This window comes from Kogia breviceps, chromosome X (genome assembly GCF_026419965.1).
Source record: "Kogia breviceps isolate mKogBre1 chromosome X, mKogBre1 haplotype 1, whole genome shotgun sequence".
NCBI classification, from domain to species: Eukaryota; Metazoa; Chordata; class Mammalia; order Artiodactyla; family Physeteridae; genus Kogia; species Kogia breviceps.
The window spans coordinates 27,963,960-28,088,537 of NC_081330.1; the positions used below are offsets into that span (position 1 = coordinate 27,963,960).

Here is a 124,578-nt window from a genome sequence, read left to right on the forward strand (position 1 = left end):
TATTTTGGAATGGCACTGATGGAAAACTTATACTAGGAATGGGAGATGAATCAGTTCTGCCATTTTCCTGTTGCCTACTTGTACTTGTATTTTTCATAGTATCTTCATTCAGGCTGTGGTTTATTTGTCGGAATCTTTTCAAGCCACTTTTCCATTTGGGGAGGACTTGGTTTAGTTAAAACCAGATGATACAATCTGCAAATTCACAACCCAACACAGACATTGCAGAACTTTGCAATAGGCTAAAAATGAAACGAAAGAGGGTGCCCGCCACCATCAAACCCTTCTGTGTTGTGAAATTCCCAGTCCTCTTTCAGGATTACCCATCAGCAACCATGTTACAAATAGACCAAATGAGGGTGCCAGTATCACCACATGTCCTGGGTACATGACAGTTTAATTTCTTCTATCCTTTTGTTACAAAATAACTTTAAATAAAAGTTGTTGGGTTTCCCTGGTGGTGCAGGGGTTAAGAATCCGCCTGCCAATGCAGGGGACACGGGTTCGAGCCCTGGTCCGGGAAGATCTCACATGCCGTGGAGAACAAAGCCCGTGTGCCACAACGACTGAGCTCCTGTGCCACAACGACTGAAGCCCGCACGCCTAGAGCCCGTGCTCTGCAACAGAAGCCACCGCATTGAGAAGCCCGCATACCACAAGGAAGAGTAGCCCCTGCTCGCAGCAATTAGAGAAAGCCCACGTGCAGCGACGAAGACCCAACACAGCCAAATATAAATAAATAAAATAAATTTATTTTAAAAAAGAAGTTGTAATATTTTCTTCCCACACCTCAGTGAATCGTCTTGTCCTCCTCACTTCGGAGACAACTGGTTTATTGCATGTGTTCCATTTTACAAATGAGACAACCGAGGTCCCAACAGGTGAAGAAAGTAATTCAAGGATACACAGCTAGTACGTGATGGAGCCAGTATTCAAACAGGTCTGTTTGGCTCCAGTGCCCACGCTCCCTCTATTACAACCAAAAGATTCTGGCTGGTTCAGTGACACGTCGTTTCTGGTTTCAGACACCAGAAGGAGGGAAGACTGCTGATCTTATTCTCCCAGCTAGGGGCACGTTTCCCTCTGCGTGGTCTATGGTAGAGTAGGGGTCAGGCTTAGAAGGAGGATACTGGCAAAACTGGGATCTAACCACCAGTCATCGGGCACTTACTATGTGCAAGACCCAGAGCCGAGCACTGAATCCTCCTCACGGCCCTGTGAGGGAGCTCCAAGTGGTATGTCCATTTTTCAGATGACAAAATGGAGTTGGTGGCCGTGCTGGCACTCCAAGCCAAAAATGGAATGACTTCTAAACCTGGGCTCTTAACCAATACACAGTGTAGCCTCTAGTAGGCTACAGCCTCATGAGAAAGGTACTGTTCGACATTATCTTCATTTTACAGATGCAGAAACTGAGGCTCAGAGAGGTTAGGTAACTTGTCCAAGGTCACCGGGGGCTGCTAGCAAGTGGCAGATCTTCTAGCAGTCTGGCCACCCTTCCGTCATTGCTTTGGTCAGGGAATGGGCAGAATCTCCATCTGCCAGCATCTCCTCATCGATCAGATGGAGTCCAGAGAGGCCGAGAATGGTGTGGTCTGTGGACAGATGCCAGTCCAACACAATAAGAAAGGACGCTGAGAGCTTGGAAACGTTTACGCAACTTTGATACTGCTGCAGCATCCAAGTGCATGATTCATTTTTTTCAAAACTTTTACAATAGTATCTGTGCATGACACATTGGAAATTGAAAAACCAATTAACCTATCTTTCGCCACAGATAGTTTGAGAAGCACTGGTATAGACAAATCCTGTCCACTATCCATGCCCATGATCTGTCCCTGTGAGAGCAAGAGTGGTCAGTTCCGAGCCAGAGGAGCGCGTGAGTTGCCTGCAAATGGTTCCCAAAGGATTGTGGGAAAGACTTGGTTCACCCCAAGTTGAACCTGAGGCTGAGGGTTTGTGAAAGACAGTAAAGGCCTGATCTTGTTCCTTTTGGGAAACCTCCAAAAAGAATGAGGCTGTCGGCTTTAAATGATAATGATGCTGGCTTGGAAGATCCGGACTCATTTTTATTTCAAGGGATCCCTCAGTAGTGCTCCAATGACTATCCATCAACAAAGGGCATCAGGGGCTTCCCCGGTGGCGCAGTGGTTAAGAACCCGCCTGCCGATGCAGGGGACACGGGTTCGTGCCCCGGTCTGGGAAGATCCCACATGCCGCAGGGCAACTAAGCCCGTGCGCCACAACGACTGAGCCTGCGCTCTAGAGCCCGCGAGCCACAACTACTGAGCCCACGTGCCACAACTATTGAAGCCCGCATGCCCTAGAGCCCGTGCTCCGCAACGAAGAGTAGCCCCCGCTCGCCACAACTAGAGAAAGCCCGCGCGCAGCAGCGAAGACCCAACACAGCCAAAAATAAATAATTACATTTAAAAAATAATAATACCAAAAAATAAATACGAATTTTAAACAAAACAAAACAAAGGGCATCACTGTGACATCCTCCGATCCGGAGATGCCACCGCTGTCCTCAATTTCGGTAGGCACTGCCATCTCTCCAGATATAGGACATGACCCAGTTAACTGGATCGGAGGATGTCACAGGCACCGGGAACCAGGACAAGATTGTAAAGTGAGCTTTAGGGGCCTAAGCTAAAGGTCTAGGCGGGTGACCAGACTCGTTTTTCCCTTCCACCTTCTGCCAGCACAGATGCTACCTATCATGGCTCTGCTTCCTCCAGGCAGCTCCAATCCTGATCACTTCCCTCTTCACAGCATCTCTGTTGCCTGTCACACCCAACATTTCATCATATAGTATCCTGAGTGGTTCTCATATGACTTACATCTCAATTTCTCATCTAGGTTAAAGGTCCCCAAAGCAATCACAGGGGAAAAAGCAAGGATTTAGCAACCAGAACTGAGGCATGATGGGATGTGGGGCTGGGCCTCAGGAGTAAGGGGGGCTGCCCAGTTGTCAGAACTGAGGTCTGAAGTCAGGGCTGGTCCAGTCGTAAGGATGACCCCAGGCAGAACCCCGGAATGCTGGCCTGGAACTGCTGACATCCTTCTGAGCTAGAGCCTGGGGCTGGGCTGAGTCTGTAACTAGAGGGTTGGTTGATCCTCAGAAAGTGGCTCCAGTCATGGAGCGGGAGGAGGAGAGTCTGGGAACCAGGCAGGACCTGAGCCTGCATTGTTCCTTGGCCTCCCATTCAAAGCCCTTTACAATGTGACCCCATCATAATGATAACGGTTAACATCTGCTGAGCACTTCCTATGTGCTAGCCACTGCTCCAAGTTTACATGTATTAGCTCGTTGAATCCTCAAACTAACCCTGTGAGCAGGTTCCATTATTACCCCCATTTTACAGATGAGGAAACTAAGGCACAGAGAAGTTAAGAGGTTAAGTGACTTGCCCAAGTTTGCACAGCTAGTGTGTGGTGGAGCTGGGATTCAAACCCAGGCAGTCTGGCTCAAGGAGCAGATGTTCAGCCAAAAGCCTATGCTCTGAAATATTTGCCTCGTGATAGGGGGCTTCAATGCCTTAACCTGAAGGATTGGCTCTAATGGTGGAGATCTCAGACATGCAGGAGCCTGATAGGGGAGAAAACTCTGATCTTGGAGACTTTATTTATTTTTTTTATTTTTTTGTGATATGCGGGCCTCTCACTGTTGTGGCCTCTCCCGTTGCGGAGCACAGGCTCCGGACGCGCAGGCTCAGCAGCCATGGTTCACGGGCCTAGCCTCTCCGCGGCATGTGGGATCCTCCCAGACCGGGGCACGAACCCGCGTCCCCTGCATCGGCAGGCGGACTCTCAACCACTGCGCCACCAGGGAAGCCCTGATCTTGGAGACTTTAAATTAGAGGCACACTCAACTCTGCCATCTGAACCCTAAGTTTCATGGCGGCTCCTTTGTGAGACCATATCTGTCTCTTACATGAGATAAATGAGGGAAGAGAATCCCCCTGCTTGGGTTTATGGTATCTTTCTTTCTTTTCTTTTTTTTTTTTTTTTTTTTTTTTTTTTTTTTTTGGCCACACCACGCTGCGTGCAGGATCGTAGTTCCCCAACCAGGGATCAAACCCGTGCCCCCTGCAGTGGAAACACGGAGTCCTAACCACTGGACTGTCAGGGAAGTCCCTGTGGCATCTTTCTAAATGACCCAAGGCCTCCAAGCCATGGCCTTAATGTTTCAGTGGCCCTTGTATGGCCTGAGGCTGAGTTCACCTGAACATTGTTTCCACTCAGATGAGCAGAGTCCGGTGAGATCTCAACTTGAAGCATTTTTGGTAGTATTTTGTATCGCGCCTCTCTGTCATTCATTCTGTTTCTGGAGATCAAGAAATAGGGCCTGTGCCTTTACTGGCACTGAGTCTGTCATCATCTGTGTATTCTGTGGCTTTGGAGAAACCATACTCTGTTTTCTTTCTTTCTTTTTTTTTTAAATTGAGGTATAGTTGATGTATACTATTATATAAGTTTCAGGTTTACAACCTAGTGATTCACAGTTTTTAAAGGCTGTACTCCAAAGATAGTTACTATAAAAGATATTGGCTATAGTCCCCGTGCTGTACAATATATCCTTGTAGCTTATTTATTTTATACATAGTAGTTTGTACCTATTAATCCACTGCCCCTATCTTGTCCTTCTCCCCTCTCCCTCCCCACTGGTAACCACTAGTTTGTTCTCTATATCTGTGAGTCTGTTTCTTTTTGTTATATTCACTAGTCTGTTGTATTTTTTTGATTCCACATAGAAGTGAGATCATACAGTATCTATCTTTCTCTGTCTGACTTCTTTCACTAAGCATGATACCCTCTCTGTCGACTTTCACCTATTGTTAGGGCAGGTGTGGGCAGTCCCTCACGACTGGTCTGCTAAGAGCATGATCCCTTTGTTCGATGTGCTGGGGGTTTGGTCCAGGTTGGTAGAGGGGCAAGGAGGACCTCAAGCTGGCCACGGGCTTTCAGGAGAAGACAAAATCGCGGCTGGTCGCAGGGCCATTGCTAATGGATTTGCGTGCCATCTTTGGCACGCATGCCACAGATTGCCAATCCCTGGAAGAAAAGCAACCCTGCCTGGCCCTGCCAGGACAGTTGAGGGATCAAGGTCAACTGCCTGCTGGGTGCAGTAAGACCCTGGAGCCGCCGGTTCAGTAATACCTATCCCGGCGTGGTTGCCGTTCTTTTGGAAGTTTAGCTGCTCCCTGAAGGAAGAACCCGCCCCAGTTTGGCCACCCTTTCCGGTTGGCCAGCTGGCATCATCAGGAGTTCTGTTCCTAGGGTCCCCTGGCAGCCAGTTTGGCAAGAGCAGGCTGGGAAGAATAGTCAGTTGATTTGTTTCCTGTCTGCCAGACGCTCAGAGCTGCTGGAAATCCAGGCGGATGCAATAACCCGACATGGTTTCATTCATCAAGATCCAGAGGGAGGACACCCTCCTTCCGAAGACAGATAGGGGGCTTCCCTGGTGGCGCAGTGGTTGAGAGTCCGCCTGCCGATGCAGGGGACGCAGGTTCGTGCCCCGGTCCGGGAGGATCCCACGTGCCGCGGAGCGGCTGGGCCCGTGAGCCATGGCCGCTGAGCCTGCGCGTCCGGAGCCTGTGCTCCGCAACGGGAGGGGCCACAATGGTGAGAGGCCCACGTACTGCAACAAAACAAAACAAACAAAATATATATATATATACGAAGACAGATAGGGCTCACGTGCCTAATCTAGCAAGTCGGGTAGGGTTCACATTTCTCCACACATTTCAAATTATAATTAAATGTCAGGGCTGTCTCATGCGCCTCCCTCTGTGCTCAGAGAACACGTGTTTCCTCAGGGCTCCCGGGGACAGAAGATTTTGTAAAGGAACAAAAGAGACCAAAAACACATATACAAGTTATTCATATTTATGAGTGAAAAACGAGTAAGACAACAGATTGATGAGGCTTCTTTTCCAAGGCAGGAGTTGGATTCCAGGCTCAAGGAATGGCAGGACAGCGCCCAGAGTAAAGCAGGTGGGGACACAGGAAGAGTTTTTGGAACCCCTCTACAGGAGTGACCAGGAGTGAAGGGACTCCGGGTGAGAAGTGATTGAAAGTTGGGAATGTTTAGCTGGAGGAGGAGGAGGTTCACAGGGAACATGACAGCTGCCTTTAAAAAACCAGAGGGCTGGCCTGTGGGAGAGAGGGAGGGGACTTAAGGCAGAGTGGAGGAGTGCGAAGTGTGGGCTATGGATTCAGGAACCCTCAGCTGAATTCATTGCTCTGCAATTTACTAGGCCTGCTCTCTTTGGTCACTTAATCTCCTTGAGCCTCGGTTTTTTTCATCCGTTCAGTGGCTTGGAAGATAACACCTTCCTCCCTGTGCTGTAAGGATCCAGTGAGAGGGGGGTCTATAAAAGAGTGCTTGAAATATGCAAAATGCTTAGCAATTGATGTTACTATCAGTCTCTGTTGTCCTGGAGCACAGAGCCTGGTCCAGTGGGTGAAACTGACAGAGAGGCGTACTGTGGTGCAGTACAGTTATGAACTGCTTGGGGTAGGAGTCAGTTCATCATCACTGGAGATGTTCAAACAAAGGCTGGACCAGCATTTTCTGGGAGGCTGTATGGGGGAATTACTGCATATGGAAGAAAGTTGCAGTAATCACCTCTAAGGCCTTTTCCAACCCTTAGGGTTGAAGATTCTATACTGAGTTTCTGCCAAGACCTGTTGGCACTCGACGCCATTCCCTCTCACTTACGTCAGAAGACTGCTCCAGCAGTTGCCCTCTCTCTCCTGTGTCAGTTTTTTCCCTCTCTACTGGATCTTTTCTATCACCACACAAATATGCTGTTTAAGCTCCAATCGAAGAAGAAGAAAAATGGTTTCCTCTAGCTATTGCCCCATTTCTCTCCTTCCCCTTTTCTAACGCTTTCAAGATCATGATCTGCATTTGCTTCCCCCCACCCAGTCTTTGTCTTCCAACTCTGTCTTTTACATACTCTCTAAACTGGCTTTGGTCCCCTCCACTCCACCAAAGTTGTTCTTGTTAAGATCACTGTGAGATAATAGAGAATATATATATTGCTCTCTGTCCTGGTTCCTGGCACAGAGCTCCTAAAACCCTCACAATTTCCCAAGTGATAAGAATACTAGGAGCATCTCTTGTTCTAACATCTGCCTTTGACCCCATCCCTGACACAGGGCTCTTAAAACCGTTATAAATTCTTAAGTGATAAGAGCCATGAGGAACGTCTTTTGTTCTACTGAGGTGACTCTGGGTGGGCTCTTGGATGGCTCCTGGATGGGGGCTGGTCACCAGAAAGACCAAGCCATGATTAAAATCTTGGGATTTTCACCTCCCCCCACATTCTCCAGAGAGGGGAGAGGACCTGGAAATGGAGTTAATCATGGATCATGCCCATAAAATTTATGAAAGCCTCCATAAAATCCCAGTAGTAGGGGGTTCGGGGAGCTTCCAGGCTGGTGAACACGTCCATACCGGGAGGATGACACGTCCCAACTCCACAGGGACAGAAGCTCCTGCACTTGGGACCCTCCCAGACCTCAGCCTATGTATCTCTTCATCTGGCTGTTCTGTAGCCTTTATCATATCCTTTGATAAACTGGTAAATGTGTTTCCCTGAGTTCTTTGAGCTGCTCTAGAAAACTTATCAGACCAAAGGAGGGGGTCATTGGAACCTCTGATCTATAGCTGGTTGGTCAGAAGCACAGCTCTATCTGCAACGGGTATCCAGAACCCAGCCACTTCTCACTTCTCGGTAAAACATAAATCAGATCACATAACTTCTCTGCTCAGAACTGCCCAATGGCTACATCTTACTCCAAAGCCAAAGCCAAAGTCGTCATCTCCAGCTATTCTCCCCATCACTCACCCTGCTCTGGGAATCAGTTGACCTTTTTGTTATTAATTTAACATGCCAGCCAAGCTCCTGGCCTGGAATGTTCTTTCCCCAGATGTCTGGTTGGCCTGCTCACTCACCTCCTGCAGATCTTCTTGGTGAGCCCTGCCCTGACCATTCTATTTAAAATTGCAACCCCTCCTGCCATTCCCTCTCTTTTACTTTCCCTTCTCTGCTTCCCTGCTTTACTTTTCTCCTTAGGACTCATCACCTAGCGTACTATATGTTTTACTCACTTATTTTATTCCCCCCCTTAGAATGTAAGCTCCATGAGGGCAGGGATTTTTGTGTTGTACACTGAAGTCTCTCCAGCTCTTAGAACAGTGCCTGGCACAGGGTAAGTGCTCAATAGATGTTTGTAAATCTCCCAGACGGACTGGTAAGTGGCAAACGCAAGTTGCAGAACAACAAGAATCAGTGTGATCTGATTTATGTAAAACAATACCCACAAAGCACCACTCTGTACCTATATATATTCATGCATATGGATGTCAATGCATGGAATAGGCTCTGGAAGGATCACACCAAAGCACTAACAGTGGTTATAACTAGGGCTCTTCTCAATGGGCCCGGGAATGTGAGAGGGGTGTCCAAGGAGATTTTAGTCATATCTGTAATGTTTTCTCTTTTTTTCCAAGGAAAATGTATTCCTGTATTACCTTTGTGGGATTCAAAAGAAATAAAAATGAGTCAATTAAAAGTTATGTTTTGGGCTTCCCTGGTGGCGCAGTGGTTGAGAGTCCGCCTGCCGATGCAGGGGATACGGGTTCGTGCCCCGGTCCGGGAGGATCCCACATGCCATGGAGCGGCTGGGCCGTGAGCCATGGCCGCTGAGCCTGTGCGTCCGGAGCCTGCGCTCCGCAACGGGAGAGGCCACAGCAGTGAGAAGCCCGCGTACCACAAAAAAAAAAAAAAAAAGTTATGTTTTGCAATAGTTTCTGGAAAGTGAACAGAAGAGTTTAAAGGACTCAGTAGTGCTAAAAGCCATTCTCAGGGCTGGAGCATTTAGGAGGCACCCCTCCTCCACTCTCTTCCTACCCCGCCACCTCATAAGACATGATTTTTGTTTGTTTGTTTGTTTGTTTTGGCCACACCATGCAGCTTGTGGGATCTTAGTTCCCCTACCAGGGATTGAACCCGGGCCTTCACAGAGCCCTAACCACTGGACCGCCAGGGAATTCCTTTTTTAAAAAAAATTATTTATATTTTAGTTATTTTATTTTGGCTGCGTTGGGTCTTCTTTGCTGCGCGCGGGCTTTCTCTGGTTGCTGTGAGTGGGGGCTACTCTTCGTTGCGGTGTGCGGGCTTCTCACTGCGGTGGCTTCTCTTGTTGCAGAGCACAGGCTCTAGGCACGCTGGCTTCAGTAGTTGTGGCACGTGGGCTTCAGTAGTTGTGGCTCGCGGGTTGTAGAGCACAGGCTCAGTAGTTGTGGCGCACGGGCTTAGTTGCTCCATGGCATGTGGGATCTTCCCGAACCTGCCAATGCAGGGGACACAGGTTCGATCCCTGGTCCGGGAAGATCCCACATGCCGCGGAGCAACTAAGCCCGTGTGCCACAACTACTAAGCCCTCTTGCTGCAACTACTGAAGCCCACGCGCCTAGAGCCCGTGCTCCACAGCAAGAGAAGCCACCACAGTGAGAAGCCTGTGCACCTCAAAGAAGAGTAGCCCCCGCTCACCACAACTAAAGAAACCCTGCACACAGCAACAAAGACCCAACACAGCCAAAAATAAATAAATAAAATAAATAAATTTATATTTAAAAATATATATATATACCACCCCAGAATGCACCTCTTTGGCATATTGATTATCTTGACCTGGTTATTTTTAAGAAACAGCAGACACAGGTGAAGCTCTGAAAACTGAGTGGAAGTTACCCTTTTGTAAGAGATTTTTAGATTTGTAGGGGACATCTCCACATGTAAGGGTGTCTCCCCCTCTGTACACGCTTCTCTAAGTGTGACTCTAAATCTCTAGAAACTCTTATCAATGCAGAAGGCAATGACTTGAATCTGCATAGCACCCTTAATCTGGTTTACTGTTTACTGTGCTTTTCCTGGTAACCTCCCCAAACTGCTTCGCACACCCCCATCCCCCCAATATATTTTGTCTTTAGCTGGAGACGGTATTTAAGATGGCAGCTTGGGCCATTTCAGGGAGTTACTCAGTTTTCCTGGTTATCTGTCACATGTACAGGAGGCATACATATTATTAAACTTCTGTTTGTTTTCTCCTGATAATCTGTCTTTTATTACAGGGTGTCTCAGCCAAGAACTTAGAAGGGTAAAGGGAAAATAAGTTTTCCTCCCCTACAGTCTGTAGGGAAAAACCCAGTTCTTCTCCACCGTATGTTTCTTCCCTGTGAGTCTCCTTTACTACTCACGACAAACACTTCACTTCCAGTCACAAAATGTGTGGATTTTTTTTTCCTTTTTTATAAATTTATTTATTTATAGTAGTGGCACATGGGCTTAGTTGCTCCGCAGCACGTGGGATCTTCCCGGACCAGGGCTCGAACCCGTGTCCCCTGCATTGGCAGGCAGATTCTTAACCACTGCGCCACCAGGGGAGTCCCAAATGTGTGGTTTTTTTCCCCACATCAAACAATTCTCTGTGACACCAGCTAGGTGTGCTACAATTTAATTCAGTTCTGATATTGTGTACCAGTGATAGCCTCAGACCCCACAGGTTAAGGGCTCAGTCTCAAAAGACTGCCCCCCACCACTTCAGCTGACAGTGACGAGCCCAGGGTATCACTTCTGCTGCTAGCCAACAGGCAAAAGGGCTATAGGTCTGGGAGGTTCCAGTGACCCCCACTTTTGGTTCGATTAATTTGCCAGAGTGGCTCACAGAACTCAGGGAAACACTTACCTACGTTTACCCGTTTATCAAAGGATACGATAAAGGATACAGATGAACAGCCAGATGAATAGATACAGAGAGCAAGGTCTGGAAGGGTCCTGAGCACATGAGCTTCTGTCCCCGTGGAGGTGGGATGTATCACCCTCCCAACTGCATGTGTTCACCAACCTGGAAGTTCTCAGAGCTCCCTACTGTTGGGATTTTATGGAGGCCTCCTCACGTGGGCATGATCCATGATTAACTCCATTTCCAGCCTCTCTCCACTCTCTGGAGGATGGGGGGGGGGTGAGGTTAAAAATGCCAAGCATCTCATCATGACTTGGTCTTTCTGGTGACCGGGCCCCCACCCAGGAGCCCGTGGGCAATTTGCAAAAACTGGGCCCTCTGCCTCACTCTACCCAAAAGAGTTTCCGGTTTGTAGAAGGAAGGTGGTAACAATGCCAATACCTACCTCTGAGGTTGTGGTGGCGATTAAATGAGTTTTCTACTGCGTGTAAAAGCTCTTAGAACAACGTCTGGCATATAGCAGGTGCTCAGTACAAGGAGGCAGTTATTTTTACTTTTACTGAAATCACCTTTTATTTAATTTACTGGTTATAGGGATTTCCCTGGCGGTCCAGTGGTTAGGGCTCCACACTTCCACTGCAGGGGGCATGTGTTCGATCCCTGGTCGGGGAACTAAGATCCTGCAAACGCCCCCACCCCCAGCAAAAAATGACTGGTTATACAACCCTGCAGGAAAGAATGAACAGAGTGGGCTTTGAAGTCAGACAGACCTGGTTTGAATCCCAGCTTGGGGACTTAACTAGGTGACCTTTGTAAGGCACTGCACGGTTCTGTGTCTCAGCCTCCTCTGCTAGATAGGTCATAATAATTACGTCTGCCTTCTAGCAGTGTCCTAAAAATTGAAGTTGCTCCTGCAAAGACAGCCATTGATGCTGGCATGTGGCAACCCTTAGTTAATGGGCGTGGGGTTTGGTGTTTGGTTACGATCTTGATTTGGCTGTGAGCTTCCTGTCTGGCCTTGGGCTCCGCCGTCCTCTCCCCGGAGCTTGTCTGCTTCAGCTGTCATTCAGAGAGTAGTGTCCGGCCCTCCCAGCCTCGGCATGCCCCTCGGCTCCTGCCTGATGGGCCCTGCAGGAGAGTTGCTGGCCCTGCCCAACCTCTGGTCCCCTTTCCAGCATCTGGGCCACTCAGCTCCTCTGGGGAGGGGACTTCAGCGTTCCTGGTCTTGACTTTGGTGACTAGACATTGAGTGCTAAGTCCATTTGTCACCAAGATGTCGAGATGGCACAAGTGCCGCCATCTTGCCCTGCAGCCCCAGCTCCTAGCTGAGGAGGAGGCTGCAGCAGGAACCAGTGTTGCGCCCCCTGCCATTCCCAGGCCTGCAAGTGACATTTCTCTGCTCAGTTCACTGTCACACAGGAGGGTTCGTGTGCGGTTTTCTCCAGAGCCTAGACTGCCCTCCCACCCACTCCCGCCGCTCAGCTCAGCTTGTCACCTCCATCCCTCAAGCAACGCCTCACACTGCTATCCCGACACAGCCTCAAGGCGACAGCCACTGCCCCGGGCTCGTTTCATGTGCCCCTTTGCCCGCCCCTGCTCGGCGGCCGCATAGAGGAGTCTGCAGTGTCCTTCACAGAGCTCTCGGCTCCAAGTGGGTCCTCTTCATGACCCTCGCTGGCTGCCAACTGGCCCACTCTGAAGCCCACTCCAGGGAGGGAGTCCTGCCAAGGGCTGCCCCGATTGCTGTTGTCAGAGAAGCAGCTTGTCCGCCATAGACACATTGGCTTCCATACTCACGGAAGTGGATATGCCTCAGGAATTTGCTTCCTCCACTCCTCGAGTTTTTTTTTTTTTTTTTTTTGGTATGAGGGGCTCTCACTGTTGTGGCCTCTCCTGTTGCGGAGCACAGGCTCCAGACGCGCAGGCCCAGCGGCCATGGCTCACGGGCCCAGCCGCTCCGCGGCACGTGGGATCCTCCCGGACCGGGGCACGAACCCGTGTCTCCTGCATCGGCAGGCGGACTCTCAACCACTGCGCCACCAGGGAAGCCCCCTCCTCGAGTTTTGAAAACTGGCTGAAATGGGTACCCAAGGAGAGAGGGAAAGACCTTTCTGTGATTGGAGCCCTAGGTCGGCCGGTGACCGGCTGTGTGATCTCGGGCCATCACTTATCCTCTCCGAGCCTCTATTTTTCTATCTGAAAAATGGACATGAAAGGAATGACTTTATTACCTCCCCGGCCTTTTGTGAGAATCGAACGAGATCATGGATGTGAATGCTCTTGGCCAGCTTACAGGTGATGAGGGCTGCTGCTGTGTGGGGGGTGGGTGCAGCATTTCCACTACGATGCAAAATGCTGATTTTGTGTGTGCATGTGTGTGTATATGTGTATGTGAGAACAAGTAAAATTTGCCATTGATTCTCCTCTGAAGTACTCAAAGACTTTGCTCAAGCAAGTGTCCCCTCCTGTTCTTGCATCATTAACTCCCCCCAATGGAGCATTGCCACCCATATTCAAGCATACTGTGCTGTTCCCTCTCTTTAAGAAAACCACAGCCGGGCTTCCCTGGTGGCGCAGTGGTTGAGAATCCGCCTGCTGATGCAGGGGACACGGGTTCGTGCCCCGGTCCGGGAGGATCCCACGTGCCACGGAGCGGCTGGGCCCGTGAGCCGTGGCCTCTGGGCCTGCGCGTCCGGAGCCTGTGCTCCGCAACGGAAGAGGCCACGACAGTGAGAGGCCCGCGTACCACAAAAAAAAAAAAAAAAAAAAAAAAAAAAGAAAACCACAGCCATCTTGATCCAATATCCCCGTCTACCCACCACTCCATTTCTTTTTTTAAAATTGAAGTACAGTTGATTTACAATGTAGTGTTAGTTTCTGCTGTACAGCAAAGTGATTCAGTTTATATATATACTTTCCCGTATTCTCTTCCATTATGGTTTATCACAGGATATTGAATATAGTTTCCTGTGCTCTACAGTAGGACCTCGTTGTTTATCCATTCTTTATATAATAGTTTGCATCTGCTCACCCCAAACTCCCACTCCATCCCTCCCCACCCCCCTCCCCCCTGGCAACCACAAATCTGTTCTCTATGTCTGTGAGTCTCTTTCTGTTTGATAGATATGTTCATTTGTATCATATTTTAGTTTTAGGGTTTGTTTGTTTGTTTGCTTGTTTGTTTGTTTTGGCCGAGCCTCGAGGCTTGTGGGATCCCATTTCCCTGGCCAGGGATTGAACCCGGGCCCCGGCAGTGAGAGCGCCAAGTCCTAACCACTGCACCGCCAGGGACTTCCTATTTGTGTCATATTTTAGATTCGACATATAAGTGATATCATATGATATTTATCTTTCTCTGTCCGACTTACTTCACTTCGTATGATCATCTCTAGGTCCATCCATGTTGCTGCAAATGACACTATTTCATTCTTTTTTATGGCTAACATTCCATTGTGTGTGTGTATATATATGTTTCCATGTCTTGGCTATTGTAAATAGTGCTGTTATGAACATAGGGGTGCATGTATCTTTTCGAATTAGAGTTTTGTCTGGATATATGTCCATGAGCCCTCCACTCCACTTCTGTGCCCTCTTTTGCAGCAGGACTGCCTGGAATTCAAATTGTCTTCTCTGGCAGTCTCTACTTCTTCACCTCCCATTGTCTCTTGAACACATTCCAATAACATTCATAACCCACCAAGCCTCAGAATCCACACTTGCTGAGGCAGGACCGGCTACATCATTTGCAGGGCCCAAGGCAAAGTGAATACGTGAGGCTCTCTGTTCAAAAGCGTATTTTTTTTCCCTACAGTTATCGTAACAAATTACTGCACACCAGGTGGCTTAAAAGAACAGAAATTGATTCTCTCACAGTTCTGCAAGCCGGGAGTCCAAAATCAAGGTGTCAACAGAGTAGGTTCCTTCTGGAGGTTCTGAAAGAGAATCCATTCCTTGTGTCTCTTCTAGCTCCCAATGGCCACAGACAGTGCTTGGAGTTCCTTGACTTATAGATGCATCACTCCAATCTCTGCCTCTATCTTCACCTTCTCTGTGTGTCTTTCCCCGCTCTTCTTCCATTAGGACATGTGTTGCTAGGTTTAGGGCCCACCCTAATGCAATCTGATCTCACCTCAAGATCTTTACCTTAAGTACATCTGCAAAAAACGCTTTCTCCTAATAAGGTCATATTCGGGTGGACATATCTTTTGGGAGAGGGGTCATCATCCAACCCACTGGAAAAAGTTGCTTAAGAATTTCCAGATGGCGACAGAAGAGCATTAGACCAGCGCAAGACCCTGCTGAGAGCGGACTGTCCAACTGCACAGGTTGCGTGCCCGTGAGGCGGGAGCGTGCCAAGGTCATCCGTGGCCTCCCTCCCTGCTGTCAAGTCCAATGGTGAGTTCTGAGTCCTCATCTTACTGGAGCTCTCAGGGCATTTGATGCAGTCCATCATTCTGTCCTCCCTTCGACCCTTGCTTCCCTTGGCTCCTGGGACAGCAAGCTCTTCTGCTTTTCCTTTGATCTCACTAGCCAGTCAGTCAATCCTCAATGCCTTCTGCTGGCTCCTTCTCCCACTATCCTCTACCGTCTGGAGATTAGAGAGCCACAGGGCTCTGGCTTTGGACTGCCTCTCTCTGTGCATTCCCTCCTTTGAGGGTCTCATCTGGTGTCAGGTTTTTAAATGTCCCCCCTGCTGCTCTGAACCCTCCTCTGAGTGCTAGACAGACAGATCCCGTTGCCTGCTTGACAGCTCCCCTTCAAGGTCTAATAGGCCTCTCAAACTCAGCACGTCTAAACTGGACTCCTCCCCAGCTTCCCCCGAGTCTCCTCTACGTCACTTAACGGCATCTCCAGCCTTCGAGTTGCTTGGGTGAAGACGTTCGCATCATTGTAATGCCGCACTTTCCTCTGATAACCCAACAAGTAGTCTCAACAGAAGCTCCCCATCCCACTCAGAGGGGGGCCTCCACTTCTTGCTGTGCGTGGCTCACAAGGCCCTCTGTGATCCGGTCCTGCTGACTTCACCCCGACCTTCACTCACTCATGCTGTTCTAGTCTTCCCCCACCCCACCTGCTTGTTCCTTGATTATGCCAAGCACACTCCCAACTCCCACCTCAGGGCCTTTGCACCTGCAGTTCCCTCTGCCTGGCGTGATCTTTCTCCATTCATTCAGGATCCTTTTGCTCCCTCACTTCATCCAGTCCTGTTCAAATGTCCCTTGGTGAGGGAAGGCCTCCCTGACCACCCTGTCTAAAATGGCACCCTCTGGTCTCTCTTTTGTCCCATCCCCTGCTTTATTTTTATCCCTTTTGCTCTGTGTCAATCTTTCCAACTAGAATGTGAGCTCCATAGGTTTAGGGACTTGGTTTTTTCACTGCCATCACCCCCACTACTAGCGCAGTGTGTGACATACACACACACACACACACACACACACACACACACACACACACACACACACATATATTTGGCTGCACTGCACGGATCTCAGTTTCCCAACCAGGGATCGAACCAGTGTCCCCTGCAGTGGAAGCGCAGAGTCCTAACCACTGGACCGCCAGAGTTATTCCCGTGGCACACATGTACTGAGTCAGAGAGTGACTCAATGTGACCATGTAACCCTCTCAGCTTGAAATCCGACCATGCTCCCTCACACCTAGGCGCCATTGCGCACGTCGCCCGCTCTACCCGGAAGGTGCTTCGTGCTCCTAGTCTGCCGGGAAAACTCTTATTCATCCCTTAAGACCCAACCCAGCTGTCACCAGCTTTGTGAAGCTCCTATGACTCCAGGCAGTTAGCCAGTCGTTCCTCGGTGACCCCGCAGCATCCTGTACAGGCCTCAGTTAATGTCGGAGTCTCATGTGATTGGTCTGTCTGTCTTCTCCAGTAAGCGGTGAGCTTCCTGAGGGCAGGCACTGGGTCTTCTCATCCCTGTATCCCAGAGTCTAGTCCGGTGCCTGCACAGCTATGGATAAGTGTTTGGTAAAGGTTTGCTGTCTGAATGAATAAATGAACCAACAGATGAGGGAAAAAGGGAGTAGAAAGGAGGAAAAGAGGGAACTATCTCTTTCTCAGTAGGTGCCCTCAGGGTGCCTGGGAGCCCTGTTCTCCACACTAATCCTGACACCCTGCCCCTCATCCAAACTTTCTAGAAACAGGCGCTAACCTCTCTGCCACAGTGACTTAGTTCCCCCCCCCCAAATTAGGACCCACAATCTGACAAGCTTAAGCATGGGTTTTAGAGACTGCAAGACTGAATTCTTGAAATCTGTCACATGCAGGACCTATGGCTATTCAGGTTTATTTTCTGGTGAATGTGACCGAGAATCAGGGCTTGTGGATCTAATATATATTTGCTAGAGATTATTTGAAAATACAAAAAAAAAAAAAAAGAAAATACAGGTAAGTGCAGAGAAAACCCATCCACAATCCTACATCCTAGATGCTAAACATTGTTACTATTTTGACATAACTTCCTCTGGTATGTATGTAGGCATCAGCATATGTGCATGTCTGTATATGAAACATAATATATACCTGTAAGTGCATATGTAAAATACGTGAATGGAATCTCCCTGCACCTTCCATTTCATACCCGTGGATCATATGGTAGCAGATGCCTGCCTACTGTCTTCATTCCATGAGTAGCTGACAGTTGGGTGTCCACACCAGACACCCCAGGAGTCCTGGCTCTGCCTAGACTGCCCATGCTGCCCCCACCTACAAGCAGGACCTCTAGATGTGCCAATGTGCCCGGAGGGCCAGGGCCAGCTGTGGGTAAATAGAGCAATGGGGGGGCAGAATCAGGAGCTGGGGTGACCCTCCCACCTATTCCCCAGATCTTTCCTGTGAGGTCCAGGAGCAGATGGAGGACCCGCACCAGCTCTCCCGGGAGCTGAGGCCGGGGATGGAGGGAGAAGACATTTCCACAGAGATGGACCTGGGACCCTGCTTGGAGAAATCCAGCAGTGGGGGCTCTGCAGCCTGAACTGTCAGAATGCTGTGTTGCTGTGCTGCTTTTTTCCAGACATTTCTGGCACATCATGCTGGATGGTGTAAGAGACACTCAGATTTTCTCCTCTATATTAAAAGAAAACAGGCAAAACCCCAGTAACAACAGTCTCCCTCAATCACTTTTCTTCCTCGCCTCTCCCAAGGTAACACCTTTCCTAGAGGGAAATTATGGGAATAAAAAAGATGGTTAAAGGAGATGTGATACAGGGACTTCCCTGGTGGTGCAGTGGTTGAGAGTCCGCCTGCCAATGCAGGGGACGCGGGTTTGATCCCTGGTCTGGGAAGATCCCACGTGCCGCGGAGCAACTAAGCCTGTGAAACCACCGCAATGAGAAGCCTGGCACCGCAACAAAGGGTAGCCCCCGCTCTCCGCAGCTAGAGAAAGCCTGCACATAGCAATGAAGACTCAAAGCAGCCAAAAATAAACAAACAAACAAATAAATAAAAATATGTGGTACATATAGACAATTGAATATTACTCAGCCATGAAAAGGAACGAAATTGGGTCATTTGTAGAGGCGTGGATGGACCTAGAGACTGTCATACACAGTGAAGTAAGTCAGAAAGAGAAAAACAAATATCATATATTAATGCATGTATGTGGAACCCAGAAGAATGGTACAGATGATCTTATTTGCAAAGCAGAAATAGAGACACAGACGTAGAGAACAAATGTATGGATACCAAGGGGGGAAGGGGCTATAGGAGGAATAGGGAGATTGGGATTGACACGTATACACTATTGATAACTATGCATAAAATAGACAACTAATAAGAACATACTGTATAGCACAGGGAACTCTACTCAAGACGCTGTGGTGACCTAAATGGGAAGGAAATCCAAAAGAAGAGGGGATATATGTATATGTATAGCTGATTTATTTTGCTGTACAGTAGAAACTAACACAACATTGTTAAGCAACTATACTCCAATAAAAATTAATAATAAGAAGAAAAGATGGTTAGTTGTTTTTTTAGTGAAACCTGGGTGTAAGAGCTTGGCTGGCCACTAGGGGGCAGCAAAGTGCTCTTATTCTTAGAGGAAGACAAGAAAGCCTGTCACATCCAGCCAGTAAGGGGAATCAATCTTTAGCCATATAGCAATAAAGGCTCAGGCACTGAATTTACAAATGACTGGCCATCACCCACTCCAGCGTCAATATTTGGAAAAGAAATCGGAGTTTAAATCTCAGCTGAGCCACTTAGAATATGCCCTTGGTCCAGTCGCAATCTATTTCAAGTTACTCATTCTTTTATTTATTTATTTATTTTTGGCTGCGTTGGGTCTTCGTTGCTGCGCGCAGGCTTTTCTCTAGTTGCGGTGAGCAGGGGCTACTACTCTTCGTTGTGGTGCACGGGCTTCTCATCGCGGCGCCACCAGGGAAGTCCCAAGTTACTCATTCTTAAACTAGGGATACCTGCTTCCCAATATCACATCTTCTTCATATAGTTTTCTTGATAATTCAGTGGATTAACTAAGGTAATAGGTAAAATGCTTGGCATAAAGCAAGTGTTCATATGTTAAATATTATTATTACCATATAAAGAACCAAGGGAATAGTTATTTGAATACCTATTATGTGTTAAGCACTTTGAATCCTTAGAGCAATCAAGTGAGGAATGATAACACATTAAATGAGAGGTTGAATGACAGATTAGAGGTTAAAGAACCTGGCCAAGACCAAGTAGCTAACAACAGTAAGAGCAGCTAATGCGAAGCGGGCACTAATTATGCACCAGGCACTCACCGTTCTAAGTTGCATGAATTATCTCACTTCTTACAGAAGTCCTCTGGAGTGGGTACTATGATTGTGCCCGTTTGTCAGAAAGGGAAACTGAGGCACAACAAGTAACTGACCCAAAGTCACTGCTTTTCCCTAAGGTTGGCTCTGTCTTCTTGATCTCCACTTCCCAAGTAAACCCTTATCAAATAATCATCAACGGATATTTATTGTATGCCAACTATTTACAAGACATCGTGTTGAGCACAGTGAAGACTAGCACTGTTACTGAGGGACATAAAGGAAGACCTGAATGTTTGGAGGGATGCACCATGTTCAGGAATGGAAAGTTCTGGCATACAGAATTCATAGTTGTGAGATAATAAAAAATATAAGTATTGGGCTCTGGCCCGGTTGGTAGCACAGAGCTTCTGAAACCCTGTAATTTCCTAAGTGATGAGAACCCTAAGAGCATCTTTGTTCCAATATTTGGTTTTTAACCCTGGTTTCTGACACAGGGCTCCTGAAACCCTTGTAATTACCTGGGTGGTAGGAGTGTCTTTTGTTTTCATGAGGCGACTCTGGGTGGGCTCCTGGATGGCTCCTAGATGGGGGCTGGTCACCAGAAAGACCAAGCCATGATTAGAAGCTTGGGATTTTCAGCCCTTGTCCCCCATTCTCTTGAAGAGGGAGAAAGACTGAAAATGGAATTAATGTTCAGTCATGACTATGGGATGGAACCTCCACGAAATCCCAATACAATGGGCTTCGGAGAGCATCCACATTGGTGAAGAGTTGGAGATGCCGGGAGAGTAGTGCACCTGAAGAGGGCATGGAAGCTCCACCCCCCCTTCCCACATAACTCGCCCTGTGCATCTGGATGTTCATCCGTATCCTTATCATATCCTTTAATAAAACTGGCAAATGTAAGGAAGCGTTTCTCTGAGTCGTATGATGAGCTGTTCTAGCAGATTAATTGAACCTGAGGAGGGGGTCATGGGAACCTCTGATTTATAGCCGATTGGTCAGAAGCATAGGTAACCTGAACTTGCAATTAGCATCTGAAGTCGGGGTGGGGGGCATCTTGTGATACTGAACCCTTAACCTGTGGGATCTGACACGATCAAATTGTATCAGAACTGATGTGAGGGAGTTCCCTGGTGGCCTAGTGGTTAGAATTCTCTGGGCTTTCACTGCCATGGCCTGGTCTGGGAACTGAGATGCCACAAGCCACCTGGCATGGCCAAAAAAAAAAAAGAATTGATTTGAACTCTCAGTCACCCTGCTGGTGTTTAAGAACTGCTTGTTGGTGTGGGGAAACACCACCTCCCTCACACGCTGGATTTGTGTCCAGAACTGAAATAATAGCTAATGAGGGTTTTTTAAAATGTTGTGCCAGACTGTAAATACTGTTTTGCAATATTTTTTCGTTTAACATTGTATCTCTGAGTTCACTCCCTTTCAGCGCACATATAGATACACATACAGAGTCAGTGCTTTAGAAGGATGTATGTCAAACACTGGTTACCTCTAGGGGTGAGATTAGGTTTGGAGATGACTGATGAAAGGGAACTTTTACTGTATTCTTTTGTTTTTGTTTTCTTTTTAAAATAAGAATGGATTCATGGGGGGACTTCCCTGGTGGCGCAGTGGTTAAGAATCCACCTGCCGATGCAGGGGACACGGGTTCGCGCCCCGGTCCGGGAAGATCCCACGTGCCGCGGAGAGGCTGGGCCCGTGAGCCATGGCCGCTGAGCCTGCATGTCCGGAGCCTGTGCTCCGCAACGGGAGAGGCCACAACGGTGAGAGGCCCGCGTACCACAAAACAAACAAGCAAACAAACAAAAAGACTGATTTCTTCAATGTTTCCACTCTGTTGTCCATGTATCTTTTGCATCTGCTTTCATTCAGTTCATTCTTTCACTCAGTTATCATTGAGCAACTACTGCATGCATGGCAGTGTGTTAGACACTGAGAGTATATGAGAAATTTAAAATATGATTTGGTTTCTCTAGATTAGCAGCTTTAAATCTGTGTAGGAGAATTGCAAGGCAATCCTTCCCTCAAAGAAATAAAACCAGCATCTGATGGATAAGATCAGACGTTAAAAAAATAATTTAGGGGGCTTCCCTGGTGGCGTAGTGGTGGAGAGTCCGCCTGCCGATGCAGGGGACGCTGGTTCGTGCCCCGGTCCGGGAGGATCCCACGTGCCGCGGAGCGGCTGGGCCCATGAGCCGTGGCCGCTGAGCCTGCGCGTCCGGAGCCTGTGCTCCGCAACGGGAGAGGCCACAACAGTGAGAGGCCCGCGTACCGCAAAAAAAAAAAAAAAAAAAAAAAAAAAAAATTTAGGGGCAAAATATTTCCCAGGCCCAAAGCAGGAAGAGTAAGAAATTGATTATAACTTAACAGAGAGTTATAAGTTAAAGACAGGCTGTGTCCACCGGAAGGAGAGCAGTCAACATTAGACACAGAGAAACAGGAATTGGAGAGAAAAACATTTGGCAGGGCCCACCCCGTGCTATCAAGTCTGAGGTCCCCACTCAGCTTCTTGAAATGTCTGGGCCCCTTGTCAGGTGTAGGTCAATCCCCACGCGCTGCCCGCAGCCCCGGAGTGGGACAGGGAGAGGCAGGGCCCCGACTGGGGTTCTGCAGCTAGAGAAGCTTAGCAGGAAGAGTCAAGGAGCAAGTCCAAACTGAAATCCATGAGAAAGGGGCTGTAGACTAAGCCTACATGAGCAAATGCTGAAACAGAGGATCAGGCACCAGACTTCGGATGGATGTAAAGCTGGGGCATGGAGCTGAGAGTTTACTGTCAGCCGGGGTCACGGTCAGGTGAGGCTAAGTCGTACACAAGCAGGGAAGGTCCAGTGCAATGGGATCAACCGTCTTGGGGTGGATTCTTGGGGCACTAGGTGAGTCAGGCCATTTTAAGGCAGTGTATTCTGGGCAGGCAGTATATCACTGCAGTGGAGATGAAAGCGTCGGTAATTGCTGTCTTTGGACATTAAAGTCATCCAGCTAAGTCCTTTGCTCTGGCTCTATGGTCACTAAGCAACCTTCTGATTAAAATGTGAGCCCTCGCGTAGATCTGCCTCCCAGGAGGTAATGGGCTGGCTAGCCAGCATGATTGGGCCTTCTCTCTTGGTCTCTATTTCTCATTGTAATGTTTTTTTCTAACTAAAATATATTTTATGATGTTCTCTTATTACAAAAGTAATAGATACTAACTGCAGAAGATATAGACAAGCAAAAAGAGAGCATAAAGGTCACCCATAGTCCCACAATCTGGAACAACTATGGTTAATACTTTTGTGATTATTAGTTCAGAGCGTCTTTATTATGTATATTTATCTACAGTACATATGCATATGGTCATATATGCATATTTACCTTTGGTATTCTATCTTTAGTTTTCTTTTTTTGGTTTGAAATTTCTTCGATTATGCAAGTGATAACATGAGTACATTTTTATAAAAGATTTTAACACAATATAGAACTACATAGGGTAAGATGGGAAAGACCCCAGAAAGCAACTCAGAATAAATAGCTTCATATTTATCATTGCAGTTCTTTGTCTATGAATTTAGATATCTATCTATATTCCATACTATTAAAATAAAAAACTCAGGATCCTTCCATCACGCTTTTTTTAAATTATATTTTTTTAAAGATTTTTTTTTGAGGTGGACCATTTTTAAAGTCTTTATTGAATTTGTTACAATATTGCTTCTGTTCTAGGTTTTGGCTTTTTGGCTGCGAGGCATGTGGGATCTTACCTCCCCAACCAGGGATCGAATCTGCACCCCTTGCATTGGAAGGTGAAGTCTTAACCACTGGACCACCAGGGAAGTCCCCATGATGCTTTTTAGTAACTGCTTTTTTTTTTTTTTTTTTTTTTTTTTTTTTTTTTTTTTTTTTTTTTTTTTTTTTTGCGGTACGCGGGCCTCTCACTGTTGTGGCCTCTCCCGTTGCGGAGCACAGGTTCCGGACGCGCAGGCTCAGCGGCCACGGCTCACGGGCCCAGCCGCTCCGCGGCATGTGGGATCTTCCCGGACCGGGGCACGAACCCGCGTCCCCTGCATCGGCAGGCGGACTCTCAACCACTGCGCCACCAGGGAAGCCCCTGCTTATTTTTACTAAAGAGTCTACTATGATTTTCTCATCATGTTGATAAACACAATTTACATGATCTTTTTTTTTTTTTTTTTGCCACGCCACTTGGCTTGTGGGATACTAGCTCCCTGACCAGGGATCGAACCGGGTCCCACAGCAGTGAAAGCACTGAGTCTTAACCACTGGACTACTAGGGAATTCCCAATTTACATGATCATTTTTAATCACCACACAGTATTCCATGGTATGAATGCACCATGATTTATTGAGCTAATATTCTGTGTTTGAACATTTCAGTTGTTCTTCATCCTTCTCCAGTTATAAACAGTGTTTCAATAGCTATCCTCCTGTGTACACCATTATGCACACGAGTGATCATTTTCTTGGAATAAATTTTCATGAACAGAATTGTGGAGTCCAACAGTGTAAACATTTGAAGCTCCAATTGCCATCCACAAAGGACACAGCAATCTACACCAGCACCAGGATATGAGAGTGCTGATTTTCCTCAACCCTTGCCCACACTGGGTATTTTAACTTTGCCAATCTATGAACACAGTAGGGTAGGTCATTGTTGCTTTAATTAGCCTTTAAAATTGCCCCTGAGGTTTATTCATTTATTTAACAAATATAATTCAGGACCTACTATGTGCCCAACACTGTATTTGGCACCAGATACAATGGTTAACAAAAATAGTCACAGATGTTGATCTTATGGAGCTTACAAGCTAATGAAAGAGACAGACATTAATCAAACGATTCCATAAATAGAAAAGAACTGCAACTGTGATAAGGGTCATGGAAAAGTACAAAGAGTTCTAAGAGCATAAAATAGGGCACTCGGGCCATCGGGGAAGGCTTCCCTGAGGAAATGATGATAAAGTTGGTAACTGAAGGGAGAGTTGGGGTCACCAGGTGAAGCAGGAAAGGAAGCATCCATAGAGGAAACAGCACGTGCAAAGATCCTGTGGTAGGAGGGAGCATGGTGAGGCACTTGAAAGCAGTCCAGTGGACTTGGAGCACAAAAGGAGAGGTCAGAGAGATAGGCAGAGGCTAGGATATTTGGGCTGGTCAAGTGGGCTAAGGATTTTGGTCTTTATGCTAAGTGCAGAGGGAACTCATTGAAGGGTTTAAAGCAGGAGGATGACATGATAGATTTGCAGTATGAAAAGATCACTGCGGCTCCAGTGTAGGGAATAGACTGGCAGGGAACCTGAGTGGATACAGATAGACCATCCAAGAGGGCAGTAGTTGAGATGAGTGCTGATGAGAGTGGCGTGGAACAGCAGGTTTTGTAGATGCAGAGCAATTCACGGATACAAACTGGTAGTATCAGGACATATACTATGTAGGGAGCTAAGAACCAAGCCGAAAACGAATCGTCACCAAGTCCTGGCCTATCTCTACCTGGAATCTCTCTTACTTCTATTCCATAAACTCTGTTCCAGTTCAGGCCCATTTCTCTCCTGCCTAGATCATGCACCAGTCCTTCCGTGGCCTCAGTCTCACCTCCAGTTTCTTTTCTGCACCTGTCATCACAGAGATTTTTCTTGATAACAGCTTTACTGAGATATAATTCACATACCATACAATTCACTTTTTTAAAAGGTACAGTTCAATGGCTTTTAGTATTTCACAGATATGTGCAACCATCATCACCTATCTAATTTTAGAACATTTTCACCACCTCAAAAAGAAACCCCAATAACCATTAGCAGTCACTCCCCATTCCCTTCCAACCTTCCCAGCTCTTGGCAAATACTAATATACTCTCTGTCTCTGTAGATTTCCCTATTCTTGACACCATAACATTAGAATCATACAATACATGATCTTTGGTGACTGGCTTCTCTCACTTAGCATCATGTTTTCAAAGTTAATTCATGTTGTAGCATGTATCAGTACTTTATTCCATGTCTGTTTTGTTTTGTTTTGTTTTGTTTTTTGCACGGCACGCGGGATCTTCTTTCCCTGACCAGGGATCGAACCCGTGCCCCCTGCAGTGGAAGCACAGAGTCTTAACTACTGGACTGCCAGGGAAGTCCCAGTAATTTATTCCTTTTTATTGTGGAATAATATTCCATTGTCTAGATATACCACATTTTAGTTATCTACTCATCAATTGATGGACATTTGGGTTGTTCGAACTTTTTGGCTATTATGATGCATGCTGCCATGAACATTCATGTACTAGTTTTTGAGTGGACATATGTTTTCATTTGTCTTGAGTTTATATCTAGGAATGGAATTGCTGGGTCATATGGTAACTCTGTGCTTAACATTTGGGCAACTGCCAGACTGCTTTCCAAAGCGGCTGCACCCTTATACATCACCGCTGTGAATAAGGGTTTCAGTTTCTGCACTTTCTTGCCAACACTTGCTATTATATGTCTTTTTGATTGTAGCCATCCGAGCAGGTGTGAAGTAGGTGTGTCTTGGGCTTTGAAGTGCATTTCACTGAAGGCTAATGATGTTGAGCATCTTTTCATAAAATTATTGGCCACCTGTCTATCTTCTTTGGAGAAATGTCTATTCAGATCCTTTGCCTATTTTTTTACCTTTTTTTGAGGTATAATTTTTATTGAGGTATAAGTGACATATAACATTATATTAGTTTAGGTATACAACATAATGATTTGATGTTTGTATGTACTGTGAAATGATCACCATTATAAGTCCATCACCACACATAGTTACAAATTCTTTGCCCATTTTTAAACTGAGTTATTTTTCTTTTTATTTTTGAGTTGTAAGAGTTCTTTACATATTTTAGTTTTGTCTCTTATTGGATACATGATTTGCAAATATTTTCTCCCATTCTGTGGGATGTCTTTTCCCTTTCTTGTTGGTGTCCTTTAAGGCACAAAAGTTTTTAATTTTGATGAAGTCCAATTTATCTGTTTTTTCTTTTCTTGCCTGTAGTTTTGATGTCATACCAAAAGAATCCATTACCTCATACATGGTCACAAAGATTTACTCTTATGTTTTCTTCTAAGACTTTTATAGTTTTAGCTCTTACATTTAGGTCTTTGATTCATTTTCAGTTGACTTTTATATATGGTATGTGGTAGGGGTCCAACTTCATTCTTTTGCATGTGATATCCTGTTGTCCCAGCATCATTTGTTTATTTATTTATTTTCCCAGTTTTATTGAGATATAATTGACATACATCACTGTGTGAGTTTAAAGTGTACAGCATAATGGTTTCACTAATATATATTGTGAAATGGAATTGTTTTCTTAATTTCATTTTTGAATGTTCACTTCAAGTAGATAGAAACACAACTGATTCTTGTGTGTTCATCTTGTATTCTGCAACTTTGCGTAAGTCATTTATTAGTTCTAATAGTTTACAGTGGATTCCTTAGGGTTTTCTGTATATAAGATCATGTCATCTGCAAATAGAGACAGTTTTACTTTTTCCTTTCTAATCTGTGCATCTTTTATTTTATTTTCTTGCTTAATTGCCCTGGCTAGAACTTCCAGTACAATGTTGAATAGAAGTGGTGAGAGTAGACAGTTTTGTCTTGTTCTTGATCTTGTGGGGAAAGCATGCATTCTTTCACCATTAACCATGATGTTAGCTGTGCATTTTTCATAGATGCCCTTTATCAGAATGAGGAAGTTCCCTTCTATTTCTAGTTTACTTTATCATAAAGGAGTATTGAATTTTTCAAATGCTTTTCCTGCATCTATTGAAGTGATCTTTTTTGTTTTTTATTCTATTGATATGGTGTATTACATTATTAATTTTCAGATGTTAAACCAACCTTGCATCCCTGGGATAAATTCCACTTTGTCATGGAGTATAATCTTTCTTAAATGTCAATGCATTTGGCTCGCTAGTGTTTTGTTGATGATTTTTACATCTATATTCATAAGAGATATTGGGTTTTTTTTTGTTGTGATATCTTTGTCTGGCTTTGGTATCGAATACCACTTTATTCATGTTTCCCTCTAAGCACTGCTTTAACTTCATCCCACAGATTTTGGTATATTGTGCCATCATTTTTATTCATCACAAAGCATTGTCTAATTTCCCTTGTTATTTCTTCTTTGACCCATGGTTATATATGAGTGTCTGGTTCAATTTCTACATATTTGTGAATTTCCCTAATTTTTTTCTGTTATTTATTTCTAATGTTACTCTACTGTGGTCAGAGAACATACTTTGTAAGATTTCAATCCTTTAAAATTTACTGAGGCTTGTTTTATGGCTTAGTATATGGCCTTATCTTGTAAAATGTTCCATGGTCACTTGAGAAGAAGGTGCATTCTGCTATTGTTGCGTGGAGTGTTCTATAGATATCTGTTAGGTCTAGTTAGTTTACAATGTTGTTCAAGCCTTACATTTCCTTTGAAAAATCTTTTCCCCATTTCTTTCTTTTTTTTTTTTTTTTTGTGGTACGCGGGCCTCTCACTGTTGTGGCCTCTCCCATTGTGGAGCGCAGGCTCCAGACGTGCAGGCTCAGCGGCCATGGCTCATGGGCCCAGCCGCTCTGCGGCATGTGGGATCTTCCCGGACTGGGGCACGAACCCGTGTCCCCTGCATCGGCAGGCGGATTCTCAACCACTGCGCCACCAGGGAAGCCCTCCCCATTTCTTTTATCTATTTGGGGGGTTTGCTATTAGATATACACAGAGATCTTTTTAATATCCAGATCTGATTTTGTCCCTCCTCTGTTTGGATACTTTGGCTTCTCAGCTACTACAGGATAGAGAAAACTCCTCAACAGGGCACTCAAAGCAATGATCTGGCTACTGGTAATTCCCAGTCCTCTCAAATTCTGACTTCCAGACACAATGAATACCTTAAAGTTCCTTGAACCCACAGTGATATTTCTTCTTTCTGTTCTTTGCATGCACTATTATTTTTGCCTAGACTATCTCAAATCTCAACTGTCCCTTTCCCAGCTAACTATTACCCATGGTTCAAGGCCTAGGAAATCTTTCCAAACCCCCCATCTGATTAACTTGTTGCTCTTCTGTGGTCTCTCAGTACCCTGTGTTTACTGACCTCTGCTTACTGCACAGCACATCTCTTCTAAAAAACAATTGAAATTTGTCTGTCTCCCTCATCAGACTGGGAGCTCCCTGAGGGCAGGAAGCTTCAGGGAGCTTCCAGTCTGGTAGGTCATCTCTATTTCTCCAGCACCCATCAAAGATTGGGCTGAGCAAAGAGGGGAGTGTCAAGTTTTATTGAATAAACAAAAAAGTGTCCAGTCTGCACTCTTGCACAAGCCAGTGGGTCTATGACACTATTAAATGAAGAAGTAAGAGAAGAGTTTGTATATACTAGTCATAGCTCTATAAAAACAGATGTGGGATTTGAACATTTAAGAGATATTTAGGAGATGAAAGAGATTGGTTTTGGTAACAGATTGATATGGAGGTTGAGGAACAAGGACACATCAAGGATGTCTCCTGAGCTGCAGCGCAAGGCTACTGAGGCCATTTTTCAGCCTACCATGCTTGCACTCAATAAAGCAGTCTTCCACTCAAGTCCTGAGCTACCGCCTCACTTCAAAAAGGCATTGGTGGATGTATGTTGTCCTTTTTGTTATCACAAGCCATGTGGCTGACAGGGTCTTGGTGTTCTGGTCTGGTGTCAGGCCTGAGTCTCTGAGGTAGGAGAGCTGATTCCAGGACATTGGACCACCAGAGACCTCCCAGCCCCATGTAATATCAATTGGCGAGAGCTTTTCCGTAGATCTCCGTCTCAATGCTAAGACCCAGCTCCACCCAATGGCCAGCAAGCTTCAGTGCTGGACACCCCATGCCAAACAACTAGCAAGACAGGAACACAACCCCACCCATTAGCAGAGAGGCTGCCTAAAATCATAATAAGTTCACAGACACCCCAAAACACACCACCAGATGCAGCCCTGCCCACCAGAAAGACAAGATCCAGCCCCACCCACCAGAACACAGGCACCAGTCCCCTTCACCAGGAAACCTACACAAGCCACTGAACCAACTTCACCCACTGGGGACAGACACCAAAAACAATGGGAACTATGAACCTGAAGCCTGTGAAAAGGAGACCCGAAACACAGTAAGTTAAGCAAAATGAGAAGACAGAGAAACACACAGCAGATGAAGGAGCAAGGTAAAAACCCACCAGACCTAACAAATGAAGAGGAAACAGGCAGTCTACCTGAAAAAGAATTCAGAGTAATGATAGTAAAGATGATCCAAAATCTTGGAAATAGAATGGAGAAAATACAAGAAACATTTAACAATGACCTAGAAGAACTAAAGAGGAAACAAACAATGATGAACAACACAATAAATGAAATTAAAAATTCTCTAGAAGGAATCAATCAATAGCAAATAACTGAGGCAGAAGAACACATAAGTGACCTGGAAGATAAAATAGTGGAAATAACTACCACAGAGCAGAATAAAGAAAAAAGAATGAAAAGAATTGAGGGGGCTTCCCTGGTGGCGCAGTGGTTGAGAGTCCACCTGCCGATGCAGGGGACGTGGGTTTGTGCCCTGGTCTGGGGAGATTGCATGTGCCGCCGAGCGGCTGGGCCCGTGAGCCATGGCTGCTGAGCCTGCGCATCCGGAGCCTGTGCTCCGCAATGGGAGAGGCTACAACAGTGAGAGGCCCGCGTACCGCAAAAAAAAAAAAAAAAAAGAAAAAGAAAAGAAAAGAACTGAGGACAGTCTCAGAGACCTCTGGGACAACATTAAATGCACCCACATTCGAATTATAGGGGTCCCAGAAGAAGAGAAAAAGAAAGGATCTGAGTATTTGAAGAGATTATAGTTGAAAATTTCCCTAACATGGGAAAGAAAATACTACCCAGTCCAGGAAGCACAGAGAGTCTCATACAGGATAAATCCAAGGAGAAATACTCCAAGGCACATATTAATCAAACTATCAAAAATTAAATACAAAGAAAAAATATTAAAAGCAGCAAGGGAAAAGCAACAAATAACACACAAGGGAATCCCCATAAGGTTAACAGCTGATCTTTCAGCAGAAACTCTGCAAGCCAGAAGGGAGTGGCAGGACATATTTAAAGTGATGAAAGGGAAAAACCTACAACCAAGATTACTCTACCCAGCAAGGATCTCATTCAGATTTGACAGAGAAATTAAAACCTTTACAGACAAGCAAAAGTTAAGAGAAGTGTAGGGAATATAACAAAAGTGCTATGACTAGCCAATGTGAATTTTCACCAAATACTAGAACATACCACTTGAAACCAGAAAGAAATAACTGAAGAACAAGTGAAAGACAGTACTACGCGAAGATGCAGTTTTTCTAACCCGAAGCAGTAAGAGGTGGTAGAAAGTGGGGACAGGTCTAAGGAAGGTTTGGGCAGTGAAGACTCAGTCCAGAGCTGCCGTTGAGGTGGAGTGCCACCCACCTTCTGCAGATGCTGTCATAGAGGCCAGCCGTCTCCGCAGAGTGGCCCCAGGAGCAGCCTGAGCCCACCCAGAAGTGTGTGTCTCCTGTGGGGAAGAAAGCTGTCTTTCATGGAATGACCCAAATCAGCATGTCTTACTCTGGGCATTTTCACTCTTCGAGGTATGTGCGTTAAAATTGACCAGCCGTGAGTATGGGAAGATGTTGGTGTATCTGTTTACATCCACAGTTCTCTGACACATGGCCCTGCCCTCCCCCTCTCCCAGACTGTGGCAGAGGAATTGATTGTACTTGATTAAGCTTTTCTCTATGGATGAAAGAACACATTGAGGTTGGGGCCTGGCCCCTGGGCTGCTGCTGTGACCCTTGTCCCCACGTGGCTCATTTCCCTGTCCATGACTCTGATGTGTCCGGGGGAGCGGTGTTTCCATCTTCTCCACACTGTCCTGCAGTCTGTATGGGCCGACCTGAGAGAAGAGTGGCTGTAACTACAGGTGGAACCTGCCTGATAGTCAGATAGTCAGCACCTGTGCCCACGATGGCTTCTGGCCTTGAAACGAGTTAACAAAGGCAGAGGAGCTTTCTCTCCCACTTCCTGTCCCAGTGCCACAGAATTGTCCATCCTTGGGGATAAGTAGACTAGTTGAACCACTGGAGTAGATCTTTTAGAGGAGACCCCCTCTCCCACAGACCAACCCCTCCTCCTTTTCCCCACCTCCATACAGTGTTTGGACAGGAGGGTACCGCGCTGCTCTCGGCAGATACTTCGGCTTATTGAAGAGGCAGCCAGGCATGTTGCACTAGGAAGAATCAGTGATCACTTTTCAGAAGACTTCTGTGGACCATAATTATATTACAGAGGAACAGATTTTGCTAAGATGTAATCTAGTTTTGTAACTCAATCATGGATCAACCACATGTGGCTAACTTGCAGTTTAAAACGGGGTCCCATCAGCGAGAAACAGATTTTTTCGGCTGACTGCTTTTAGCTAAATTTAAGAAAGTCATATCTTGTCAAAATGTTTACACCTTCCCGTCTTGATCTTAAAAGCACGTCAAACAATCCACATCAAATGCCATAAGCGTGAACTGCAAGGGGAAATGGTACAATCTTAGTGAATGGGAATTGCAATCAAAAGGGTTTGCTGTCCTTCTTAGAATGTTCTAAAATGTCAAGGCAGTTGCTTGTGTTTAACTGTGAACAAATAAAAATTTATGGTTTTCTACTAAAAAAAAAAAAGGATGACTCCTATGATTCTGATCTGTGTGACAGGCTAAATGGTGGTGCCATTCTCTGAGAGGTGGAACACTGATGAAAATCAGGTTGAGGGTCAAGAGCAGGGAGGAGATGATGTATTTGTTCTTGAATTTGTTGAGTCTGTTTCTTTTGAAATATCTAAGTGGCAATGCCAGACGGGCAGCTGCATACATGAGGCTGGTGCTGCATAGTTTGGGCTGGAGGTGCAAATATGTACTATATTGGATATTGTCCTCAACGATATTTTTAATAGTCAGCAGAAAATCATTTTACATGACTCTTTATTGTAATGATCAAAAGTGGAAAGTATAGCATGAGAATTAAAACTCAGGGAAGGTGATCCTGCAAAGGTGACCAAATACATAGGTTTCAAGTGCTCTAATTTGACTGAAGAAGAGAACTTAGAGTACCCAGGAGAGTGAATGGACATCCAAGGTGTCTGACATGAAGCTTGCAGACCCAAACATGGCCTGGGAAAGGGGGAGTTGTTGTTTGTGCCTGCCTGATATTTTTAGCTAAATTAACTAATCTAATTTACTTAATAACGAATACTTACGGCTTTTATTATATGTCAGTACTGTTCTAAGCATTTTACAAATTTTAACATATTTCATCCTCATAATAACCCCCTAACATAGGTAATCTTATTATCATTACCTGAATTTTACAGGGAAAGAAGAAATTGGGGCACAAAGAGGTTAAGCATTTTGCCTAAGACATATAGCTAGTAAGAGACATACTGAGATTTAAACCTAAAGGGTCTGGCCCCAAGGTCCATGCTTTTTTTTTTTTTTTTTTTAAATTTATTTTGGCTGCGTCGGGACTTCGTTGCAGCATGCAGACTTCTTAGTTGCGGCATGTGGTATCTAATTCCCCGACCAGGAGGCAAACCCACGCTCCCTGCATTGGAAGCGTGGCATCTTAACCACTGGACTGCCAGGGAAGTCCCCATGCTTTTTTTTTAAGGCCAACGCACATGAATTAGGAGGTCCCAACCAGCTTTTTTAAAGGACTTTAAAAAGTTCTAAACATGGAAAAGTTCACTTGTTATACATGGAGCAGCTGCTTTGAAAGGCAAATAAGATTTAAACAATGTATTCAAGCCAAGAGAAATTTGGTGGACCCAGCTGTCATTGCCTCATACCTCATGCCATGAATTTTGCAAGTCCAGTTTACCACATGATGGGATGGAGAAAGCAATGAAGATTATGAATTTCCTCTGTGCTCACGCCTTTAATCATGAGCAGGTTATGAGCTATTTAGAAGAGATTGATCCCAAGTATGGAGATTTACTGAGCTGCCATCTCCAATCAAGGACTTTTTGGAATAAGAGTCCCCAAATCCAATTTGTTAGACCTCCAGTGATTCACAAGATTACATTTTCTTATGGATGTGACAAGACATCTGAGCTCATTGAACTTGAAACTGCAGGGGACAAACAAAAGCTCTGTTGATTTGTTCAAGGAAATGCAGACTCCAGCTGGACATGTGGATTGGGCAGATGGTGACTGGAAACCCCTCATTTTCCATTGCTGAGCCGTCTTGAGTTCAAGGCATTCATAGATTTTGAAGAGTTCTGCACTATATTGGTGGAAAATAAGTCACAATTGTGCAAAGATCCCTTCCCTGGGTGCAAGGGGAGGGGTGCAGAGGAGAGTTTAGACCACAGGATCCTGAGAGCCCAGGACTGCAGGATGGAGTCTTTTACCTTAGACCAGATACGCAGAGTCAGGAGTCTTTAAGCAAAGACAACCAGAGCAATAACAGCAGGGTCAGAGCCAGCTTCTGGGCCTGGGCCATGCTTGGCCAGTGCCAGGAACTGTTGATTGTCCTGTATTTCATGTAGCCCAGTTTTATTTTTCTCTAGTATAATAGGTTTTTTTCCTGGCCACACCACGCAGCATGAGGGATCTTAGTTCCCTGATCAGGGATCAAACCCGCGCCCTCTACAGTGGAAGCACCGAGTCTTAACCACTGGACCGCCAGGGAAGTCCCTCTAGCAGAATAGTTTTAATGAGATATAATTCACACACCACACAATCCATCAGGTTCATAGGTTTTGGTGAGCACACACGGTCCTTTATTTTCATAAACAAACAAAATATATTTTATTTTTTAAAAATAAATTTATTTATTGATTTATGGCTGCATTGGGTCTTCGGTGCTGCACGTGGGCTTTCACTAGCTGCAGCAAGCGGGGGCTACTCTTTGTTGCGGTGCGCGGGCTTCTCATTGCAGTGGCTTCTCTTGTTGCGGAGCACGGGGTCGAGGTGCACGAGCTTCAGTAGTTGTGGCGCACGGGCTCTAGAGTGCAGGCTCAGTAGTTGTGGCGCACGGGCTTAGTTGCTCTGCAGCATGTGGGATCTTCCCCGACCAGGGATCGAACCCGTGTCCCTTGCATTGACAGGTGGATTCATAACCACTGCGCCACCCTGGAAGCCCCAAAATATAGTTTATTTTTTTATTTTTATTTTTTTTTTTGGCGGTACGCGGGCCTCTCACTGCTGTGGTCTCTCCCGTTGCAGAGCACAGGCTCCGGACGCGCAGGCTCAGCGGCCACGGCTCACGGGCCCAGCCGCTCCGCGGCATGTGGGATCTTCCCGGACCGGGGCACGAACCCGTGTCCCCTGCATCGGCAGGCGGACTCTCAACCACTGCGCCGCCAGGGAAGCCCAGTTTTCTTACTTTAAAAAGTACTTGCTGGGACTTCCCTGGTGGCACAGTGGTTAAGATTCCAAGCTCCCAATGCAGGGGGCCTGGGTTTGATCCCTGATCAGGGAACTAGATCCCAGATGCATGCCGCAGCTAAAGAGCCCGTGTGCCGCAACTAAGACCCAGGGCAACCAAATAAATAACTAAATATTTTTTAAAAAGTACTTGCTCTTCAAAGTCCCCATGCCCCATGTCTCTGCAGGAGAATGAAAGGTTCTTAATTCTGGAACCTACTTCCCCACCTGCAATATATACATCCATGCTCACGCTTTTTTTTTTTTTTTTTTCATTTACTTATTTTTGGCTGCATTGGGTCTTTGTTGCTGTGCATGGGCTTTCTCTACTTGTGGTGAGCGGGGACTACTCTTCGTTGTGGTGTGCGGGCTTCTCATTACAGTGGCTTGCCTTGTTGCAGAGCATGGGCTCTAGGCACGTGGGCTTCAGTAGTTGTGGCTCGTGGGCTCAGTAGTTGCGGCTCATGGGCTCTAGAGCACAGGCTCCGTAGTTGTGGCACACGGGTTAGTTGCTCCATGGCGTGTGGGATCTTCCTGGACCAGGGCTCGAACCCGTGTCCCCTGCGTTGACAGGCGGATTCTTAACCACTGCGCCACCAGGGAAGCCCCACCCTTGGTTTTTGACTCTAGCTCAAGATAACGGACTCACATCACTGGAACCCACCTCTGAACCTTTGTTGACCATCTGGCATTTCTCCACCCATCTCTGGTTACCAGTGTTTTCTCCTTAGACCTCAGCCTGATGAGATGGTCGTTGCCTTTGTCTTGTTTGCCCAACTCCTACTGCCATTCAGGCCTCAACTCAGTTATCACGACCTCTGGAAAGCCTTACTTAATTACCAGAATTAGGTACCCATCCCCCGAGGGCCCCAGAGCAGCCAGTGGTTCTCTTTATCACGTTGTATTATAATAGCCTGTAGGTCTTTCCCTCCACGCCCACCTAGACTGTAAGTTCCATAGTAGCACTTGTTCACTGCTGTATCCCCAGCATTATGTATAGTGCTCAGCAGTGCTCTGTAAACCTTTATTGAATAAACGAATAAGTGGATTCATTCCACTGGCTTACCCACCCCTGGAAACCCTGGCCGTATCCTTGACTTGATCCTGCAGCTGGCGATTGACACTCTGGGATGTCTGATTTTAAGTAACATGAATTACCCATGAGCAGGCTTGGTTGAATTAGCTGCAAGTCAATATGGCCTGAGGTGAATGAATCTACTTTATAAAGTTATTTAATATTCACCAGTTGAGTATGAAAAATGTGTGCTAAAGTCAATGGTTACAATTTTACTTTACTTACTTCTATTAGGAGCAAAATACTAGGTCTGATGATCTTTTGAGGTCCTTCTCGGCAGGTGATTGATAGAATCATGTCACTAGCTTACTAAAAGTCCCTGAATGTCTTATTTGCCGTGGTAGGGAGAATATCTGTACAGGTGATTGAAACGCAGATTCAAATTACTGGAGTGGAAATTTTAAAAGAGAGGGCAGGCTCTTGGCAAATGCCTTCTGTCTTAGTATGATATCTGAATAATTAATTGAAAAGATGAGGTTAGAGGTGTTACCTGGCCACCAGGAGAGCTCACAAGATGGTTAGTACCTTGGTGAATTCACTAAGAGGCACAGTCTGTTCATCACCTTTGAGATTTAAGACACCTCAGCCTCAAGAAAGCTAATTCATGATAGCCAATTTCACATAAATCAAAGCAGAGGGCCAATTTACTAATTCACAAAGAAATGCAGAACACCAAGGGAAAAATCATAAAGGGAAATATTGATAGATTTTGACTGTACAAATATTTTAAACTTCTTTACACAAAAGTCCGCTATAAATAAACTCAATGACAAAGTGTTAATATCCATATATATAAAGAGCTCATATGAATTAACAAGGAAAAAAGTGTTTCAGTATAAAAGCAGGCAAAGGACATGTACGAGAAATTCACAAAGGAAAAAGGTAACTGATAAACATTTCAATCCTTTCTGCCATGGGTGGTGTGCTGGAGCCTACTTGCAGGGCTTGAGAACTCACTCACATTGAGAGCTTGAAATCAGTTGTGGTGAGAAATAAGCAAATGCTACATATCAGGGTTGCTTTTTTTTTTTTTCTCAGAGAACCAGCTGTTAAACATTTAGCAGCACATTACTGCGCATCTTCTATCACTCTCTCTCACCTGGATCCTTTCCAACAACATTCAAACCTTCGCAGGTATTTTCTGCCATCTTTAAAGAAACCCCAACCCCCCACATCCTTCTCCAGCTACCATCTCTGTTTTCCTTCACAGCCAAACTTCCCCAAATAACTGACTATATTTCCTGAATCCATTTAGTCATTTCCCAGTCATTCTTCCACATGCTCAAGCCATTTTTTGCCACCATGTCTCCCCTGAAACAGCTCTTGTTGAGCTCCATGACCTCCATGGACCCTAAAGTCTATGTACAGTTTTCCCTTACTTCCTTTGACCTCTTGGCAGTATTCAATTCTGTTGACCTTTACCCTCTTGAAATCCTCTTGTCCTTGGACTTCGGCAGCCCATGATCCTGGTTTTCCTCCAACCTCTCTAGCTTCTCCTTTGCAGTTCCCTTCTCAGGTTCTTCTCGAAATGCTGGTGTTTTTCAGGGATCAGTCTTGGGTCCTCTTCTTTACTTTGTCCCTAGGTCATTTCATTTATTCCCATGGCTTTACACACTACCTGTACACCAATGACTTCTAGATTTATAGCTCTGGTCCTGGCCTCTCCTGGGAGCACCAGTTGCCTACTTGACATCTTCCCCCTTCAATGTCTCCAAAGCATCTCAAACTCAAGCTAATCCCAAACTGGAGCCAAAGACTTTCTCTCTCTTCCTCAAACCTGAGGTTCTCCAGTGTTCCCCATTTCAATGAATTGCAGGACCGTATAAGCCGGAAGCTTAAGAGTCAACTTTGGCATCCTTGTCTTCCTCATCTCCCACATCACCAAGCCTGGGTTGTCTTTAGCTTCTAAACAGCTCCCCAATAAGTTCTCTTCTCTCCATCTCTATTTCTACTGCCCTAGTACAAGCCTCCATGATCTTTCAGCTGGAAGACTAAAAGAGCCTCCTAACGGTTTCTTGTTTTTTTTTTCTTTCCTTTTTTGGCCGTGCCGTGCAGCATGCAGGATCTTAATTCCCCGACCAGGGATCGAACCTGTGCCCCTGCAGTGGAAGCTCCGAGTCCTAACCAGGACCGCCAGGGAATTCCCCTAACTGGTTTTCTGCCTCCATTTTCTTCTCTTCAATATGCTCTCCACAGTGAAGCCAAGGAACTTTTCAAAACACGAGTCTGATCATACCACACTCCTGTCTCAAACTCCTCAGTGGCTCCCCATTGCTTAGGGTAAAAAAGTCCAAACAGCTCTGTACAATGGCCGAGGGCCCTGAATTACCTGGCTCTGTGCCTATGTCTGCAGCCTCATTTCATTCCCCTCCAGTCCGTCTGTACTCCAGGAACACCAGCTTCCTTTCTGCTTCATGAACAGAGCCTTCGAACATGCTCTTTCCTTTGCCTGGAATGCTCTTCACACTCCCGTCCTCCCTTCACCTAGCTCTTATTTAATCTGCAGATCTCGATTTAAACATCACTTCCTCCACAAAGCCTCCTACACTGACAGGCTAGACTAAGTCAAATCTGCACACCACCCCCTCCGCCCGCCAATAAGTATCTCCTTAATTGCTCTTATTGCAGTGTTCTTTCTTCATTTTATGTGTGTGATTATTTGATTATTGTCTGTCCTCTCTACTAGACCATAAGCTCCATGAAGGCCAGGACCAAATTTGTTTTTACTCACCAATGATCTCCAGCACCTAGTCTAAGACTTGGCACACAGTAGGTTATCTATTAATATTTGTGAGATGAATGAATCAGTGATCCCTGTGTACAGAAAATACATAAAACTAAGCCAGCTAGTATTTCTCCTTTTGTTATATCTTCCAAGAAGCTAAGAATCCTATTTAAAGCTTAATCATGGCAATTATATCAACCCACTAGATTCAGCATATCTGAATTCTCCTTTTTGATACTGATGTTCTATTCCCAGTTTATTGATCCATAAAATCTGTTTTGGAATAAGACGCTGTGTGTGTGTGTGTGTGCACATGTACGCGAGCACACGCCTACACGTGCACATGTGTATGAATGCAAAGCTAAATCAGTACCTAAACGCAAAGCATTGACAGATTGATAAAAAAAAGACTTTACCTTGGGCTTCCCTGGTGGCGCAGTGGTTGAGAGTCCGCGTGCCGAGGCAGGGGACATGGGTTCGTGCCCCGGTCCGGGAGGATCCCACATGCCGCGGAGCGGCTGGGCCCGTGAGCCATGGCCGCTGGGCCTGCGCATCCGGAGCCTGTGCTCTGCAACGGGAGAGGCCACAACACTGAGAGACCCATGTACCGCAAAAAAAAAAAAAAAAAAAAAAAGACTTCACCTTAACCGATGACTAATGGTGGTGATGGTGAAGCCAGTATCTCACTGAGGTATCGTTACCATCTTGATTCCATCTATGTGGCTTCTTTCAATCCTTTCACAGTGCTGGTGGCTCATCTGTTGAAGACTGCAAGGTCACTGGGTAGAGACCTTCTTTCTCTAGATTCTGTACCATGTCTAGGGGCTGTGGGTGAATGTCATTCAACTCACAGAACTTATTGTCTTTTTTTTTTTTTTTTTTTTTTTTTTTTTTTTTTTTTTTTTTTGGTGATACGCGGGCCTCTCACTGTCGTGGCCCCTCCCGCTGAGGAGCACAGGCTCCGGACGCGCAGGCCCAGCGGCCATGGCTCACGGGCCCAGCCGCTCCGCGGCATGTGGGATCCTCCCGGACCGGGGCACGAACCCGTGACCCCTGCATCGGCAGGCGGACTCTCAACCACTGCGCCACCAGGGAAGCCCCTTATTGTCTTTTTAAACCTTTTATCTTGTGAAATATAACACATATCCCAAAGAGTTCCTAAAGCAGAAAGATAAAGCAAAAATCAATAGTTATAAAACGAACACCCATGTGATCACCACTAGGTTAAGAGATAGAGCATTGGGGGAATTCCCTGGCAGTCCAATGGTTAGGACTCGGCGCTTTCACTGTCGTGACCCAGGTTCGACCCCTAGTCGGGGAACTGAGATCCTGCAAGCCGCACGGTGCAACCAAAAAAAAAAAAAAAAAAGAAAAGAAAACAGAAATAGAGCATTGGTATTTATTGTCTATGCTTCATATTGGATACTGCCTTATGACACATTTGTTATTTACTATTTGACTTTTAGTGCATATATACCTCATCTCCCCAGTTAGACAGGAACTTCCTTCAGAACAGAAGCCATACCTCATATTTGTACCTCTCCCAGTGCCTAGTGCAGTGCCCTGGTAGGTACACAATACATTTGACATGATTACACATCTTAGACTAACTCTGTGATTCTGGGAAGACCACTGAAGACTAATTGTGGCAAACAAGAATTGTTTGAGGGGGACTTCCCTGGTGGTCCAGTGGCTAAGACCTAGCATAGCCAAAAAGACAAAAAAAAAGAATTGTTTGAGGAAACACAAGATTGGATCATTTGTCTAAGTCTATGTGTACAGATCAGGGTCTAAGGACAATTAGTATCCCTGATATGGGCAGTGTGCCCAGCCTTCTCTTGAGTTCTGGCTCTTGCCCAATGCAGAAAGCCAGCCTAGGACTATGGCCTAACTGGTCTCCCTGTCTCTGGTCTTGCCCTCATTCAATGAGTTCTTCTTGTGGTGACTCAAGTGTGCTGTGTGAACATAGATCTCACTGCCATGTCACTGCTCAATAACCTTCACATGGCGGTTCTCCAGCTGCACTATGCCTCACAACCACCTGGAAATCTTCTTACACACCCATACTTCTACCAGACAAAGAATCTGTCTCGGCAGGTCTGTGGTGGGGTCTAGGCCTCTGCCTCTATAAGAAGCAGGCTCAGGTACCGTCCACCAAGAAACACTGCTTCAAAGGCTCTTTATTCCCTACAGGGTGAAACCTCAGCATCCTTAGCAGGGCACACAAGGCCCTTAATGGGTGGCCCCTTTTAAAGCGGACTCTGTTCCTTCCATGCCACTCCAGTCCCATGTCACTGTCACCATCATTTCTTGCCTGAACTGCTACAACAGTGTTCTGGTTCCTGAGTTCTAACTGCTTCCATCGCTCTCTGCTCTAATCTTCTCCCCAACCTGGAGCCAGAGTGACCTTTCAAAATTGCAAATGTATTCATATCGCCCCCCTGCTCAAAACCCTTCGGTGGCTTCTCACCATCTAATGGACAGTTTCTCCAACTGGTTCAGCTGGAAGTCATGATGGTCTTTCTAGAATGCCAGGAAATAATTGATATAGGATATCGCGTCATAGGAAATAAAATACTTTTCAAAAGAACACCTCTGCTAGCAGAAAATACATCTACATTATGTGTGTGCAATACAAAAATCATAGCCACAAGCACAGATGTCCATGAAAAAAAATAAACTGTTGAATTAAGCATAATCAGTCCTGGGATAGTCTTTAATATTCTTTTGCTACATGTTCATTCATTTTGTTGCTTGCTAGCAGATAAGAAGGAGCATCTGTCAAAGATTGAACAAAACTTTATGGTCAAAAAAAATTAATAGAGAAGTTTCTACCCATTAACTGATTTGTTTTTCACTGTGAGCATCCATCTCATTTGCACCGGGCATGGTTCCAGAATGAGCAGGCGTTGTCCCTGGAGAGCATAGCTCGAGAATCCCTACTCTTGAGCATAAAGGCTAAGCTCTTTGGCATGACCAATGTGCCCCTTCCAGCTCTGACCCCAGCTTCTCTTCCAGCCGCATTTACAATCACTCTCCTCTCCTCCACCATTCCCTCTGGCCAAGAGTTGGAATTCCCTAAATGTTCTGTCCTTTTCTTCTGTGATTTTACATATAGTGTTCTTCTACTGTTCCCCCCACCCATTGATGGCCAGATAAGCTACTACTCTTTCTTCAAGATTCAATCCAAATGGGTCTCTTTTTTTTTTGTCCATACCACACGACATGTGGGCGCTTAGTTCCCCAACCAGGGATTGAACCCATGGCCCCTGCAGTGGAAGCGTGGAGCCCTAACCACTGGACCACCTGGGAAGTCCCCCAATGGGTCTTGAGGTGCCTTCCCTCACCTCTCTGGGTCTCTACCTCCCCAAGGTCTTGCTCCTGACTGATTATATCACTTATCACGTTACTGGTTGTTTGTGGAACTATCTGGCACCTGGCCTGGGCACTCCCTCAGGTCATGGCAAAGGTTCTTGTCACCCATTTTTCTTGAGTCCTCTGGCACTGAGCACAGTGGCTGATATGCAGTTCATATTTGTGGAATGAAGAGTAAAATTTCAAAGGAAGCAAAGTTTATCTTTAGAAACTTCCAGCTCCCTACAGGGGTCCCCTCTCCATCTTTTTTGGCACCTCTTCTCCAACCCTAGGTACTCTGTACTCTCATGCTGCCCACTGGTAGAAATCCACTAGGATCTGCCATTATTGCTACAGCCCAGGCTTCAGAATTTTCCCTCAATATCCTGCCAAACTTTACCCAGTCCTGTGTCCCATCCCTCCACGGCTAGATTTCAGATAAACCAGTGGTTCTCAAACCTTAGCATAAATCAGAATCCCCTGGAGGACTTATTCAAAGGTTGCTGGGTCCCAGTCCTCAAGATTCTGATTCAGTAGGTCTGCCCGGCCTGGGGCCTGAGGATTTGCATTTCTAACTTCCCAGGTGATGCTGAGACTGCTAGACAAAGACCATATATATATATTTTTTGTGGTATGCGGGCCTCTCACTGTTGTGGCCTCTCCCGTTGACGCACAGGCTCAGCGGTCATGGCTCACGGGCTCAGCCGCTCCGCGGCACGTGGGATCTTCCCGGACCCAGGCACGAACCCGTGTCCCCTGCATCGGCAGGCGGATTCTCAACCACTGCGCCACCAGGGAAGCCCCAAAGACCATATTTTGAGAACCAATGGAATAAAATAATGTAAAGCCAGGGGCAACAGGTAATAATGCACAAAGGAATCCTTACTTCATCTTGACTCAGCCCCTTCAGAGTTTCTGGTTCTATCAGCACTGTCCTCTGGATTTGGTTAATTTCAGATCATTTTCCCTCTGCTTCACCTTGTCCTCTTCCTCCAGCTTTCTGATCTTACTTTTCAGATGGTTCTCAGAGCGTCTCCACTTTAGACCAACTCTAGTATCCTCTTTCTCCTTTCATAAAGCCACAGTTTCAGGACAAAGCCCTTTGCTGAGCTCTTAGCTCCACTTCACTGCCCTCCTCCCCTTCCCTATCCCATTCCCCCATCCAGTCTGAACACCCCCTGCCCCAGCCATCAGAGTGACTTTTCTAAAGCTCAACTATAATTAGGGCCCCCTCCTATCTAGCAGGGAGGGCCATTTCCCCTCCCCGGGGAGTCGGGTTCCACAAACAACATTAGCAAATTAATGACAGTCACCTGCTGGCCTGGGGAAGTCGCTGCTTGCTCCAGCTTCCTTAAGGACAGTGGAAACACTGAAAACACCACATTTACAAGCTTCCATTTATTCATTCACTCAACAAACATTGAGCACCTGCCAAATAACTGTTCTGGGCCCAAGGGACCCCACCAGGACATATCGAACATGAAGACATGTTCATGGCAAGGCCTGAGGGTCCATAATGCCTCTTCAAGAAGGGGATCTTTTGGTCCCACTCATCAAGGGGGACAGGCATTCAAGGCAGCAAATGACCGCTGTCAGTTGGTCGGAGCAACTGACTCTTGCCTCGGCCCTCCCGTGTCTGCCCCGTGCCTGGGCAAGTGACCCAGCACCAAAGACAAACCCAGTGAATTTCCAAATTTTGTTGTTATCATTTTATTTTTCCCCCTCCCTCCCTCCAAGCTTCTTTGTTGAAGTAAGTATTATAATCCACAGCATTCAGTTACTGGCCCCCTGCATTGAGTCAGGTAAGGTATGTAAAGCCCAGAACATAGTGAGCTAAAACCTCTCTACACGTACGCACACAGCCACTGACACACACATTGACATGTACATACTGACACACACATAATACCAGCATGCACACCTTTTCATACATACCAACACACACCAAAAATGCACACTGACACACACACATCGACACACATTCACTGAAACACACACGCTGGCAGGTACACAAGAACAAATCCAAACACAGGAGTAAGCACATGCCAGTACACATACACATTGACACGCACTGAAACACACAGACACAGCTGACACACACTGACACAGACAAATGCACACCTATTCACACATCAACAGCAAGCCGCAGCCCACGGAAACCGGGAAGCCCAAGCCCCAGGAGGCACTTGCAGACGCAGGTGACAGGTCTTGGAGGGACCAAGGGGTTGAGGGAGACTTGAGTTACACACTTGGTTCCAGCCTGCGAGGTCCAGCGTTTTGGAGGCAGAGGCCTCTGCGAGGTTCTGAGGGTCCCTAGGGACAGGCGGGCAGAGGGGGGCACACTGGTGGGGCACCAAGGGTTCCCCGCTAAGGTACCCCCAGTGCTGGGCCGAAATGCACGGAGCTTTGGGGAGCGCGAAGCGCTAAGGCGGGAGGGCGGTGCTGCTGGGAGCCCCGCAGTCAGCCAGCCCAGCTCCTCTGGGCCCTGCGCCGGCTCGCCGAGGCTCCAGGTATCAGCTCTCAGCTCTGCTTTCCAAATGTGCGCCTCTCGTCCCGCCATCACCCAGATCCCACGTCCGGGTCAGAGCTAATGACCTCCAGCCCCTCCCCGTCCTCCACGCCCCAGTCTTTGCAGGGAAGACCTGTCTCCCTGCCAGACACCCAGTCTGGAAGCGGCCAGTCCCCTCTGACTCCCCGCCCCCATCCGGTCCCGGCCCAGCTTTACGGCGGTTCCTCATATACAGCCCTGCCCCCGCACGTGGCTGCCACCCCAATCCAGGGCCTGGCGCCTCGCCCGGGCCCTGCCCCAGCGCCCTGGCGGGCCTCCGAGACAACAGCCGCCCCTCTTCTCTGCCACCACCATCTGCCCTGCGGGCCTGCGCTGTCTGTCTACAGAACTCCCCTGTACTGTCCCAGATTGTGCCAGGCTCTTCTCTTTCGGCCCCTCTTAGGTCTCCAGCACAGTTGGCACCTCCAATACTTGGCTCTTCTGTCCCTACAGTCACCTCTTGATTGTGTCTCTTCTTTCTTCTGTACCCCTCCCCCCAATCCAAATCCTCTGCCCGCTTGTTCAGGAAATGCTTAATTGGGCGCTTGGTGGATGCCAGGCCCCGAACTAGGCACTGGGGGACGCATTTTGCGGAGCCCTTGTTCTCAAGGTTCACACGCCACGTAAAGAGCTCCTTGAGACAGTGTGAGAAGCACTGTCCCGGCAGGTGAAGTCAACTGCTAGGGGAGGGCTTCATATGGCCACCCCAATTCCTCTGCCTTCCCTCCTCCCCGTGAGCACGGGCCTCTGGGTTGGGTCCCTTCTCCTTCTCTCTCGTTGGTTCCCGTTTTTCTTCTTTCCTCCCTCCTGCCTCCCCCTCAGCCGCTCCCGCCTTGGGCCGTTTCCCACGCTGCATCCCGGCCCCCTCGCGGGGGGGGGCATGGATCTGTCTTCCCCCGAGGTCCCGGGTTCCACTCGAGGGTCTGAGTCCCTCTCTGAGACCAGGGCACCTGCCCTTTTAAGGAGTGGATTGTCCCGCCCGCTCGGGCCTCAGGCACGCCAAACCTGCCAGGGTTCGCCAGTCACTAGAAGCTAACAAGGGGCCACTCCCGGGAGAGGGGGTGCGGGGCGACAGGCCGGAGAGGGGGAGAGGTACCGAGGGCAAGGGAGGGGACCCGCGGTGGCGGTGGGCCGGGAGGAAAAGGAAAGCAGGCGGGCAGAGCCTCTGACTTCCGAGGGTCTCCTGCGCGCCGCGGCCGCCTAGTCTCGGGCTGACCCAAGGTTAAGGGGAAATCAGGGGGCGGGACAGAGCCACCGGAGGCAGCTCCGCGCCCCTCCCCCATATCCCCTTCAGTTGATCTGGGAGCCTTCAGGCCCCAAGCCCCTCCTCTGAGACTCCCCGGCAGTTCAGGCACTACGAGGGAGTGAGTCGTCTGAGCCTCCGTTCACACGGTGAGCGTCTAGGGCTCGGTGGGGAGAGGAGGCGTTGGGTCCGTTTGTATTAAGTACCCAACGGTGGTGAGCTCGGAAATGACAGCCCACAGCACCCGCCGCGTGTAAACCCCAGGGCAGAAGGGGCGTATCGTCTCAGGACCGCTGGCCTCGGACTCCGCAGGTCACAGCTCAGCTGCTGGGCCCACAGTGCCCCTCCCCCCAACAGCCTCCTTTCTAAGCTCCACCTTGGGGCGGCAGGTGCGGCAACTCGCCGCCACCCCGCCCCCTACCCGCCCCAAAGGCACTCTGGGGCCGGGATGGGGGAGGTGGGGGGAGGTGTGGTGGAACTGCGAGACTCCAGCGGCGGGCGCTCCCCTCCAAGCACCCAGGGATCTCGGTGAGGAGGAAGAGGAGGTACAGGGGGCGGGGAGGAGGGAGAGGAGGACCACAGGGCTCAGCCGCTGAGTTGTGCGCGGCGGGGGGAAGGGCGGGGGCTCCCTTCCAGCCTCCTGGGTCTGGGGACTCAGGGATGTGAGGCGAGAGACAATTCGGCAGAGGTCGGGACGTACCATGGAGCCCAGTGGCGAGGGGGGGGGCAGAGGACGTGGTCACCGAGGGGAGCCCCCGCCCCCCTTCGCAAAGGCCTACAACTGAGGTTGCAGGGAGAGCCGGAACTAGGCTCGCGGGAGAGGGAAGCGGCGCGTTAAATCCGCCCCCTCCCCGCATCCCACTTCCGAGGGGGTGGGCGATAGAGGAGAGGTTGGAGCCGCGGCGAGGGGGCCCCTCCCTTGCACCTCCCCCCACCGGACTTGGTCGCGCCCTTAGTGTAACACTTTCTCTTTGTCGGAGGAGCTCCGCTGTTTCCTGTGCTGTAGCTCCCGTTTCGGCGGCGCCGGTGGCAGCCCTGGCGGAGGCAGGAGCGATGGCAGCGACCGATATAGCTCGCCAGGTGGTGAGTGCGGGGTTTGGGTGCCAGCGCCGGGGCCGGAGACCTCGGAAGGGCCGAGGGGACCTGGTCGCCGCCACCTCCACCGCGGGGAGGGCAGTGGGCAGCATCCAGGAGCCAAGGTGCGGCGGGACTTCTGCGCCCGGGGTCAGCGACTCAGTCCCCTAGCCTCCCGTCCCCGAGAACCGTGGTGGCGTGCGGGTGGGGGGCCTGGTCCGGGTTGCGGGCCGGCGACTGAACTTGCATTGCCCAAGAGCTGCAGTCGGCGCCGCCGCCTCCCTCGCTGCAGCTGCGGCCCCGCCGCTGGGGCGTTGCCGAATGAATGGCCGCACTGGCCGCCAAGCCCTCCGGGTCCCCGGCACCCTGGCCTCGCTCCCTCCGGCTGCCGGGCCGCGCCCCTGCGACCCGCAGCCCGCCGGGACCCGGGCCTCCTCAGCCAGAGGGGCTCGGGGCTGCGGTGAGCCTGGGGCAGGAGGCGGCGAGTGGTGAGGGGGGCGGGGAGGTGACTGGCTGGGGTAGGGTTTCTCCATATGCATTACATATGTGACTGCGTCTGTGTGTGTATCACTGTGTGCGTATGAGTGCACGCGCGCGCGCTCCTGCTTCCCCGGGCGGGCGGCGGTGCCCGGCTTGTCTGTGACCCTAGATGAGTCCGCCAGTTTCTTGGAGTGTGCTCGCCTCTCTGGTGCTTTTCCCTGTGTCCGGACGCTTCTCTCGCAGTCTGCTTGTGCTGTGTGCCTCTGGGTCCCATTTGTGCGTTTGTGTGGGGTGCAGTCCCCTGGCCTGTAGGTGCCTGGCTGCGCACTTTGGCGTGTTTCTGAGTACCTGACCAGGGTTTTGCGGGTCTCTGGGCGGGGCGATCTGTCTCCGGTGCGTGTTCAGTGTAACTGGGCTTGTGTGCCAAAACCTGTGGAGCTGGCTTCTTGTTATGGGGACTAAGGAAAATCAGTGCGATGCTTGCAAAAGCAGTGCCGTGTCTCTCTTTTTGTTGGCAGCCGACTCTGGAAAAAAAAAATCTTCATTTAACGAACTGAAGTTTTCCAGCCTGGGATGTGCAGGGAAATTATACTGAAGTGACCCGAGGCTCCATGTTTGTTTTTTTAGACCAGAAGTTTCGTTGCCAAGGGAGGGGATGATTCCATTTGAGGGAACAACTTAGCCTTTCTATTCATCCATGGGTAGCTGGGATTTTAAGAAGGCCACAATTACCAGCACCCTGAGGTGAGGAAGGAGAGTGAAGTAGAGGTAGGTCAGATCCCATGACACTAAATACTACTTGATGCAAATCTCTGAAACACACACACACAAACACAAACACACACACACACACACACACACACGGTTTTTAAACCTTGTGGCTTACTTATTTAAGGAAATACTCCATGCAATGCAATTTCAGTGCAAAAAATATACATAGCCTTTAGGTATTTGGTGTAATTGAAACTGATTTGTTTTCAAAATCTGAATCCAGAGTCTGATAGCATTTCCTCTACAGGAAATGGATACATTTATTCCATCCTCTTGTTCTTGTTTGGAAGGGCAAGGTGATTTCTTTGGAACCTCCCCCACCCCCCTGAGACCCCAGCATGGAGCTCCTTATGCAGTCATGATGTGGAAGGACCAGCAGAAGATGGGAGACAGTGCTCTGTGATAATGGAATTTGAGAGAATTCTCTTCTCCCCAAGATTGGCACTGTAATATGTATTGCTTTAGTGTTTTGAGGGTTCCCAGAGTGCCTTTCTGCTCCTCCATTACCTGCATTTTAGAGATGGCATGCCTTAAGTAGAGGAATTGGTCTCCTGGATTACACTTGCTCCATCCTTAGTGACCAAGAAGGATACTAGTGATTTTTCTTGTCAGCTAGTTAATTTGCATCGACCTGCCCATACCCTCACCAGTTCCCCTAACCTGAATTAAGATTGCAGGGCCGATGTAGCAAAGGGGAACATTCCAGAAGGTTGTGTTTCACCTCCGGCAACTCAGAGATCCCCTTTGTTCCACAAATGGAGGTGGGGGTGATTTAGGGCCACTTGATTTGCTTTGCTTGTTTCCAGTTTGCTCTGGCTGGCCTTTCCCTACTGTATGATGAAGAACATAATTGTATGCCTGATTCTGAAGCTGGAAGAGCAGCCCGAGCACTTGAGACCTTGTTATCGTGATAAATGGGTTTCTGGGAAAACTGACGTCACTCTCCGTGCCCCCCTCCCCCAGCCAGTGAAGCTCTTGTTTATGTGTCATTTGTCTCTCTGCCTGCCTTTGTGTCTGGAAGAAGTTGTAATTCACCAGGGGAAGATGGAATTAACTCAGGAGGCCTTTGGACGTCTGGCTGCTGATTGTTTCTTCCTGGGAACGAGTATCCAGGATTTGGGAAAAGAAGACTGGAGACTAAACCTAAGTGTGCCTGGCTTAAGAGTTCTTTTTAATGAGCACTGAGACATGGTGCCCTGCAAGTAGTGCTCTGGTGTGTGTGTGAGGGATGGGCTGTCCTTTCCAGAGTCAGTTGAGGGTCACTCTGGCTTGTAAGGTAACATCATTAGTGACAAAAACAGACCTTAGAGTTGCTGGATAGGATCCTTATTTGGGCATGCATGCAACTTGGAAGTTCAGCTTTTGTGTACATAATACAATCCCATCCCATCTGAATGAACACCACAAAGAGGCTGTAGGACAAAACTGTTTCTTCATCATGTCCACAAGTGTTTGTTTATTTGATTGACTGACTGTTAAGCGTCCAGCACTATGGCTAGCTCTGGTCAACTATACCAGAAAAAAGTAGTAGACATAGTTCCTGGCTTTTACGCTTATTGCAGTCTAGTTGGAGAGACAAATTGTGGACACGGTGAAATAATTAGAGAACTATAGAAGATTCTTGGGATGTTTGCATCCCCAACCCCTGCCTGTGAGGTGGCTTGGGCTGCTGTTAATATATACTCTGAGAGGTTCCATGACTTGTCCAAGGTAACCTGGCAAGGCATGGTGCAGCCAGGTAATAATGGTCTTTCTCCCTAAAGAGTGAGCTTGCAGGGCCTAACGCTGCCCTAGCTGTGCTGGGCCTGGGGCAACTGTCCCAGGGCAACCGCCTACAGGTGGCTGCACTCTGGTCTTGCTATTAAATGACACTTAACCTTGATTCCCATTGAAGTGTCCTACCTCAGCCATCTCTACCACCTCGCACTATAAAACTCATATGATGCCCCAAGCAGGGAGAGGAAAACCCCAATATCCACCCATACCTCTACTGCGAATACAGCACTGAAGAAAATTTGCATGGCCCCAAATATTAAAAATTCTTGAATCTAGGTCGAAGGTATATGAATGATCATTGTACTATTTTACAACTTTTCTGTGTGTTTGAGACTTTTCAAAATTAAAAGTTGGAGGGAAATTACAATGTCCACCCTCCTCCCCACAAATGCACATGGCCCCTGCCCTCAGGGAGTTTACCGTCTAGTAGTGGAGGCAGACACAAATAACTGTAATTATCTTTGTGATGTGCTGCAGAGGAGAGCTACTGCCCACTAGGATAATTCATTACAAGGGGACCTGATCCAGCAGTGGACGGGGGTGGGGGCGGTGGGTGCTGAGGGCTTTAACTAGGAAAAGGTTAGGTGTGAAGATGGGTGAGATCTCACTTCTGCTCCCAGGCTGGGAACATTTCATTTGTTAATTCACGCACTTTAATTTTCATTCATTCCTTCAACATGTGTTTATTGGGCACCGACTCTGCCAGGCCCTGTGCCAGGTGCTGGGGATATAGTGGTGGCCACAGCACACACGACAGCGCTCTCAGAGCTTCCACATGAGAGGCTGGTATAAGCCCCATTTCCTCTTCATATCCTAAAACCTGGAAATGTGAGTGTTCACGGCATTCTTATTACAAAACTGCATTACAGCCGAGCGATTTGTCTGTATAGTATAATGAGATTTTGATCTGCAGTCATGTGCACAGCATTTACTTTGTAGAGTCTCTGCTGTAAATTTTCTATTAATTGCTGGCTTTGTTACCCAGTAGGACCCTCCCTTTTTGTGCTGTAAGGGAGCGAACCCGTTGCATTAGCCTGAGCAAAACTAATTAGAAAGATAAGTCCCCTGGATAAAGGTATTCCAGAACTAAATAGGACTGATTTCTGGACTTACCTGGGTTTCTGGATTATCGGAGCCTTGGTTTCATATTAGCATGAACAATTAAGGAGCGCTTTCAGTTGCATTTAGGTTAAAACCACATTCCAGAAAGAAAGAGACAGAGAAAAGAAAAGAAAATACCGTAGATAAGTGTAACATGTCTCTTTCAACGATCTCAAAACGCTTCCATATGTGTGATTTCATTTTCCCCAGGAGCTTCCTGGATGAGTATTACTGTTCTTTTCATTTTATGGGTTCAGGGAGACCAAATGACTTAGTCCGAAGTGTTATTGCTGGTCAGTGGATGAAGCAATGAAACACCTTCCAGATGACACAGATTCGTTTTTTTTTTTTTTTTGCGGTACGCGGGCCTCTCCCGTTGGGGACCACAGGCTCCGGATGCACAGGCTCAGCGGCCATGGCTCACGGGCCCAGCCGCTCTGCGGCATGTGGGATCCTCCCAGACCGGGGCACGAACCCGCGTCCCCTGCATCGGCAGGCGGACTCTCAACCGCTGCGCCACCAGGGAAGCCCAGATTCGTTTTTATAAAAAAGAACTCTGGCCTTTTCATCATGTTTCCAAGGAATAAAAATCCTGCCGGGCTTCCCTGGTGGCGCAGTGGTTGAGAGTCCGCCTGCCGATGCAGGGGACGCGGGTTCGTGCCCCGGTCTGGGAGGATCCCACATGCCGCAGAGCGGCTGGGCCCGTGAGCCATGGCCGCTGAGCCTGTGCATCCGGAGCCTGTGGTCCCCAACGGGAGAGGCCACAGCAGTGAGAGGCCCGCTTACCCCCCACCAAAATAAAATCCTGCCATGTCCCCTCTTCCCCCTCTTTTCACTGCGACCCCCCCACCCCCACCTCAGTATACTCATGGAGGTCGAGAAGAGCATACTTGGGTGCTTTGAAGACTCTGATGTTAAAAAAGATAATCAGCTTAAACCCCAGATAGCACAGTCATGGCTATGTGGGCTTCCTTCCTTCCTTCCTTCCTTCCCTCCCTCCCTCCCTCCCTCCCATCCTTCCCTCCCTCCCTCCCTTCCTTCCTTCCCCTCCCTCCCTCCTTTCCTTCCTTCCTTCCTTCCTTCCTTCCTTCCTTCCTTCCTTCCTTCCTTCCTTCCTTCCTTCCTTCCCTCCTTCCCTCCCCTCCCTCCCTTCCTTCCTCCCTCCCTCCCTCCCTCCCTCCCTTCCTTCCTTCCTTCCTTCCTTTCTTTTCCATACTTTAAATAAAAATCTTGGCGCCACCAGCCTCGTAATGATGGATTATTTTAAGTAACAACTGGAGGAGGCGCGCAGAATAAATTTGAAACACAGACCCTTCCTCCTCGGTTTGGCAGGAGGAGGCTTCTGCTGCCTGCACAGAGGAAGGACCACATGCTCGGGAGGGGGAGATAACGTTCTGCCGTGTCTTCTCATTAGAGGCAGCCATCTGCTGAATTATGCAGCAGCTCTCCGCTGGCCCTGCAGTGGGGTCATCCCTTCCACTCACTTAAAGGTGACTGGGCACAAGATTCGCGGGCCTTCTTGGGGACAGGACCCCAGGGCTCACGTTTCTCCTGCCAGGGCCCTGACGAGGTGTGAGGTCATGTTCAGTTTCCTTTCGCAGCAGAGGCCCCCAGTTCTGAGCACTGGCGCTGAGGCAGGAACTGGGTTTTTTCAGATCCCCTTTAAATGAGACCAGATGGAGGCAGAGGCAAATTCAGGCTCCCCAGAGGACAGCTGGGCATTCATCCAGAGGCCTGTGAGTAAACCTTTTTTTTTTTCTCTTTTTAACAGATTGGAGATAACAATGTCCAGAACACCTAGGAAACTCTAAATGGCCCGATTTGAAGGGACTCTGTCAGGCTTTTGTGGGAAAGTTGACCCATCCTGGGCAAGGGTCACCCCTGGCTGAGGTGGAGATATTTTACCTAGAATCTGGCTGGTTGAGTTGGGTAGCCCTGGGGCTCTTGAGCAGAGGCAAGGCTGAGGCTCAGGCTTGAGTCAGCAGTGAGGGAAATGGGAGCTAGAGGTGGGAGAGAAGATGCAGAAGAGAGGCACCAGCGTCTCCTGGCCTCCACCGCCTCAGCTGCCTTCTCTGGGCCAGAGGCGCCTTGGTGAGCCCACGGGCTTCTGGGTCATTTTCCGTGACCCTTCTCCTCCCGACCGGCATCAGCTGCAAGCCCAATGTCCCAGAATTCTAGCAGCAGAAAGAAATCTATGTGCCACTTGAGTCAGCTTTTCCATTTGAGAGCGGCGGTCTGCTTGACAGGGCCCTGGGTCCCAGCAGCACACTCTGCCACTAAATCACTCTGTGACTCCGGACAAGTCACTTCCTGCCTCTGAGGCTCTGTTTCCCTTTTTGTCAAATGCATGGCTTGGATTAGGTGATCTTCAAGGGTGTTTGCAGCTCTGACATTGTACGCTTCTTGTGTTAACTCCAGCTTAATTTGTAGGTCCTTGCCTGCTTCTGCTTCCCAATGAGGTGGTAGAATTTAACTCCACCCCTTCCCTGCTTTGACTCCTTGAACTGGGTGGGGAGACAGCTGTAGAGAAAGCAAGTCTGTGCTTTTAGCTCAGCAGGGTCTCTGGAACTGGAATAGAAGCAAACAACCCTTCACATATTGTCTGTCCGTCCATGTAGGTGTATATAGCTATTGACTTCCTATAAAGGTACATGACAGCTGAATTTTTGTCTGTTGAATCTCCTTTTACATGCACTAGGGGAGCTGGTTATTTAATAGAATCCTGCTGTGAATTTTTTTTTTCTTTCTTTTTTTTTTTTTTTTTTTTTTTTTTGGCGGTATGAGGGCCTCTCACTGCTGTGGCCTCTCGCACAGGCTCCGGACACACACACAGGCTCAGCGGCCATGGCTCACGGGCCCAGCCGCTCCGCGGCACGTGGGATCTTCCCGGACCGGGGCACGAACCCGTGTCCCCTGCATCGGCAGGCGGACTCTCAACCACTGCGCCACCAGGGAAGCCCTGTGAATTCTTTTATAGAATGAAAAGCCACTCGAATTGGTCTGGTGCATTAAAATCCAGAGTTCCATCTATTGGACTTGCCAAAACTGGGCCTTCTCCCTGTATGGTGAGGATGGTTTCCTTTGTGCTTTGTCAGGATCCCCTAAGCTGCTCCCCCACTGAAAGGCACTGGGGCCCCTAAGGGGTGCTGCTAGCTTTGGCAGGTTTTATTTCTCCTCGGAAAGGCCCCCAGACTTCTCTTGCCCAGTTCAGGGCATCGCTACTACTGTCAGTTTCCTCTCAGCTCACCTTAATCAGAGCCAGGGAGATACTGACGTTTGATGTGTTAGGCGTATTGGAGTTGTTGTTTTGACCTCTGGGAACTTAGCAGTGCTCTTGTGGTTCTTATGGCTGATAATATGGGATAACAAGTGGCATTCACTCCCTTGGTAACACTGCAGGTAGCCGATAGGGCTATCATCCACCTGATTGTTTCAGCAAGACTTTGTGCTACATGTTTCAGGGTATGTGATTTGCCTTTGACTCCTGCTTCACATGAATTTTTATAAGGCATACTGTATAATAATGTTATATTGCATATAAATATGTTATAATAAGAAGAAGAATAAGGTTTTATTGTATTATTGGGAAAATAAATGTTTTATATACAATAAAACTGCCAGAAAGCTGAATACTTCACCAGATTTTCTGGTTATCTGTACATAAGGCAACTTTTTGGCTGTAACTAAAGATATTGCCAAAATATCTGAGGCCACTTTCCTGCCTAGGAAAGTATCATCACAGAATCTTAAAAAAATAATATTTTACTTCTGATTATAAAAGTAAAATGTGCCTACTGTAGAAAATTTGGAAAACAGCAAAGCAGCAGCTGCTACAGCCCCTCCAAGCCAAAAGCAACCATTCCCACCATTTTGGTATATATTCTTCCGAGCTTTTAAAAATGCATACATACTTTTTCTCCTCACGATTGGGATGATCTTGTATACACAGGGTATTGTTTTTTTTTTTTTTTTTTTTTTTTTTTTTTTTTTTTTCCCCCGATACGCGGGCCTCTCACTGTTGTGGCCTCTCCCATTGCGGAGCACAGGCTCCGGACGCGCAGGCTCAGCGGCCATGGCTCACTGGCCTAGCTGCTCCGCTGCACGTGGGATCCTCCCGTACCGGGGCACAAACCCGCGTCCCCTGCATCGGCAGGCGGATTCTCAACCACTGCGCCACCAGGGAAGCCCTGTTTTTGTTTTTTATCTAACAGTATTTGGTGATCATTTTCCTATGCCATTAAATATTCTTAGAATATATTTTTATCAGCCGTTTAATATTCCACCATGCATCATTGAACTATTCATTGAGTTTGAGCGTCCTGAAGATTTGCAGGGTCTCTCAGAGATTGATATTCAGAGCTGGGGAGGGAGATAGAGGAAGGGAAGGTGTTAGAGAGCAGGGCCACCAGTAAGTGACACATGGGGGGGCTGCCAGAGAGAATCCTATTTCAGTGTTTCTGGCCTTTCCTAGCATCTTTGTGCCAAGGCCAGAGGAGGAAGTTGGGGACAAGCCCGGTCTTTGGCCATGAGTTCCAAACTTTTTGTTTTGGTCTTGTCCTTCAGAATGACAGCTACTAACTTGGCCACCCCAGTTTTAAACGGAGGCTAGAAATTCTCCATCGACACAGATGCGCCCTCAGTTTCTGGAGGCTTCCTACATGGCTTGCGTGCGTCCTATGCCACAAAGGTTGGAAGCGGGGGAAGGGAGGAGGGGTTGCCCACTTGGGTGCTTATGGGACCCCTTAGTTTCGGAATCACAGCAAGGGGAGAACGATACACAGCTGGAACTGCCCTCACTCGTTCTTCGTAACACGAACCTCCGACTATTCAATTAAAATGCGCAATCGGTGTGTCCTCGGGGGAGGAGGCGGAAGAGAAAGAGAGCGTTGTTTCTGCCTGTGATATGAAATGTGGTATAACGTATTTCAAGACCGCAGGTGACTGCAGATGAGGAGAAAACAGGAAATGTAATTGAGGAGGGGAGCAGGACCGCTCCCAGTTCTCAGGAGCACGCTTTCATTTTTGCCTTCCTTTTAGCTCCTCTCAGACTCTGCAGCCTGATCACCCCTGCTGCAAAGCTGAGCCGGAACTCGCTTTTCGTGTATTACAAATGTTTTTTAAATTACACAGGTAATGTGTGAATACATTCATGCTGTAAAAGAATCAAGCAATGCAGAAGCACACTGACCACCCCCCTGAGTAAGCCCCTAGTTCCAGTCCTCTCCCCTGAGGTGCCCTGAGTTCTAGGTGTGGTGGCTGTCTTTTTAGTCCCCTCTCTCTCACACACATTTAAGTGCAAATACACATGGAGGGTTATTTTGCATATATGGCCTCACACTGCTTATTGTTCTACAGCTTCTTTTTTCTATATTATAATATGTCTTGGAGATATTCCGATCAATACCTATAGACCTACTGCATTCTTTTTTTTTTCTATTATTGGAGTATAGTTGATTTACAATGTGGCGTTAGTTTCAGGTGTAAGCAAAAGAATCAGTTATACATACACATATATCCACTCTCTTTTAGATTCTTTTCCTATATAGGCCATTATAGAGTATTGAGTAGAGTTCCCTGTGCTATACAGTAGGGTCTTATTAGTTAACTGTTTTATATATAGTAGTGTGTATATGGCAATCCCAGTCTCCCAGTATATCCCTCCCCACCCTTACCCCCTGGTAACCATAAGTTTGTTTTCTGCATCTGTGACTCTGTTTCTAGACCTACTGCATTCTTCTTAATGGCTGTGGAATATTCCAGAGTATGCACGTACCATAATTTAGTTAACTGTTCGGTTTTTCTGTCACAACCTGTGAAACACCCGAACGAACTTTTTGGCCAGCCCAATATTTTTCCCATTGTTGGACATTTCATTTTTTTTTTCTAGGTTTTCAGTATTATAAATAATTCTGTAATGAGTTTCCTTGTACTGTGCATGGACCTTTGTACAGGCATGTGAGTCTCTGTAGAGTAGATCCCGAGGGGAGCTTGCAGGTCACGGGAGATGGGCCATTTAACATTTTGGTGGCTGTGGCCTTTCTAGCCTCTCAGTTCAAAGCGTCAAACGTGGCACCACCTGCTACTCAAAATGATAACTCAAGGTTTTAGTGTCAGACGTCCTGGGCCAAGTTGCCAGTGCCATCTCCTTTTGTGCACTTTGTAATCCAGGGAACATTCTATTGACTGCAATCAAAGCAGTCAGGACCTCAGTTAATCAGGCCACGTTAAGGAGAAAGAGGAAAGAGATAAGCTATCGGAGGTTTCGAGAGGGAAGAGGGGCTGTCCCGGGGTCAGTGTCCATTCAGCCCAGCGTCCTGTCCTTTTCACTGTTACGTATTTACCTGTGAACAATGAGGACTGATGTTCATAACGCTTGACATCTTCTAAGATTTCATCAAAGCAGGAGTGAATGGTGCTTGCTAAGCAGGATTTCCTAAAGCAGGAACTGCATATACGAATTCATTTTCGAAGCTTTCTCAACTACAAGGATTGAGACACACAGTTTGCTGCTTAAATCTTTATTAGCAAGAAAGACACATTACCCAGATTCTATGTTCTCTAGTCCCCAAACCTTCCAGCTAACTTAGGTGTATTGGACACCGGGTGAAAAGATACAGAAGAAAAAAGGATTCTAAAAGCTACCAGGGGACTTTACCAAATCCAGACCAACGGTCATTTCTCTGTAATTCTTCCTGACTTCAATCTTGGCCTCTGGTGATAGAAAACTATTGGCTCATCTCTTCCTTTTATGATCATTCCCCCACCCCTGGGAAGAATTCTCTTCATCTTCCCATTCCTTACTTGTGGGCATTGCTTATATTCAGTCCTTAGTTCTTTTCTCCCTGTACTGTCTCTTGAAGAACACATCCAGTTTCATACCTCTCACTGCCACATTTATTTCTCAGTCCTGAATTCTCCCTGAGCCTACAATCCCATATTGCTAAATACTTAGTGGGTAGTTGTGTCACCATAAAATCAAAACTATCTTGTTTTCTTTAGTATAAAAAATGCTTTTACAAATCTAGAAGAGAAAGACAAGCACCCATTTTAAGAAAATGGACAATGGGCTTCCCTGGTGGCGCAGCGGTTGAGAATCCGCCTGCCGATGCAGGAGACACGGGTTCGTGCCCTGGTCCGGGAAGATCCCACGTGCCGCGGAGCAACTAAGCCCGTGAGCCATGGCCGCTAGGCCTGCGCGTCCGGAGCCTGTGCTCCGCAATGGGAGAGGCCACAACAGTGAGAGGCCCGCATACCGCAAAAAAAAAAAAAAAAAAAAAAAAAAGAAAATGGACAATGACGTGAATAGGCAACTCGCCTATACATAGACACAATACACATATATAGTTGAACAATAAAAAAAGTTCACTCTCACTAATAAAATGCAAATGAAGTTACATGATGCCATTTTGCAATGATTCAATTCACAATGGTTAAAAAGCCTCAAACTCAGTGCTGGTCCAAGTATGTGTAAACAGACACTCTCGCATACTGGCGTTAGAAATAGATATTTGTAATATTCTCTGCTGAATGATTTCTCAGTGTGTACCAAAGTCTTTCCAATGTGTGTGGCCTTGGACCCAGCAGACTTTAATTGTAGGAATTTAGCTTAAGGAAATAATCAGAGACTATGCAAACCTGTAAGAACAAGAATTATTACTTAAAATGTTGAAAACTTGGAAACACGCTAAATGTCTAGTAGTGGAAGACATTTCACTGGTTGAGAAAATGTGGTAAATTCCTACGATGGAATGCTATGTGGCCAAAAAAGTAATGTTTTAGACGTATACTTAATTACTCAAGAGAACATCCATACTATATTAAGTATCAGGTTATTAAGCCAGGTGATGAAAAGGAATATACAGGATTATCCCTATTTTGTAAAAAAAAAAAAAAAGAAAAAAAAGAAAAGAAAAGAAAAGAAAAAAGTATTATATATAGATTGTAGGGAAATACATGTAAATACTAATAGTGATTATCTCTGGAGAATGATATTACGGGTGATTTTTATTTTCTTCTTTATAATTTTCCACATGTGTTAAAATTTCTACAGCGAACATGGATTACTCTTATAAAAAACCTGATAAATGTAATTTTAAAAGAATGGCTATTTAAAACTAGAATCTTCGACTTTTCCACTAAAGCACCCTTTCCTGGCTTCCCTCTTTCTGCCCTTGGTGCCATCAATCCAATCTCCCAGGCGTAGGACCTTGCAGCCTTAGAGCTTTGATTGCTCCTGCACTCTCTGCCCAGTCGTTCACCGAGTCTCATCCTTTCTTTAGGACGGCTCTCAAATTTGTTCCTCCCTCCGGAGTCCCAAGTCAGATCGGTTCACGTCAAGCAGCATTTACTGTCACAGTGCCTGGCTGTCAGTCTGCCAGTTCAGCGTTATTGGAGTCCTCCCCTAATATGTCTCCCTGCTCCCTCTCTTCTCCCATCGATCAAGCGCCCTGCAGCTCTGCAGCTGGAATGATATTTTGAAAAGACTACTTGTGTCATGGCCCTCCCTGCTCAAAACACTCAAAATGCCCCTTTCAAACCCCATTGCCTAGGGAATAAAGGCCATATACTCTTTCTTCTGCTATTTAGGGCTCTCACAGCGCTTGGCTAGGTGGGAGGTACCTGTGGGCACGTGGGAGGTGCTTGGGTGAGGCTTGACAATGAAATAAATCTTTTTTTTTTTTTTTTTTTTTTTTTTTTGTGGTATGCGGGCCTCTCACTGCTGTGGCCTCTCCCGTTGCGGAGCACAGGCTCCGGACGCGCAGGCTCAGCGGCCACGGCTCACGGGCCCAGCCGCTCCGCGGCACGTGGGATCTTCCCGGACCGGGGCACGAACCCGCGTCCCCTGCATTGGCAGGCGGACTCTCAACCACTGCGCCACCAGGGAAGCCCTGAAATAAATCTTTAAGAATAAGATGTGGAGTTCACCCCACTGTCCTTCACTGTCTTCAGTTTGAAAATTCCCTTTCCTCATCTTTTGGCACTTGGACCACACGCCCTGGAGCACTTGAAGTTTCATGGTGCTGAATTTGGACACAGGAAGAGGCAGCCGGGAGTGATGATATATGGCTCAGGAAACCTCAACTCTGAGTCCCTCCCAATTGCCGATGCCTGCTATGTAGGAGGCTCCATCGAGAAAGCATACTGGCTCTTAGGTTTCTCTCTCCCCTGCAGCCTTGAGGACCAAGAATGAACAGTGGGAATCGTACATCTTTTTAAAAAAATAATTAATTAATTTTTGGCTGTGTTGGGTCTTTGTTGCTGCGCGCGGGCTTTCTCTGGTTGCGGTGAGCGGGGGCTACTCTTCGTTGTGGTGCGCGGGCTTCTCATCGCGGTGGCTTCTCCTGTTGTGGAGCGAGGGCTCTAGGCGCACGGGCTTCAGTAGTTGTGGCACGTGGGCTCTGTAGTTGTGGCTCGCGGGCTCTAGAGCTTAGGGTCAGTAGTTGTGGCGCATGGGCTTAGTTGCTCCGCGGCATGTGGGATCTTCCCGGACCAGGGATCGAGCCCATGTCCCCTGCATTGGCAGGTGGATTTTTTTTTTTTTTTTTAATGTGCGGTACGCGGGCCTCTCACTGTTGTGGCCTCTCCCGTTGCGGAGCACAGGCTCCGGACGCACAGACCCAGCGGCCATGGCTCACGGGCCCAGCCACTCCGTGGAATGTGGGATCTTCCCAGACCAGTGCACGAACCCGTGTCCCCTGCATTGGCAGGCGGACTCCCAACCACTGCACCACCAGGGAAGCCCTAGCAGGTGGATTCTTAACCACTGCACCCCCAGGGAAGCCCCTTACATCTTTTTTCGATTGCTTTGATAAAAAGACTTAGAAAAGGGTGAGGGAAAGCAAAAGGGGGTGAATGTAGCCCTGAGTGATGCAGGCCACTCATGAAACCCAACTGTCTTCAGGTACCCTTCTGGGGACCAGAATATACCAACCAGGACTGAATGAATGGCATATGGTTGTCTGTTGAGAATACTCCACTGGAGGGTGTGGGGTGAGATGTGTGAGAGTAACAATCTTGCCAGATGGCAGTCACGGGCATGAGGTATCTTTAGTTGCAGCATGCGTGCGGGATCTAGTTCCCTGACCAGGAATTGAACCTGGGCCCCCTGCGTTGGGAGCACGGAGTCTTACCCACTGGACCACCAGGGAGGTCCCGAGAAGAGAAATTGCTTTTTGAAGTTCCTTTGTCATATTTACTGAACACTTATATGTATCCCAGGCATTGTACTAAGCTCGTTACAAACATATTTGAGTCTCCCAATCGTCTGTAAGGTGATATTATCTCATTTGACAGACGTGAAAGGAAACTGAGTCTCTGTGAGCAGAATTAACCCGACTGGGAACCTTCTCATCCCCTGACCCCCCGCCCTCCCACCCCTTAGAAGCCCCCTCTGTAGTTTGCTGTGTCTGGAACTATGTGACGTTCATTATGGAGCCTCAAGGATGACTGTACCCAAGAATCCATGATTTCTAAGCGAATGGGTCATTTTGCTTTGGATCAGGGACTAGCTAAGGGGAGATGGGCCCCAGTGGGTGTTAATTCCTAGCACAGAGAGCATTTGGATGGGGAAGTGAGACCCAGGTTGCTTTTAAGCACATTTTCATTTTCTCCCCTCCCTCCCCTTCCAAATTAGGGTGAAGGTTGCCGAACTGTCCCCCTGGCTGGACATGTGGGGTTTGACAGCTTGCCGGACCAGCTGGTGAATCAGTCAATCAGCCAGGGCTTCTGCTTTAACATCCTGTGTGTGGGTGAGTATTTCCATAGCAGGAAATTCTGTTACAGAATATGGATCCTTAATGGCTGGGTGTGGCTCTGCAGGTCATTCGGTTCAATAGTGTATCATTCTGATCTATTTGCAGGAGTGTTTCTGCCCCTTTTCTTTTTTTTTATCCCTCTGCTTGTTTTGGTGAGCAGCTAGCTGTAGTTACATTTTTCCCTGTCCAGACCAGAATGCGGGGCCATACCTTGGGGGGAGCTGAGCTGTGTGACACCCAGTGGAAATTCTGTAAGGGAGCCAGCTACTCTTACCAGGTTTGTTCTGACTGCAGAAAATAGGAGCCAGGGCCGAATTGGGAGGGAGGTAATGGCTGTGGAAAGATGCCTGCTTACCAGCTGTGGGCAGTGGGTTGGGTCTGTCTGTTTCCTCTGTAGCCCTGCTGTGCTTGGTACAGTTTGAGCTCTGTGCAGGGACCACACAGCTGTGTACCAAGTTCTTTTTTTTTTTTTTTTTTGAGGTACTTGGGCCTCTCACTGTTGTGGCCTCTCCCGTTGTGGAGCACAGGCTCCGGACGCGCAGGCCCAGCGGCCATGGCTCACGGGCCCAGCCGCTCTGCGGCATGTGGGATCTTCCCGGACCGGGGCACGAACCTGTGTCCCCTGCATCGGCAGGTGGACTCTCAACCACTGTGCCACCAGGGAAGCCCTCAAGTTCCTTTTATTCCCTTTAAGTGTATCTGTGCCTGGACCTTTAGTCTCAAGTGTGGGAACCATGTCTTAGTCACCTCTACTGTGCTAATTACAGCACAAAGAGAGTTCAATAATGTATGTGAAATGAATGCATGAATTATCCCCGCAGGAACCACTCACTACATTTCTCAAACACTTTCCCATGTTAACAGTTTGGGTCCTTACTAGGACTCTGGGAAGTGAACAGACCAAGTGACATTTATATCCTCATGGAACAGACGGAGACCAAGAAACTCGGGGGGATAAGGGACTTAGCTGAGGCAACACAGAATAAGTGGCAGAGCCATGACAAGGACCCAGGTCTGCCTGACCCTTTGTCCCTCCCACTGCTTCGGTAACCACTGCCAGAGACATCTCTTTTTTTTTTTTTTTTTTTTTTTTGTGGTACGCGGGCCTCTCACTGTTGTGGCCTCTCCCGTTGCGGAGCACAGGCTCCGGATGCGCAGGCTCAACGGCCGTGGCTCACGGGCCCAGCCGCTCCGCAGCATGTGGGATCTTCCCAGACTGGGGCACGAACCGGTGTCCCCTGCATCGGCAGGCGGACTCTCAACCACTGCGCCACCAGGGAAGCCCCCAGAGACATCTCTTGAGAATGCAAAAGCACTTTGGAAACTGTCAAGCACCAAGCAAACAAATCTCAGGAACAGCAGTTCCTTGACATTCTTTGAGAATCTCTCCTTAGACCTTAAATAATCCTAAATTTGCAAACACGATCACAGTGTATAATTTTCACTATACAGTGCAGTAAGGCATACCTGCATATTTTTAGTGACATACCTCCAAACCTTAATGATTCTATAAAAACCATAATAATGGCAGTTTTCATGCCGGTGGGAACACTCAAAACACTTTTGCTAATTGCCTTTTCCTGTTTTTGTACAGAGCATACGGGGAATTCATTCATACTGAGGGTGTGAACCACTACTGAATTGGATATTCTACTCTCTAATGTAGTCTAAAGTTCTGTTTTGTAACTAAGGTCATTCATTTTCTTGGACTCTGTTTTTTCTTCTCCCTCCCTGGCACTCCTCAGATCATTTTCTGTCGGAGAATTAGCTGCACGCTCAAGGACAAGTAGAGAAAATAAAGCCACTTCTAACTATGGTTGACAGGCAGTCAGCTTGGCTCACTCACTAGTGAAATGACTCAGTCTTACGCACCACCTTTGGAACCTATGAGATGAAAATATGTGCTTCACAGATTTACATATCATGGTCCTGAGAGTCCAGATTTTGGCTGTTAATTCTTCAAATGCCAAAAGTCTACCCATGGTTACGATGAGGTGCTATTAGGAGAGGGGTACAAAATAAACAGCAGTCATGGTGATCGACATCAAGATCAAATGCCATCACATCCAATATTAGCACTGCCAGATCTCTCCCATCTTTGGCTGATGGCCAACTCATTTCACATAACATTTGATTACTGAAAAACTTCCACACAAACATATTAGAGTCCCTTGGCATTCCTCCCAGAGCTCCGGGTGACCTGCACTGAAGTTGAGGGGATGAGAAGTGAAGTGACAGGCCCACCCGCATCAGCCTCTCAAACCAGTGCAATTGGGTGGGCTAGTAAAGCTTTAGGAGGGAGGCTGCATAGGTCAGGGTGGCTCCCTGAGGGCGGCAGCGTAGGGTAATTGGACATGTGGACCACAGGCTCCCCTAGGGCCCGGAGGAAGAGGCAGCCAAGCTCAAGGCAAAGTGAGCGGGAGAAATATTTATTTATTTATTTATTTATTATTTTTATTTTTGGCTGCATTGGGTCTTCATTGCTGCGCGCGGGCTTTCTCTAGTTGCAGTGAGCGGGGGCTACTCTTCATCACGGTGCACAGGCTTCTCATTGTGGTGGCTTTTCTTGTTGTGTGAAGCACAGGCTCTAGGCGTGCGGGCTTCAGTAGTCACGGCTCGCAGGCTCAGTAGCTGTGGCTCGCGGGCTTCAGTAGTTGTGGCGCACGGGCTTAGTTGCTCCGTGGCATGTGGGATCTTTCCGGACCAGGGGTGGAACCTGTGTCCCCTGCATTGGCAGGCGGATTCTTAACCACTGCGCCACCAGGGAAGTCCCAAGTGGGAGAAATAGTAAACCCCTACCCACCCAGGCATCGTACATATGCAGCTGCTTCACCGTGCACCTGCGGGCATGGAATCGCTCAACTGCCCAGGACAGACCCTCCAAGAGGGGAAGGGTAGAAAGGAGACCCTCACACCCAAGGAGTCACCACCTCTCTTTCTCTCTCTACTTATGAAGTTTCAGGAAACGGCTGCCCTAATAGCTCCCCTCTTAGCCGTGCAGGTGCACCCCTTGGATGCACCCGCCCAGACTGGGTTAACTGCATTCCCCATCCCTGACCCAAAAAAGCCTGCAACTCATGCATCCCCCTCTCTGGCTGGGCTCAGAAGCCTGTCATTGCTCTGAGAACCCACAATTTGGGCCAAAGTCACAGGCGGCTTACGGTGGCTCTAAGGCTGCAATCTCAGCCCAGCCGTGGGGCTGGGTAGCGTCACCAACGTGGCGAAGGATCCATAGCTTGGCTGCTGAAGGTGATCGTTTCTCTTGCAGAACCTTCAGTGACCATACTTTTATGACTCCTGCCTGTGCATAATGGTCAGCTTTATTCCCTTAATGACGATTATAAAACGGTTCTGTTTGGGCATAGAATATGTTTCCCCAAAGGATTTTCTTTTCTTTTCTTCTTTTTTTTTTTTTTTTTTTGCGGTACGCGGGCCTCTCACTGCTGTGGCCTCTCCCGTTGCGGAGCACAGGCTCCGGACGCGCAGGCTCAGCGGCCATGGCTCACGGGCCCAGCCGCTCCGCGGCACGTGGGATCCTCCCAGACCGGGGCACGAACCCGTGTCCCCTACATCGGCAGGCGGACTCCCAACCACTGCGCCACCAGGGAAGCCCTTCTTTTCTTTTCTGATAGGGCATTTTAAGTGTAAAATTATGGCAACATTGGCTTTGGTTATTAGCAGAGATCTAGAGTATTTTTATCATAGTATTGTTTACTGTGGTGCTGGGCTGCTGATCAGAGGCCCCAGCCTAGTGGAGTGAGTACCCTCCGTGCATAAGTGCGCATGTGCGTGCTGGGATTGAGAGGGAGAATTTTTTATGAATCAAGAGCGTAATTTATACATAAGGGCACTGATGATGACACCTACGATCATTATTTTTAGAGGGCCAGACACATGGGTGTGAGCATATTATGGCTCCCCTCCAACAGACGCTATGGTTGACAGTAATTACCGAGTGGGCTGAGGTCCCCCTCCTGTTCTAAAAAATCTACTAGCCCACTCCCAGTCTACTAGCTTAGCTTTGGAAATCACTAGGATCCCAGGATTCTAGATATAGTACAGGAGGCGTTGGAGGAACCACTAGAGTCAGCAGTGCAAACGTTCTGCTGGGAAAGAGCCCCAAAGAGACTCAGCCCTCTGAATGTGCCAGCAACCGGGAATGCCTGTGAGGAGCACAAAAGGGTCATAATGCTAATATTTACTTTGAAACTGCTCGGGATTCCAGGCGCAACTGGGCTCTGTTGAACTTGGGAAAAAAAACATACAAGAGAAGCAGGATTGAGGCTCCGTGCAGGAGGAGGGGAAGGGCAGCTAGCATTCTCTCAGGGTCAGGGAGCGATGGTTTCATCTCTCCATCTCTGGGAGAGGCAGCCGTCCACCTGTCGTAAGACAGGCTGCCAGCGGTGGTGTGCTGGTCAGCGTCAAACAACCCACTCTCAGGAGAAAAGTTGCCGTGGTTTATAGCATTTGCCAATTTTTGTGCTGTCATTATTCCCACCATAGCTGGTTTTAAGCTGCCAACATGACATCGCTGCACGTGGGCTTGGGAAGAGCTGCAGGAAGCCGGGCGAGCCGGCTCCAACACACCACTGATTTGCTAGGTCTCTGCAAGATCAGGAAGAAGTAGAGGGCAAGGTCACAGAGCCAGGCAGGGCCTCGTCCCCATCCATAGGCTCCCTTGGCCAACAGGAGTTCCTGGAGAGTTCCCTTTTGGACACCTTCCGGTTGAACTCAAAGACGTTTCTCTTGGTTTATTCCAACATTCGGAGCCAGAAGAGACTAGCTCCTGATCGTTGCTGTATCCCCAGCTCTTAAACCTGTGCCTGGCTCCTATTAAAGGTTCTAAATGTTTGTTGAATGACTGAATGAAACAACATATCACACCCATGGGACGCACTGGAACATGCATGGGCTCCAGTGTCAGACTGCCTGCAGTCAAATGCTGGCATTGCCACATACTACTTTTGTGACCCTGGGCCAGTTTCTTCCTCCACATTTTTTTTTGTGTGTGTGTGTGTGTTACGCGGTCCTCTCACTGTCGTGGCCTGTCCCGTTGCAGAGCACAGGCTCTGGACGCGCAGGCTCAGCGGCCATGGCTCACGGGCCCAGCCGCTCCGCGGCATGTGGGATCCTCCCGGACCGGGGCACGAACCCGCATCCCCTGCATCGGCAGGCGGACTCTCAACCACTGTGCCACCAGAGAAGCCCGTCCTCCACATTTTATAGATGAGGAACGTGACGTGCAGAGAGACTGAAGAGCAGGGGCACATTCACATAGCTCGGAAGTGGCTTGGTTAATGCATCTGTAAATTAAGGACAAACCGTAGTATTATCTAATACACAGCCTTATTTTAGGGAATAAATAAGGAAATATATGTAAGGTATTTACAGTGGTGCCCACATAGTAAGTGCTCCAGAAGCAATAGCTGTTATTATTACTACTCAGACCTGCTCATTTTATGGAAAAAGAGACTGGAGTCCAGAGAAGGGGAAGAGCTAGGCTTAGGTCACAGTCATTTCGTGATCACCTGCCTGGGACTCTGCATTTCATCACTTGCAAGGACTTAATTGCACAAGGTACCAGAGGATGCAAATGTTAACAGCAGATGAGGAAAAGGGCTAAGCTTTTCTTTGTCACAGTGGTTTTGAACTCACGGTAGAGAGGTCAACATCAGACTAGCCCAGCAAGTATAGTTTGAAAAAGCAGACTTCATATTCCATGTTTTAAATGGAATTCTTTTTTAAAAACCTAGTGTTTCCAGGATCCTATCTACATTAAGTCAAGTGAGAGGAAATCCTCTGGGCTGGTGAAGATGACTTAAAAAGGGTTAGGAAACCCCGCTGTACACTCTGAGGAGGGAGGAGGAGAGAGAAATTGACCCCTCGGGACTCCTCAGCTTTCCTGCTGGAATCTAATTGCCAAGTCCCTACCTTCCTGCAGGGGTGTGGAGTCTGCTGACCTGATCTGAGTTGAGCCGAGAGTGGCTCCCCTCCCCCCCTCAGTACTGGGCCCAGGACAACATCCCAGGCTCAGGCTGGGTCTGTGCCAGCCATGGAGAGAGAGCTCCCACCCCTCCCCTCCCCCAGGCTCCACATTGATGAAAAACTGGAACGGGAGCAGTCGATAGCAATGAGACAAGCACACTTGATTTTCTGCCCTCTTCTCATGTTGCATTTATCACAGTTCCCTAGATACCCGCCGGGTCTTTTCTTCCAGACACTCATCATTGAGCATCTGATTTCCACAGCCCTTTTGCACCGGCAGGCATCCGGGCGGTCATTTTCCCCGTTGCCCTGCCCTGCCCGGCCCACCCGGCCTGCCTTTCTACAGCTGCGCAGACAGGGCGAGCACTTCCTTTTGTGGTACTGCTCCTGAGGCCTCTGTGTGAGCCTCTTGCTAGGTGCTCCAGGGAGTACCAGAAGTTGCCCACCCCCTGCTCTCTGAGAAGTCTTAGGGTCAGGGAGTCAGGGAGCCAGCCAGCTCTGCGTGCTGGGGAGTCAGGGCCCGCCACGATCTAGGAGCTGCGGGGCGTTCAGCAAAGAGCTCACAGAGCAGGAGAGAGGGTCTGCAAGTGGGGATGTACGCGGACAATGTATTAGGCACATACAAAGACCGGCGAAAATGTAGCTTAAGCTTCAACGCCCAGAGGGAAGGTGAGTTAGGGAGAGGGAGCCCACCCTGTGTTCCCGGCTCAGGGGTGCCGGCGCCTTTGCAGTGGAGCGGCACCCGCACCTTGGGCGGGGAGGGGGGTGATTTGTTCCGTCGCTTAGCCAAGTCTGCCACTTCCCACCTCACCAAGTTGTTCTGGGGAACCAAATACTTGCTGTTCCTTTAGGGAGAGTCTTTGCCGCTAGTAGGTACAGCAGACCCTGGTTGGAAGCACGATCTGTGTAAGGAACCATTTCCCTGCACCCTGGCAATCAACCACATTAGTCAGACCTGGCTATGAAATTGGGCTGGGGGGCCAGGTAGCCAGGCTGAGTTGAATGTTCTCCTTGTTTTCTCTCTCTCTCACTGATCTCTCCACATACAGAAAGCTCTCAGCATAGGCAGCTATTTTTAAAAGCACCTCCTGCATTTCATAGCTCATTATTCGGGATAAAAGAGGTTTGCAAGATGCAAAGCTAGACACACCCAGAGGTGGGAGGGGAGATGGACCATTTACGGTTATGGGGTGTGCAGCTCGAACCCTAGCCCTGGACTGCCCTGCAGATATATGCTGTCGGTCACAAGAGGGGATCTGCCAGGCCAGGATTTGCCCAGGGCAAACCCACTCCCCCCATTCTCAGCTGGGAAGATGTGTCAATTCCCACATCTCAAGGGTTGGGAGCAGGGAAAGGGAGAAGAGGGGTGATGATAGCGGAACAGCACGGTAGCCCGGGTCTTCAAAGCGCAGTCCTTGGTTCCTGGCAGTGACTTGACATCCTTTGCGTCTCTCAGGAATAACCTCCACAAACCTTCACCAGTCCCTGCAGCCCTTCCCCCACTCGTCGTCGCCCTGGTGCGAAGTTCCAGGGATTTAATTTATTAGTATCCCGCAGCCTGTTTGTTAGTTAAGCAAACAATTGACTGGCTTGTTTGAAATTTAAAGGGAAGAATAATTTGTGGCCTGCTAAATTCCCTCTCCATTAGTTAAAAATGGTCTCCCCACTGGGATGCATATCCGGGTGCTGTCTGGGCCTGGCAGGGAGAGGTGGGGACCGAGAGGAGAGGATACTTATTTGATGAGGGACTGCTGCCCCTTTCTTTTAAACTTGAAAATAGCCCTGAAATTTTTATTATGAAAGCTATACACGTTCCTTGTAGAAAACGTGGAAAATAGAGAAAAGCATAAAGAAAGGAGTGAAAAGCACACATAACCCCACCACCCAGACATGACCGTTGATAAGAGCACATTGTATGCCCTTCCGGTCTTTTTCTAGGCATAACTCTACCTCGCCATCACTGCCTTTAACACGGTTTCTTTTTCTGACTATAAAAACAATGCATACTCAATTTTCAAATAACACAAAAATATGAAGACTAAAAGAAACATTACCCCACTTCCACTATGCTGAGATGACTACTGCTAATATGTTAGTGCAGTTCCTTATACTCTTTTTCACTTAACTGAGATCAAATAGTCCATGTAGTTCTATGTGCTCTTCACTTAGTGTCTTACCGTGTACATTTCCCCATGTCAGTGAATATGCATCCGAAACATGATGGGTAATGGCTGCGTGGTCATTGTGGGAATGCATCATAATTCATTCTTTTGCTTTTCAGGAGAGACAGGTTTGGGCAAGTCCACCCTCATGGACACCCTGTTCAACACCAAGTTCGAGGGGGAGCCAGCCACCCACACACAGCCGGGTGTCCAGCTCCGGTCCAATACATATGACCTTCAAGAAAGCAACGTGGGGCTAAAGCTCACAATTGTTAGCACAGTGGGCTTCGGGGACCAGATCAACAAGGAGGACAGGTAAGGGAGGCGGTGGGGTGGGGAGGCTAATGGGAGGCCACGGGGAGGAGCTCACCACTGGGGTCCCGCTGGACCTCTCAGATGATGCAGTCAGGCAGCAGAGAGCTCACTAGCGCCGCCTCCGTCCAGGGTCCCTGTCTATTTCAGTGTTCTACTCCACACGCTTTGCCAAAAGCAGGAAGTCTTTCTATTCCATTCGGCAGACATTTATTGAGCCAGGTACTGCTGTGCTCTGACAATCTAAAGAGGAATGACCTTGTCTCTGCCCTTGAGGCAAAGACTCAGGGGGAAACCTGGTCTTAAACAAACAAGTTACTTTGAGTGTGACCTGCTCTGTAAAGGACAGGGTACACAGAGGTAAAGGACAAGCTACGATGAGAACATGAAGGAGAGAACAGTCAGCTCCATGCAGGGAGGTCAGGGAGGCCTGCACAGAGGAGGTGCCCCTGAGCTGGCCTTTGAAGGGTGAACGATTTTGCTGGACAGACAAGGGAAGGTTGGGAACAGCATCCCGGGCAGGGTCAGCTGCTTTGTACAAAGGCGAAGGGATGTGGAAGGTTGTGGCATGTTCTAGGGGACTGAGCTTGCTCTGTTTGGCTAGACCAGGGGTAGAGTTACCGTGAAGCTAGTGAAGCTTGTTTCAGGGCCCTCAGTTGCACACGCGCCTCCAAAGTCCTGGAACTAATTTCTAGTCATGGTGTTGTTTGATCTCTCTTGGAGGGCCCTTCAAATCGTGTAAATCTAGGGCCCCACAATACCTGCTGTGCCCCTGGGCCGGTGCTTGGAGTGAGCTGGGGGAAAAGTGAGGGGAGATGAGCCTGAAGAGGTAAGCAGGGACCGGATCATGGAGGGGTTTGGAGAATGTGTAGACAAGGAGCCACTGAAAAGCTTTGTGAAGCAGAATGATGTAGTCGAATTGGCCTTTGAAGAGGGGGCTTTGGCATAGTATGGAGATGGGCTGGAGAGCAGGAAGACCAATTAGGAGACTGTTGGACCGATTTGATCGAGGCCAGCGGTGACACAGGTGCTGAGACAGGGAAGAGGAGACAGATTTGACAACTACTGAGTAGGTAGACTCAACAGGACTTGGGGGTTGGGAAGGCAAAAGAAAAAGCTAGAATGAGGCTTGAATTTCGGGCTTTGGAGAGTGGACTGATGGTCGGTGGCATTCAGTAAGAGTTACAGTAAGAGAACCAGGTTTAAGAAGAATCAGCTCTGTTTAGGACGTGTTGAGTTTGAGCTGCCTGCAGGCCATTGAGAGAGGAGATGAACTTTATGGGTAGGCAGCTTGAATATGCAAGGGTTAGAGGTCAGGAGAGGGTCAGCGCTGGAAACAGACTTGGGTTATCAAGGTATAGGTAATATGTTCCAGCCACAGACACACGTAAGATCATCCAGGGGTTGGAGCTGAGTGAGATGAACACTGGGCTAAAGATAAAAACCTGAGGATAAGTCAGCAGATGGAGGAAAAGACAGCCTGGAAAGAGACCAAGCTGGAATAAGCAGAGAGGTAGGAGGAGAGACTGTGGGTGGTTGAGAATGGTGTGCCAGTGAGGGCTGGAGTGAGGCCGAGATGAGGGATGGGTTGAGGGAGGGGGCGGCATCAGGCGCCATGTGCATTGAACTAAAAGTCACATGGTTATCATAGGTGCTCTTCGCAGAAAAGGTCGCTCATCGTTTTGAGCGAAGTGCTCATCCTTTGAGGATCCCCTTGCTTCTCAGATGAACTGTATCCCAACTTCTTCTATTTCTCCCTTAAAATAACAACAGCCATACTCATTTCCTTATAACGAATGAGTATATTTAGCTCCTTAATAATTGAACTGAATTCTGTTTTCCATTTGAAATTCAAGACGAAGGACACCTCTGCTTTGTGTGTATTGTGCTAATCTTGTTTGGTGGAGAATAAATTAAACCCTGGGGAAAGGGGATATTTGGGTCACAATATGAGTGATTAATCTCAGCTGCAGACTGCTCAGCATCTCCTCCATTAAATTTTTCACAGTTCTCAGTAACATATAGTCGACATATCGAACATTGGAAAACGCCTGCATAATGATGGTTTGGGAGGGCCAAACTGATAGAGCCCCTTAGAGGCTAATCTACTTCTCTTATATTTTTTGAATATCCTTGCTGTTTTTCCTGATGATAAATGCGATACGTGCTTATATCAAATAATACAAACTCCCATAAGTAAAAATGAGAAGCCTCCGGGAAATGGGATGGGGAACAGGAGTGGAGTAAGCTCCAGGGATTTGTAATAAAAAGGCGTGTTTTCTCCATTCTGGCAGGGCCATGAGGACATAGATAGGTCAGTGCAGCTGCACTGAAGGAGAGCATCAGGGTGCAGGGGCAAACTGAGAAGAGCAGTGACGAAGGCCATATCGTGAAGGGCACCGTTTAAAAGCTGCTGAAGCAAAAGGAACTCAAGAGGGAGACAGAGGACAGGCTGGAAAGGGGTGTGCTTACGAACTTAGGCTTTGGTCTCAGACGCGCCTAGGTTCAAATCCCATCTTGCTACTTATTAGCTCAGGGATCTGGGACAGGCGTTTTGTGCTGGTCTCAGTCTATCCATAACCAATGCTGTGGCTGGACCGGCCCTTGTAGTTCTTATTATGATTGCAAGACGCCCTCAGTAATAACCGTCAGGAAACTTGAAGGGGAAAACAGAGTTTATTACTCACAGGTTCTGGAAAGGACAGGGCCCACCTGGGGCTACACAGTGAGGTCGAGGGGGGAGAGAGAGAGAGAGAGCACCTGGGCCTGGGGTTCTGCTTTCATTGGGATCGGTTTTGCGGGCTTACTCTTTATTGGTGAATGTAAAACATAAGAGTGGGAATTTAACACGTGGGGAGAGAAAGAAACAAGGGGCCTAAATGGTCAGTTATAGAAATCCACCAATATCTTTAAAACAAGGAAGCCTGGGGTGGTGGAGTGGACGGGGCTGGTTCCTTATCTTTCTGTGGCTGGCAGTGTGTTTATTCGAGATAGCTGTCCTTGAAGTAGGTGCCTTTTTGAAGTGGATGCCTCCAAAATCAAAGCTTAAATCAGACACTTGCGTTACAAAAATGCAAGTTACAACTGTCAGGGCTTACACTACAACTAGGCACTTAAATTCTCTATGCCTCAGTTTTCTGTAAAGTGGGGATGGTGATAATACTGATATCTACCCAGAGGGTAATGGGTGAGGCATACTCCACGTGTATGGCATAGGAAACGCTTAAACAGTGCCTGGCACGGGGTAACTAACGAACAGAAGATATTGTTATGATCGTGACTTTGATTGGTAGAAGAATCAAGGGAGAGTTGTATTATGTAGCATATGGGAGGGAATGATAAATAGTGTCCAGGAAGATAAAAACTGAAAAATACCCATTGGGTTTGGCAACGTGAAGGTCATTAATACACGTAGGAATAATAATTCCAGAAAATCGCGGTCGTAGAAACTAGATTGCCATAAGTGAATGGGAGGTAAGGAAGTAAAGGAATCAGAATAGCAAAAGGAGGGACTTCCCTGGTGGCGCAGTAGTTAAGAATCCACCTGCCAGTGTGGGGGACAGAGATTCGAGCCCTGGTCTGCGCAGATACCACATGGCACGGAGCAACTAAGCCTGTATGCCACAACTACTGGGCCTGTGCCCTAGAGCCCATGAGCCACAACTACTGAGCCCTCATGCCACAACTATTGAAGCCTGTGCACCTAGAGCCCGTGCTCCACAATAAGAGAAGCCACCACAATAAGAAGCCCGTGCACCACAATGAAGAGTAGCCCCCACTCACAACAACTAGAGAAAGCCTGTGCACAGAAACGAAGACCCAATGCAGCCAAAAATAAATAAATAAATTTATTTCAAAAAAAAAAATAGCAAAAGGAGCAATTGAACAGAAAAATGAGTCCAAGATCAAATCCATGTTTATATGGGAATTTAGCATTTGTAAGTTAGCAAGGAAAGAATGGACTATTCAAGAAAATGTTCTGGGAAAATAGGCCATCCGTTAGGAAAACATAAGATGAGACCATCCCACACAAACACCATTCACAAAAATAGATTCCAGTTGGATTAAAAACAACTTCTAAAAATATGAGGAAAAAATGTAGGAGAATATTTTTATAACTTTGGGGGTAGAGAAGGCTTTTTTTAAACATTTTTATTGGAGTATAATTGCTTTACAATGGTGTGTTATTTTCTGCTTTATAACAAAGTGAATCAGTTATACATATGTCCCCATATCTCTTCCCTCTTGTGTCTCACTCCCTCCCCCCGTCCCTATCCCACCCCTCTAGGTGGTCACAAAGCACCGAGCTGATCTCCCTGTGCCATGCGGCCGCTTCCCACTAGCTATCTAATTTACATTTGGTAGTGTATATATGTCCATGCCACTCTCTCACTTTGTCCCAGCACCCTTCTCCCTCCCCCTATCCTCAAGTCCATTCTCTAGTAGGTCTGTGTCTTTATTCCCATCTTGCCCCTAGGTTCTTCATGACCTTTTTTTTTCTTTTCTTAGATTCCATATATACGTGTTAGCATATGGTATTTGTTTTTCTCTTTCGGACTTACTTCACTCTGTATGACAGACTCTAGGTCCATCCACCTCACTACAAATAACTCAATTTCGTTTCTTTTTATGGCTGAGTAATATTCCATTGTATACGTGTGCCACATCTTCTTTATCCATTCATCTGTTGATGGACACTTAGGTTGCTTCCATGTCCTGGTTATTGTAAATAGAGCTGCAATGAACATTTTGGTACATGACTCTTTTTGAATTATGGTTTTCTCTGGGTATATGCCCAGTAGTGGGATTGCTGGGTCATATGGTAGTTCTATTTTTAGTTTTTTTTAAAATTTTTAAAATTTATTTATTTATTTTTTAACATCTTTATTTGAGTATAACTGTTTTACAATAATGTGTTAGTTTCTCCTTTACAACAGAGTGAATCAGTTATACATATACATATGTTCCCATATCTCTTCCCTCTTGTGTCACCCTCCCTCCCACCCTCCCTATCCCACCCCTCTAGGTGGTCACAAAGCACAGAGGTGATCTCCCTGTGCTATGCGGCTGCTTCCCACTAGCTATCTAATTTACATTGGGTAGTGTATATATGTCCCTGCCACTCTCTCACTTCGTCCCAGCTTGCCCTTCCCCCTCCCCATATCCTCAAGTCCATGCTCTAGTAGGTCTGTGTTTTATTCCCATCCTACCACTAATCTCTTCATGACATTTTTTCCCCTTAGATTCCATATATATGTGTTTAGCATACGGTATTTGTTTTTCTCCTTCTGACTTCACTCTGTATGACAGACTCCAGGTCTATCCACCTCATTACAAATAACTCAGTTTCATTTCTTTTTTTTTTTTTCCATTTCTTTTTATGGCTGAGTAATATTCCATTGTATATGTGTGCCACATCTTCTTTATCCATTCATCTGATGATGGACACTTAGGTTGCTTCCATGTCCTGGCTATCGTAAATAGAGCTGCAATAAACATTTTGGTACATGACTCTTTTTGAATTATGGTTTTCTCAGGGTATATGCCTAGTGGTGGGATTGCGGGGTCATATGGTAGTTCTATTTGTAGTTTTTTAAGGAACCGCCATACTGTTCTCCATAGTGGCTGTATCAATTTACATTCCCAGCAGCAGTGCAAGAGGGTTCCCTTTTCTCCACACCCTCTCCAGCATTTATTGTTTCTAGAGTTCTTGATGATGGCCAATCTGACCGGTGTGAGATGATATCTCATTGTAGTTTTGATTTGCATTTCTCTAATGATTAATGATGTTGAGCATTCTTTCAGGGGTTTGTTGGCAATCTGTATATCTTCTTTGGAGAAATGTCTATTTAGTTCTTCTGCCCATTTTTGGATTGGGTTGTTTGTTTTTTTGTTATTGAGCTGCATGAGTTGCTTATAAATTTTGGATATTAATCCTTTGTCAGTTGCTTCATTTGCAAATATTTTCTCCCATTCTGAGGGTTGTCTTTTGGTCTTCTTTATGGTATCCTTTGCTGTGCAAAAGGTTTTAAGTTTAATTAGATCCCATTTGTTTATTTTTGTTTTTACTTCCATTTCTCTAGGAGATGGGTCAAAAAGGATCTTGCTGTGATTTATGTCATACAGTGTTCTGCCTATGTTTTCCTCTAAGAGTTTGATAGTGTCTGGCCTTACATTTAGGTCTTTAACCCATTTTGAGTTTATTTTTGTGTGTGATGTTAGGGAGTGTTCTAATTTCATACTTTTACAGGTAGCTGTCCAGTTTTCCCAGCACCACTTATTGAAGAGGCTCTCTTTTCTCCACTGTATATCCTTCCCTCCTTTATCAAAGATAAGGTGACCATATGTGTGTGGGTTTATCTCTGGGCTTTGTATCCTGTTCCATTGATCTATATTTCTGTTTTTGTGCCAGTACCATACTGTCTGGATTACTGTAGCCTTGTAGTATAGTCTGAAGTCAGGGAGCCTGATTCCTCCAGCTCCGTTTTTCTTTCTCAAGATTGCTTTGGCTATTCGGGGTCTTTTGCGTTTCCATACAAATTGTGAAATTTTTTGTTCTAGTTCTGTGAAAAATGCCAGTGATAGTTGGATAGGGATTGCGTTGAATCTGTAGATTGCTTTGGGTAGTAGAGTCATTCTCACAATGTTGATTCTTCCAATCCAAGAACATCGTATATCTCTCCATCTATTTGTATCATCTTTAATTTCTTTCATCAGTGTCTTATAATTTTCTGCATACAGGTCTTTTGTTTCCTTAGGTAGGTTTATTCCTAGATATTTTGTTCTTTTTGTTGCAAAGGTAAATGGGAGTGTTTTTTTAATTTCACTTTCAGATTTTTCATCATTAGTGTATAGGAATGCTAGAGATTGCTGTGCATTAATTTTGTATTCTGCTACTTTACCAAATTCATTGATTAGCTCTAGTAGTTTTCTGGTAGCATCTTGAGCGTGCTCAATGTATAGTATCATGTCATTTGCAAACAGTGACAGTTTTACTTCTTTTTCAATTTGGATTCCTTTTATTTCTTTTTCTTCTCTGATTACTGTGGTTAAAACTTCTAAAACTGTTGAATAATAGTGGTGACAGTGGACAACCTTGTCTTGTTCCTGATCCTGTAGGAAATGGTTTCAGTTTTTCACCATTGAGGACGACGTTGGCTGTGAATTTGTCATATATGGCCTTTATTATGTTGATGAAAATTCCCTATATGCCTACTTTCTGCAGGGTTTTTATCATAAATGGGTGTTGAATTTTGTCGAAAGCTTTCTCTGCATCAATTGAGATGATCATATGGTTTTTCTCGTTCAACTTGTTAATATGGTGTATCACATTGATTGATTTGCATATATTGAATCCTTGCATTCCTGGGATAAACCCCACTTGATCATGGTATATGATCCTTTTAATGTGCTGTTGGATTCTATTTGCTGGTATTTTGTTGAGGATTTTTGCATCTATGTTCATCAATGATATTGGCCTGTAGTTTTCTTTCTTTGTGACATCTTTGTCTGGTTTTGGTATCAGGTTGATGGTGGCCTCATAGAATGAGTTTGGGAGTGTTCCTCCCTCTGCTATATTTTGGAAGAGTTTGAGAAGGATAGGTGTTAGCTCTTCTCTAAATGTTTAATAGAATTTGCCTGTGAAGCCATCTGGTCCCGGGCTTTTGTTTGTTGGAAGATTTTTTAAAAAAAAAATTTTTGGCTGCGTTGGGTCTTCATTGCTGCGTGTGGGCTTTATCTAGTTGTGGTGAGTGGGGGCTACTCTTCCTTGCAGTGCGTGGGCTTCAGTAGTTGTGGCTCGCAGGCTCCAGAGCACAGGCTCAGTAATTCTGGTGCACGGGGATAGTTGCTCCGTGGCACGTGGGATCTTCCCAGACCAGGGCTCAAACCTGTGTCCCCTGCATTGGCAGGTGGATTCTTAACCACTGGGCCACCAGGGAAGTCCTGTTGGAAGATTTTTGTTTGTTTGTTTTGGGTTTTTTTTGCGGTATGCGGGCCTCTCACTGTTGTGGCCTCTTCCGTTGCGGAGCACAGGCTCCGGACTCGGAGGCTCAGCGGCCATGGCTCACGGGCCTAGCCGCTCCACAGCATGTGGGATCCTCCCGGACTGGGGCACAAACCCGCGTCTCCAGCATCGGCAGGTGGACTCTCAACCACTGTGCCACCAGGGAAGCCCCCTGTTGGAAGATTTTTAATCACAGTTTCAATTTCAGTGCTTGTGATTGGTCTGTTCATATTTTATATTTCTTTCTGGTTCAGTCTCAGCAGGTTGTGCATTTCTAAGAATTTGTCCATTTCTTCCAGGTTGTCCATTTTATTGGTATAGAGTTGCTTGTAGTAGTCTCTCATGATCCTTTGTATTTTTGCAGTGTCAGTTGTTAGTTCTCCTTTTTCTTTTTTTTTTTTTTTTTTTGTGATATGCGGGCCTCTCACTGTTGTGGCCTCTCCCGTTGCGGGGCACAGGCTCCGGATGCACAGGCTCAGCGGCCATGGCTCATGGGCCCAGCCGCTCCGCGGCATGTGGGATCTTCCTGGACCGGGGCACGAACCTGTGTCTCCTGCATCGGCAGGCGGATTCTCAACCACTGCGCCACCAGGGAAGCCCTAGTTCTCCTTTTTCATTTCTGATTTTATTGATTTGAGTCTTCTCCCTTTTTTTCTTGATGAGTCTGGCTAATGGTGTATCAATTTTTTTAATCTTCTCATAGAACCAGCTTTTAGTTTTATTGGTCTTTGCTATCATTTCCTTCATTTCTTTTTGATTTATTTCTGATCTGATATTTATGATTTCTTTCCTTCTGCTAACTTTGGGGTTATTTTGTTCTTCTTTCTCTAATTGCTTTAGGTGTAAGCTTAGGTTGTTTATTTGAGATTTTTCTTGTTTCTTAAGGTAGGATTGTATTGCTATAAACTTCCCTCTTAGAACTGCTTTTGCTGCATCCCACAGGTTTTGGGCCGTCGTGTTTTCAATGTCATTTGTTTCTAGGTATTTTTTGATTTCCTCTTTGATTTCTTCAGTGATCTCTTGGTTATTAAGTTGTGTATTGTTTAGCCTCCATGTGTTTGTATTTTTTATAAGTCTTTTCCTGTAATTGATATCTGGTCTTACAGCGTTATGGTTGGAAAAGATACTTGATATGATTTCAATTTTCTTAAATTTACAGAGGCTTTATTTGTGACCCAAGATACAATGTATCCTGGAGAATGTTCCATGAGCAGTTGAGAAGAATGTGTATTCTGTTGTTTTTGGATGGAATGTCCTATAAATAGCAATTTAGTCCAGTCTTGTTTAATGTATCATTTAAAGCTTGTGTTTCCTTATTTATTTTCATTTTGGATGATCTGTCCATTGGTGAAAGTGGGGTGTTAAAGTTGGTGAAAGTGGGGTGTTAAAGTCCTCTACTATGATTATGTTACTGTTGATTTCCGCTTTTATGGCTATTAGTATTTGCCTTATGTATTGAGGTGCTCCTATGTTGAGTGCATAAATATTTACAGTTGTTATATCTTCTTCTTGGATCAATCCCTTGATCATTATGTAGTGTCCTTCTTTGTCTCTTGTAATAGTCTTTATTTTAAAGTCCATTTGTCTGATACGAGAATTGCTACTCCAGCTTTCTTTTGATTTCCATTTGCATGGAATATCTTTTTCCATCCCCTCGCTTTCAGTCTGTATGTGTCCTGAGGTCTGAAGTGGGTCTCCTGTAGACAGCATATATATGGGTCTTGTTCTTGTATCCATTCAGCCAGTCTATGTCTTTTGGTTGGAGCATTTAATCCATGTACATTTAAGGTAATTATCGGTATGTATGTTCCTATTACCATTTTCTTAATTGTTTTGGGTTTGTTATTGTAGGTCTTTTCCTTCTCTTGTGTTTCCTGCCTAGAGAAGTTCTTCTAGCATTTGTTGTAAAGCTGGTTTGGTGGTGCTGAATTCTCTTTGCTTTTGCTTGTCTGTAAAGGTTTTAATTTCTCCATCAAATCTGAATGAGATCCTTGCTGGGTAGAGTAATCTTGGTTGTAGGTTTTTCTCCTTCATCACTTTAAATATGTCCTGCCTCTCCCTTCTGGCTTGCAGAGTTTCTGCTGAAAGATTAATATGTGTCTTGGCGTGTTTCTCCTTGGATTTATCCTGTATGGGACTCTCTGTGCTTCCTGGACTTGAGTAACTATTTTCTTTCCCATATTAGGAAAGTTTTCAACTATAATCTCTTCAAATATTTTCTCAATCTCTTTCTTTTTCTCTTCTTCTGGGACCCCTGTAATTCACATGTTGGTGAGTTTAATGTTGTCCCAGAGGTCTCTGATACTGTCCTCAGTTCTTTTCATTCTTCTTTTTTTATTCTGTTCTGCAGTAGTTATTTCCACTATTTTATCTTCCAGGTCACTTATCCGTTCTTCTGCCTCAGTTATTCTGCTATTGATCCCTTAGAGAAGGCTTTTCTAATCATGACACAAAATCCAAAAGTCATAGAAGACTGACAGATTTAAATTTGTTAAAGTTAAAAACAAAACCAAAAACCTTTTTCTTGTGGATGAAAAATGTCGCCTGCTTTTTCAGTAAACAAAGGATGTTGAGGCCATCAAGCCAGCAGCCACTGAGGCCACCTGCAACAGTGCACCTTAAAGGGACTCAGAATCGATGGAGAAAAGCAGGATACTGGCCCTAGATAGTTAAGATGCCTGTCAAAAGCATGATTTCAATGAGCCCAGCCAGACTCTTGCCTCTTCCCATACATAGAAAAGTGCTACATTCCTTAACTTGAGATATCTGGTTTTCTTTAATTAACAGTAATCTTTTGATGTTCTGACTACCTGGTTTTTGTTGCAAAAAACCCTGTATATCTTGGCACCTCCTTTACGTCTTTGGAGCAGTCCCTCAGAGCTCTCCGAGAAGCTGTCTTCTAGGCTTAAGTCCTCAGTTTTGTCCACCAAATAAAACATAATTTTCAACTTTTAGGTTGTGCATTTTTTCAGTCAATAGTCTATTGAAAGATACTATAAACAAAAGTAAAAACAAACTACAGATGAGGAGAAAATATTTGCAACCTGTATAGCAAAGGATTTTTCTAAAATGTAAAAAGAGCTTCTACAGTTCAATGAGAAATAAACAAGTAATTGACAGCAGGGGCAATGTAAATGGCCCATTAACATATGAAATGATTGTCATTCAGCTTCATCAGTGAGTAGGGAAATGCAAAATGAAACAATGAAGTATTTTTTTTCATCTATCAGATTTGCAAAAATAAAACATAAAAATATAATATCCATTAATACCAGGTAATTTTATTCATGTTGCTGGGAGTGTAAATTGATACAGATTTTGTAAAGGGAAAATTTGATGGTATCTATTAAAATTTTAAATGTGAATATCTTATGATCCAGCAGGTCCACCTTTAGGAATATAGCCTAGAGAAACAACTGTACATGTTCATAAAAAGCATACAGAAATGATGTTCACTGCAACATTGGTTATGGAATGAAAAAAAATTTTAAACAGTCTAAATTTCCACCAGTAGGGCAACTAAATGAGCTATAGTACAACCATACCATGGAACTGTGTTTGGCAGTGTAAAAGAATGAGTTAGATCTCTATATAGTTACATAAACATGTTGTTAAGTGAAAAGCGGAAGCTGAAGAATGATACAGAGATCATGATGCCATTTGTATAAATCTGCCCCTTCCCAGTAAAACAAGCATTTCTCTCTCTCTCTCTTTCTCTGTTTATAGAAGCAGAGAAAAAAGTCTGCAAGAATAATCAACAAACTAAAAATAGTAACTACTATTAGTAGTTATCTCTGAGGAGGGTAGATTAAGTACATGTATTGTTTGCATAATTAAAAATAAATTTTGGGCACTTCCCTGGTGGTGTAATGGTTAAGAATCTGCCTGCCAATGTATGGGACACGGGTTCGAGCCCTGGTCGGGGAAGATCCCACAGGCCGCGGAGCGACTAAGCCCTTGTGCCACAGCTACTGAGCCTGTGCTCGGGGGCCCGTGCTCTGCAACAAGAGAAGCCATCACAATGAGAAGCCCGCTCACCGCAATGAAGAGTAGCCCCCGCTCGCTGCAACTAGAGAAAGCCCATGTGCAGCAATGAAGACCCAACGCAGCCAAAAAAAATTTTTTTAAATTAATTAAAAATAAATAAGAAGTTGAAAAAATTTAAAAAGAAGCAGATAAAGTGGATATACACTGCTCCTTTAAAAAGCTTTTCTGAGCTGGGGAAAAGATAAAGCAGTGTCTAGAGGGAAGCAAGAAGGTCACAGGTGAGTTTTATGAGAATGGGAGAGATGACAAGGGCTTGAACAGGAGCAGAAGCTTCCAGGATGGAGAGGAGGGGGCAGATGTGAGAGAAATAGAAAATAGTAACCGATTGATGCGGGGGATCTAGTTCAGTTTATAAAATACTAAATGCCTACTGTGTGCCAGGTACAGTGTGAGGTGCCAGGGCTACTGAGAAATAAGACACAGTCTCTAGTTAAGGAGCTTGTAGTTTAGTAGAGGGAGCAAATATGTACACAAACTCTACATAATGTGGTAAGTACAGTAACAGAGGTATGTGGAGGGGGCCTGTGGGAACAAGACTAGCAGCAGTCAAGCCTGGTGGTGGGAGTATAGGGTGAAGGTTGCTGAAAGGGGAGAGGAGGTGATCAGGAATGACTGCACCAAGTCTTGAAATCTTGCAGGACGAGTACAAGGTAGTGAACTGGCTTAGAGTGGGTATTCAGTACACATTTGTTGAATGAATGAATGATATATACATTGATGGGAAAAAGAAAATAAACACCTCTAACTTTCATCATTTAAAACCAAAAGTATCCAAAACCAAAAGTAACTCACAGACAGAGAAAACAAACTTATGGTTACCAAAGGGGGAAGCGGGGGAGGGATAAATTAGGAGGTTGCGATTAACAGATACACACTAGTATAGACAATAAACAACAAGGACCTACTGTATAGCACAGGGAACTATGTTCAATATCTTGTAATAACCTATAATGGAAAAGAATCTGAAAAAGAAGATACACACTATAACTGAATCACTTTGCTGTACACCTGAAACTAACAAAACATTGCAGATCAACTATACTTCAAACAACAACAACAACAAAAACCCCAAAGTATCCATTGAAGGTTTCAACTAGGATGCTGGTGAGGGTGGAAAACAGTCTACAGTGCATTGAGGAATGAAGGAGAAGTAAAAATAAATAAATGAGTAGATTATTCTTTCAAAACACAATCTCCATCCATGCATTAAATATTTATCGGGCATCTATTATATGCCATACCCTGTGGTAGGTGAAGAAAAGAAACTTGACTGATAAGGGAAGAAAAGACACAGGGCAGTAGTTGGGGAGAAATGTGTGGTTGAGGAGGACTGGGCTGTGGAAAGATCTTTTTTTTTTTTTTTTTTTCCTCCAGTACGCGGGCCTCTCACTGTTGCGGCCTCTCCCGTTGCGGAGCACAGGCTCCGGACGCGCAGGCTCAGCGGCCATGGCTCACGGGCCCAGCCACTCCGCGGCATGTGGGATCTTCCCGGACCGGGGCACGAACCCGCGTCCCCTGCATCGGCAGGTGGACTCTCAACCACTGCGCCACCAGGGAAGCCCGATCTTTTTGTTTTTTGAGATGAGGGAAGACTTAAGCCTATTTATAGGTTGCGGGGAGGGAGTAGTCAGTAGTAGGTGAGGAGCTGATAGATGAAGCCAGGTTCTCAAAGAGCCTGAAAGGAATAAGATCAAGTACACAACGGGCGGTGGACCTTGAACAGGATGAGGGACCCTTCATCCTCAGAGACCAGAGGGGAACAGGGAAGGGGAGGGAGTGAGGTGGGTTGGGGTAGTGTGAGCCTGGTGACCTTGATTTTGTTAATAAAGTAGAAGGGAATACCGTCTTGTGAGAGGGAAGGGGTCATGAATAAGTTCTGGAGCTTGAGGAAAGTGTTGAAAGTTTGGGCATGGTCAATGAAAGCAGTAGGAAGGGAGCCAATCAAGGCCGGGCAAAAGGATTGTCATGTTGTTTTAAAGGCCTATATGAGGTTGGAGGCCAGGAATTTGGGTGCCAAGACCCAAAGTTTTTGTTTCTTTGTTTGTTCAATATTTATTTATTTTGGCAGCGTCGGGTTTTAGTTGTGGCATGCGGGATCTTTAGTTGTGGCGTGCACGTGGGATCTAGTTCCCTGACCAGGGGTCGAACCCGGGGCCCCTGCATTGGGAGCGCAGAGTCTTACCCACTGGACCACCAGGGAAGTCCCCAAGACCCAAAGTTTTGTGATTGCTTTGAGTCAACTTCAGCAGCAGTGGTGTAGGAGCAGAGAGCAGATCCTGAAATTTATTCAGCCCAGCAGTTTTGCTAGGCAAGGAGGGTAGAAAGCAGGGGTGCGGTGGGAGAGGAGTTGATAAAAGAGTGTTTTGGACAACCAGCTATGGGGGTCAGCCTGGGCCAAGAAGGAGATGAGGCCAGGAGGGGGTTGATATCCTGTGAGATCATAGAGAGGTCAAGGTACCAGAGGATTCTATGAGGTGAAAGATCAGGTTTAGGCAGACTGAAGGCATAGGAGAGCTGGGAAGTTATGCAGTGGTGGTCAGATAGTGGGGTGTTAGAAGCTGTCTTGGGTGAAGCTGACTTGGCGAATGGTATGAAGTGCAGGTGGCTGAAGTAGAGGGAGCTGGAGGGTTGGTGAAGTTGAGGCGATCAAGGAATAAAGAGGCTGAAGGTTGATGGCCTGTCCGCAAGCACATTGCAGTCACCCAGAACAGGGAGAAAGACGGGGTCAGGCGCCACCAGAAGAGGATGGAACAGGCCTCAAACGGAGAAAGTTGTTTTACACTGACATAGAGGAGTAACGCCATAGAAGTGGTGCTGAGGGGCTACCTGAATGCCCACACACTGAGCCCAACGCACACAGGTTGTGGGAGAATAAGAAGCCTACACAGGGGACTTCCCTGGTGGTGCAGTGGTTAAGAATCCGCCTGCCAATGCAGGGGACACGGGTTTGAACCCTGGTCTGGGAAGGTCCCACATGCTGCGGAGCAACTAAGCCCGTGCACCACAACTGCTGAGCCTGTGCTCTAGAGCCCACGAGCCACAACTACTGAGCCTGTGTGCCACAACTACTGAGCCAGCACACCACAACTACTGAAGCCCACGCGCCTAGAGCCTGTGATCCACAACAAGAGAAACCACTGCAATGAGAAGCCCGCGCACTGAAACGAAGAGTATCCCCCGCTCGCCACAACTAGAGAAAGCCCGAATGCAGCAACAAAGACCCAACGCAGCCAAAAAAAAAAAAAAAAAAAAAGGAAGAAGCCTACATAGGAGGGGGCTGCCAGGCAATGGGGTCCTCAGGGTCGCAGGGTCCTTCGGGGGAGAATTAGGTTACCAGTAGCGTGAAGAGGTAAGGCAAGTTCTGTGAAGAGGAAGATGATATAGGCCAGCACTTCTCAAACTTTAAAGTTGCATACAAGCCACTGAGGCTCTTAATAAGATGTAGATCCTGATCCTGTAGGTCTGGGCTGGGGACTGGAGAGTCTGGATTTCTAACAAGCTTTCAGGTGACCGTAGTGCTGCCGGTTCAAGGACCACACTCTGAGTGGCAAAGATGTAGGCAATTTTGTTGACCATGGTTCAGGGGTTTCAGAGGGCACAGTGGACAATGTTTTTGAGGGATGATGAGTCCATGAGGAGAGAGTGGAATAGCAATGAGCATAGAGGGGAGAGGTGACTGGAAGGATGGAGTAGATTAGCTGTTGTCACTCTGGGCACTGTTCCAGTAGACCTGACCTTGTGGTATCTTGGCTTTGACGCCTGAGATGGTGCTGTTCAAGTATAATGTCTGTGACTAGGCCTTCTGGGTTTCCAGCAGGGGGGCTCCTGACAGCTGCGTTTGCACTGAGAGGACTGACACGTGGGAGAAGCAGACTGCGATGACTTCTGGGCGTCTAGGAAGCGGACAGGAGACAGTGATAACTGAGGCCATGGGAGTGACCAGGACCACGTAGGGCTAACGGGCATGTGATGTGTAGAATGGCAACAAAAGATGGTCCAGGATGGAACTTCAGAGATGAGCCAACAATTTAAGCTAAGGCAAGTGAGAAAGAAGAGTTATTATAGAGGTAGGAGCTAATGGTGGCAGTGAAGCCAGGGGACAGTGTTTCAAGAAAGGACTGGTCAACATTATCAAGAAAGATGACAATTGTAAAGTATTCACTGAAAGGTAAAATTACTATTTTTCCATAATATCTCTGTCTAGGAAACCCAAAATAATCAACTGAAAGACGATTCTAATGGATAATAGTTCTGCAAGGTAGACAATTTCAACATAAACATGCATAAAACCATCGACTTCTTATCACCTGACAATAACCAAGTAGAAAACATTATGGAACAGAAGACCCTTTTCACGGTTAAAAAAAAAAAAAGACCTTACTGTATCCTACCCACACCCTATGTGATCTGTCCCCTGCTACCTTGCTTGCTTCATCTCTTATTATTCTTGTATTTCTTGAGGTGAAATTCACATAGCGTAAAATTACTCTTTTAAAGTGAGCAATTCAGTGGCATTTAATAAATTCACAGTGTTGTGCAACCACCACCTCTGTTTAGTCCCCAGACATTCTCATCACCCTAAAAGGAAACACATTAAACAATAACTTCCCATTTCCCTCTCCCCTCAGCCCCCAGTAAGTAACCATTATTCTGGTTTCTGTTTCTGTGAATTTGACTCTTCTAGGTACCTCACAGAAGTGGAACCATATACTCTTTGTCCTTTTGTGTGTGGCTTCTTTCACTTAGCATGATGTTTTCAAGGTCCATCCATGTGGCAGCATGTATCTAAATTTTCTTCCTTTTCATGGCTGAGTAATACTCCATTGTATGATAGTCCATACTTTTATCAGTTGATGGACGTTTGAGTTTTTGCACCTTTGGGCAGTTGTGAATAGGTTATTGTTCTTCCTTCGTTCACTAATTCTACTGCTCGAACTTGTCAAGCTTGTTTCTGCCTTAGGACAATTACATTTGTTATTTCCTCTGCCTGGACTGCTCTTCTCCCAGATTCTCTGTCATTCTGTCATTCTCATCCTTGCAGCTCAAATGCCACATCCTCAGAGAAGCCTTCCCTGCTCACTGAATTTAAAGAAGCTGAACTCTCAGCCACTTTTTATCCCATTATCCTATTTTATTGTCTTCATAGTACATATCATTGTCGAAATGAATAAGAAATAGTGTCTAGACCAGGGCTTGTTTTGTGCCTTTGGCCCCTTAACCAAACAGTGAGGCGTATGGGCTCAGAATAACGTTTTTACATGCCTAAAATACATCAATTATACCAAAAAGTAGTTACCAAAATATTTTAAGATGGTGATATAGTAATCTGTGTGCTTCTCTTTTAATCCCTGAAATAACAGTAACTATATGCAGGTCTAATAAACTATTATACTTTAGAAGTTGTGATGATTATAAATGCTATTTTGAGATATTTGCAATAACTGTAATAGGAAACAAAAAATAGTGCTGATTTCTATTGGTTATGAAATCACAGGCACTGCTGAAGTGACTGCAGATTGTTACCTACTTCTGTACCTGAAGAAACTCTAAACTTCAGTTAGAGCTTAGTGAAAAAGATGTGATTTTTTTTTTTTCCTATCGAAGTTCATGGATCCTATGAATTCTATGCATAGACCCCTTGGAGGTCTGTGGACCCCGGTTAAGAATTCCTACCCTGAAAAGTAAAAGATAAACGGTAGTGAGGAGGAGGGGCAGAGTATATTGGAGCTGGGTTTTGTAGGAGATGGAAGAGATCATAGTAAGCCAGGGAAAATGAGCTGGAAAAAAGCTGCCTTTGGGTGTGAGGGATGTAGAAATTTCCAGCTGAGAAGGATATGAGGGAAGCAGCGTCTCTGAAGGGGGGGCAGTCGGGTGTCATTTAGAGGAAGGGAGCATTTTGCGAGGAGGTTGCCTATAGGAGTAAGGGATTTTTGTTTACCATGGGCTGGAGTCCAGTGAGCATGACAGAGTGGGATGGGGAAGACGACCACCGAGGGAAGATGAGCCATTGGGAGCAGGGCTGGGACCCTTACTATATTCCAGATACCATGCCGGACACTGAGAATATAAAGATGAATAATACTCTAGTTGTGGGACTTCCCTGGTGGCGCGGTGGTTAAGAATCCGCCTGCCAGTGCAGGGGACACAGGTTTGATCCCTGGTCCAGGAAGATCCCACACACTGCGGAGCAACTGAGCCCCTGCGCCACAACTACTGAGCCTGCGCTCTAGAGCCTGCTAGCCACAACTACTGAAGTCCGTGCGCCTAGAGCCCATGTCCCGCAACAAGAGAAGCCACCCCAATGAGAAGCCCGCGCACCGCAACGAAGAGTAGCCCCCGCTCACCACAACTAGAGAAAAGCCCGCGCACAGCAACGAAGACGCAACGCAGCCAAAAAATAAATTAAAAAACAAAAGACTCTAGTTGTAAGATAAATACGAGGGATGTAATGTACAACATAATAAATATAATTAACAGGGCTGTATGTTATATATGAAAGTTAAGAGACTTAATCCTGAATTCTCATCAAAAGGGACAATTTTTTTGTATTTCTTTAATTTTGCACCTATATGAGATGATGGATGTTCACTAAAGTTACTGTGATAATCACGTCATGATGTAAATCATTCTGCTGTACACCTTAAACTTACACAGTGCTGTATGTCACTTATATCTCAATAAAACTGGGAGCAGAAACAAAAGAAAATGCAGGAAGGAGGGGAAAAATGAATAAGACAAAGATGAGTCATCCATTTAGGGTTAGTCTAAACCAAATACTGTTGGTTGACTGGCTGCTTTGGCTGGTCTGACGATGAATCTCTTCAGAGACCCTAAGAGCCAGAGGCATTAGCCGAAAGATAGGCTCAGGGTATCACTAGAGATTCGGGGGAAAAAAAGATAAAAATGCATTGTTTTCTTTCCTCCTCTGATCCCTTTTGTAGAGCAAAAAAAAAAAAAAGTAAAAAAGTTATGTAATGGAGGGAAAAAAATGTAGCAGTGCCATAATTAGATCACTCAAGTGAGCCTGTCACCTGAAAACTAACTGGATAAACCTAAGGGATGTATCCCTCCACCCCCACTCCTAATTCTTCAGGAACCTTCTAAGGATCTCTGCAACCAACAGATTCTTTGATGCTCTTACCCTTGAGAACAATGTTTGGCTCCATAGGGGTGAAAGGAAAAAGAAAGGACTATATTTTTAGATTTTTCTCTGGAGCTCCAGAGGTACCCAGCATCTGGCTCTCTCTGTATGTAGCTCTCAGAATCTAGAATTCTGTGATTCTTTTTTTTTTTTGCGGTACGCGGGCCTCTGACTGTCGTGGCCTCTCCCGTTGCAGAGCACAGGCTCCGGACGCGCAGGCTCAGCGGCCATAGCTCACGGGCCCAGCCGCTCCGCGGCATGTGGGATCTTCCCGGACCGGGGCACGAACCCGCGTCCCCTGCATCGGCAGGCGGATTCTCAACCACTGCGCCACCAGGGAAGCCCTGTGATTCTTTTCAAAAAAGCTCTTTTGCCTTCTCTGCTAGGGGGATCTTTCAAAAAGGCTCAGGGTGGGAGCTGCTGTTCCCTTCCCACAGTGGTCTGTGCAGACTCCCTGTCCCGGGCCGGATGAGAAACCTCTTCCAGCTTGAAGGGAGAAGCCCTGGAGGGAGGGGCAGTGGACAGACAGGGAGATGAGAACAGATGAGAACAGGGCGGAGGCTAAGATGACCTAGCTAGAGCAGGAAGAGGCTGCAGGGGGCGGCAGGAATGGCCTGGGAGAGAACAGAGAAGCTTCCCAGGACAGAGAGGAGCAGAGGACTGACTCTCAGCTAAGACTCCTGGCAAGACTTGGAGCCATACGGGGGCACCGTGCCTGGAGACTCAGTGAGCTGGGGGTGGGGCGTGTGGGTGTGTGTGTGCGCGCGCGCACATGTGTTAAGGTTGTGCAGGCGGGAGTATCTTTACCAAATTTTGTCTGAATACGTAGATTTTCAAGTCACAGCCTTAGAGGAAATGAGAACTGGAAAAATATCTGGACCTTAGGGGAGCCAAGTGGGGAGCGCCTCAAACTCGGGAAGATTGAGCAAAACCCAGTGTGTTCTGGAAGATTCCCCAGCAGTGGGTCAAGGAGAGGTCCTGACCACCACTGGGTACCAGCTTGAGTATTAGGCACTGCGGGGGAGACACAGGAAGCGGAGACATGAGCCCAGCCTGGCGTGTAATCAGCCCATCCATAGATACTGCCAGTGGGCTCCACACTGCATCGGGGCCCCATGGGGGCAGAGAAGGGCCCTTCACAAGGACACAGTCTATTTGAGGGAACACTAATCCTTGTGAAGCAACAGTAAGCGATCCAATAGCATAATTCTTTTTTACAGTCCTGGGTCCCAGAAGGGATTTCTGGCATAACTGGGGAATTGTGGAGGAGCTAGGCATTCATCCGAGCCCTGAGGCCTGGGAGAGCAGGATCGTGATGAGAAGAGAGAAATGCACATTCTAGAGAGAAAGCGCACTGATGGGCATATGGTTGGCTCGTGTGGGGACCAAAGAGGTGGCCAGTGCGACGGAGTTGGAGACCCACTGAGAGGAGATGGAGAATTCTAGCTGGATGGAGAGAGTCAGATTACCAAGGACATTTTCGACTTCTAAAAGAGTTTCGAAGCCTGTCAAAATCCAGGTGTTTCAAGTGGTCTGGCCATTTCCCTACTCTCTCCTTTAGCTACAAGCCCATTGTGGAATTCATCGACGCCCAGTTTGAGGCGTACCTGCAGGAGGAGCTGAAGATTCGCAGGGTACTGCACACCTACCATGACTCCCGCATCCACGCCTGCTTGTACTTCATCGCCCCCACGGGTCATTCCTTGAAGTCTCTGGACCTGGTGACGATGAAGAAGCTGGACAGTAAGGTACCGAGGCCTGGGAGGCAGGGATGAGGGCGGGCGGGAGGGGAGGCAGGGCAAGCTGGGCTCCCTGCTGCTGGTCTCTTGTGCAATGCAGATGCCACAGCTCAGGAGAGCTTTTGTGGCATCCTCATCCTCCCCTTCATTCCCTGTCCCTCCATAAAGATGGTGTTCATTGATCCAGCACCTGAGTTGTATGCTTTGTGATGTTTTCCCAGCATTGGGCGTGAGTCTTCCCTGAGCTGTCTTTCTGCCCTGATACCTCTTGGGAATAAAGGTAGATAGATGCAAGCAAGATGGCTGTCTGGGTCTTGGGCCTTAGGCTTTGGCGATGCAAAGGTGTTTTTCCTCTGTCCTGATGTTAACTGACCTTTACTAGGATCAAGCATGCAAACTTGACTTCAAAAGTTACTATTCTTATTGTCGATAATAATTGTATCATAGCAGCTAACATCTGTTAAACCCTTATTATATGTCACTACGGTAAAAGTACCTCATGGAGTAGTATCTCATTGGTAAGGCAAACACTATCATTACCTCCCATTTTATAGAAGAGAAAACTGAGGCTCTAAGAGGTTTAGTGACATGCCCATTGTCATATAGCCAGCTCCTGGCAGAGCCTAGATTTGAACTCAGATCTGTGGCACCACATTATATTGCCTCCATACCCAAGGAAGATGGCTGTGGGGATCAGGCACATCCTGCTTTAAGATAAACTGAAAGGGCTTCCCTGGTGGCGCAGTGGTTGGGAGTCCGCCTGCCGATGCAGGGGACACGGGTTCATGCCCCGGTCCGGGAGGATCCCACATGCCGCGGAGCAACTGGGCCCGTGAGCCGTGGCCGCTGAGCCTGTGCGTCCGGAGCCTGTGCTCCGCGGCGGGAGAGGCCACAGCAGTGAGAGGCCCGCATACCGCAAAAAAAAAAAAAAGATAAACTGAAAAATGCAAGTCCCACATCGGATATAAATTAGACAGTGATTCTTCGTGTTAAAGGATTATTGGCTGTGCGAAAGAGTCGACCACAGGATTCTTTAAAAAGCCTAATTACTAGTACGTTTCCTCCCCTAACATCTCATATGGGTCTGGCACTGTGATGAGTACTTTATAGGCATTGTTTTTATTTCATCCTTCCAATAATCCGGTGTGGTGGGTACTACTATTATCCCCATTTTACACAGGAGGAAACTGAGGCACAGTCAAGTAGCTTGCTCCAGGGCAGACAACTTGTAATGGGTCTGGGATTCAGACCGAGCTCTCTCTGACTCCAGGGAATTTATTTTACAAAAAAAAAAATCGATTTGATATGCAGTTGTTCAGTAGCACATTCACTATAAAAATGGAGTTTCAGCTAGCATCAAAATAGGAGCCGTTTTTCGTTTTTCACAGCAGTGAGTTCACTGCCCACGAGTAACGGGCCACTTGGGAAATGTCGCCACATCCCGCATGTCTTGAAGAGGCAGCAGAGTGATACGGCTGGCGGCCTGGCGGAGGAGCTGAGTTAGGTAGGCCTGGGTTTATAGTGTGCCAGTGGGGGACGTGGCGAAGTGTTGCCACCTTGCCAAGGGCTTTGAGCCCCACGCCCCAAGACTTTAAGGGAGGTGCCTCCAAGGTCCAGTCTTTCTTTGACCAGCACCTGAAGCTGCACTGTCAGCCTTGAGAGGCGCTCCTGAGGCAAAGAGCAAAGGAGGTGAGATTTGTCTTAAGCCTAGAGCTCTTTTCAGGGCCCAAGGACCATCCATGCCAGCCCATTGGAGTCTGCTGGCAGCACGAGCTGTGCTTTCTGTGTGAACTTGAGCTTAGCTGTGTTCTGTCTCACTCAGGCATGTAAGTTTCTTTACCCTCCAGCAGTAAAAGCCTTGTCACTTCTTGGAGGTATTGCAAGGACTGAGGTTCAGGTCAGGTGGATTGAACTTTGGGGTAGCATTAGTCCTTTCTCTTGCTGTCCAAAATTGGGCATTTGTACCTGCTTTCTTTATGCAGAAATTAATCATGAGACTCCGGCAGTATAACTCTTCACGTAAGTGGGTTGGTTCATCAGTGTTCGCTGCCAGAAAGGGCCAGGTGTGCATCTTCACAGAGCCCTGCCCTTCTTCCCTTTGCATGTGGGTTCCTTTCATACTGGCTGGGGCTAGCCTGCACTGATGGGTTGGGACAACTGACTGTTAGCCAGGAGTTGCCACCTCTCCCCTTGTCCACTGTCATCTTTCTGCTTCAAATCACCCCAGCAGTGACCTTGATATTAAGATATCACATAGCTCATCAATTTGGATCTGAGCTGGCAGGTTAAGACTGTGGACTCAGGCATAAGGCTAAACTTGGATCTGGATCCCAGTTCTGTTACTTAGCTGCTCTGTGGCCTTGGACAAGCTGCTTAGCCTCTCTGTGCCTCAGTTTCCCATTGTGGTACTAATACCTCCTGGGAGGGTTTTTTTGTCAGGGTTAATGGTGGGAATCCTTGTAAAGCACTTGGTTCAGTGCCCAGCAAACAGTAAGCACTCATTGTCATATATTATTTTGCTGTTTGGCAGATTACCGACCATGATGCCACTTTGCTCCTCCCTTCCCTAGGTAAACATCATCCCCATCATTGCCAAATCAGATGCCATTTCTAAGAGTGAGCTAACAAAGTTCAAAATCAAAATCACCAGCGAGCTTGTCAGCAATGGAGTCCAGATCTACCAGTTCCCTACAGATGATGAATTGGTGGCAGAGATCAACGGAACCATGAACGTGAGTGAGAGCACAGGCCTTCAACTTTATGGCCATTTGCTCTTTTTAAAAATTTTTTATTTTATTTTTTGCGATACGCGGGCCTCTCACTGCCGTGGCCTCTCCCGTTGCGGAGCACAGGCTCCGGACGCGCAGGCTCAGCGGCCATGGCTCACGGGCCCAGCCGCTCCGCGGCGTGTGGGATCTTCCCGGACCGGGGCACGAACCCGTGTCCCCTGCATCGGCAGGCGGATTCTCAACCACTGCGCCACCAGGGAAGCCCTGGCCATTTGCTCTTAAGAGCATCTTAGGGTAGTCAACTTTCATTATCCAAGTCTCAGGTATTTGTGAGAAAGAATCCAGAAGCAAACAGCTCCTCTCTCCTCAGAGATGCAGAGGTTAATAGCCAGAGACTGAGGGAGGGAAAGACTGTCTCCAGGGGGTTCAGACCTCTCCTTCCACCCTCCTCTGATGCCACACTGGTCTAGGCCCGGCAGCCCCCATGGGACTGCCGGAAAGGCAAACGGTCTTTGTCTCTGACCAATTGATGCGGCGAAAGAAGGCAAGGCTGAAAAAATTGGCTGGCTTCGGAGACTCGAGGCTAATCTGTACTCAGATAATCAAGCCCTTTGCCCCTGGGAGAAAAAATGACATGGAGCCTCCAATTTTTCTGGTGACTAGAGAAATGTTATTTTTAAATTTCAGGGTTATGCTTTGCTTTATTGAGTGTGAATGAATTGAAGAAAAAAAGAACACAACCAACCACTTGCCATCTTTCCTCTCACTCCCCCACTCCCCCTACTAGAGGAATGAGTAATGAAGAAGGCAGGGAGTCAGACAGCTCCTCGTGCTTCTTTACAATGTGTTGATGCTGTTGCTGCGAAATCTTCAATGTTGTGATTTCAAGGAGACAGATAATAGCTTGCAGAAAGCCTCTGCTTTGGGAACAGATTTCTTTTGCTCTGTTGAGAGGCATCAGTTTTTCCTAATGACATAATGCCTGGGTATAGCCAAACTCAGGAAAGCCTTGTAATAAAAGCCATTTTTAGAAAACTTTCCTGCTGCCGCCACCCCCTAAGTTATCATTAGATCATCAGCTGCCGCCTCCTATGAATCGGCCAACAAATTAGCCTAGCGGGGCAGCAAGTCACTGTCTCGCCTGACTTCCTGCCCATCAGTACACCCGAGATATGTTTGTGATGAGAGGTCCCTCATCATCTTTGACACAAATCAGGCCCAAGGGTAGAGCTGTGTGGATTGTGGGAGGTGGAGTTGTAGCCTCTCTGACCGGTCATGAGCATTAAAAAACTTAAAAAAAAAAAAAAAAAAAAAAAAAAAAAGATTAGTGCTTATCCTCTCCAGCAGTCAGGGCATTTTGATGGAAACTAGCCTCTGCCATGATGAGAAAACCTGAAAGGTGCCTAGTCTGCAAGAAAATTGGAGCCTAGAGAGAAGGAAGCGTCATCAGGCACTGATGTCTGGAAGCGCCTAGTCACCTCAGAACATCAGGCCCCATAGATACCTTTTGAACGTGGACTCCATAAGTCACTAGGCACTTTTCAGGCTTGTGGTTTGCTTTGCTAAGGACAGATAGGGGCGAAGAGTCCTCAGCAATCTCAGGGCATCACACAAAGTGACCTCCGGCTGCACTGTGGGTCAAGAGTGGCAATGACTTTGGGCTCTGCTCTCGACTTAGCTCTGGGCCCTTGCTTGAAGCTCGGGCAGCCTTGGCCTCAAGGTCAGAAACTTCCCGTGCTACGAAGCAGCAGTCCTCAACCATGCTGTTTTGGCTGTGAAGGGGTTCTGGGTCCTTTCTTCCATTAGTCCTGTGTTTCACTTTGAAAAACTAAATTTGAGTGGATTCCGACTTATCCCTATAACAGCATCACTCGGCACTCATTCCCTTGCGTTCCCCCAGGCTTTTTTGAGGGGGAAAGACGGGTGGCTCGCAGCTAGTGTGCCTGAACTGGGCATGTGCATGGGAGGGGGTGTGCATGTGAACGCTGTGTGTTACATGCGTGGTGCTGGGGAAACGGTGGGGAGTTGCTGCTATACAATGTATACATAGGATTGCTGAGCCTGCCTGCCCCTGGAGCAACTGTGTCAAACTGGGTCTTCGGACAAGCCGTGCATATGAAGCTGCATCATCCGAGAGCCGGGCTTGGCTGGGAGGAGGAATGGGTGCTGGCCTTTCAGTTCTGAATTTGACTCCAGCCTCACAGCCTTGGCCACCCCAGCCAATTGTCATGGGAACTGGATTGGAAGAGTGGAAGAAGCCTCTTGCCCACGTGCAGAAGAGCCGCCAGTCATCCTGTAGCTCCCCACTGGGGATTTTCATGGCAGGAAATGAGAGTCGTGAGGTCTAGCCTCCCCCTGGGCTTCTGGGTGGCTCTGAAAACCCTTATTTCAGCTTGAGGGGAAAGAGAAGGGAGGGAGAGGTCTTGTTGCTTGCTCTGAGCAAGCACCTATGCTCTGAGAGCTCTCAGGGTTGTAGACTTCAATGCTTAAAATTGCTATGTGGTTTAAATCGAAAGTTGTTCTTTGAATGGTTCAAACCATGGCCAGGGACCAGGGACTTGGCCCAGTTACTCGACTCGGCTCCGTCACTTGGCTGCCTGTGAGGTCTTGGGTTTGGCCCTCGCAAAGGCAGTTGGGCCCAGTGAGAGCGCATGGGCGACCCGGAGGGTCACAGGGAGACCCATAGGCACAAGCCTGTCTCCTCCTGAGGCAGCAGTGCCGTTTCCATCATCGGCACTTACTTTTGTGGGGATCACCACCAAGGGTTGACTTGAGAGAATCAGACAATTCTCGGTCACTGGTAGGAGCCTAGAATGGAGGCCAGCGTAACTGGCAGCTGGGAAATACTGTCCACCTGGGAGGAAACCACACCCACTCGGGATACTGTCAGATGAGAGATAAACGGTGGTCCTGACACTCTATTTCACGAGGCTTAGGGGGATGGTCCTCTAACCTCCCTAGTAGAATGGGTGTCGTGGAAGCAGAATAGAATAGTCGTGCCAGTTGGATCATCAAACACTTTAAAATGTACCGAGAGGAATTTAAGGTACATATGAGGCTGCAAAGGTAGTGAGTCTGGGAACAGACTCCCAGGAGGAGGCTTGGGACTATCTCCTGGTGGAGTTTCCTGAGACTGGGGCGTCCGAGGTCTCTTGGGCGAGAGAGGGTAACACGGAGTCCCCCTAGGAACCTGTCCCGGTTTCAGCAGCTGCGCCGTCTTGCATCTACCCTCTCCTCCCTGGGCCCACACATACAAAGTATCAGCCCCGGGGGTGGGGTTGGTTGGAGGGCTTACCTTCTCCCTGCTCTGCTCGACTCTGTTCTGGTTTTCAGAGCCATCAGTCTCTCAAGAGCAGCAGAAAGAGGGCCAGAGCTGGACTCATGATTTCCCGTCCTTCATGGTTAAAGCTGAGCTGACTTCCAGCCCTGGGTGGTTGGGAGAGGCCGGCAGCTACAGTGCGGTGTGTCCTCACTGCTCCCTGGGAAGATCTAGGCGCGGGACTTAGGGACCTGGGCAACTCGGTTAGCTTTTCTGTGCACCAGTTTTCCAAACCACGAATGGGATTTATACTAACTGCCCTATAAGCCTGTTGTAGAATCACATCCAAGTGTGCGTGGGAGGCCTCGGGAGCCCTCTGAAGCTGCCGTGGCAGGGGCTGTGTGGTTTAGAGCGGGGAGGGATAAAATGACAGCAGTTTAAGGAGGAGGGAAAGCAAGTGACCCCGGCATTCGAACTAACAATGTCTTTTGGAGATAAAAATAACAGACCCAAGGGAATACTGACATTTTTTTTAATGCCTGTATTCTCTTCTTGGATTTTTTTTTTCTTTTTTTGCTCTTAAGCCCAGAGAAGTACTTCCCACTTCACATGCCCTCGTCCTCCATCACTTTCAGCCGAGAGCCCAGGATGCGTGAGAATGATGCAACATCCCCTCCCTCGGTCTAGCCCCCTGCCACGGCTGCCCCTTCGTGTGACTGAAGCTTTGGGCTTTGTGCAGGAGGGGCAGCCTTTTCCTTGAGAGTGTTTGGGGGTGGATTTGAGGCTCCCGACGTGTCTTGGGTCTCTGAGGGGGAATGAATTGTGTCCAGATGACCCCCCTGCAAAGCCAGCTGGCAGAGGTCACAGATGCTCTGGCACTTAGGCAGAGTTTCAGGATTTCATTGCCCCCCACCCCATGCTCCATATGTCGCACGCCCAATGACCCTCGTGATCGGTCCCCTACTAGGACTGACGAAACGTTTCCCACCTCTACCCCTCACCCACCTTCCATATCCATAACCTCATCTTTCCCTCTGTCCTCTGTCCCCACTTCAGGGACAGTCATTGAAGTGGGAAGGGGTGTGGGAACACCTGAGATGATCAGTGGAGAGCAGCTGAGAGGGGGTGAAGGGGGAGCTGCTTCAGCTGGATGGCCAAGCATCTTCGGGGGGTTAGCAGATGTCCTGGGGCTGAGCTCCTGACTAACGCCTGTGTTCTTCCACTCTGAAGAACATTCTTGGGGTGCAGAGTTAGAGGAGAATGGAAAGGAAGGATTGGCTGTGAGATCGGATTTCAACTGCCTCTTACCATCTGGCCAATTCACCCCTGGGGTTTACAGTGCTCCCCTCATCTGCTGCTTGAACCCCCCAAAAGGGAGTGGTAGACCAGCAGGGGTGGGCTTTGAAGGCAGAGAGACCTGGATTCCACCCCTAGCTCTGCCTCTTACTACGGTGTGGCTGCTGGCAAGTCATTTAGCCCTTCTGGACTTCAGTTTCCTCTTCTGTAAAATGGGGATAATAAGAATACCTACCTCCTAGTGTTGTAAAGATTCAATGAGATAATGCAACATAGAGCGCCTGGTATGTGGGAAACAGAGCTGCTGCTGATATCAGGTCCATAGCTCCCAATCCCGTTAGTACGATTGCTACTACCTACTCTGTGAAGCCTGCTTTGACTTCCCACGGAATGAGCTTCTCCTTCCTCTTGAGTTCCTCCAGCCCTCAAACCTGTGTTCATAGTCTGGACCTTTACTGTATTATCACTGTTGGTGCATCTTCCCCCTACCACACTGTGCACTCGCCAGGGGCAGGCTCTGAGCTTTCTCGACCGTGTATTCTTCTTAATGCCTGGCACATAGTAGGAGCTCAGTAAACATTTGTAGGCTGGATGAGTGAGCAAGTGGGTCAGAATATCTGAGATCGAAGCCTGTTTCTCCAAGCAGGCTAAGAAAGCTTGTTCCAGTGGACTTTTTCCTCCTCTGTGTAAAGTCCTTTTGGCTAAAACTCCACCCGGGATCACCTGGTTTGTAAACAGTGTTTATTCAGCGCTTCCCTTTGGCCGGTGGTGACTCAGACTTATAACCTGGCCGGCTCCCTGTGGAATGGGGTGCAGTGCCGGTGTCCCAGGTCCCACGCTACCAGATGGGGGCGGCTGCCTCTTCTCTGGGTCTCGCTCCTCCTTACCCCCCTCCCCTGCAAGCATTTGTACTTTTCTTCCCTCGGCTATTCCTGTGGTCGTCCCACTGCCATTCAAGGAGTGTTTATTAAGCACCTTCTGTCTTATGTGATTTGGGGTACACTTAACACTCCCCAACCAGAGTGTAAGCTCCCCGAGGGCGAGAGAGTGTGTCTTCTACTCCTTTTGTTTCCCTTATTAGCCCCCTGACACAGAACCCCGCACAGGGCTGGGCACGTGGGTAAACACCTGGGGACTTGACTTCTAGGCTCGGGTTCAGTGCGAGCTCCTGCTCTAGGGAAGGAGGAGAATCAGGAGCGTCCGTCTCAGTCAGCAGTGGGGTCTCTGTACGTGCCTATTCTCGGTGCTGTCACACTCCGGGAAGGGGGGGGCAGTGATCCCAAGAACCAAGATCCCTTGGTTCTCCTTTAGTCTCTCTCCACACATAGCCCCCTTATCCCACTCACCTGCGCTCCAAAGGCTCTTCCCCTCGGCAGCTGTGAAGACTGACTAGCTGCCTAATCTGTGTATCTGCTCATTATTCTGCTTATTTGCTGTCTTTGTTCCCTACGCACTCGGCCATGTCCTTGTTACATTCGATTGTGAATTTCGGAACAGCAGAAGCTTGGACTAGGCCTGTTCTCCCTACACAGCTCGGGAGCTTAAGAAAGGCCTCTTGATACTGGCGACAGCGAGGGACACTGCAGCTGGAGCGCCGAGGCCCCGGCGATGACCAGCGGCTGAACTGGGGGTCGCTCAGTGCCTTTCCCCGGAGTTCAGAGCTTTTGTCTGCCTCCCGTTCCAGGCCCACCTGCCGTTTGCTGTCATTGGCAGCACAGAAGAACTGAAGATAGGGAACAAGATGATGAAGGCACGGCAGTATCCCTGGGGCACGGTGCAGGGTGAGTGAATCTCCAGGAGAGGGGCTGCGCTCAGGGATCCCCTTCTGTCTGTCTCTTTGCTTGTCCTCAGCCCCTGTGTGACCAGTCCCTAACTTGTCCCCAGTCTCTACTCATTCAGCTTGGGCCTCAAACATCCGTAGGCATAGCCAGAAGGCAAACTCTGGCTCCATCCCTGGATTCTCTGCGATGAGCAGGCCCTCTTTGTCTGTAATGGAGAAAGCATTCTTAAAACAAAAATGAATGTACTTGGAGTAAGGTAGGAAGGTGTGAGAAAGCATGTGTACTCGCCTGAGTGTACCAGGAGACAGATACCAGGGTCCACAGCAGCATTGTTCATAATAGCAAATAATTAGAAACAAGCCAGATAGCCATCAAAAATAGATTGGGAGAATAGTGGAATGTTCAAATAATGCAATATTATTCAGCAGCGAAAATGGATGGACTTTAGTTACATCTACAGCAATGCATCTCAGAAACATAATGTGGAGCTAAGTAAATCATAGGAGAAGACAGGCTGTATGATTCCATTTATATGGATTGCAAAAGTAGATAAAACTAAACTTTAGGAATTCATGCATAAGTGGTAAAACTATACAGAAAAACAAAGGAAGGATAAATGCCCAACTCAGGCTAGTGGTTAAGTCTTGTTGCAGGGAAGGAGAGGCGTGAGATCACGGACACAAAGGGACTTCTAGGGCACTGGTAATGTTTCACCTGGGCCGTGGATACATCGGTGTTCTTTTTTTTTTTAATCTTTAAATTGTACATTTCAAGCACTCTTGTATGTATGATTATTTTGCAAATTAAAAACAGACGTATTGCCTACGGGCTCAGGAAATTTCCCTTTGTGGTCTGCCTGACACATATTAAGTAAGTTACCTTTGGTACTGGTCAGTTCAGTGGATAAGGCCCAGGCCGTTGCCATACGCTGGGTGGCAGACAGCAGGGGCACCGTGTGCGAGAGGGTGGCTGGTTTACTGTAAACTCATTCCAGCCACTGAGCAAACAACCAGAAGCTGGTGGACGGTTGTCCACATTACATCAGAGGCTGGCAGGCTCTGGGGCACGCCAGACACCCTCCGGCGATAGCTGGCTTTCCCGCGGGTAAGGAGAACGCTGGTCATCAGAACCATGCTAGGTTTTGTGTTCTCTACCATTTGGGGCTGGGGATGCTCCTCCCAGAACATTTGCAAATGCTTTCTGGACCAACAGTCCCACCCTGGGAGTCAGTTTTGGAATCTTGAGAGACAGGAACCCGAGGTGTGAAATGAGGAGAAGCTAGCAGACGTGGTCCCAATGACATACTCCGATTCAGACCACCCCACACCCAACCAACAAAGGAGGTTTTCCAAGGGTTTCTTGTAAGTCGGAGTTCGTGGTTCTGTTTGAGTGAGAGAAGCCATGCACTGTCTGGGCCTTGCAGGGCCTTGGAGTCACTCCTTGTGACTGGCCATCAGGGACCACTCTCCAGGGATGGAGGAGGAGATTGTCCTGAGGAGTTGCACGCTGATATGTTCTATGACAGCGAGGGGCTTTCTCCCAGAGGCGATGTGTCTTAAGCAGAGGGGTCATGTGAGCTGATTTGGGCTTTGGAAAGATTGCTCTGATGACCGCGCTGCAATCTGCTGTAACCCTGTCCCACCCTGTCGTCCCCGTCTCCCTCGTGGTCACGCCACATCTCCCCATTCCAGCAAGGTGGAGCCATGCTGGAGACACGTGCCAGAGCACTGCTCCTGACCCGAAGTCCCTTTGCTGGGATTGGGTCCACACCTCTGTCCTTCTTGGCCACTGCCCCACACGCAGACCTTTGCCACACTCTTTTGAGGAGGGGGCTTGTTCACGCAGGCTGGAAAGCGGGGCCCACTCTGTCCTTGTCATCATTGCTGCCATCAGGCCATTGTCCACCCTCTAAAAACATCTCCTTTGAAGCTTCTACCATCCAGATGGGCCACACCTGTGGTCCACATCCCTTCTTGTCACTGTCATCTATTGATGTCCTAGTTCTTCCCCCTTATTCTTTGGACTTTGGCACCTGGTCATAGCCTTTGTCTCTCCTTTAGAGGACCTGGATTGCACTCCTAACCCTGCGACTTCTAGTTGTGTAACCTTGCCTAAACTCATTGAGATCTTGCAAGGATGAGTCCCTTATCTTCCTGATTAATTCCTAGCCTTCCTTCAAGAGTCATCTTAGGGGTCTGTCATCTCTTTGTTGAAGGCTTCACCCTCCCTGGAGTTCTCAGGCCCCCCGGGCTTTTCTGGGTTTTTGTTGCACCTTGGCTATATACCTCCATGTTGGTAATTTTTGCATTGTATTATGTTCTTCCACTAAACTGGAAGCTCCTACGGGCAAGACTTGCCATCGTCCTAAAAGTGGTGCGGAGCAAACATTTCTGTGAATGTCTGATGGGTGAATTTGGGTTGAGGTGCTAATGAATGTTTTCTTAGATACTTTGATGGTATTTCGGTTTTCCATCACTGTCATTCTTGGAGCTTTTCATTTGCCTTTTTTAGTAGAAAAGCCAATTAGGAGGCAAAATTGTGAGCTTTATATACACAGATTGAAAGGCGATGTCACTGTTAGACTTCTCCCTTCTCGTTTTGTCCGTTTCTGCTTCTTGCGACCTTCCTTTCCAATACCCCAACCGCTGCTCTGCAGTTGAAAATGAAGCCCACTGCGACTTTGTGAAGCTGCGGGAGATGCTGATCCGGGTCAACATGGAGGACCTCCGGGAGCAGACCCACAGCCGGCACTATGAACTGTACCGCCGCTGTAAGCTGGAGGAGATGGGCTTTAAGGACACCGACCCCGACAGCAAGCCCTTCAGGTACCTCTCCCACCAGCCTGGCCCAGCTCAGCTCAGCGCACACGATGGGGGCGGCGGCGGTGGGGAAGCCTCGCCCTGGAGAATTCACAGGGGAGGTGAGACACGGGTGCCCAGACCTGGAGCCACAGGGCTGAGTCACTCGCCACTTCCACTTGCCTGTCCCTTCTCTGCCTCGGCACACCTGCCAGGGGAGCTGTGGCAGGACGGGCTTGGTAAGCATTGCTGTCCTGCTTATAAGGGTGGGGGCAGGGAGGAGGCCAGGGGATGGGCGAGGCGGATTGGCTTGCTGCCACAAGCATTGACAGGGCAGCTGCGAGCCCTCGTTGTGTAACCTTGCGTAACCTCACTGAGGTCTTGCAATGAGATCTGGGCCTTGTCCCTCCATGTGGCAGTCTGTGTCTGGCCACCGCCCTCCTTTCTACATCCATCTACATCCGGCTCCCTTCTGCTCTGTCGGGTTTCCAGTCTGTTCTTTAGCCCCCCTCCCCGTTATCAAAACCATATGGGACCAGGCAGCAGTCATCGCACAAGTGTTGATGAGCTTCCGGCTCTTCATTCGCTGTCCTTAGTGTTTGTCTCCAAGGGCAAGTTTTGTTTTGACCACAGGATGTTAATAATCATTGACATTTCAAATCAGAATCTCAGATGCTTTCAGAGAAGAGGAATGTTTTTGAAAACATTGCTTCACATGCTTTCACATAACTATGCTGATGGGAGCTATATGTTTTAAGTGTTTGACCTGGACGCATGATATGTGACGTAAGCCCCACATCGTAAATTACCGTGTGGTGTCCTTTATTGGAGCTCAGGTCTCCTTTCAGGAACTGTCAGGCCTTGATAAGCAAGTAAGGGGGATGCTCGTGAGATAAGATGGCCTTCAAATGGCCTCTGAGATCCCACAGTACCTGTTCACAGCAGAAAGCCAACCTGGGGGCAAAGCATAGCCATTCCATTGGGGATGCCTGGTTCTGGAGGGGCGAGTGAACGTCCCTTTCATGGACAGGGGCTGCCGGAGCCCCCTGGAGTTGGAGGAAAACATGCTGGTCTCTCTGGTGGGCGTTGCCTTTGCTTTCTCCGTCCTTCCCTTCCGACAGCTTTAATCTGCACCTGCCGGGGAAGAGGTGTCGTCTAGTCCCCTCCCCTCCTAAGTCGGCTCCATCCTGACTACCTCTGTTTCCCGCGTCTTTGCCCTCTGCGCGTTTTCCCTGCTGGCTCCTTTCCCTGTTGCAGGCAGACATTCTCATCCTAAAGAAACTCTCCCTCACCCTGCTTCTCGTCACCAGCCTCCGCCCTGTCAGGGAGTTCGGCTCTGATGGGAAGGGGAAGGAATTGTTCTGTATTTACTGGCTTCTGCCTCCACTGCACCACTGAATGCAGACCCCTCTCACCAAGGTCAGCAGTCACATACTCACGGCCAATTCCACTGTGGCCTCTTGAGTCCCATCTTTTTTTTAATCTCCACATAGCATTTGATACTCGTCCCCTCTGCCTCCTTCCCGAAATTCTCTGTGCCATTGGCTTTTCTAGCACTAGTCCGGCTGGTTTCAGTCCTCTCAGTAGTAGCGCGCGCTACTACTCCTTCGAAGCCTCATCGGCAGGTTCATTTTGTTCAGCTTCTTCCTTTCCCTGTTCTTTCTGATGGCCTCTGCTCTTTTCACTCTCTATGTTCTTTGCAGCTGGTTCTTTTCTACTCTCACAGCCCTAATTACCACCTAGAAATGGATTACTCCCAAGCTGGATGTCAGCTTACTTTTGAGCTCCAAACCCAGTGATCCCAACTGCTTACTGGATATTTTCACTTGGCTGCCCCACAGAGGATGTACCTGAAACTCAGGCTGTCTCAAATTTAATTCATTTCCTTAAACGTACTGCTTCCCTCGCTTGTCTCCCATTCCCACATTCCTTCCTAGCCCTTGATGTTAAGATCCTGTCATTTCTTACTCGGATTGTTGGCAAGTCCGTCCTTCGCGCCCACAGTGGTCTTTCCCATTTTCAAAATGGATCAAGTCAGCCCTGCTTAAAACATCTACGTCTTAACATGGCGTCCAATGCCTGCTCTCTCCTGCCACACTCAGGAGCCTCATGTCCCACTACTCCAGCCGGGTGCGCCATTCCTTCTCCACATGTGCCCTTCCACAGGCTGCCCTCTTCGGAGCACACATCCTCTTCCTCTTCACCAGGCTAACTCCTGTTTCTTTAAAACTGAGTCCAGGTCGGGGGCAGGGACACTTCACCCAGGCATCTCCCACTAGACTGTGAGTTCCTTGGCAGGCCCAGTGGCTGTTGGCTCTAGATATTGTGTGACTAGCATAGTATCACTTATTTCTGTGTCCAGCACGTGGTGGAATCTCGTCGAGTGTTTGTTGAAATCGTTCAGCAGCGTGATCACTTTCAGAGCCAGGACCTGGCAGCATAGTGCAGGTGGAATGACCTAGATTATGAGCCGAAACCCAGCTTCCAGTCTCAGCTCTGCCTCTAACTAGCTGTGTGATCTTGAGCGAATCACCTCACTTCTCTGGGCCTCTTTCTTCATCTGTAAATCAGGGTTTAGAAGCAGATGTTCGAAGTCACTCCCAGTTCCAGATATCTCTCGGGTTCACCAGGGTGGCCCCATAACCCCCCCCCAGCACCCTGTGACCCTGCTGTCAGGTGCCAATCCAGGTGCCCACAGCTTTGTGCTTCTGCTTTTGCACGTCCCACAGAATTGAGGAAGAGAGGGTGGGGGAACCCAGGGAGGATCACTGGGGCCAGTTCTCAGTGAACAGGAGCCATTTCAAAGGCAGGGGAATTAACCTGACCACGTTCGCAGTTTGCAGGAGACATATGAGGCCAAAAGGAATGAGTTCCTAGGGGAGCTCCAGAAAAAAGAAGAAGAGATGAGACAGATGTTCGTCCAGAGAGTCAAAGAGAAAGAAGCTGAACTTAAAGAGGCAGAAAAAGAGGTAAATGTGAGCCTGCGTGTGCCAGGTGGGAAGGAAAAGGAGGCTGAACTTGGGCAAGACAGGGGTTTGTGCCCCAAGAGAGCAGCTGGGGGAGTCTTGCAGCCTCCGGGCAGGAGTGGGGCACAGCATCTGTAGCAGTGCCTTGGCTGGCACAGAGGAGGCTGTGAGATCTGTGTCTTCTCCATCCCTCATTCCCCAAGGCCGGGATGTTTTCTCATTCTCTGTTATTTCGTTTACTAGAGCCGAACGGTCCCATATGGTAGCTGCTAGCCCATGGAGCTATTTAAATTCAAATGAATTGAAATTAAGTACAGTTTAAAACTCAGTTTATCAGTTGCATTAGCCACGTTTCAAATGCTCAACCCGCATGCCACAGAAAGTTGCTGAATCCGAAACCAGTGACAGCTGCTGCATTTCCCCATCCACTTGAATATTCTGTTCCATTTCATGCTAGTGTTAAAGAAACATTTGTGTGGCTCTAGCGAGTTTTTAAACTAAGGCTTGATGGCCTATCTGGAGTTCTCATTGCTTAAGCCGTGACTAATAGAGTGCATTTAGCCCTCTAACCATTGCCTTGCCTCCAAGGTCCCACTACCGATTCCCCTACTGCTGCCAGATTAATTGGCCTCAGCCACGGTTTTGGTCATGTCAGCAACTGCTTGAAGCTCTCTGGGCCTCGAAACCCATAAAGAAAGGAAGCACTTAATTGCTTCCCAAGTCTCTTCCTCTTTTAATCTGCTGTCCGGTGTTATTGCCAAAGCCCATGGCAAGAGAACTGACTTCATTTCAGTTTCACTTTTCAAAAGAAAAATATCACCCGGTACTTTTAGGAAGACAGGTGAGGGGGTCTCAACGATAAAGAAAATGAATGAAAGGCCAGTGAACAAAAGCCAGGTGAAAGCAACTGATCAGCAGAGCTTCCACCACCAGCCTACCCCAAGTGACTAGCAAAAGCTGGTTTACGCAGCAGGTCTGTCATCCACCACCCCTTACTCAGTGACAGTCCCAGATACCTGACCTCCTCCACGGGGTACTGTGAGTGCTGCAGAGCCCTCCATTCCCTCCTGAATGCTGAAAAGAAAGTGAAATGATGCTTGGGCTGCTCTTACTATTCAGGGTAGTTTATCACATTCTAGTTTGTTACCACCTGCACCCCTAGCTCTCTGATCCACTTATCGCAGTGGCATGCCAGAATATTCTTGGTCTTCTCCTTTGGGTCTCTGGCTCTATTCAGGGCTAGTTAAGCCTCCCCTTGATCAAAGCGGAGGTTTCCGCACTCATCCCATTTTCTAAAATTCTTTTATCTCCTTCCATGGCCAAGAACAAGTGTTTTCTTTGACCAGCTTCATTCAGCACTGCTGAAATTTTCTCTGCAACTCCCCATGATCCTCCCTGATTGGGGGGAATAAGAAAAGGCAGGGGCCCCTTTCATATTGAGAGAGATGTCATTATATAATCATCTAAAGAATGAGTTGAAGGACTTCCCTGGTGGTGCAGTGGTTAAGAATCCACCTGCTAAATCCACCTGCCGATACAGGGCAGGGGACACAGGTTCAATCCCCGGTCCGGGAAGATCCCACATGCCACAGAGTAACTAAGCCCGTGTTGCACAACTACGGAGCCTGTGCTCTACAGCCCGCGAGCCACAACTACTGAGCCCGTGCTCCGCAGCAAGAGAAGCCACCACAAGGAGAAGCCTGCGCCCCACAACAGAATAGCCCCCGCTCGCCACAACTAGAGAAAGCCTGCGCACAGCAAGGAAGACCCAACGCAGCCATAGATAGATAAATAAATAAATAAATAAAAAGAATGAGTAGACCTTGGGCAAATTCCTTAACTTCTCATACTTTCTGTTTCCTTATAAAATGCAGACAATAACAGAATCTACCTCATGGGGTTGTGATGATTAAATGAGTTAATACATATAAAGGGCTTATAAAAGTCAGTGCCTGGCCTATAATAAGCACTCAATAAATGTTCTATATTATCACTGATGTTATTTTTATCCATATGTAGTAACTGTGGGACTCTTTTAAATCAAATGCTTGATTAAGCAGAATGCGCACGGTTCTCTGACCATATTCCGGAGCAGAAACAGAGGTGAAATGGCGGGAGAGAACTATCCAGAACATGGTGCCCTTTGGTGCCATCATAGCCATCTGTGGCAGAAATGTCTCGTCAGGTCCCAGGGTCCTGAGGGTCGCAAGCCTGCCTGTCCCCACCCCACCCCACCCCCGGGCTCAGCTGGGATCTGCTCACAGGGGGTCCCCCCAAACTCCCTGTGCTTCCCTGCCAGCTGCATGAGAAGTTTGACCGTCTGAAGAAACTACACCAGGACGAGAAGAAGAAACTGGAGGATAAGAAGAAATCCCTAGATGACGAAGTGAACGCTTTCAAACAGAGAAAGACGGCAGCTGAGCTGCTCCAGTCCCAGGGCTCCCAGGCTGGAGGCTCACAGACTCTGAAAAGAGACAAAGAGAAGAAGAAGTAAGTAGTGGGCTGCTCTGGGGCGAGGGGCTCTCTTCCCTCCTGCTCGTCCCCTCAAGGCGATGACCGAGGCCAGCTGTGGGCTGATCTCGGTGTCCCCACTGGACGTTCGGATTCCCTGAGTTTGGGGAGCTGAGAGTAGGGGAGGGCGGAGTGTGGCCCCAGAGGCCCAGCCCCTCTGCTTGGCCCACTTGGGAAAATGCTGCAAACTCAAGGTAGGAGGAGGGGGGAGGGAAAGGGGGAGGAAAAGCAAAAGGAATGTGAGACGGGAGGAAACAATGAGAAGCTGCAAAGTTACAGGGAAAAGATGAACAGAAAGAAGTGCAGAGAGAGGGTAGCAGGAGCCTCTGGGCACCCTCTTCCCCCCGGGAGGTTGGAGCCGATCCAGCTCACAGGCCTCTGCTCGCTTGTCCTAGGTCTAAGGTGGTTCACCTCTCCATGCATGGAGCCCCCCCTCGCGCCCCCCCCCCCTTCAGTTCTCACGGCTGCGGCCAACAGAGTTCAAGTGCTGCTGCTGAAGGCTGCAACCTGGTCCTGATTTCTCACCCCTTCCGGTCCCTCCCTCTTGGCTGCTTGGTTGTTCCCAGCCTGGGGTACCAGGGACTTGGTGGGGAACCCTCAGATGCTAGTATCGTCCGCGGGCACCACCCTCCACCCCGGGGGTGACTGTACAGTCCATCTGTCTCCCCTGGCGTTTGGTGAGGCAGGGTAGCATGAGCTCTTGGTTACCATGTGGGTCAGTATCCCTGATCCAAGCCCAGGCCTTGCTTGCTGAAGTTATCCGTCCCTTATCTCAGAACCAGAGAAGAGAAGAGCATTTCCGATGGGACCTGTACAACACCAGGAAAACATCCGGTGGTCCCTTGTGCTCTAGTTGTTTGTGCAGTGTGACTGGAGGAGCCCTCATCTGCAGTGTCAAGCAGTGTCCTTACTAAAGCGGCCCGAGGATCTGAAACATGTCCCTGGTCATTGCCTTCTGTTCTTAGCCACTTGTTGCTGGACTCAACTATTCAACTATTGGATATTTGCCAGAAGGCGGAAACATCCTTTCCTCTGTGCCTGGCTTATCACTTAAGGGTAAAACAGTACGACATTTCACCAACAATAAAATACAACAGTAAACGATCTTATATTTAAAGGCACTCAGTTTTGCCATCTGAATATTCTTTTTTCAAAAGTGTAATTTGGGTATTTTCACCAGTTAGTCCAGAGATTGTTACAGAATCACACTATAGGTCAAAGTCACAGACTAACTTTTTGTGGCATTACCTGATAGATAAAGTTCAAGTAGCCCTAAGAAAGCCTCTTTGGACGCACTGTCTATTAACTGACTTGCGTTAGTTGCACCAGCAGGAATGGATTCCTATTTTTAAGATCAGAAAAGTCTAAATTTGTCTCCCGGCTCTAACCTGCTGCCTTCATAGTCCTGTGGTGTTTGTTAACTCAGTGCCTGGGGCAGTTTCACAGCCTGCTGGCAGGAATTAGGAGATACATTTGTTGGGACCCCACTGACACTCAACTATAAATAGTCCCTATTGAGCTGTTCAGTGGCAGTTCCTCCCAGACCAGGCTTTCTCCTCGTTGCCCTCAATTAACTGGCTGCCACCCCACCCCCAGGCAGAGGACCCCCACATGGGGAGACATGTCTCTCCAGTCTCCAGGAGTATTTGGAGTTGGTGATGGCACCCTTTTCCAATTTTGAGATGGGTGAAAACCTCATGGGCACGAGGCATCTCCTATTAACGAGAGAGCCTGACAAACCAGCCTGTCCTCTTCCATATTTCCAGATATATAAGTGGCCCCAGGTGTGGGCTTTTTATGTAATTCCCTGAATAGTTGGCTAACCTCTGGAAGACCCATCATTAGACCCGTGTCACTCGTCCCGTGGTGATGTTGGAGGGCGGGAGTTGAGGGCGGAAGTAGGGGTAAGAAGCATTTCTTCTTGAGAGGTGGTGATGGGATCTAATAAGAGTCGCATACTGAGAACTTCCTTTGGCTGCCCTTAAAGAGGTTAAGAAAGAGTACCGGTGTTTCGGGGGTCCCTACCAGCACACCCTCCCTTCTTCCCCTCTCCTCCTAATCTCCTTTGACCTCTAACTCTTCATTGTTTGTGTCAACTCATAATATTTGATTTTTCCCCAAGCTCACTCCATCTTCATCAGCTTTTACTGTTTTACAGTTAACTCTGCTGTTTGCTGCATGCTGCATGAGACCCAGGGTCCTGGTAAGCTTTATTAACTCTAAATAGAACTGGCAGTGGCTTCTAGAACACATCTCCCCAAATCCCACCTCCTGCCCGACACACATTTCTAATATCAAAGAAGCTGCTTCGTTGTTCTAGCTGGTATTCTCTTGTGACTTACAATATGAAGAAATAGACTGGTGTGATTTCAAGTATACGCGTGGCAATGTTTGCCTTCCTGATTGAAAGTGGGGTGTTTGCAGACTTTTGCTGCTAGAACAGCCAGGTAGCGTAGGTAGATCCTGTGATCAATGTTTGAAGTTTCAATTTTGGCCATTTTTTTTTCTGAAGGCGCCTTCATCATTACTTTCAAAATTAACTAAACTGCTGTGACGAGGGGAACTGTTGAGTTCACAAGCCCTGTCCTGCAACATCATGGTTCAGCCTTGGCGCCCAGGTTTGGGAATGTTTTGAGCCAACGGAAACTTGCTTCTCTGTTTCCCTCTGGTGGCTGTTTCTTACCCGAGGGGTTCAAGTTCTCTAATTTCGTTTGGCCCCCAAAGCTATAATAAAAGTGGAAGAAAATGAAGGTTCTCAGATATTATAGAATATTGAATTCTACAAGTACCAGCTTCATGAACACCTTTGATAAGTAGGTAAGCAGGTAACCGTTGGTAAGATGGCTTCCTCGGGGCTAGGTGTTGTGTCTGCAGGAGGGCATAAAGCAGCCCCTGGCGTCACATAGTTTACACGTTGGTGATAGCGATGATTAAGCTGCTTCTATCTTTTTAACTAGACTCAGTGAGTGGGGAGGAACATAAATATTTTAAATCTAACATACTTAGGCTTATTACCATTGTTAAACTTTACCATAGAAACTTTCAAACAGGAACGAGAAAGAAGAGAGAGGACAGTACAACGCAGCCCCATGTACCCACAACACAGCCCCCAAACAACTGTCAACATATGCCAATCCTGTCTTATCTACTGCCCCAAGCCGGCTGGATTACTGCAAAGCAAAACCCATATCATTTCATCTGTAAATACTTCAGCATGTATCTCTAAGAGCTCATGACTCTTAAAAAAAATAAATAACGACAACGCCACCGTTGTCACACCCCCAAGATTTAACAGTTCGTTCACGTAAAATTTCTAGTCAGTGTTCAGAATACCCCAGTTGTCTCATAAATGCCTTTTACATTTGGTTTGTTTGGATCAGGGACTATAAAATATTGAGAAGACTTCTCCCCACTCACCCACGGAATTTATGATTTACATGGAGAGCCTGCTGTTAGTGACCAAACTAATTGCTGCAACTCCTGCACTAGGGACTTTGGGCTGCTGGCAAAACATCCTACTTTCAAGCAGATCCCAAAGAGGAAGTCCATAGAGGCTTCTGAAACATAAGGCCCATGAAATTGGGCCAAAGGAAACAACCCGAAAAGAACAATGAAATGATTTATTGTCTGGCTTGAAGGCAAGTCTTGGAGCCCTGTTAGTTGACTTGAATGAGACAGCAGGTTTCCACCTCGGAAGACTCACAATTCCGAGAGCGTCTGTCCATGGCTGCAGTCCCAGCGCCCGGCGCAGAGGCTGACACTCAGTTCATGTGTATTTTCTTTGCGCCCCCCCCACCGATTTTCAATAAGGACAACAGGAAAGGTGCATCCTGTTCAGTTAGATTTCAGTTAATGAAACCCAAATTAACGCTCTTTTGACACAGTTTGGTTCAGCTTTCCCTGAGTAAATCATTGGTAATAGCCATTACTAAAATGAATCCTGGCAAAACTATAATCAAAGCTATACTTTACAAGTGAGACGCAATTGGCAAACAGTGGGAACAGCCAACCCCGACCCTGGGTAGGTTGGCTTTTTCTGGCATGCTTCTCGCCAGCACACCGCAAAAGCACTTCCAAACCAAATCGGGGAAGGAGGCCTTGGCTTCCTGGGGTCTGAAAGCAGCAAAGGCAACCCGTCCATTCCCCAAAGCCCTCATTTCAGGGGTGGATCACGAAGGCCACCCCTCATTAACTAGAGTGCAGGCAAGAGTGAGGCTTACTGTTCCTTGCTGGTTTTGAAATGGCTTGAGGCACCGCTGCCGGCTGTCTGCGATTGCAAGAGAAACCCTTCCTCTGCGACCCGCACGCAGTTGCAGATGCCGTGTCTCAGTGGTTGCTGGCCCCTTGACCCTTGGTTGGGGGTGCCCGGTGCACGGACGGTACATACGTATCAAAATATTTCAGCCTTCCCATGCAGCCCAGGACATAGGCCGTTGCAGTTTTCTATAGGTTTCTCTTCCCCTAGGAAGTAGACAAAGAAGAAACGTAGAGCTGAGCATTTGTATTACATTTTCATACTATTCAAAGTGTTTTTTCCGTATGGTACCTCATTTTCACATTACAACAGTCCCGTGAGGTAGAGGAGGAAGGGCTAATCTTCAGCTGACAAGGTGAACAAATGGAGGAGTGTGGAATTTAAAGAGACTTGCCAGGGCTCACATAGCGAGGAACAAGAATGCAGAACTCCTAGTTCCTGGTATAAACTGCCATTCGCATGAGTGTGTGTGTGTGTGTGTGTGTAGGTGTGGATGTATTCACTGAGGAAGTGACTGTACAAACATAACTCAGCGTATGCTTTTAACTGTCCCTCCCCAGTATCTTTATTTAATGAGATAAATGTGTTCAGGTAAAAAATAACCAAGGGCTTAGATCCACAGGCAAGGAGTTCTCAGGGACACTGTGGCGTGAAGGAAAGAGTCTTGATCAAGCAGCCAAGGGCTTAGGGCTCTGCGCCTCTTGGTTGTGACTTTCTCTGTGACCTCAGGCAAGTCAGTTGGCTTCACCGTGTTTCTCAGCCTCCTCATATGTCAAACTTGCGTCACAAAGGATAAAGTTTAAATGGGAGAAAGTTCAAAGTGCAGGGTGAACACAAACCAATCATGGATTTCCATGGTTCAGGTTTTCAGGTGACTGGTTGGACCCTAGTGCAGAGCCCAGTTACTGCCCCCAGACACTTCTCAAACAGATCTTGCCCCAGGGGTACCAGGTAGTGGACTGGGACTCTCCGAAGGTGAAACCTCTGTCTCCTCTGCTTTCTCTATGGGGCGAGGCACTCGGTGGTGGCTGAGAGCCTGGCGCGCTGTGCCGTGGCCTGAGGCCATCTGGAGATTTGCTAAAGGTATTCCTCTACGAGGTGTCTGGGTGGGGGGGCACTGGTCTGGACCTAGTAATTAAGAAGAGAGAAGTGTTCTTGTGGCTGTTGATAATTGTTTTGGTAGCTAATGCCACTGTGGTCGCTGCTCAGAGGTGTGTGGGTGAATGAGAGAGAAAGCATGTTCCCAGAAGCCAGTGCAGTAAGGCCTTAAGACCACCTAACACAGCTATATTCTCATTTATCCATTAGTCATCATGACATTTTCTTCTAACCTTTTTTTTTTTTTTTGGACATTAATCCATCATTTATTAACCCAACTTCTGTTTTCATTTTCAGTTTGGGCTTCCTGTAGGCTCCCTTTTCCTGTGCAACAGAGTTGGGCTTCCCTGTCTCTAATTCTTCCCCCCCTTAACATGTCTGGGGGCACAGAACTCGTGCCCTCCCCTCTCTTCCTGCCAAGGTTTATAGAAGCCCGAGAGTCTGAGGATGGCGTCTGGCCTCTGGTCAAGAAGCCGTCAGTCACGTGGTTTAAAGATGCATCCTGCATCCCAGCGCCCCCAGCCGGCCACTCCCCACTCCATCTTTGCTGGACTGTAACATGTTCAGGGGTCCCACCTGCTCTTCTATACCACCAGCTTCCCTGTCCCAACTCTGGCTGCTGCTTATTTGCATCCAAATAAGCACCAGTCAGCACGGCTTCCCCCATTAGTCCGCAGTCACTTGGCTTCCCCAACCATCCCTCAGTCCCCAACAGAGGAGCCGCAGCCTCTTCTCAGAGGGTTCCAGAAGGAGAATCTTTTGGTGCCTTTTCCTTCTGGCCTGTCAGCCCAGCCCTTTCCAGTTTTGATTTACTCAAGATAATTGCACTCAAGCTGTGTTAAAAATCTGGAACGCGTTTACTTAACAGCCAGCCCTTCCCAGACAACACGACTGCTGAAAGAAAGCAGCATAAATGTCTCCTCTCTGTGATTCTGAGTACCCCAGAGATGCAGAAGGCAGAATAAACCTGAATATTAGTACCACCCTAGTGTCTTACGGAATCGTTATGGAGGTGTCTCAGCACCTCCTCTGTCATTTCCCTTAGGATGCCACACCATCCCAATAAGGCAGGGCCAGTAGCGGGTATAATCATCCCCTGTCACAAACTGCTAAACTGAGGGGTCAAAGAATCAGTGTTTTCAGTTTTGCTCTGATGAATCTTCCAGTCTATTTGGTGAACGTGATGATGAGTTTCAATCTGTATCTTGCGCGTGCCCCACAGTAAGAAGAGGTGAGATTGTCAGTTGGAGAGGAGAAAAGAGGTGGTGCGCCTTGGGAGGTCCCTAACTTTGTCTCCAGTCTAAGGATTTGGTATTTTAAAAATCTTTCAGCCCTGATTTGTATGATGGGGCCCATCCGAGAGTGGCTTTGGGAGCCCCTTTGAAGTTGAGAGCCCTCCATTGTCAGGGCCATGAGGCACAGTGGCCTTCGGTGTTTGGCCAGTGAGAGAGACAGAGAGCGGGAGTGACCTGGCAACGATCTGTGGCTAACACGCCGTTTCTCTGCCCTTCCTTTGCAGTAATCCATGGCTGTGTACTGAATAGTATTCCCTGCTACAGCTGGACTGGACTCCATTTAGCCTTTTAAGCCAAGGTTCCTATTGTAACTGACAGCTTTCCTTTGGAGCGCCCGGCAGCTGGGTCCCACTTCAAGCCCCACCTCTTCTTTTGATTTCTGCCTCACAGTCCCACTGGCACTGACCATGACTTTCTTCGTTTTTATTTTTGAGGGTTTGGGTTTTTTTTTTTTTTTTTTGGTCACTTTCTTTCGAAACACACAAGGCTATGCGAAATTTTCAGGCCTTTTTGAAGTATTGAGAATGGGAGGGAGGTTTTCTCTTCAATACTAGATAATGACAGGAAGCAAAAAGCAGAAAAAACAAAAAGCAAACAAATGCACACACTTTATCTTTTCTTGTTGGCAAAGCAAGAGTGCAGTTTTGATTTGTATTGTTTGGTGAGTCACTGATCGGTGAGTGGCCAGAAGCAAGTAAGAAGGGGGTGCTGCGAAAGCATAAGCTAGTTTCTTGAGAAAATCCAAGTCACACAGTGGAGCATTTTAGGAGACCCTGTGCTCAGAGATTTAAAAAAACAAAAAAGCTTGGGTACTCAGCCAGTAGCTCAGGGAGATGCTAGGCTAGGGCTGTCAGGTCTCCTTGGGAAAGGCTGGTCATTTGCAGCTTTGATGTTTCTGTGACCAGTTTCACGGCTGCTTCCCAAGAATCCCAAACTTAAACAACGAATCGGTCTCCATCCGCAGTAATTATTTGCATTACAAATCGGAAGCTCCCTCATTTGCATTTGTTTACAGATTAACTACTTGAGGCTCGAGGAGCTCAGAAAACTTCAAAAGGTATTAAAGCCACCCAGCCTTTGAGAGACCTTCAGAGACTAGGCAGGAATTTTGTATGAAGGGAGACATTTTGGTCCAGAAGTCAGATAGGACCCACTTTCTTGTAAGAGGAAATTGAGGCCCCGAGAAATGAAGAGACTTGCCAGACGCCCCAGTCCTGTTTCATGGCAGAAGCCAGGCTAAATTCAGCGTCTCCTGAGTCCCGAGCCATTTTACAAATGGACTCAATGTGTTCACGTATGTTCCTGGAGACAAGTCTTTTGATGTTCAGGAGAAAATGAATAGTTAGTATTAGAGGGCCTTTGAGGTTTTTATCTCGTAGGAAAAGAAAATATTCGAGGATGGGGTGGGTAGGGACAGGCAAAGCAGAGGACTCTAGGCCAGCTCCTGAACTGAGCACTTCCGCTGACGATAAGAGTCACAGGCACCTGTTAGCTGCTCAGCTTTCCTGGGAGTCTGGAATGGGGCGTGCGGATGCGGATGTTTAACAGGTGCCCTAGATGATCCTTGTCATCAAGGGAGTTTGGTAAACAAAAATCTACCCTGTGAGTGAACATGAGACCTTTAGAAAGTCAACCAAGGCTATTAAAAGAATTAAAATGCTTATTTTATTGGGTAGCTTGTCTCACTGTAGGCGGAAAGGTTTTCTTCTTTCTTCAGTGAAAAGACTTTTTAAGTGGTACAGTTATTACTAGTTTAAAAATTACTGTAAGTACTCTGTTTACTTCTGGTGAAACAAGACCAGTCGTTAGAAATGGTCTGTGTCCGGCTCCACCCCCACCCCAACCGAGACCGGAATAGAATGGTTTTCTTGAAAAATCCCCATGTGCGCACACACACACCTCTCATGTCTCTTAAGCCAAGAAGTTTGCTTTTCCTAGCTGCAGTACAGATCACCTTTTTTGTTGTTTATGTTTTAATTATTTGGCATTCACCTGTGGCTGTTAATATGTGCTCTCTCTGTTTTTTTTTTTTAAAAAAAAATTAAAACAAGAAGCTTTTAACTGGTGTGTGGTGTTCTTAAAACCTTCTCAGCAGATTTCCCGGTGGTGATGGTCCATCAGTGACCCCATTTCTCACCTGTCTTCTCCAAGTATACTCTGTGCTACCTCACACTTCCCTCACCCTGTCTTAACTTTGAATATCCTTTTTCTTTAGCTAATTTCATGTTTTCTTTCTTTCTCTCTCCCTCTCCAGCTTTTTTTAATCTTGTCTTCAGCAGCTGCACTAAGTCTAAAGGAGAAGACTGCCATTATAGAAGAGTTAGGGTTCCATATTGTCTCAAATCAGAAGCCAACCAATTCCCTCTCCCTCCAAAGCGCGTGCGCATACACACACACACACACACACACACACACACACACCACACAACAAGTGTTCATTGTGTCCCTGTGTCCAGGCAAGACGCTCTCTCCCGACTTACATGGTATTTTAAATGGAAGTGTCTTGTCCTAACCTAACAAGGCAGGAAAAAAAGAACCATCGGAGCTGGAGAATGGACCAAATGTAACCTCAGAGAGACAACTGCAGGACGACTCACCCAAGTGTAAGTGACTGAGGCAGGAGACCTCAGCTGTGGGTGTGGAAGTACTGTTCACAAGTTTTCGTTTGAGTTTTCTGTTTTTCAACACCAGTTCTCCGGTTCAATGGGTTGACTGTCCACGGCCACTATTAAAACATTTCTGAATATGGACGAGAAAGTCAAGCAACATTCATATCTTCTTCAGCATTCACAGACCTTCTGCAGACCCCCCAGCAAGTGGGGGAAGTGGATCTACTAACTCTCAGGTGGAGAAGGGAGAGTCGGGGGAGTTTTAAGCTTAGTGAGGGCAAAATGACTCCATTCAACCTTCCAAGGCCAGTTGGGGTTTTGAGAGAAGTTTCTGCTCAACTTGGGATCTGGAGGGAGAGCTTTGATGTTGATAAATCTGCCTTGAATTCATTGGTTTAACTTGCATCAAAATACCATGTGAGTGTTCTCATTCCCATATATCCCTACAACGATTGCCGTAACACTGTCCTGTGTCTCTTGAGAGAGCCTCTTTGCATGTTTTCCAGTCTGTTTTTCCTTTCTTCTCCTTTGTTCTTTTTGCTCAGAGATGTGACCAGTCATTGGCCCTCTGGGGCTTTCATTCGCCAGGAGAAACATCCCGAAACCAGCACTGTTTAGCTTGATACCTTTCTTAATGTCCATGTCAATTTTCAATAAAATTCAAAGAAATGCTCAACGGCTGTGTGATCATTAGGTGATGGGCCCACCGCGGTTTGCCTTAGGAGTGGGTGGCTTCCTTTCAAAGGGGGTGACTGAGGGGCTCAGGGAGGCACCATCAGCCAGTTTGCAACCTTCCTGGGTAGGCTGCTGGGCTTGAAATTTCCATGGGGTGAGGTGGAGGTGAGCAGGAAGTCCTTTACTTTTCCTTCATTAGCATGGACTTAACTGGTCTGTTGAGCTCATCATCTTCCGGGATAATAAATAGATGGAGAAAGCGGAGTGCCAGACCCTACAGAATAAGAAGATTCAGGTGAGTTTTAATTCCAGAAGGAAAAGAACTCTGCGCTGCATGTCTTCTCTTATTTAATACTGTGATGTGAGCATCCCTAAAATTCATGGATATGACTTGAAAAGCCTTCTATAGATAGGGTCTGCTAGGGAGAGAATCCTCCTTGTCCCTGCCAGCGTTAAAGTGGGCAAGAGGGAGAGTGGTCAGTTTTCATAATTCTGGTCGCTGTCGAGGTGGGGTTTCCTTCCCTCAGCTTCATTTCCCGAATGGCCAGATGCTGGAGACCGGAGGGTGGTCGATACCCTCTTCGAACGGAGGCCTGGAGGCCACTGAGGGGGGGTACCAGGGGAAACGACACTGGCCTGCGTCTGCGCAGCTCGCACACTAGGGGGCAGCCGAGCGGGAACAACGCTTGACTGTGACGTCACCGAGCACCGGCAGGCACTGAAGTGTGGAAAAATACCGGCTCTGGAGCCAGACAGACTCGCCAGCTGTGTATGCTCTGGGGCAAGTTGTGGTCAAAACTTCCCTGTAAAAGAAGAATATCAGTAACTCCCTTGCAGGGTGATTGCGAAGGTTCCGTGAGCTAATGTAAATTAAAGATCTGGGTGTTCACTAAACGGAATCCCTGTTAAGGATGGAGTTTCCTCTTTACTAGAAAGAAGTATCTTAGGTTCTTCCAATCCACGGTTTCTCAACCTCAGCACTATAGTCTTCTGAGGCCAGATAATTCTTTGCTGTGGAGGCTGTCCTGTGCACTGTAGCATCCCTACCCACTAGATGTCAGTAGCACGCTATACCATCCCATCCCCAGGTGTGACAACCAAAACTGTCTCCAGATAATGCTAAATGTCCCCTGGAGGGCAAAATCGCCCCAAACAGAACCATTGCTCTAGGGCAGGGGCCGACAAACTTTTTCTGTAAAAGGCCAGCTGGTAACTAACTATCTTAGGCTTTGCAGGCCACGTAGTCTCTGCAACTATTCAACTGTTAACTATAGAACAAAACCAGCCATTGATAATATGTAAAAGGATGAACGTGACTGTGTGCCAATAAAAGTTCATTTGGGACACTGAAATTTGAATTTCACGTGTGGGTTTCATTGTCACATGTTCTGAATTATTATTTTGATTTTTTCCAACCATTTAAAACGTAAAGACCACTCTTAGCACGAGGGTCATAGAAATGCAGGCAGACGGACTGGATTTGGCCTGTGGGCCACGGTTTGCTGACCCCACCTCTAATGCATTTTGGTGCTTGTCCGATGCCTCAGCGAGCCTAAAGGTGTTAGAAGTGACTGGCTGGGGACTTCCCTGGTGGTGCAGTGGTTAAGACTCCACCTGCCAATGCAGGGGACACGGGTTGGAGCCCTGGTCCGGGAAGATCCCACATGCCGCGGAGCAACTAAGCCCGTGTACCACAACTACTGAGCCTGTGCTTTAGAGCCGGTGCTCTAGAGCCCGCGAGCCACAACTACTGAGCCCTCATGCCACAACTATTGAAGTCCACGCGCCTAGAGCCCGTGCTCCGCGACGAGAAGCCACCGCAATAAGAAGCCCGCGCACCGCAATGAAGAGTAGCCCCCCGCCCCACCCCGCTCGCTGCAACTAGAGAAAGCCCGCACACAACAACAAGAACCCAACGCAGCCAAAAAGAAATAAAATAAATTTATTTTTTTAAAAAAGTGACTGGCTGGTCAAAAGAAATCAGAAATGAAGATAAATGGCTGATGTTTTGGGGCTTCCCTGGTGGCACAGTGGTTGAGAATCCGCCTGCCGATGCAGGAGACACGGGTTCGTGCCCTGGTCCGGGAAGATCCCACATGCCGCGGAGCAACTAAGCCCGTGAGCCATGGCCGCTAGGCCTGCGCGTCCGGAGCCTGTGCTCCGCAACGGGAGAGGCCACAACAGTGAGAGGCCCGCATACCGCAAAAAAAAAAAAAAAAAAAAGGCTGATGTTTTAATGCAACTTAGTGGGGAAATGGGTTTGATTACCTAAAATTTGCATATAGTTTTGCTAGAGCATAGATGGGGGCAAAGGTCTGCTGGGGCTCTGAGAGCCAGTTCCTGGGGCCCTGCTGAGCAGTGAGAAGGCCAACTACTTCTAGGGACAGAACCAGGCCGCTAATACCCTCAGAAAGGCTGAGCAAACTGGGCTCCAGTTGTAAGCACGGAGGTTAAGCAGTGTCCTTTTGTCTTCAAAATGCCCCCGCTCGGGGAGATTCATCCCTTTGCTAAAAGGACAGTTTTCTTGCAAGGCCATTCTTTTAAAATGAGGGCACCTCTTGAAAGACTTTTGCATTAGAACAGTTGATACCTCACGTTGGCTTTGCCACCTGGACCTACTACCTTCCATCAATGTCCAGCCAGGTCCTGTACTATCTCTTAGCTTGTTTGGCTGGGACTTTAGAAAGTCCCTGCCCTCAGCTCAATACCTATAAAAATTATATGTATATTTGTTATGTATAGGATTGGGGACAAACTTCTTATCTTGGTTTTAGGCTCAATGAAATTATTTTTTCTTAATCAAATGATAAGGGTGTATTGGACACCACCCATGGATTTGGTCCAGTGCCGTCTGCTATGGGGGATACTTTGCATGAGATCAGTTAGACACTGCTCTTGAGGAACTTTCAGACTGGCCCTATCTTATCTACTCAACCATATTTTCCAATACTTCCTAATAGCCGTTTCCATTCCAGTCCATTCAGTCTCTGCACAGGCCTCTCCCTGAGTTATGCAAACTACTTGTTGACATTATCTGAAATATCCTCTACTGATTTAAATCCTGCCTTTGAGGCTCAGGCCTACCTTCTCCTTGAAGCCCTTCTTGACCCCATTCACCTATCTTGATCTCTTCTTCCTTTTCTAACCTCCTGGCTGAAATTTTATAATCTTCTCTGATTCTCGTTTGAGGGACTTCGTTCCTCAAGAGAGGTTAAGCTTCCTAAGGGTAGGAACATCATTTCACAGCCCCCCAGAGGGCCAGGAAAGTGCTGGACACACAATAAAAAGTGATTAAGAGGTAGCTAGATTGAGATTCTTCACCAATGTAGGGAACTATTGAACTTCTGAAACATTTAATTTTGAAATTAAGTTACAAGAATAATACCAAGTATATCCACATGCTCTTGACCCAGATGCACCAACTGATAATATTTTGCCCCATTTGCTTTCTCATTTATACTCAGGCTCTCTCTGTATCTAGATAGATAGAGATACAGACTATTTTTTTCTGAACCATTTGAAGGTAATTTACATGTATCATGGCCCTTTACCCCTAAATATTCCAGTGGGTATTTCCTAAAAATAAGGATATTCTCTTACATAGCCACAGTCACCAACTTCAGTAAATTTAATATTATTACACTACTTTAATCTATTGAATAGTATACTTTACAGCAATTTTTCTTGCCATATAAGATTGGCTCTAGGATCACCCATTGTGTCCTGTTTCTTTAGTCTCCTTTAATCTGAAACAGCCTTTGTCTTTCCATGACATTGATATTTTTGAACTCCCATTTAAAAAATAGACTGGGGCTTCCCTGGTGGCGCAGTGGTTGAGAATCCGCCTGCCGATGCAGGAGACACGGGTTCGTGCCCTGGTCCGGGAAGATCCCACATGCCGCGGAGCAACTAAGCCCGTGAGCCATGGCCGCTAGGCCTGCGCGTCCGGAGCCTGTGCTCCGCATTGGGAGAGGCCACAACAGTGAGAGGCCCGCATACCGCAAAAAAAAAAAAAAAAAAAAAAAAAAAAAAATAGACTGTTCTCATTTGGGGGTCAAGGTGTTGCCCAATCTCTGCACTATATAATCACTGTTTTTTCCCCTTCTTTGCTACCAGTAAACAATCTGTGAGGAGAAAGTGTAAGTCCATGCAAACATCCTACTCCTCATCAAACATTTCCCCCTGGATTTAGCATCTATTGGTAATTCTTGCCTGAACCAATCTACAGAATGATGGTTTTCCAACTCCAGCATTCCCTTCATATTTACCAGTCAGCACGTGGTATTCTGTTGTAAGCAAAGGCCCTCCCCTCTCTCTCATTATTTCTTTATCTACTTGGTATCACTGTGGACTTATGACTTCCTATTTTTTCAGTGGCTTATAACTGTCCTTAATAATTTTGGTGCTCAAATTACCGGGATTTGGCCAGCTCCTAGCAATTGCTTTTAGTCCATTTAGTAGCCATTCCTCAAGAGGCTATTGTAGTGCAGAATACTCTGATCAAGAATTTTGGTGATCTAATTTCTGGGTTAGTTTATGAGGGTGGTGCCTAGCCAGGTTCCAGGTTTCCCTCTCATCACGCACCGGCTTCCCCACAGGAAAGGGCAGGGAAGGAAGCTCAGAGCTGTCAGGCTCTGTGTGTTTCATGTAAAAACAGTGGCAGGAGCCTGTGTTAGAACAGAGAAGGATGATGGAGGGGAGGAGGACAGGTGATTACAGGAGTTTTCTGGATTGTTTTAGGATGGCATTGGCTGCTGTTATCACAGCCCCCTCCTACACCTCTCTTCAACCATTATTCCGATAATCTACTTCTGCCTAGGGGTTTCAATTCCTGCTCACTGAGAAAACATCTGTGGTTTGTGAGAAGGGAATAGGCTTGAGATAGGTTGGCTGAAGGCTTTTTTTGATCAGAAGGATTACCAGGGAAAGGTCATGGAGAATCATGGGAATTTTTGTTTTGTTTCCTAGAGATGAAACTGCTTATTCCATAGCAGGATTTACAAATGGACTCCAGCTATGGCTGTTCCAGAACAAATGGCCTCTAACATCAATTTCATTGCCTTTCGCTCTGTAATCCAAATTCACAAGTCAGATTGGAATTATTTGTTCCTGTATGATGGAAGAATTTTCATCCAAGCTGAGAGGAAGGCATTTTTATTTTCTCAACTCTTTTACTAAGAAAGTTGTGTATTTTTTTTAACACTATGGTCTTTTTGGTATAATTATCTGTACTTTTAAAATTAATTAATTATTTTTGGCTGTGTTGGGTCTTTGTTGCTGTGCGTGGGCTTTCTCTAGTTATGGCAAGTGGGGGCTATTCTGTTGCAGTGCGCGGGCTTCTCATTGTTGTAGCTTCTCATTGCAGAGCACGGACTCTAGGCACACAGGCTTCAGTAGTTGTGGCTCTCGGGCTCAGTAGTTGTGGCTCGTGGGCTCTAGAACACAGGCTCAGTAGTTGTGACTCAGTTGCTCCGCGGTATGTGGGATCTTCCCGGACCAGGGCTCGAACCCGTGTCCGCTGCATCGGCAGGCGGATTCTCAACCACTGTGCCACCAGGGAAGTCCTGAAAGCTGTGTATTGATTGCAATGTTGATTTTGATGAAAGTTGGCATCTTAGGCTGAAATTAATCTAACTGTAAAATTACAAATCAGCTTAAAATGTAGGCCCCAAGAAAATGAATTTCACAAGTTTGGGACAACAGAAAGAGCCTTCATTCATTCAATCATTCATTTAATTCAACAAATACCTGTGGAGTTCCTACAGGAGCCAGGTGTAGGTGCTAAAAGCAAGACAGATGAGTTCCTTGTTCTCATGGGGCTGTCACGGGGGGTGGGGAGGAGTCAATTTTTTTTTAAGTTCAAAAGGTGGTACACACTGCAAAGAAAAAAAAAAACAGAGCAATGCAATGGCAAATGACTGGGGGAGCACTGGATGATGAGTCAGGTGACCTAGATTCTGATCTCAGCTTTGCCGGGAATGGTCTCTACAGTCTTCAGCTATCACTACACCTCTCTGGCCTTATTTTTCTCACTCGTG

General features: G+C 47.3%; 1 protein-coding gene across 12 annotated transcripts; it reads left to right on the forward strand.

The window, feature by feature from the left end:
• Positions 1-45,948: 45,948 nt before the first annotated feature.
• SEPTIN6 (septin 6) lies at positions 45,949-118,541 on the forward strand. Of its 12 annotated transcripts, none has more exons than XM_067022853.1 (11): positions 45,949-46,070; positions 46,902-47,004; positions 61,757-61,871; positions 70,144-70,339; positions 91,091-91,277; positions 93,839-94,000; positions 100,237-100,333; positions 102,990-103,158; positions 105,968-106,100; positions 108,397-108,587; positions 117,511-118,541. In XM_067022853.1, exons 2-11 carry the CDS (start codon positions 46,975-46,977, stop codon positions 117,518-117,520), a joined length of 1,290 nt encoding a protein of 429 aa, XP_066878954.1. In that variant the 5' UTR covers positions 45,949-46,070; positions 46,902-46,974; the 3' UTR covers positions 117,521-118,541. The 12 variants fall into 12 exon arrangements, with proteins under 12 accessions (XP_066878954.1, XP_066878951.1, XP_066878950.1 ...); XM_067022850.1 differs by having other exon boundaries at positions 45,971-46,070; positions 46,905-47,004; positions 115,481-118,541; XM_067022849.1 differs by having other exon boundaries at positions 46,005-46,070; positions 115,481-118,541.
• Positions 118,542-124,578: the final 6,037 nt, after the last annotated feature.

Bases quoted from the DNA above. Each gene is read 5' to 3' on its own strand.
- SEPTIN6 (XM_059049677.2), top strand. From the start codon at position 46,370: ATGGGGGAGGTGGGGGGAGGTGTGGTGGAACTGCGAGACTCCAGCGGC. The intron at 70,340-91,090 runs GTAAGGGAGGCG...TCTCTCCTTTAG, and splicing joins CAGATCAACAAGGAGGACAG to CTACAAGCCCATTGTGGAAT. The intron at 106,101-108,396 runs GTAAATGTGAGC...CTTCCCTGCCAG, and splicing joins TTAAAGAGGCAGAAAAAGAG to CTGCATGAGAAGTTTGACCG.